Consider the following 126,979-nt stretch of genomic DNA (forward strand, 5'->3'; position numbering starts at 1 on the left):
TTGTAGGAAAGAATGAAAGGCTGGGGAGGAGCAGCATGACCAGGTCCCTCTTTGATGACATGGGTGGCCGAACAGGCTTGTGAAGGAATGTGGCTCAGTTTACACCCTCATTTACACATCTGTGCACTTTATGATTGTTTGGCTGCAGGTGTTTATTGTATGCAGGATACTGTGTTTGATTCTGAAGCCTGAAATGAAACGGGAACCTCTTTTGAAGCCAGCTTTTCAATTGTCACTGCTTCATGCTGTTGAAGTCTGGAGTGTGTGATCGTTTGTTTTCCATTGCGGGAATTCAAGAAAGTCTGCATACGCCCCTCCCTCTGCAGTGCAGCAAAGCCCCTAATGCATATGATTTGCATGGTATCTCTGGCGTGTCAAGCTTTTGAGAAGCCCACCAATGATCTTCCACGCATCATGCATACATGATCACTAGATCAATCCCCTCTGTGAGTGCTTCTCTCATATATCATAATAATACGTCTCCCCTGCTTTGATCCAAGCTGGTTATTTCCATCCAGGGAACTGCTGCACAACCTGCAGGAACATCACACACTGGAAAAGACAACAATTGACAGGCTGTGTTTGATGCATCTGTGTCAGCGCATGGAGACCCACTGACTGTGTTATCCATAGCACATAAATGGAGGGCCTCCAGCTGGGTGTGGCTGACAGGCAACTGGTGGAGAGAGATAGCTAAGATGTGGCAGCTTGTCATTGTATTGATTCGCTCTCCAGCACAGACATTATGAGTCGACACAAGCTGAGAACCTGACACTCTCATGTTCTTGGGCTGAGTTTAAGGAGGGAAAGTCAAAGTTAGTGAAGGTGATGCTGAAGAATGGCCGGCCAAAGTCTGGCCTGCAGGAAATAATTGTTTACCGTGTCTGTAAAAACTCTTTTTGGGGGGTGTGGTGGTGGGGGTAGCAGGGACTCATACATATGCATAGTTGTGACATTGTGAACTGGAAGGGTTTGCAGAGAAAGTGATGACTAATTATGTTTGCCGTCTGTCATATTAGAGATGTGCTGAGTGCAGGATGGGAGTGACCGTCCCCTCCACTGCCCGTCACTTCTTCTTTCTCAGTCCCATTATCATCAGTCTCATGTCCTGCTGGTGTCTTTCTTGCCTATTTTAATTTCCTGTCAAGCATACTGCACTTGCTGTCTTTGAGACTAAGCTGTTAGATTCCTTGGCTGTTGACTCAGCAGTTAAGTGCATTAATTCCCAATCTCACTCACTCATTTGGTATTCTGTTGGATAGAAAACAAAACTGCTCTCTAGCTAGTGAAAGCCACACAAATCTCTATGTAAACATACAATAAAACATAGTGTGAAACTCAAGCTCTGCATCGGATCACAGCACCGAAACAAAGCTGAATAGTTACTTTCAGAACTTGCACTGATTTCCACTTGTATGCACTGAACGTACTTTGGTCTTCAGTGCGTTATATACATATATTCACAGAGGTCAAACCAAGTGATCTGCTGCTTGGTCATGTCTGCTTTTCTCAAAGGCTGAGAGATGGCGTACGTCTGCTGGCTGAAGAAAATGAAATAGACCTATCTGCATGCAGTGAGAGAGAGAGTCATTAAAGTGTCCAGACTCATAGTACGAAAGATGAGAAAGTATGAGACAGAGAAGTGAAACCCTTCAGCTGCTTGTGGAGTTTTCTTTCTCTGTCGGTCAGCTATGATGCGTGGTCAGTCATGATAATGAGGTGGACAGAGCTTTGCTGTCGTTGTCTCATTGACTTTTGAAGAGGGCCCTGCAGTCAAAGGAACTGTGCTGAATTCCTCTTTGAACCCACATCTCGGAAAAGCTGTTAACAGGTGGATCAGACAGAAGACAAAGGAAAGTGGCAGAGAAAGGAGGAAACACATGGATAAATGAGAGGGCAAACAAAAAGGGCAAGTGGAATAAGGGAAAACAGAATACACCGGACATACAAAGACTAGGTCAGAGTCTAGTATCAGACCAGACAGCCTGGTGTGTTGTGTTTCTGAATTTGAATTCCTGGAAATTTAATGTTCCTCTCAACGTTGCTGTCGTAGCCCCAGTGATAACTTCTTATTAAGTATACAATCACCACTGTGCAACACATACTACTACATACTAGATTGTTTTATTACTTATTCACTGACTCTCTTAGTCACCTGACAACTTGATAAAATGGCAATCTGCAAAACAACAATATCAATGCAGTGGAAGAGAGCTACATGTGAGTAGTGACCAGCCCACTGGAGACTAAAAGGTTCGCTCAAATGGGACTTTTAGTCTACCAGCAGCTAGGATGACAGCTCTGTTCACTGTGGCGTCAGTCGGTGCTGCTCATAACTTTTCTTGACGGTGAGTGAAGACAAGCTGCAGCGGGGCAGGAAGACATGGTGGGGTTCACCACCTGTTTCTGCTGGACTTGAGCCTCAGGGCTGGGTCTGAGTGGTCAGACTGTCTAATGCTTTAATAAAATCACTGATTTTCTAAAGGGAGTCTGGATAAGAGGAATTCAAGGAAACATTTGTATTTGGAATCATCCATCCATCAATTTTCTTCCGCTCATCCTGATTAAGGGTCGCGGGGGGCTGGAGCCTATCTCAGCGGCTTTCAGGCGAGAGGTGGGGTTCACCCCGGACGGGTCGCCAGTCCATCGCAGGGCCAACACATATAGACAGACAACCAGGGAGAACATGCAAACTCCACACAGAAAGACCCAATACCCGAGCTGGGACTCGAACCTGGAACCTTCTTGCTGTGAGGCTATTTGGAATCAGTGCAAGGGAAACCTGAAATTAGGCTCTGTGCTAACAGAGTGACATGTTTTTCTCAGGGTGAGAGGCAGAGAGAAAGCAAGACAGGACAGAAAAAAAAAAAACATAGTCCCACCTAATTATTACCGACTGGGCTTCTGAAAATGGAAGCGTCAACCAGGACAAATAACAGGAGAATATGATAAAGATTCCATCCTTAATTAACTTAGCACAAGCTCAGAAACTGGTGTGTGGAATCAATTAATTTTATTTTTGAAATAACATCCATCTAGACACACCATCTTTCTGTGTAGTTCTTCTCTTGCAGTCACTACAAATATTCATTATATACTTAGTATCCCACAAAATGCAATTATTGTCTGAAACACACTCGGCAAGCCTACTTAAGGCCAGACCCTGATACATGCAAGTATGTGTGCAGAAATAATATAAAATTAATAAACAATATGTCTGTGTTATGAGTGTTACCAGTACAGTAATTCCACAGGTGGAGTTGACACCATTGATCTCTTTGAGTATGCCAATAATGTAAAAGGTAATTTGTGGAGACATGATCTTCAATGTGTATGTATTATGATGCTCATGTAGTACATATGTGTGCTAAGCTTGTCATCAGCGTTGCTGGAGCACAGTAGGAAGACAGTTGATCCCAGACACGTTCCCACTACCCACAGTTTAGGAGCAGACGGACAGATTTTATGGCTCCCGTGTTTTCATGGCACCAACATCGAACTTACTAGCGCCACCCTCAGCCTGGAGTTGAAGTTGCCCTGCAACTTTACTCACGCATGCTTGTTTCAATAAAGGTGAGTCACTCACTCATGCCGAAATTACTGACACAAGAAATATGAAAATATTACAACCACAACACACCTACACAAAAGAGCAAAACAAAGATACATCATTTTAAATTTTGCTCATTTTATCTATGAAAGCAGTTTTCCCACAATGAGTGGAAGTATTGTAGGTCATCAATCATAGTTTGTCTCCCACATGTTATGACAGTGAGCATACATGTGTTGTGTCAAATTATCACGTCAATGATGATGTAACAAATAAATACAATTGCTTTTTTTTTACTTTTTGTCCATTGAATTACCTTTGCTGTAAATTTAAGACGGTTTATATAAAAGAAAAACAAACAGAAGTTGCTCTGTATTCTGGGAGAATAATGACATGATTGCTATCACTGGAGACAAAAACTTTTGCTCTGCAAGACAGGACAACATCTCAAATGAGAAAACTTGAATTGCATTAGTAAGGGCCATTGATATTCTGGCAGGCTTTTCTGAATATCAATCCCCCTAAGAGGAGGAAATGTCCTGGAAGCAACAAAGAAAAAAATAAAATAAAAGCTAGAAATGTTCAAGTGGATCAGTCTGTCTGTTTGGCTTCGGCTCTCATTTACAGACTGAGATTGAGCCGCCACTCTTCACAGACAGGGGACAGGACAGGCGTTTGGCAGGATTTGTTGACATGCTGAAATATAATGCCGGTGCAGCACTTTTCAGTTCATTTGTGTTTTCACAGAATTTAATTTAAAAAGGCTATGAACTATGGATGGCTGACCATCAAAAGCTTTCATCCAAAAGAAAGAAGGTTCAGAGGAAAAATATCAAATAAACATGAGACAAATTCCCTCCTAGTTGACGTTAAAGTGGTTTCAATTTGCACATATTAAATTTCACAATGTAGATTTAGTTATTTGACCATAACAGGGCATATAAAAAGATCTTTGGGCTATGTGGCTGTTCGTCATCCTCTGTCTTGTCCTCCCTAGCCTGCAGACACTGATGCTTCTCATCCCTCTCTGTCATAATCACTGCTCTTTATGATCGGTTTGACCTCCTTGCCCTTTCAAGATGTGGCATGTAATGAGGGCTCTGTGTGAGTGGCCTATTTAGCTATTCAGACAAGATCAGCTCACACATTCAATGCTTTCTCCCTGAACCCCCTACTAATACCACCACACTGAGTACAGGGATGGTTCGTCCGGCGCACAAGGTCACGTCACACAGGCTGGAGTTGGTTTGAAAACCAAGGTTTTGCATTTTAATCTCAACTCATTCCCCCGGAAATCAATGATTAGTCAATTTTATTTTACATCGCATGGACAATATAACCAGCCTGAATTTCAGACTTTATACACTCTAAATTATTAAATATATTATTACTATATACAGGAAAATTAATAATTTGACTGAAGGTTGTGCCTTAAGATACATTTCATAACATCAGTGATATAACTTAGTATCTTTTATACAACAATTTCCTTTTCTTCTCCACTATAAAACACACCAGGTCCATCAATGATGTTATATAGGACGTCTGCTTCATCTTTGGTTAATTGTTACATTTGTGACAAGGGCTTAGAAAAATGGACAACCTCCCTTTAAAAAAAATTTAGCCTTGTTTCTATATGTACTGAAACACAAATGAATTGCAGAAAGAAGCTGTTCTATGTGTCTAAAGCCATTTGGCGTCCAATTAGCTGATTTGCCTTCTTGACGAGTTTGTTAACAGAAACAAATTTTATTTGGTTAAGACATAATGTTAATTTATTTTAATTGTGTAAATTATTCCTGCTTTGATTTAACAATATCTTAAAAAAAAATCAGACAAAACTCAGAATTATTATTCCTATATTTTAAACAAACAAAAACAAATAAAAATAATAGAAATGAAAAATATGCAACTAGATATGCATAAACATAAATATAAATAGATAAACAAATAATTAATACCTAATGAATAGGGTTCATTTTACCGAGTGCAGGGAATTTTTCATTTTAGTTTTTACAAGGATGAACAAACTCTGTAAAGTCATTTTGAAAGCAGCACAGATTGAAGATATTTCAAAAACCCTGCATGTATGAATGTTATACGTCGCCAGAAATAATAACTTATGCCAGACTTTTATCTTGCTTTTAAATCAATCCAATAACCTCACATGGACAGCATGTAGCACACATTTAAATCTCATTCACTCAAAGGACCAAAATAAGTCCCGCCCCTTCTCTCAGTCAACCTATGAAAGGCAGTAAAAACCCGACGCGCTTGTAACGTCAACTCTCTCCGTCTCTGTTCTTCCGTATCAACATGGCGGCATCCATGGCATCCCAGGCTGCAGCGAGAGGACTGAGGACAGCCACCTCTAGGCACGTACTTCTTGACAAGCTGAAGGTACTGTCACGTTTTCAGTCTTCTCTCATGGTGTCCTTGCCTCTTGTAGGTCCCTTGTCTTGTTCTCGCTGAATTGTAATTGCAGTATATTTAGCCTGCTAGCAGGTTAACATGTGTAAACGCTGAGTGGCTTGGCAGTTCAAAGGTGAGATTAGAGGCAGCATGCTGTTTATCTGCTAGCTCTCTCTTCCTCCAGTAGGTATTGTCATATGGTTTAGGTTTATTATGAATTCTGTAATACTGTAGTTCTCCTGTGTGAGACCTTTTCAAAGGAAAACTTCACCAAACTCATGCAGTGTCTGAGAAAATGTGTCACCCTTGACATTATCCGCAAAGCCTATTCATATCAGTGTATTGCATATGTGTTATTTGTGTAGTTTAAAAAAAGCACAGCAGATTGTGTTAGTTCATTGATAGCACAGACATGTTCATATTTTATTTAGTAGATCCTTCATCTAGGTGATTGAATGCATGAACTCCCTGAATGCATCACTATTTCAGATAACGCTGCAGTGTAAAGGTTGGGCTCTTGTACTTTGATCTTATGTTGTGTTTCTGAGCTTTGAACTACAGGATTGTGTCTCGGTTCATCTCAGTATATGGTAAATGATTAGGGTTGCATATAAACCTTATTCAACTAAACTTTAAAGCATCAGGAGAAGCAGAAAAAAAAAAACCCACATCACATTGTCCTACAAGAAGCAACTGATTTAGTTCTGCCTCAGTCACCGTCACAGATAGCGTCCTCAATTGATTGTAGCAAACTCTCGGTATACCTCGCTGAAACCAAAGCTAGATGTAATTCACACAGGGGAGTATGACACAGACCATAAGTAGGTCAAACAGGCCTCTTGATAAAAATAGTCTCCGCCTTCTAGTTCTCATCTTTTGGCTGAACCAGGGAGAAAAAAAATCAGCATCAAGCCAGATAACGCAAACAAAGAAAAATGAACTAATAAAACGGAAACCAACATGACAAAAGTAAATGAAACCTAATTTGCATGTCAAATACAAATCCTAATAAAGATTCTACAATACTGAATTAATGCAGTTTTGTGGGACTGCAAATGAAAATGTGATAGTGTGTATGGTTGTGTGAAAAGTACACTTTCAAATGCGTTGCTGTAGACAGCGCCATCAGCACCATGAACCTCATCTGATATTTAGAAGTTTTCAGAGCTCAAGCGTCTCTGCTGCTTTCTGGCTGTGACGCTGTTCATGTCTGTTCTCAACACAGTTGCCTTTTCCACTCGTAGTGTCTTGGACTTTGGCATTTTTATTTCCCAGTTTGGTTAACCCTCTCGGAGTCTGCTAGTTTGGTGATTATAGCTTTTGGTTTGCGTGCCTCAATCATTTGTACATAAAATACATGGCTACAGTGTGTCCTTTTCTATCAGTTTTTCGCAATCAGGAGCCTGCACATTGTGTTTTATTTTGAAAATTAACTGGATCCACAGTGCCATTCCTGTGGGGACTTCCTTCCTTTCTTGCTTGATCTCTGTGCAGCTTGCTGCAGCTTTCATCAAAAATAGACTTGCCTCAATCCGTATAATTTGTTCGAACTTGGTAGCCTGTTTGAGCTGTTCTTAAATATTAACCACCCTTAGGCAGCGAAGAGACAGACAGACAGAGACACAATAAATAATAGAGGTCTTCAAAAACACCCTGTTATCTGTGGTCAATATCAGTACCTGCAGAGTTGCTTTCAGTGTTCAGCAACTGCCGCCAATAATCCTGATCAGAGCACTGTAAAGCAATAGATGCAACTTTTCGGCTTGCCTGTACTCTATTTGTGTTGCAGGCTGTTTTGACAGAAGAGGGTTAGAAGCATCATTCAGCACTGTTTTTGACAATATTTATCAATATGAGAGTGATAAATGTTGCAAGTCTGCTTGCCATCCTAGCAGGTGGATCAAAAGAGCGATCAGTGTTCACATACTTCTTGTGATGCTTTTCCCTTCTTTGTCATTACATACAGTAATGAGTGCAGCCTTTAGCCAGGAGGTTGTGTCATCAGATGGTCACCAGAACTCACTGGGTGTTTCAACCCTTAACCATAACACCCTCCTGCTGGCGAGTCAGCAGTGGTGGCCAGCCACGACTCACTCCCTCCTGGCTGCCAGCTCGCTTCCTACCTCCTGCTCCATATCTAACAGGAGGCTCTCTCTGCCGCCTCCCCGGGTCTTTGTACTGCCTTCTTCCTCTCACTTCATGTCAGTCCCACTGCTGTCAGCAACGTCCAGGCTGTTTGGGCTGGGAAGACTCAGCACCCTACCTCAATGAGGTCCCTGCAGTCCTGCACCCAGTCTCTATAGCGTGCAGATTTCCTCTTGAATGCCTCTTCACACCCCTTCTCATGGCACAGTAAGCTCCACAAGGATGATCTTTTTCCCTCAGTGGAGAACAGGACTGCGTCTGGATGGAAGGTTGTGTGTATGACATCCGGGAGCCTTCTCTTCAGATATACCCTTAGCTCTCACGCTTGGGCTGACTGCAGGAGACTTGCCCTGTTTTGTTGGGCCCTGTTGGCTTTGCTCCCTCCTTGACAAATGTGATAACAGGTGGCAGCCTGCCCATGAGTTGGTGTTTCTGGTTTCTTGTCTGCTCTTGGATGTCAGCAAGCACTGCTAACACTTTATTGTGGCGCCACCTGTATCTGCCTTGGGACAGGGTGATGTTGCATCCTGACAGGATGTGTGCCATGGTCCCATTTTTCCCGCTTGCACATTGGGTCATCTCTCATGCCCCATCTGTGCAGGTTCACAGGGGTTGGTAGGGTGTCATAGACAGACCTCAACAAGATGGAGTTCCAGAATGGCTCGAGTCTCCATAGGTCTGCCCATGTCAGCTTCCTTTTTGCTCTCGCCTTCCTCCGCTCTTCCTCTAGGTTCCTTATTTCTGCCTGGGCCATGGTTCTCCCCTACCTTTGCTTGACTTTTCCTCACTTTTAGAAGTGGGTCACCCCCAGACCTTGCCTGCCTGTGTAGGGTGCTCTGATGTTGTCTTTGAGCTTGGGATTTCCTTCCACTTGGGCCAGTACTGTAGAGGCCTCCCACTTCTGTCCTGACCTGGTCTTTACTCCCACTTCGCAGACTTTGCTGTCTCTTGAGTCCCTAAAGGTCATGGCGACCCAGCTCTTTGCCATCCTGAATTCCTCACCGAGGGATGACAGAGGTAGTTGGAGTTGCCCAGATCTGATGTACAGCTCGATTGACCCACTTTCCCAGACACTTGATGGGATTATCCTTGATGGATGGAATGACCTGGGCTTGCCTGTTCTCTATTTGTGTTGCAGCCTGCTTTGACAGGAGACAATTAGAAATATCAATCGGCATTGAGTTTTTGCAGTTTGTGGCAAAAATAAAATGGCTTGATTTACTTTTTCCCCCACAGCTTGCCGTGTCGTTATTTTTGATTCAACTTTAGCTATTCCTAACGAGGGTTTGACAGCTGCAGATGGACAATCTGCATTCTCAGTTGCTCTTGCTGTATGGACAAGGGTGACCATGAAAATAAAAACCATGTAAATTTTAAACAAATAATATTTCCCCTTCAACAATGTTATTTTGCCATTTGCAACTGATCCACTTTTGATCAGACTGAAAATTTTGATGACTAACTGTTGACCATGGGGCTTGCAGTCATAACTACACTAGTATGCAAGCTGCTGTTCTCGTGCCGTGTTTTTTTCATTCCTGGGGGAAGTTCAATGACAAGGTGTATGAAACACTCTGGCAAGTCTTTTGGAGTTAAGGGAGCTTCTCAATCGAATCACGATCAACCCTTCTAACAATCCAGATCAGACTGATAGATCAACCCCATAGAACACACTACTTCAAAATCCGCCTCAAACTTATCATGGTCAAAGCTACATCAGTCACTCCTCATGCATACTGCTACCAGATCGTCCCATCATGACACTGATGAGGTCTGAACAGGGGAGAGATAGTCCAAGTCCTGCATGTCTGCCCTGGAAGAGAGCAGTAAGTGACGGATGGCAGTGAGGCAGGCAAACAGCTGGCCTGCAGTCCCCTGACACACACTCTCTACAGTAATTATCAGCAGCAGCACTCCAGAGACACTTCCACCCAGTCCCTCTACCTAACTACTGCTCTACTTATTCCAAGCGCGTATACACACACACACACACACACACACACACACACACACACACACACACACACACACACACACTGGTGAGGAGGCACAAATAGAGTTGTGTGCTCTGACATGAGCCCTAGATGGGACATAAAGGATTCACTGCAAACTTTTCAACACACAAAAGCACTCAAGATCTTTCTCATGAATTCATGCTTATCCTGACAAGTGAGCTAGAGAGACATGAGAGAGTGAGAAGTGACACTGATGAACTCCACTATTCTCCAATAATATATGGAGATGAGGGGGGAAAAGCCACAGGAGAGATGTTGCTGTAGTAGTCACAGAATATATTAGTGAAAATAGTCATGTCAAAGAGTGCAAGTAAGGTGGAAATTATAAAACTGGTGGAGATGCTAAAGGTCTTATGAATCAACACACCTGAAAACACAAGAGGCAGGCTGCAAAATAGGCCGACAGAATATGTACTAAGCTTTACTCTCAGGTCAGAGACAAAAGGTAGAAGTATGCAAATTCAGACATTAATTTTTAATGTGACACCGCTCCAATAATGGCTCATGATCGTTTCCATTATGCGCTCCACATTTCTAAGGGCATTGTGCTTTTGATGCAAAACCCTCTCCCTCAAAACACCAGCTAGGCAGAGGAAAAGCAAGCTGAATATGCTTTTGTAACCAGGAATGCTGCCATGGGAGGGACCAGGTAGTTCCAGTGAGCATGACTGTGTTGTTTGAATGCTATTGAAAGCTGCTTCAGCATCGCTCAAGGCAATGTTGCAAACTCATTTTATTACTAGATTTAGTGACTTTTCAGACCCCTTTAGCGACCTAGCAGCTAATTCAACAACTCTTTAGACAAACCTTAGCTGCTTTGCATAGCAGAGAGCCTTCACTAATGAGCTGCCAGCAAACATCTCTGCATCGTCTTTGACAGGCAGATCAACGTAGAGGCTGAGACAGAAAAAATAAGCAATATTCGGCTGCTTCTAACTTCTCCTTTATTGTTCATTTTACTTGTAAATCCAGCCAAAATCACACCTCTACCTTTTCATCCGTCAAACTACGTTTGATTCATGAAATCAGAATTTTAGCAGCTTGCAAAAGGCTCAAGTGACTGCATCTGGTTATGTGGTCTTATTGGGTAGCATTTCAGTCACTATTTTACATTCTGAAATTAAAAGAGAATAATATGTAAACAGGAACAACTTTTATTCCATAGGGATGCACAGAAATGGAAATTCTGGGCTGATCTTTGAAATAACAATTTAGCTGAAAATGATCCATCATTCAATACTTTAGAACTCTAAATGTAACTGGAAGATAACTTGCAAACAAGCCAGTGAGACAGTGTAATGCTTCCACATTTTTTTCACTTTCGTTTGAAATCAAACCACGTGTCTATGCTTGAGCTGCGTTTTTTTTTTTCCGAAAATGGAAGAATTTGACAGTGAGGTGAAAAGTTTTCTTTTGAACTTTAACCTGAAATGCCACCCTTAAGAATTCATTGTTATTCAGCTGTAAAACCTCTGATCCATCAGTAAACTAAGCTAATGTTGTTTTATGATGCAAATGGAGGAAAATAGCCAGCAGGGCAGATAACTGTGGCACAAAACATCTGAGGAACAGCGTTATGAGGTATTTAAGGTTCTATATTGTCAGCTTTGTTAAAGGTTGCATCTTATTGTTCCTCCACAACAACAATTCTGTAGACTCACATGCAAACGTCAGCTTAGCATCCCACTGAGATAGCGGAGGTTCCACATATGAGCGGGCCAAGACCGAGTGCTCGGCGTAGTTTGACTGCATATTAATGCGAACACTGTAAAATTGCCATCACCAGTATGAGCTCTGAAGAGCAACTCTGAAGGTCGCTGCCACGCAGACGTCCTTCAGCCTTTATTTATGTCTGTATCTGTTACCTGCAGTCTGATCCTCATGTGCCTGGGACAGCTTGATGTTCACATTAACCTGTGCTAAACACCCGCACTCAGCATGTTCCAAGACTCATGGAGACTGTGCAGGACAGGGCATGTATTCAGCACACATCAGAATAACGGGCATTATTGAATGCCACCTTATATGCCAATAGCTGATGCCACTCAGCCACAATAACTGTGCAGCAAAGAGGTGGTTCCTGATATATTGTTCATCTCATCTCTCTGAATTAGGGTTAAAAAGGATTTATTGAGGACTGCTCCTTCTGATAAAGCTCTTTTGTTAGTTTGTTTTGGCTTTCTAGTTGAGGAACATCGATTCACCAAACACAGGGCGGCTTAACCCCCAAAATCAGGAATATTGTATATTAGTGTATGCATACCAAAAATTACTGTGAAATAAGAAACAAAAGTACAGCAGGATGCTTTCTTCTAAAGCCAATGACAGAATTCCTAAAATTTTATGTTACTTTATTTTATTTTATTTTATGGATTTTGATTCTGACGTGCCGCCCCATCTGGCTACCCATGAAAAGTTTCTGGAAACACCATTGTGGAATGAATTATTCTTTGAAAGAATTTAGCTTTCAGCAGGCTTGCAGCGAGACTCTTGACATTCAGAGAGTGATCACAAAATGTCATGGCAATACACTCTGGCAGAGATGGATATTTTTTTTCCCCCCTCTCCTAGTTATGCTTTTGTTCAAACCAGGAGAAAAGTTCTCCTTTTAGTCTTGTCTTCTATGTACATTTGTTTAATGTCTCAAAATGAAATTCTCCATTCTTACAGATGTCACAAAATTGACCCAATTACATAAAATTGAAATGAAATGTAACAAAAGGCTCCAGAGGTAAAGAATAAGGAGAATACATTTTTATGTATGTAATATGTAAACTGGAACACTGTTTTTAATGTAGCCCTGGCACATCCAGTGAACTCAGCCGGGGAGACACCTTGTAAAAGTAAAAGATTTCATAAAGTAAGACTGGTAACTGTAAAATGAAAAATAATTTATCTGCAAATTTAAAGGCAGCAAATGAATAGTTTTCAGAAATTGTCATCGAGACGAGTTGTCTTCACTTTGCACTGTCGCTTCTCTTCTTTAATTTTTTGGCATTTACCTTAAGTGTGTTGACTTTCACAAATAACACCAAAGAAGAAGAAAGGAATCGTTGAAATGTGCTGAATAAACTAAGTCGCTGCACTGCCTCCATTTACAAAGCACTCAGAGTGACTTTGGCCTTGCTCAAAGACACTCAGAGGAGAAAGAGTGCAACGGCAGCAGCTGGATCAGACTGCCAAGTCCTTGTCACAGCTATACTGATACATGACTCGCATAGAAGAACATCTTTGTTTAGGCAATGCTGCTCCCAAAAGACTTCTTTGGCTGGTCCATATGGTATTCAGCACAGCATCATGCAACATCAGGACTTCTCTTAAGAGACAGAAAATTGTGCCGTCTCATGTAGGGGTGAGAGCAGGATGCACAATGTCAAACCACACTTGTTGTGTGAAGGGTCATTCCCATGAGGCGATGTCTGATCTTGGCACTTTGCAAAGTCATTTCAAGACATGCCACTACTGTGTCATTTGCCCTTCTGTTAAACCTAAGGAGTCAATATCCTAAGGCTATTTCAAAGCAGTTGTCTTTATCACTATGAAAGAGCGGAACAATGTCAAAAAGTCACCATCTGACAAAGTATTTCTGTCTCCCGTCGAAATTTATTAGTGCCATAAGCCTCAATTTACGGGGGAAGGTTACTAAGCAGGCAATCACCTTTGATCGGGCCCATAAAGAGCGGGAGCCAGTCAATGCTACTCTGGTCGTCAATCTGTCACTCACCAATCGAAAGTGTTGATGTTGCAGGTCAAAAAATGCATTTGTTTCTCGAATGGAAGTGATTCTATAGAGTCCCGCTAATAGTGAGCGAAGCTGTGACTCAACCATAGCAGCTGGTATAAGGGAACGTTATCAGCAGTACGGGCTATTTATCAGAGCACTTCGACACTGTGGTGTTTTCAACAGTCCAACCCAAACTATCTTTCAACTGTTCTTTGAAAGTCCCACATACTAATGCAGATTTAGAGTAACATTTGGTAGTGTTCATGATCCACTACACGGGATGAGGAAAAGTTCAATGAAACTCGCGATGTAGCTTGTCAGGGGACTTCAATTGTTTGATGGTAAAATTCTTTTTCCATAGCCTTACAGCAGTGTTTCTCTGAAGAACATTTTCAGTAAGAGAAAGGGTTGTGTAACTGGTAAGTCAAAATTTAATTAAATGTAGCAGCTGTTGTCAGGCATAAGGATGATACCAAAACTACCCAGCAAATTTTAGAACAATGGCCAAGGAAGAACCCATTACAGTTTTTTTGTTTTTTTTGTAAGGTTAGATCCAGACTTTGTTGCCATTTTTGGAGTCCATTGCTGATTTGGATTCACTCCATATTCAAACCAGCAATTTTCATGAGGAATGCGGAATAAAACGCAGCACGTTTGGAATAAGGGATGTGTACAACTAATATTTTCTCATACGTATATTTTCAGTCAAAACAGTCAATTGACATGAATTACCATTTGACATGAATATTTTATTCACAAAATGTTTTAAGTGAGACATACACTATACAGTACATGTTGGAGGCTATATCTAGCAGAGCGATGCTGTGGAGTGGCGCTGCTCATCTTAATGCCACTCCATTAGGGGGGAAATTCAATACGACATTCTGAAATGGAGAGTCTTTTCAGTTATAAATAGATGTTGTTTCTTTCATTGCTACTGGCGTAAAGACTAATTTTTTATAAAAGCCTTTTGAGACCCATCTGACTTTAAGAACAGGAAGATAAGCTTTAAGAACAAGAAGAGAAGCTTTCAGGGCTCCAATTAGTCTTAATTCTTGTCTATCAAAATCTGAGCTCGCCTTCCACTTGTACTGGAATGGAACTTTTATAACGTGAAATCATTTTCAGTAATGCAACTATGAAACTGGGACTGGGCCAGAGAAAAGATAGGATAACAGAAGAAACGTTTTGTGAGAATAAAATCTTTACTTGGCTGATCAGAGTTCATCCATGGGAAGCACAGTCAGCAAGGGCAGCAAAATTCATTCAGGAAAAAACAAACCCAAACCAAAGTCCATAAATCCTGGCAGAGAATAAGCAGACAAGCAAACACAAGTAGAAAATGACAGGAGAGCATACAGATGTCAGAAAGACTGACAGTCTAGCAGCTAAATTGGTGAAACAGCAAATACACAGGGAGTGACTGCTTACTAAACAGAGGTGAGTGAAATGAGGCACAGGTGAAGCATGTGAGAATAGAGGCTGGAGAATACAGGAAATAGAAGACAGTTGAGATTGTTGAGGTACACTGGCCTCCACACTTGACATGCGCTCCAACTGCCTTTAGATTTCGGGTCTGCTCATTCTGTTACACAAGACTAATTAATCTTAAAACTTTTAATTCTGATCTTTCTGCACAGTTGGAAACCTACAATATAGGCAGGCTTCAAGTCGACATACTGTATATTCCATTTGTCTACTTTTAGATCACTCATTCCTGTTGCCAGCTGTCCCTTTTTAAAGATGATGCTCTCGGTGCCATGCTATTACATTGTCATTGTGCTCATTGTTCTTAATCTAATGGCAGGTATTCATGGTGTTGCTGCTTCTCTGGCCCTTGCCCACTCCCCTAGCAAACTGAGCAACGTCTAAACTGCTTACACATCGACTTGGCACCGTTAACTTTTGAAGCTCCACATTTATTTGAGTTTGCAGATACAGTTAATCAACACTTGATGCATGTCATCTAAATTTGCAAGGGCCGGGTATCGATTCCGATTTTCCAGATCGCTTCGATTCGACATGACAAGGTCTCAATTAGATTGGATATTGATTCAGTCAGGCATATCAGTTAAAATAATCCTGTAAATTCAACAAGTAACCTTTTGGCCTGGCACATTATTAAAAATTATGTTAACATTAATAATTAAAATCAAGAATGACTTTCTTTCAAACATGCATACATGTTTGAGATTGTCACTTCACTTCATTGTTTGCGTGTCGGCAAAACATAGCGTGGCTCCAGAGTTTTAATGAGATTTCGGTAACCATCGTTTTCAACGACACTGTATGGTCGTACATGTCCTTGCATATAAAAATTGCAATGGCCTCGGTTATTTTCTTTGCACGTTGAGTTTGCTGGTAACTTGGGTGCCAATACCTGCTCCAGGCTGGTTTGTTTGAGCCGGGCTTGCTGTGTTTTTGGGTGATGTCTCGTCAAATGTTAGCGAAGATTGTTGCCACTGTCTGCCCCAACCTTCCCGTTGCATATTTTGCATATTACTTGTTTTTTTGTCCAACTCATCATTTTCTTCCAACTTGTTAAATCTGTAATACATACAAACATCAGCTTTTAAACTCGTCGGCAGAGTCTTGAGAGATGGACTCACATCCACCATGTTTGCTTGACTGCTGGCAGTAACATCTCATGAGATCTTGTTCCGTGGAAAGCAGCGCTATACGCTGATCAAGCGAGACGAGCAGGGTTGATACTTCATGCTGCTTCTCTGCACGTCTGAAGAAAAAAAAAACTACTCAAGTTAAAAGATCAATCTTAGAATTTTATGAATTGATAATGAACCATTTAAAGGGAGATCGATTTAAATCGATTCTATATATCTATTTTTTTTAAACCCAGCCCTAAAATTTGCTGGTTAAAATAATGATTTTAATAGGTTTTATTTAGTATTGCACCTTTCACAGAAATAAACCTCACAAACCACTGCACAAAACACAGTACAAACAAAAAAGTAATGAAAACAAGCAAGCAGTACAGCAAAGGCAATAAGAACAATGAAACCTAAGCCACCAAAAGAATTGAAAGACTGTGAAAAGCTACATTAAAAACCCAGTCATTACAGGACCCCAATTGAAATATGCAGAGGAAATGTCCTAAATATCTTAAGACGAGAGGAAGTCCAATTTAATCAGGCGGATCTTAAGTTGCACTTTAAAGCATTCAGCAGGCACTTACACACTGTATTACTAAAGGAAGAGAATTCTATAGTGCCAGAGCTATAACGTGTAAGATGCACTCATGTTTTGATTTCAGTCGTGCTCAAGGAAGCACCAGAAGGTCCAGGTCTGATGACATCAGTGACCTATTGGGTATTTAGGGATGGAGAACGTCACCTGTGTGTCCAGATGCCTGACCGTGCACCACCAGGACCTTAAAACCTGGAGTAATGTGGGACCTCCAGCTGGACCTGGTTAACAGCTTAGCAGCAGCATTCTGGACCACTTGAGGATGATTCGGGTGAAAAGAATTGCAATCATCGAGCTGGGATGACAAGAAACCATGAATAACAACAGAACCAAAAACCGAAAGCGTTGCAATATCTCTGGTCATGGCTCCAAAAATGGTGGTCCAAGTCGCACTGTGAGAGAGGTGCTAAGATGGCCATTATCATGGTCTTTTGACCCAAGATGACCTGAAACAAAAGTCTGACGGTGTCAGAAATCTAGAATAACCATTTCACCGTCCTGCTGTCTTAATTGCAGTAAGAGACAATGCAATGTTTTGAATCTCAACATTGTGATTCTATTCCATATTTCTACTATTAAATCTCACTCAAAAGAGAGGTACCGGTGTACTTTGAAGTGCAGTACATTTGGATGTAGATCCAGTCTCATTTATGGTTGATTGAGATACCAGGTGACACATGATGATGTTATACTCTTTTCATCTGACAAGTGTTGTGGTTTTGGAGATGCAGAGGAAGCAGGGTGTGCATGAGCATTTAGATACAACCTTTTATCCTTGAAGGTGCAGGTGTTATTGTTAGAACTCCCACAGTGACTTCTCAGTGTTCCTAGATGTGAGTCAGGAGTTTATTGACTGTATTTCACTGCGGTTCATCATGTTTTGCATAAGCATTTTAGAATTTTAACGTTTTTACAACAACAGCCTCCATCTTTCTCATAAGACCCAAACTTATTCCACAGTTTTGTAGAGATTTGAAGATTTGATAGTTCACAGCAGCAACCGACTATTTTTGAAGAAGTGAAGACGAGCCTAGAAAGAGGTGGGGGTTTGCTTCCAGTGCGAGACCAGGTATCGGGTCATAAAATGATTTTTTTTTTAATTTTCAAAAGGCTGTGCTAATCAAACATATTGTATTACACTTTAAGTAAACCGTGAACCTTCTGGATGAGCACTCTGTTCTTAAGTATCTGATAGAACTGCTATGAGTAGGGATTCATTTTACTAATCATGCATCATCATTCATTTACTTAACTGCAGTATCATCAGATATACTGTATATCTATAGCATTTGCCTTTTATATTCCTATCAGAACTCATCAAAGCTCTACACTTCGTTCTAAAGCGCTAACTGCAGCAAGCAGACAATGGGCGTTGCCAAAGCTACCTAATATCATATTATACAGCGGTATCCCCAAAAGTCTTGGGAGGTTAAAATCCTCATTACTTGTCATGGCCAGACCCTAACCCCTTTGAAATGACACTGTCTAATTAGCGACGACAAATGGCTACAGAGTTAATTAACCAGAATGCTCCTTAAGGGGCATTATCAAATGTTCAAGAAATTAACAGATTGCCAGTTCACCAATTCTATGTAATTGATTTGTTCCCATTCAGGTTATGATCTCGTCTCTTTTCCCCATCCATTTAGCTAACCATGCGGGAAGAAATTAAAGGGAACTTTATGGCGTCCACTTGCATGAGCACAGTCAAAGAGAGCTCTGTACTCACTGTGAGAGTCAGAATCATGGCCATATTTTCTGCAGCTGGAATGTTTTTCTGCTAATGAGATGGCAGTTTGTTGCATCTCATAAATACATGCCGTCTAGTGGTTCACTGTTAAGAGAGGTGACACAGAAAATAAAATTGAGGAGGCAAAGAAGCAGAGTTGATGTGAATTTTCTGCATAAACGGGCAAGAGAGAATCATAGGCATATTTCCACTTAAAGCCAGCCATGAAGCAGTAGCATGCCTCATAAGGCATTAGTGGGCTAATTCAGAAAACCATCTAGCCTGGTCATTTTGAATTAATAAACTAAATGAGTGTTGATGGCAGAAGTTCCTTTCTTTGCCCTCAGGTTTGCCACTGCCCCATAGACTTAATTTGAGCAATGGCAACGATAGTGAGATAGTAAAACTAAAGCAACGTTGCCTCTTAAGAAAAGCATCCTAATAATGTGCATTTACAACATTTAGCACTTTTACACATTCAGTTGGGGTTATGGCTAATTAAAAAAGAAAATCCTTTAGATCATTCAGTTGCAAAGCAGCGCAGCAAGTCATGCCAGTTTAGAAGAGCATTACGTAAGGCGCAAAAGATGAACTCTTCTCCAATTACTGTTACTGCCTACCTGTAGCTGTCCTTGCTTGTAAGAGGCGAAGGTCATGAAAAGACTGTTAGAGTATATATGGAGAAATAGCATCTATCTGTTAAAGAGCTGGGACCTGAGCAGTCGAGCTGAGGCAGCAGAGCATGGCTCCAGGATTTAGATCATAGAGATTTTCATCATTGGAAGGTCTTCAGGCTTGCAGGGTTGGTCTAATCTACCTCAGAAGAAAGGAAACCCGAACTGTGTCTCCACAGATAGGTACCTTAGTCATTAGCATAGTCAAACGTGTTGGGCTCAGGGGGAAAACTACTAGTAGTAAGGAAAAAGGCAAAGCAAGGCTGCGCAACTAAAATGAACTCCATTTCTAAACTTTGCCTGGAACCAGAACTATTTAGAAACAAGGGGGCTTTGCCCTGTTTTCTGTTTTCTTTGTTCTGATTTTTGCAGCATTGTTAAATTTTCATTATGTCAGGTGAGAGTTCAGACTGTTGTCTTAAAACTGCCATTTTGTAACAAATGATACGAAGCCAAATACCTTATTAACTTATTGGACAGAAAAATAGCAAGAGAACGTCAAGTATTTGGCAAGGACATGCGATTCCTTTCAATTTGAATACTTTGGGGCACAGTTCAATTTGATCAATTCGCAAAGCTATACAGATGACATGACAGTTATTAAAAGTTAATCATGTGCTTGCTCTTTAATCCTATTGTAAATTGCACAAATTTCTGCTTTGAGATTTGCAGGTTGACGTTGTTGAACAGATATTTAGCCAAGCCTTTAAGCCCTGGGCCTATATTTGTTCCTTCGGTTCAACATGACATACCCCACATACATCTCCACAACCACTGGGGCCAAATCAATAATCTTGGCCTCAAAATAATAGTAACAATAGTGAGATCACTGTAGAGGTGTCAGAATCAATATAGATGTTACTGTTTAGTAATGAATGTAGCTAACCCTAATTCTCTAAGCCCCCTAAGGGGGGCTCTGGGGGTCAATAGAATCTGCAAGAATGGCTGAGGTTGATCACAATGAGAAATGAAATATGCTCCATTTCACACTTGAAAGAGCACAGTTCAAGAACGCATCAGAATTTTCTAAATCAATATTGAATCAGAAAAAAAACATTGCAATAGTTTTCTTTTTAATCAAGCCTATTTGACAAACAGACATCTGCAGCATATTATAACTGATTACTTAGGACTGCGTAGCATTGATTATTATGTTATCTTGAACCTTCATTACATGAATTAAACTTCAGAAAGATAAACTAGACAGAATGAATGGAAATAATTAAAGAACAGTGTTAACCATAGTATTGACAAACATAAATTTTGCCAGGTTTTTGGTGTAATTAATTATCAGACTGCAGACTTTCTACTTATCTCTGTGATGGGCGGAACTCTGTAAGTTTATCCACAACCTCCGCCCATCGTCTCTCCAGCTCCAACATCCATTTTGAACCAATATAGCTCTATGTTTTGGTTCACTTCCTAATATAAGTCCTATATAAAGTCTGATTATGTTCTCACCTGAAGCGAACCAGACTGTGGTTCACTTGAAAATGGACTCAGACTTGACTGTCTAGGAGGACAATGGCCCGATTGTTCGGTGTGATAATAACGTTCTGCAGGGGTTTCTCCCTCTAATTTTGAACAAACTGAAAAGCCTGAAAGTCCAGACCGACTGAGTTGGGGGCGGAAGGACACCAATTCATGACTGAACTATTTTGGCAACAATGACAATCAAATTGATCTTCAAAGGTGTCTTTTTTTCTTCAATATGATTTTGTACAATAACCATGTGGTTCACCAAATCACACCACTTTAAGAAAGAAGCTAATATGTTGGCACCACTTCAATGATTATCATGACATCTGTGTATCGGACACACAAGCTGATGAGATTTCAACATCCAGCCAAAGTGTCTGGGCCTGCAGAGACAATCTGTTACCTGTAGAGGAGCATTATTATTGGCATCGGCAGCCGCCATGTTGATGTAGAAGAGAACTGTATGTACACTCACACTGCTGTCACTTTATTTATGACACAGACTATTGTATACTGTCAGTCTGAGTGATTGCCATTCACTGACAAGGGCAAGTCAGGTCTCCATGACTTAAATGGAATGTTTGTTGGGAGTCGCCCCCGGCAAAGTGAATTATAAAATCCCAGTCATGCAGTCGCTTTAAAAAGTTAAAATGTATGTAAGTGTAATGTCCAAACAGGTGGGTTGCTACTAGGGCAGCTGAGCATACTCTTCCAAACACTGCACTCATACACTGTACAGCACGAACATGTATTTTATTCTCATCTAAATTTAGACTGTGTTCTCCTGATCCAAACTGGACCAACAGCAGAAGAAAATTGGGTAAGAGCGCATTCAGTCATTGCATCCCCCCCGTTTCAGAGGCTGCTAAAATTTCCTAATGACTGCAGCTCTTCTAAATTATTGAGAAAGCCTAAGCACCTCACCAGCCTCAGAAATGGCTATTAACCTTGGTGAAGCAATATTCAAATCCAGTTCGAGCTAACTTCGTCCTCCAGTATCCCTTGCGGGGAGGAAATGTAAATGTGTTCTTGCTCAGACAGATGGGGAAGCCGCCCGTTGTTTGAAGTTCCAGCAAAAGAAGACATTGCAAGCAGAGGGCTCTCCACCCCCCCTCTGTAAAATATTCAGAACGGAGTCTCATTGAGCCACCTCTCTTTCCAATGTTTCCCTTCAAATCACGCTGGGTTTAGAAATGTTGGCTTATTACTAAGCTGGAACGGCTCGCAAAAAAAATAGAAACTTAGTAAACATTTACAAATTTACCACTGAGCAGCAACGGTGAAAACAGTGTGAGGATTATCTTGCTGTGCAGACAAGAATTCAGCAGATTTGATTTATGAGCAAGGGGGGGGGGCAGCAACATTCAATCCCACCCCCACTTTAAGAACATCCCCGATCTGAATATTGTGATTTCTTTGGCATTGTTGTTGAAAAATCACCACAAATTGAATCCCCAGCTTAGCTGACTACTGACAAAGCTAAGTTGATGCTTTTGTGGAGATCTGTGGCTGTCAGTCAGTTTAGCCTCTGAGACTGTGCATCGGACCAGTGAGAATCCCTGATCATTCCTACTATCACCTGGACTGAGAGGGAGAGGAGGAAAGAGAAGTAGGAAAGGAGACATAAGTGGAGGCAAGAGTGTGTGCATGGATATGAAAAGCGGCATCAACAGTCAGCAATGGGAGATGACACTTTTTGCGAGAGTTTGCCGTGTTGTCACTACTGATTGGAATCTACTGACTTTATCAATACCAGACCAGATATTGCTCATTGATACAATACTTATAGATAATCTTTTTTGATTTTACTCTCGATTGTTTGTTGAGAATAAAGACATGAACTAAAAATATGTGAAGAAAAGTTCAACTTATTTTACTATTTAGACATACTGGGACACTAAATACCTTGTATGACTTCTCAAGTGACACACTGGCTATAGAAGTTTTCTATGACAAATTATGGAGGGATGGGTCAGTATTTTTAAAAGCTCATTTAATGTAAAAAAAAAATCAAAGGATTATGTGAGTACTTGCAAGCTTATTTTTATTTTAAAAAATGTATCCCTTAGCTTATGGTACTTGTCAGAGCTGGTACAATTTTTTAGAACAGTTTTTCAAGGAGCTCGTTGCTACTTCAATACTGATCCCATCACTTACTGATACCAATCAATACTGCAACATATCTGATTTTACTTCAAGAATCTCTGAGAAATTCAATATCAGGTCATGTTCCTACAAATCCAGAATGTTTCATGTACATGTAGGTGATGTAAACAGGGCACAATTGGAATGCCAAACAAGCATAAGGAATTAGACACAACTTTATCAAAGTTTCTGCTGCAACTGGAATCAGTGACCGGCCGGTCAGTGTCACATATTCCTGATTCCTAACTGGTCACTTGCGGGAACACCACTTCTCCTGGCATAGCAGTGAGTCTATTTTTGATGGACGACGTGTCCGCAGAGCAAATCGAGACGAAAAGGAAATCTTCACATGAATGGCATTATATATCTGGTCAATTTTCCAAATAAAACACAATTGGAAGGCTTCCGTTAACAAAAACAGACCTGAAAAGATATGAACACCTACTCCACGTGCAGGTGATAGAAACACATCAATCAAGAGCAAGCGAAACTAGCATGGTAACAAAGCTGGCGGGCAGCTGGAGATTGCAGTTGTGTGAAGGACCGACTTGAGCGGTGTTGCCACAGGAACCCAGAGCATGGGAAACCGTAAGAGTAATATTTTCCTATAATTATTAATTCAAAAGTTTCCATTGAGGAAAAGTTAATTTTTATGCTTTGACAGAAAATCAATATTGTCAAAAATTGGTATCAGCAAGTCCCACAAACAAAAAAAACCTTGTTTGTTATTTTATAATTTTGTTAACATGGTTTCCCTTGTGCTGATTGTTTACACCATTGATGACTTCTGTATTTAACCGTAGCTGATGTGTAGTTCAGTATCAGTTGGGACGAAAGTGAGTCCATGCGTGTCTGGTTTATGTCCTGTGGTGGTGGAGCAGGTGTAAAGGAAAACAAGGACAATGCAGGATGATGTTGGTTCTAAGAAGCTCAAGAAAAGAGTGAGTCATTTGACAACTCTCTTCTGCTGCCAGTTGCCTGCTAAAGTTGGCTAGGATAACCTCCTCAACAGTGGGAGGGGCTTAATGGCAAGCCAAAATTGCCAATGGGGTCATGTGGCATTGCTGAGATAACCACTAGTGAGTCTGTACTGAGCTTAGAGATATATCCACACTTGCCACCATCGTATCATTGTGCAAGCTTGTCCTAGATCCCTGGATTCAAAATCAAATCTTTGCCTTTTTCGGTAAATGTCACTCGGTATGATGTGATTATATTTCCCATTCAGAAGTCGGGAAAATCAGGTCCTGTGGCAGGCTTTCATCTGCCACTCTGTAGTCAAATGTAGACCTAGAGACATATACTGACAGACAGAGACATGCACCCTGGCAGCAGAGCTGATCCTCCCAAGGCAAACTGTGAATGGCAAGGGAAGAGAAAGTTTTCAGAACGGAAGAGGCCTGCCTTCCTGGTACCTGACAGCAGTCAAATCAGTCCACAACACGGCGCACACTCGCTTCAGCGTGGCTTGTTAAGGCTGTGTATTATGTGAATGTGATGGAACAATCGTCAGGAAGGAAAAAGCGAGTGCTTGACTTCATGTACCCAAACATTGCTTAATACCTTTTTAAGCACGCACTCAGGAACAAAACTTAATCCTTACAGCAGTAAGACTTCCGTCAGTGGCCTATTCCTTCATCATTGTTCTAAAGTAATTAACACACTCATGAAGTTTGGGTTAGGTTTAGGTACAAAAAAACTGGGCAGGTTTAGGGAAGGATTGAGATTAGTATTGATTGAAACTTTGTGGGTCATTTTTGTGTTAAGTTAACTGGAGAGAAGAGGTTGATATTGATCAGAAACAGAAAACAGCTCATCTTGTTTATAATGGGGTTTCTTGCCAGAATCATGGTCGAAATTAAAAAAAACAAAAATGCTGTGGTCTGTGGCAGAGAGAGGGAGGATTTTTGGAATGAATTGTAGATTACAAGCTGGACAAATTTACTTTCTATCAACAGTTGCCTGTTTGGCCTTGTCCACTGGCAGTGTTCTTTTTTTTTTTGGGTGCAGATGGGTCCTTTTATCTTGCCAGTTTATTGGGCTAACTCCTCCTCAATTCAACGTGTACATGAATAGGTCAGTTGCAGGGCAGTGACTTCATGGCACTTAAGGCCCTATTTTAAGCATTGCACAAGCTGGTGGTTGGTCAAACTCAAGTGCATTGCTAGTGTCAAGCTGGTGAAAATGATGTTGTCACACCAAGCACCGTCGCCCTTTAACTAGCAAATGAACTTGCGTGCCACCTGTGCTGGCAGGTACTCAATTGTGTTAATGAGGTGAGTTCTGGTACGACCATGGTGCAGTGCTATTTTGGGACACCAGAAAACATTTCTGTCATAGACCAAGAAGGAGCTGGTCTCTGGTCAGTGGTGTTATGTGTCAGGTGCTATTAATTATTAATATAATTATTTACTTGTAAAGTGTCATGCGATAACTTTTGTTGTGATTTGGCGCTATACAAATAAAACTGACTTGACTTGACTTGACTAAAAGGGCGCATCAATTAGACCAGGAGATGCGCGGCATTGCAGTGTGGTTCTATTGATCACCGACAACATGCTAACAGTGGCCGTCAGCTCCTCCCAGGCCTGCTACATGTCTGGCTTCAGTGGATTCCTGCTACTCTAGTGTATCAACTTAAGACGCACACTCGTACCCTCGCCTGGTGCAGGAGGTCTGTTTCTCCTGATTAGAAGTATTCACTTGTCCCGAGTCGAAATGGCCACTGGAAAAGCAACAGGCCAAGTCCTTGCGACTTGCAACCTGGGCTTTCAAGGGAAAGACATGCGGCTCTCTTATTGGTTTGACTGATGTCACGCCCAAAACACACCTATGAATTATTAGGTGGCTAATGACCGACTCTTTGTGATGTGCACAGTGGTGGTGCCGATGATGTCGGACATCTGTTCTCTCAGCACACGCTTGCAAAAGGAGCAAATTGGCCTTTTTGGTCCAGTTGTTCAGGTTTAAATTAAAATTCCATTTAAAAAAATTTTTTTTTACATGGTTTATTGATTTTTGTTTTGGTTTGTTTTTTATTTTTAAAATGGATACAATCTTATTTGATTGTAGAGCTGTGTGCATGCAGACTTTGAATCATTGTCATGGAGATGGACCTCCGTGCAAATAGAATGCCATTTCAAATTGTTTGCAAGAATTTGGACATATTCCTGCTCTTGTGTTGATTAACTGTTGGTGGCTAGTTGGAAAATTTTGACAAATGGCTCAAACACGTATCCAGTCATGTATTTTTTTTTATTCACTTAAGACGAACAAGGCTACTAACTTCCTCTCTCACATGGTTGAGACATTAAATACTGAATGTCCACATCCCCTTTCATGTTTTATTCAGTTTCTTTCTTTAAATCTATAATAGACAGACTGACAGCTTTAAAAGTCACAGAGTGGCCTTCCACTCATACACTCAGTGAATGGACATGCATGCTGGAGCATGTTTTCGTTTATGAAATCTCCTAAAAAATATCACTTGCTTCATCAGCCCTTGTGCTTTTGCTCTTGAGGCTAGTATTCATACATTTTCTGTGCAATGGGTTTTCACACAAACTTTCTGAGTACAAGGAGAAATCTGTAACACAACAAAGGAAAGACATGTTTCAGAACTTTCATCTTCTAGTTGAGGACAACAACATCGATTACAGGCCAGTATCTTAAAACTTCCAAACAGAAACAAAAAATCCTTGAAGAGTCTTGGGGGTTATCATTGATTGGTTTCCCTCTGGTCGAAGGTGTTGCCAGTCAATTCACCTGCCATGAAATTCATTGATTTTTCTACTGAATTAGCTGTCCTTACTTTCAATGATGAACTTAACAGTCACTGAAGAATATGAACAAAGGCAAATAACCTTTGGGTTAAAAGTAAACTGCTTTGATATCATTGCGATTAAAAAGATAGGTGTTGATCTGGCTTGGTACACTATTTTTTTTCCCCTTATTTTCATTCATGACAGTAATTTACATTACATTTTGATCAGCTAGAGATATATTTTCCCAAGCACACTAAAATAGATTTGTCAGGGAACGTTTGTCTTCAGATTTGTCACTTATTACATGCATCGGTACTGACAAGCACATCGAGTTTCTGCCTTCTTGGAAATGGTAAAAACTTTCTCCCTTTAGTTTCCTGACCAGTACTTTCAAATATTATGCTGAAAACCGTAACTGCTGTAACATTTTACTGGCTTTTATTTTCTAGCACTCTTAGCTTTAAAGTGTTCTTAATTGTTCCAAAGTAAAATGTCAATATATTGTATGTAGTGGAAGAAAAAACATTCAGGGTTAGAGTGGACATGTAGAAGGAGCAAATGCGAAATTGTACTTTATGGAAGTCTAAAATTCAATGCAATAAATCTTTGTCATTTCTGGATGGCATCTCTGGTGCAGGATAAAACAAAAACACACAAAAGAGAGACATACATGTGTACAACCATTACTAAAACACAATAATACAGCGTTGTTGGATATTAGTGTAAAATAATTAATATTAAAAAGTGCAACACACAGTAGGAACCAGACAATGCTAATGAGCTTTTTGCTACTGCAGGGGGGCAGCACCCCCCCCGAGCAGAAATGATGAATAATATTGATAACTATTTAACCATGTTCATTATCACCTTGAAACATTTTCACATTTTGAAACTGATTTTGTCAAAATGGCTACTTTCAGGGTTCAATTGTTGTACCGATTTCATAATACCACTTTCTATATTCATGGTAGGGTTGCAAAATGTATCACACATCATAATAGAACCTACTAAATTTAGGACTCAATTTCCAATCACTGTATGGCACAATGTTCTGGATGTAAAAGGCTTATTGTGCCAAAATTCTGTTTTGACTGAAACCTTGTTGTGCTTCAGAGATGGCCCTGCTTACAGATCATATTCTGGACACTTAAGAAAATGTCTTTGTATGATACAGGTTCGCAAAAAATCTCACACCATTATCAATGGAATATTGGAGTACTGAATAAAAAATAAGGACTCTCTATGAAAAAACAATCATATTGCAATCACAGTATGAATATAAATAAGATGTTTGTTTTGTTTTGTTTTTTTAATTCTGCAGCCCTAGTCAGCAGGAAGGAGCACTTGCTTTTATTTTATTAAAGCAGTATTGAAACTATTTCTGAAAGTAACAAACATGATTGTGTATATATGACATTATACATGGTATGATCAAAATGCTAGTCCGAGGGGAAACGGCGTATACAAAACTCTCTTATACTGTATTAAAGTGTCAAATATGCAGCATTTGTTTTTCCATGGGACAGAGGTGCATGAGAAACAGAATATTAGCAACGTACAGAATGGCAGTCACAAGTGAAACAGGTCAACTTTTGGATTCATGGAGGTGAAAACACAGTTTTCAGTGGTGTAACAGCAGCTTTTGGGGAGTGTCTTTGAGAGACAGAGCGAGCGTGTGTTTGATGGGGTCATTAATGTAGCTCAAGCAAGTAGAGCTTTCTGTTTCAGTCTGAAATAAAGCTTTGGGGATCTCAAGTGACACGCTGACCTATATACAGTATGTATACTTCTGATAAGTAAATGCTGAAACTCCTCAAAACTGAGCTGTACCAGTGTTTCACCTGCAAAATACCTAGAGTGAAGTGGTTAACCAGTTAGCCAACAAGCTAGAGGCATCTCTCTCTCTCTCTCTCTCTCTCTCTCTCTCTCTCTCTCTCTCTCTCTCTCTCTCTCTCTCTCTCTCTCTCTCTCTCTCTCTCTCTCTCTCTCTCTCTGTTTCTGTTTGTAACACACATCATGCACACCAAGCTATTCTTAAACAAGGTTTTTTTGCTCTTACAACACAGGTGATGGGGACTTTTGTCACATGTCTGGACCCTAGATCTATTATCTCTGAACTTTTTTCTCCTCCACATCCTCTTTGTGTCCTCATATCAGTGGAAATGTTTGTTGTGCTTGTCGCCTAGAAGGCCGTCAGCTTTCTTCTGCCAAAGAAATAATAGGACGAGTCAGACCAAACCATCCACACTAAAAGGAAAAATAAATAAATAAAAAAATAAATAAAAATAAATAAATATATATATAATTTATTTATCAGTTCTGGTTGCTGTAAATGCAACATGGGGGCCCTGCAGCCCTGCCCCCTCCCTATGTGTGGATAGAACAGTATAATAAAACACTACTGAGTTTCTGGTGTTTCGTGACAACATAGAGGGGAGTTTTCTATTATTTCTGTTGATACTCATCCTAAATTTCATACTCTGAAACTTTAAGCTGGTGATTAACAGTATAATGATACATTTTATTGATAGGTGTCTTTAAGAACATTCGTGGTCATGGCACAGAAAACATAAAAAAAACAATATAAAACACATCAAAATAAAGTGTGAACAATGAACAACCACAATGAAATGCAAACAATGAAAAGAGCAGCGTAAAATCAGCAGTGCAAGTTTGGAGCCTGTGGAGTTGCTGCAGGACAGTTGTTATATAATAAACAGAGAGGGTTCTAGTCATGATGCTAGCAACAGAGATTTGGACCAGTTGGAGTTTATGGATGGACTTGTCAGGTCAACTAAAGAGAAGGGAGTTGCGGTAATCTGGGGGGGAGGGGGAGGGGGGGGGGTGAGAGACGTTACGTTTGATGGAAGTAAGCTGAGTGACATTATTGATATGGAATTGGAATGATGGTATGCTATCAAGGATGACACCAAGACTGTAAACCTCTGGGGAGGTGAAACTGGGGAGTTGTCAATGAGTATACAAAAGTTGTTGATTTTTGTGAGGCTGGATGTGATGCCAATATGAACATCTGGTTTGATACTGTTAAGTTAGAGAAAGTTACTGGCGAACAAGGATCTGATTTCCTGTAGGCAGAGAGGGAGATTGGTGTGAGGGTCGAAGTGGGATTGGGTCGACTGGTAGAGCTGGATGTCAACCATGTACCGCTGACACTGGATGTCATGTTTATAGAATATGTAGCCAAGAGGGAGGAGGTAGCTGATAAACAGGAGGGGCCAAGGACAGAACCTTGGAGAACGCCAGTAGAGGGGGATGGTTTGGAATTGAATGACTTTAGTTGGATAAACTGAGTCCTGCCAGACAGATATGAAATAAACCAGTCCGAGGTTATGTCTGAGAAACTGGTAGAAGTAAGTCTGTCAATGAGAATGGTGTGGGAGATTGTGTCAAAGGCCGCACTGGAGTCGAGAAGGATGAGGATGGTAAGCGGTCCAGAGTGAACAGCCATATGGAGGTCATCTGGAATTTAACAAGAGCTATTTTAGTGCTATTCAGTGGGCGAAAAACCAGACTGGAACGGTTCATTTAAATTATAGTCAGAGAAGAGAGCATGAACCTGAGATGCAACTTTTTTTCCTAAATTTTAGATTGGATGGGGAAAATAGAGATGGGATAAAGTTTACTGAAGTTCTTGGGGGTCTGCATCAGGTTCCTTAAGCACAGGGGTAATTGCAGCTGATTTGAGAGATAATGGAACAACACCAGAGATAAGAGAGGAATGAACAATAGTAGTTATTAGAGGGGTGAGAGAATGAGTGGAAGCTTTTACCAGAGTAGTCAGAAGAGGATTAAGCTTGCAAATAGCTGGCTTAGATTTGCAGATGAGGTCAGATATTTCAGCAGCAGACAGAAGTTTGAAGCTTGACAGTGGGGGGGGGGGGGGGGGGCAGTTTAATTTAGCAACATAATGCAGTGTAATTCTGTTATGTTAGTTTAATTGTAAGAGGGTTAGGAAATACACACAGTGAAGACTCATTTACACGCTGAAGCATAATTTACCTTTCAGTCCTTGTTTTCCCTTTACTTAATGGTCTTTCTCTACCTAATTACTCCCTGAAGATCTTTCCCGTGGAAACATTTGCATACATGTGTGTTTACCCCCCCACGCACACACGCATGAGCGTGTGCACACACACATACATGCGCATAGTAGTGTGTGCTGGTACTTAGGGTATTGAAGTAGCACAGCCTTTGTCTCTCCATCACATTAAAAAGCCAATTTCTTTTTAATAGCAACAACAGCTGGAGCTGACAGGGCCTGTGTCTGCTGATGGAGCAAACGGCTCCAGAGCTGTCCTGCAGCTTAGGCCTGACTGCCTGCCTCATTACAGGAGAAGGAGAAAGAGAGAGCACACAAGGAGGAGGGAAGGAGAAGAGAGAGAAAGAGGTTGTAGTCTGTGTAATTCTAGGCAGCTTTTTAGGCATGTTGTGTTGTCGTATAATGTTAAACACCTCTTGGCTGACAGAGGATGTGAAGTAAAGAGAATGTTGCCATTAAGCAAGATGTAGCCCTTGAGAGGGTACCTTTTTATACACCTTGTTAACTATCTTTCACTTGAAGTCACAGTTACTCAATCTGCACCCCCACCCCACCCCACCCCATTCCAGTGCACCTGGTTGAGTCCCAAAAGATGGCTGAATCTACAAGAGTACCAGAGCAAAAAGCTGATGCAAGAGAATGGTGTGGCCGTCCAACGCTTCTATGTGGCTGACACGGCTTCTGAGGCATTGGAGGCTGCAAAGAGACTCAGTGAGTGGACGCACACGCACACACACGCACGCACACATGAAACAAAGTGGCTGTGAGGCATCCTCATCCTGACGCACACCTAATGATTCCACATATTAAATTTATTTTGGTTGTATAAAGTATGCTGTTCTCTTTCTAGTATTTGATACATACAACATGTAACCTTGTGATACTAGATACTGTGAAAAAAAACTGCTTTGGTGTCGTATGAAAAAAACCCAAAACAACTGCAAATGTTTTGGTGATACTGTGGTTTGGGTTTGCTGCTATCATGCGTGTCGGCACTGAACTACACAAATCTTCAGTCTGGCCAAAGCTGGATCCCCGTTGGTTTTGGTGATGGGTGTTCATGTACTGTGGTAGACAGATCGACTTAAAGTACCTTCCTTGGGAGTCTTTTGGTTTTGAAATTTTGTTTGGCAAGTGTGGTGGGATGCTTACCAGAAGCAGAACACGTCTAGTTAGAAACTGCATCTGCAATATTATACAGCAGATTCCATTTCTGTTGTTCTATTGTGGTACATTTTCCGAATTACAGCAATTTCTGTTTAGCAGCACTGCTGGACAACATGAATCCTTAACAGTCTTATTTGTGGTGCACAGCTCTTTGGCCCTGCTGCGGAACGTGCAAACAGTTGTGTCTAATCAGGGATGAAGTTTTATCAAGTTTAATCGTGTCTTTATGTCTGTTTACTAATGTGTGGGAGCCTTTTTTTTCAGCTTAATAGCTATGCCTACTTAGTTTTCATCATAGCGCTCAACCGCATTAATTTGTTTCACAACCTCTCATGTTCACTTTTTCAGGCTTTGCATGTGGGTTTTTTTTCATACTTTTGTTGTCCTTATTTGTTTTTCAGTAATTTTAATCCTTGATTACAGTTTAGATCGTACTCTGACACAAAGCCATGCAAGTGTGAAGTGACAGGACAATTTAATTTCATTGGTAACACAAAAACATAGTATTTGCATGACCAAAGACAATTTAACATATATTTGAATGCACCCACACATAGCTTTCCCTGCCATCTCTGACCTTCCCTGTTGTAGCTGTTCCCACACACCAAACTGCCCAACAAATATACTGTATTTTCCCACCTTCAGGTTTATATTTTTATTCCATGTACTCTCCAACTATAGCAGCAGCTTTCTGATGTGCATCTAGGTTGGTTGTCAGTAAGTGAGGTACCACTCTTACCACTGCCTTTCGGCTCCAGCGCCTTGGGGATGCTTTCACAGGCCCTAGTTATGATCCAGACAAAGATAAACTGAACGGGAGCCAAAGGATATATATTTTCATGACAGTACCTATATTGCTTGGTCGGACTGGAAATGGAGAAATGGAAAACCAAAATGAATGAATTAAAGGTAACAGGCAGGTTAAAGCAGCTACCATGAAATTTCTGCTGACTCGGGTTGCCACTCTGGCCAAAAACAGCAGTGTTTACCCCCCTGTGAAGACCCTGACCCTGAGCCTGCTGCTCATGTCTGGCTCCAGTTGGCTGGAATACCTGCATTTTTGTCAACCCATTTCTTTTGGACTTGAAGGAAAGAAGTCAGCAGCAAGTCATCGGTATTAGCAGATATGGGTAATGTGTCTGTGTGAGTCCGATCGGCTGATATTGATATCAATCTAGTTTTGTCCATCCACTGTTTTTAATGATGAGGAAACAATTTGGCAAATATGATTCAGCAGCTTTTTCCAAATGTTTTAGAAATAAAGAACAACTAAACATTTTCAGAGTCACAATGTTTGTGCGTCTTTCAGTGTGTGCAAAATGTAGAAATCATGTCGAAGTTGTTTTTTTTTTTTTTTTTATTAAATACGGATAATATCAGCTCTTGGTAAATATCATCTATCAGCTACAATTGGTTATCAATCAGATGTCAGCATCTCTATTTAGATCTGATATAGAACTAAAAGCTTGCTTTTAGAAACGGTGTGCAGAAGTTGACCGATGGTCTTGTTTACATTTATAAATCATACAGAGGCCTTTATATCAATGTGACACGTCAGTTAAAGTCCAAAGAGCTGCTTGAAATTCAGACCAGACTGGAGGGTTAATGTGTACATGCCAAGTCATTTGCAAGGTTTTTTCCCTGTGAACAATTAAGAGAATATGGGTCCATCACCATGCACCAGATGTGGATTATTCACATTGGGATATTAAAGAAAAATGTTGCATGTTTGGGTTCTTGGCAGTTTCTATAGTAAAGTACAAAATATATATAGAATTTTTTTTTAGATGTGGCTGTTCCATTATACATAATCTATTGTGTCTTTATCGTTTTTTTCAACTAGTATCTCAAAGTCAGTCGCAAGGAACTCACACTTGATTTTGTGCTTCATTGCTCTACAGAAATAAACGGGACTTGTTAAGTAGTGCGGCATCAGGTCTTAATTAGCAGCAGTGAATTCAAATGAACTCAGCTGTTGCTGTAACAGCTCGCATCATGAGTGGAAGTAAATTCCCAGTCAAATAGAAAGTATGCACCAACACAGTTTGCAGCTTTGACAGTAACTTGTGGTCTGCTTAGTAAATCAAGCCCTCTGTTACCAGAGTGTGCTTCAGGTGGCCCCGAGCTGCAGTTTCCTATCTGCGTTCATGCATTAAGTTTTGGTGTGTGTGTGTGTGTGTGTGTGTGTGTGTGTGTGTGTGTCTCACACTTTTGGAACATGAGACCATATCTTGGTTACTATTAAAGTATGCAAGTGAGCGTCTTCCCAGTGCTTCATTTATTCAGCTACACACTGTCTTTTCATACTGTTACATGATTGACTTCACTTCACTCCTGGGCCACATTTGAATATGTGATCGGGAGTAAGAGAAAAAGGGGGTCAGTCACCTTCTCTTTGCTAAGATTAGTTGAGCTGAAATGCAAATGAAGAGTGTGAAGGTTTCACCCACAGGTGTGTGTGTGTGTGTGTGTGTGTGTGTGTGTGTGGCGCACTGATATGCAGCAATTCATACACAGAGGAATGAGCCTATCAAGCAAAGAACCAGAGATACAGATGAATGGCATTTGTAGGCTAAGCTTGCCCATACAAGCGCACGCACATGCATTTCTACTCTTGAGTTGACAGTACAGTTGCTACTTCACAATATAAAAACCCTCTTCATCTGCTGAGGAGTAGCCTGACTTTTCACAAGTGGACACAAAACGGTTCTATTCTAATTGAAGTGAAGTACTTTAAAGTTGAGCTGAAATGAAAAATACCCTCTAAACTTATGTACTTAAGATTCCTGGTAACATTGTACACTTATTCATCAATTTGTACATTTTTTTGTTTGCGTAAGCATGCACCACTCAGTTTCAATGGACGCTGATGTTGCAAACTTTGATTAGTCCACTAGCAAAAAAACATGGTAAGTTGATGTGTTTTTGTCATTTTCACCCTCCTTCATTCTCTCTGCTCTCCCCCTGACATATGCTGCTATCCAATCGGAGTTGAGGCCTCTCCCAATGTTGTGTTCCAGTATGCTCTGGGTTTACCTACTTTTCAGGATTCCAGTCAAATTTCTCAAAACGATATTTCCCTGTTTCATCTGAAAACATTTCACGATTCAGCAGTTAAACACTCTCAAAATGCTTTTTCATGGACTTAAAAAAATCTCCTATCTGTCAAAACAAACTGTATGAAAAAAGAAATGAAATCCACACCTCCTCGCAGGGGTACATTAACATTTGCAGCAGATGGGTGACTCATGACCAGTTAATGGCTCATGGAAAGTGTGTTTTGATTTTTGTGGCCCCATACTGGGCGAGACATGCAGGGATGTGTCAGAAAGTCCAAAGTTTTTATACTGTGTGCTCCCCTGAGACACTGAGAAAATGACAGTCTGTCTGTCCAAATCTAATGACCCACGTCCTTTAGCTGCATGTGTGTGTGAGAGTAGTTTTGAAAGACAAACTTTCTCATGGAGTATTTCATTTAAAAAAAAAAAAAAAAAGTTAGTGAGTTCTTGTAAATGTTTAAGTACATTATTATCACAAAACGAAGTTTAGGTATTGAGGTAAAGATACGTTATAATCCGATACAGCCATCATAGTACTCACTGATGCTGCCAAAATGGTGCACAGCATTAAGTGGGTATAAGTACAGCAATCGCATCAATATTTAATGTGCGTAATATAATGCTATGGCATGTTGAATTTTGCAGCTCTTCTACTGCCAAATGTTATGTACAGATAGTAGAACAGACAGATCAGTGTTTGTGGCTGTAATCTAATATTATGCGCATGAAAATGTGCAATTAAGGATCTGTCATTATTCATAACAATTGTGGGTTTTTTTATCACTGTTGGTACATAGAAATATTGTTTTTCATGAGTGTCCATGTTATTTGGATACAAAGGAAAGTTCACGGATTCACCAGAAGTCTGTCTGAAACTCAATTCTAAGAGCCGAAATTGAGTCATGAGAGTAGAATGCGTTGTGAAGCATACAGAGAACTGAATGTAGGATAAAATACAATTTCAAAGCAAATGAATTCAGTTTTATCATGTTAAATTGAGGTCCAATTTTATCGCAGTGTTGTTCTGATTAATTTCAATTCCAAATGATGCTATTCAGATCCAGTTTCTTAATGCAATGATTCATGCTGCTCAGTTCCATTTCAAATATAAATCATTCAAACTCAGTTTCCAGTGGCAGATTTTTTTAGCCCATAGAACAAAATGTCCTTTATCTTGATTGTAGTACAAGTAAATACACAAATCTATGTGACCAAACCATCTTAATTACGGATTGTTTTATGATGCCAGCCTGATTAATAATAATTTTTGACAATTAAAAGTTACACAAAATTTGAAGAACATCTGCGTGTCATCAGAATAAAAAAATATGGTTTGAAACTCAGAAATGATTGTCTCCTATGTTCTCATGTTTAGCTTCTAAAAACTGTTTTTTGGAGCCTTCTACTGGAAAATCAGTCAGGAGTCTTCACGGAAATAGGAACCTTTGGATGTGACTAAAGGGAAGACATCTGAGTCAGCACAAATGATGTACATGCAGACCATCAGATTGAAGGAAATTGTGTACTGATAAATGTGTAGTTAGGCAATAGAATCAGCTTGCTCTCCACTGTGAAGGGACCTCTCCCTCAACTTTTGCATGAAAGTCATCTGCTGTGTGAAAGCTAGTGCTAAGCAGATCATCTGGTGGCTATCCTACTGTATCCAGGATGTGCAGCATCTGTAGGAACAACATTACACGAGTATTAAGTGGTCCCACTCATTTTTGCTAGGTTTGAAGTGTAATACTGTACAGTATTTATCATTTCATCCTCCTTGCTTTCATGGAACAGTGCACTACCCTTAAAAAAAATAAATAAATAAAAACAAGAATTGATGTTTGTATTGATGCTGTTTTGAAAAAAACTGGTAATAACTGCTCTACAAAGCCAACACTGTGCCTGGAGGATGTTTCTGCAAGAGAAAGATGTCTCCAGTGTTCTGCATACTGGATTTGGGAAAAGATTTATACAAAATCAATAAAACACAGTTAAGAATTTTTTTTAAATTTAATTTTCTCCTGGTTATTTCTCCGAAGGAAAACGTTAAATACAAACCATGCAGCTGTGAATTGGGGACAACTCTCCACTTTGGAACCTCAGTTTTCAATGAAATGATTCAAAGCTGGCTTTGTAGCAAGGTGTGCCAATTGATTTTCGGCTACTCTTAAATTGTATTACAGTATACCTTATCTCATGTTTAAGCACTTAAGAGAGGGACATAAGAGCTGATGGGGAATTAATGGTTGATTTGATGGTTGGCAATAACTGCAGCTAGCATGGTAGCATGTCACTATGCTAGGTGGGATGGCCATATGCCTGCAACTAGGCTGATGAACCCTGGTGGACCGCCTGCATGAATAGCCTTATTTATATAGTACACAAGTGGTGCCAGTAGAAGACCTGTTTGTGAGAGAGGCCAATTTTCATCCGTCCTGCCACAAGTCATTCAGTCTCAAGTATGCCAATCATCCACGAAATACAGCCCGAGCTACTTACTGTGTCACTGATACAGTAATTCTAGAGCTGCTGAAGATCTGATGGCATTTATTGCTGTGCTTGAATTAAAGATCTTTCATGAATCAATGATTAATTCCTTAACATACTTTGCAGCATTGTAGGCAAAAACATTGAAAAGATTATTTTGAAAATGGCTGATGGTCAGCACTGTCGCCTCACAGCAAGAAGGTTCCAGGTTCCAGTCCCGACTCCAGCACGGGATCTTTCTGTGTGGAGTCTCCATGTTCTCCCTGTTCCTGTGTGGGTTCTCTCTGGTACTCCAGCTTCCTCCCACAGTCCAAAGACATCAAGAGGGGATGAGGCTGATTGATACTCTAAATTGACCGTAGGTGTGTGTGATGGCCGCATTCGCAGCCACACAGCTCTGAGGGTTTCATCTGTGCCTGCACTCACACGTTGGTTTCTTTGCATTAGCAGTTTATTATTATTCCCCTTTAAGTTAATCTCAAAACACATTTCAAACAATAAATGATCACATACTGGGTTTTGGTTTCAAATAGCATACTTTTATTTTTAGTTGACAGTACATTAGTTTCTATTTTGTAGCGCACACATTTAGTTAACTTTTGTACAGTCACTTACTTAAAATGTTGCGTGAGGTGCTGGTCCAGGAGAACATCGGCCCAGGCTCAGGCAAAGGACATGCGTTAGGGAAGTGAAGCTGTTTTAAACAAGAAGTGGACAATTGGGACGTACCAAACCTTGCAACCTCATCGGGAGGTACTGTTTGTTTTCAGTTTAGTTATATTGTTTGTTTCTTTGCTGAATACTTGGTTTTGATATTCTTGGTTTGGTTAATATAGGTCGAGTTCATCTTTGTCAAAGGGGGTTATTTGGTTTGTTAATTATTGCTTAGTTTGTAGTAGAGTTGTCCTGTCATTCCCTTTTGTCTCTGTGTGGCCTGATCAGCCAGTGTATATATGTTCCCCATTGTGTTCATTTTGTCAGGTCTGTTGGTAGGGTTAAGTTTCTTTTTGTTATGTTCCTTTGACCTCTTTTATGGGCACAGAACCCCTGTTATCTATTTTGTAATTTCTTTTTCATTTTTTGGGGTAAAATAAAACCTTTTTGTCCCTCAAAACCACCTGAATCTCCTTGTTTACCAGCTTGGTCCTTCACAGTGTGGCTGTGAGTGTGAATGGTTGTCTGTCTACATGTGTTGGCCCTGAGATGGACTGGTGACCTGTCCAGGGTGAACCCCACCCGTCACCTGAAGGATGCTGGGATGGGCTCCAGCCCATCCGTGACGGGATGGATGGAGGGATGGAGGGATGGACGGATGGATGGATGGAGATATGTACTGTTTGCTGGATTCCCCCTTTTCATTGCCTAAATCTGTTTCACATTATGACCGTCAGTGCAAGTTTTTGTAAGCCTGAATGAATTCCATTTTTGCAGGTTTTCCCACAAAGACATGGTGGCTCTCTAGCATACCTGAGATATGAGCAAAGCTCCAGTAATAGATATAGTTTTCATATTTACTCTCAAAATAGATACGCATTGCCATGCACATGGAAGTCATGGTAGTCTCATACCCAAAGATATTTATATAAATTCCCTTACCTATACACAGCGCAACAGAATGTGATTATGCGGTCCACTTTGTGTTGCACCTGCATGACAGATGCATCTGTTGAGCAAATCTTGATGGATTTTCAGTCTGAATTCTAAATCAAAACCACATTTTCTCTCCCCCTTGCTGCTGCGTGAGCCCTTTATGTCTGCCATGCCTCCTGCCTCCCCCAGCAATCACTCATTGACAAAGTGGCAATGGGAGAAAACAAGCTTTGGATTCTTATCTGCACCTCATGTTGAGACTCTGGGATGAATGCAAACAACACACCATTCTGTATGTGTACACCTTATATTCGATGCCTTGGGAATATGTTGTCCTGCGTTACTGTCGTAATCTTCCCCACCAACCATCGACAGCTTGAGTTGTGATAGTTCCCGTATCTTTCCGTCATTGTTTTTTCTGTCATATTTTTTAACTTTTACTTTTACTGTCTCTGTCTTCAGTGTTTGATCTTAATTTCTCACAGCCGCTCTGCCATGGCTGGTCTTTTCCACTTCTTTGTGCTTAGACCAGCCTCACTGCCTGAATGACAATTAACAGAGGTAAGAATAATTTTAATTTATTTCACCCAGCTATGAATATTCAGCAGTTTTTATGCATGGCTGTTAAATCTCATGTGTGCTTATTAGAGGCATAGTTAGTTTGATATGTTGGCTTACTGAATAATATTGAGCTACTTGACATTAGCCAAGTCTTTGATGTTGTACGTGTGTAGGTGTGTGTTTCTGGGTGTGCGTATTAGGTTGTGTTTTTGTAGTGGTGTGAGACAGATGGAAAGAACAAGATCTATAAGATCATTCCATCTGACAAACGCATCAGTTTCAGTCTGCCACGTACTTCTGTCTCAAGTGAGAGTACTCCAAAAGGTTGGCTGAGGTAAATCGTTGTGTAGTGGTGTGGGGAGTCGCGAAGGAAAATGTATGGAAGACAACATATCACGCTGTCGTGGCAGGTGCGCTTGGAAAGAAGGTAGACTTTTGTCTCCAGTCTCCAAAAAAAGGAAATAAACCATAAAATGAAGAAAAACCTCTGGGGAAACTTTGTACACACCTCAAAACAGTTCAGTGCTGCTCTTAAGGGGAAAAAAATCCATATAATATGAGAAACTTTGCAGTTGAAATTGACATATCTGGGGGGGGGGGGGGGGGGGGGTCATCATGACCATAAAAACTACAGTGAACAAAGAAATGAATTGTTCCTATTTCTTTTTAATGGTCATTGAATTTAAGTTTGCTGTTAAGTAGGAATGCTGCTTGCTAAAGTAAATTATTTGGTGGGGGACTCCAAAAATGTAGCTCAGTGGATGCTGATGAGTGCATGCTCATACATGCATAAAAGAGCTTCTTGAACAGTGTACTTCCTATCATGGCCCCTTGGCAAGGGGTCGAACCCCGGAGGGAGAAAGTGGATATGTCAGGCAGTTGATTTGAAATCTCAACAAAAACTGAGTGAGAATGCCTGCTTTTATGAAGAAAATGGGTCCCAGGGAGGGACTCGGGGCTACCCAACTTAACCTGCAGTTCTTGTATCCAAAACATTTTGTTGGCCCTGGCCATTTTGTTTGCTTAATGGAAATCTTTAAAAGCACTTACAGTCAAGTCAATGAGCCTTCACGATGAGTATGAAAAAGCAGCGTCAGTCTGCTCTTTGGTAGCTCAGGCCGCGTCTGTACATCTGGCCTGTGGTCCGCAGAGACAGACAGATTTCATTGTAACACTGACTTCCTACACAACACTGCGTCATTGCAAAGTGCTTTGATGTTGATGCCAGTCTTCATATAGCTCAACTGATACCTCAAACTCAAACATTAAAATTACAAAAGACATCACATTAGATGATGCCAGCAATATTAAAAAAAAGTCTTTTATTCAATGTATGGCAGCTTCAGTGTTGATTGTGTGAAAAGTTCTGATGCGGTCCAGTCTTGGATTCAGAGTGTCCTATGGTGTCAGTACACATTTGATCAAAACTGAAATAAATTGCATTAGCTATTGACATAAAAATGAATTACATGCTTTGTCATCCAGTCTGAAGTCTGGGCTGTCTAGCGTACCATGTCTATTAGAAGGAAAGGGTGAGGAGATTACACCAAGCTCGTCGACAGCATAATGACCGAAGAGTGGAGTCACGCACCAGCAATCCAGTGATGGATGAGATAATTTGATCTCTCTTTATGGAAGTCTGTGGTATGGGTTTCCCAGTGTCCACTGATGTGCGGCGTAAACTCCCTGACCCACTGGCACCGTGTTTCCCCACAGAGCACCAAGGGCATGTTGGAAGGACCCGGTGATGGAGACGAACATTAGTGATGGCAGGTGTCTGTGCTTCAGTGTATTGCAGTTCTTTAGCTGTACGGTACAGTATGTTCCATAGTTGTATGGAGATAAGTCACGAAGCAGAAATGGTCAAATTGAGTATGTGCATGGAATGAAAAGGTTCTTTAAATGAATTAATTTACTGAGTCTGTTAAAACACAAGGGGATGTATGATATTTGAGTGTAAATTGTATGCATAGATAGAATCTTATGGTGATTGTGACTGGGAAAAAAAAAAGCCCTTTGACTTTTGGACTGCCTGCATGATACTTCAAATGTCACTCAGTGTGAGATTTTCTCAAACGTTTGATTCTCAGTGGTAGGGATACATCTGAATGCTTCATTAGTGGTGGCGGGATTAAAAGAATCAGAAGGTATTGCATAACACACCAGCTTACTCCTGGTGGGCCTTCACGATTCTGCTGGTGATAGCAATGGTTCCACTTCGCTGGCAGGATGCTGAGAAGCGTTTACACCTCTGACTGGGCCTGGTGCTGGTGTATGGGAATATCTGGAGGCTACCATATGCTTCTCCGCCACCCCCTACATACTGCTGAGCCTGCGCCATCTGTCTCTTCCCTATCATGGGCATCAACACAAGCCGTGCAGAGGGCTTCCTTTATGCATGTGTGACATTTGCTTTCTCAGCCCCCCCCCCCCCACACACTCACACACACACACTCACACCACCACCACCACCACTACCAATGTGCTTCAACAGTCCACAGTTCTCAGATCATACTGAAACAGGCCATTACTATATGGAAGGAAGATGGAGAACACTAGAGTTGCCTTACATCCATAAATATTTCAAGGTAGACTTAAATTTTAACAGAGCTTCTTAAACCACCGGGCCTTGGACTGGTACTTGGCTTCAAGTTATTTTCGATGTGGGCCTCCAACCTAATCGGATTCAAGGGCAAATGCAATTGCAATACAGCCATTGTATTACATTGTGTTGTATTTGTTTTCTTGGAAATGCAACCTTTTTTTTATTGCAAATTATATTAATTTAGAGGTTAAAAATGTCACTAATATTTAAGTAGGAGGGGGGGGACACGGAAAAAACAAAATCCTTGAACAAAAAGAGTGGAAATAAGTGTCTGTGACACGTTCCACACCTGAGGCAGGTGTGCTCACACTTCCAATCCATTCCCATTCTTTATGTTAAGCTACAGTAACTAGCAGTCAGCTGGGCTGTGTGGGTTTCAACTCCCTACTGCGCATGGAGGAGAGAAAGGAATCCATCGTCCTGGCTGGCTCTGGCGATGGCAAGAAAGATTTTTTTCCTAAAAAATTGGTGTTAAACCTTTTTGAGAGTGTTGATATGCATCTGTTGGACATTTGTGTCAATCATGCATCAAGTCTTTCTTTGTGTCATTGTGCCCCAACACTTGCTCAGTGATGGAAGCATTATCTGGATAATACTGGCCCCAAATTGCATGTTTTGTTAAGGCTTCTTCATGTGACATTGAGCAGTGAGCTTGGAGGAAAGCGTGCAATTTTTCTTTTGCTCTCTCTCTCTCTCTCACTTGCTGCTTTTTCTCTGTAGTTCAGTTCCAATTTAGTCTAACTGGATTTGGATAACAGTGATGTATAAGGATCCTCTGTTATCAAATTCTGTTATGCTCAGCTCTCTGTGTGTGATACCAATCCTGTCTTCCTTACGAAGAAACGTTTTGAACTAGCATTGTAGGAGTGTGTTTAATGAAACATAGAACGTCAGAGAGGCACGATAAACCTCATGGACCCTCGTGGACTGCTTTCTTTTCACCAAGGGACAGACAAATATATCACTGTCAAACATGGTTAAAACACAGATCATGGCCAGACCTCTCCTCACTGCATATACCCTCCCCTCTCCCTTCACATTGTCCCCACTGGTGCCGCCGAGTGCACTTCAACACTTCAAGCACCTTTTTAAGACTTCTTTCATCTTCCCCTCTTCAGAAAATGAGGCAGCGTCTCTGGTGGAAAGCGCTGACAGTAGCAGTTAGTGCTGAGTAGAAGTGGCTCAACATCGGCTCTTTCACTTCTGTCTTTGTCTGAAGTGGTGCGGGATAAGACAACCCTCGCAAAGCTTTGCTTGTTTGTGTGTGAAAAAGTACACCAGCTGCATGTGTAGCGTCCTCCTCGTGTTGGTCTTCTGGATAGAGGCCACAGAACGCCGTCGACAGAGGTAACATCCTGCAGTGAGTTGTTGAACCTCAAATAATACATAGCCTTAGTTTTATGGAATATTGCAGCAACGAAGGTGGTTGCCCTCAGCTCGCTTGTGATTATGGCAGTGACAAGAAAGAGGGTTTCCATCCATCCATCGTCGTCTTCCGCTTATTCCTTACTAGTAAGGGTCGCGGGGGGGGCTGGAGCCTATCCCAACATCAACAGGCGAGAGGCGGGGTTCACCCTGGACAGGTCGCCAGTCCAACGCAGGGCCAACATACAGAGACGAACAACCAGTCACACCTACGGTCAATTTAGAGTATCAATCAGCCTCGTCCTCTCTTGATGTCTTTGGACTGTGGGAGGAAGCCAGAGTACCCGGAGGGAACCCACACAGGCACAGGGAGAACATGCAAACTCCAGAAAGATCCCGCGCCCGAGCCGGGACTCGAACCCGGAACCTTCTTGCTGTGAGGCCACGGTGCTAACCACTGCACCACCGTGCAGCGAGAGGTCATTCCAAGGTTAAAATAACCTTGGGACATTCAGAATTTAATCAAATAAACTAGCTGTTTTTTTGTTTTGTTTTTTCAATCTACAACAGTACTAGCTGTGGTGTCCGAGTTGTATTTAGAGACTAGATGAAACACGCACAACCTGATGAGCAGAAGGAGAAGGAAGTCACACAATACCACTTGCAATTATTGGACACAATAGAACACCTCAAACAAAACATACCAGCTTTGTACTCTACTAAAGCTGTAATGTATGGTTTACTGAGTAAACCTCGTGTACTAACCTGGATTTAGTGTCTACATTACATCCTCTCGGTAATCATCTACTAAACTACGAGTGGCTGGACAATTTTAACCAGTTAAAACTGCCTTCAATCTTATCCCAATATTTGTGATTATTATTTTGGAGATGTATTGATAACTGGATTATTAAGAAAAATAATTAAATAAAAAAACAACAACAGTATAATTGCATTTTTACACTTTGGAATACAATTGTACTGAAAGATGACAACATTTTTTTTTTTGCCTGAAAATTATCAATGTGTGACAAGAGGGGTAAGATCAATTTTATGCGCTGTGTTGAAGTGGCATATTAGCCTGTTGGTGAGACTCATACCTACTTCATGAAGCACTTCTTATAAGAGATACACACCAGAAATTCAACATCTCTGTAAAGAAACTGGCTGAATTGGAAGCGGTGTATTTAAGCCCTGTGGCCGATGGGCTCGAGGTGACTCCCTGGTGGGTGGAAGCATCAGGGATTATTCCATTTTCTTGAAGACATCAACATCCCGCCTGCAGGACCCTATTATTAACCACAGAGCATCCTGCTAACAGTTAGGTTGTCTCCCTTTCTCAGTTACTCTCCCCAGGCATGCACGCTCTGCCTCTCCCCACTGCTATCCTTTAAGGTGTAAAAGTAGTAAAGGAGGAAAATATAATGTGCCAGATTTATAGTCTGAAGTGCACCTCCTTGTGCCACGGTGCCTTTTTTTTTAATGCAGCAGGTAAGACTGGTGTGGTCCCCTCAGTAAGATCACCTTTCCACACACTCATTACACACTTCCGCTCCGAACATCGTTTGGTGTGATACTCACTGTAACAAATTTAAATGTTCAACAGTCACTTGCTCCAACTTCAAAACCGTTTTCTCCATCACACCTGCCCTTGTACCCAAAGACCCTTAGCACAATGGAATAGAGGTCTTGCTGCCAACTAGTGTTTCAGAGGTGTTATTGCAGTTGTTGATTAGTCATGCACTTGATTTGTATTGCAGCAGGTTGTTCTGTGGGCAGAGTACGCATTTCAAAGATGAATATCTCTTGATCAGTTAAATGTGAATTTGGGAGGCCAAAATCGTGATCATGATTGAAATCTGACTGCAGCAACAATTTATTTCTTTGCTGGTGCACTCACGAAATGGTTTGGTGTCTTGTGATAACGGGCTTCTCGCCACACACACTTGGCATTTGTTCACGCCCATTTGTACTGAGATGCGCTCCTAATTGCATTTGTCAAACTAACTTTGCTCAGGTCTGTTTGATCACTTGGTTCTCAGTTCTCTCTTTGTCTTTGTGTTAACGGAACACCGCAGAACAACTTTTTGCAAAAGAAAAAATTAAATATTTATTTAATATTCATTTGTTTGATTCTCGTTGCTACTCTTTGTTAATTTGTGTTAAAAATTTGTTTATTGTGGCTGAAGCTTACTGAGTCTGTGTACACTCAGAAAAGAAATTTACTGAATGATGTTCGAGGTGTCATGCTGCTGATTTGTATGTGTCATCCATGGTATTGACTGTAAGTGCTACATGAAGGCAAAGGCACTAGCTTGAGAATCCTGAAGATGTGTCACCTTTTTAGAATCTCTTCTTCAGTCCCGGGACCCCTGGGAGAAGGGACGTCTCCACCAAACTTTAAACAGGCCCTTTGTAAAGCTTATGTGCTGAGGTTTATTTACATAGCTATGGAGTGTTATTTTCAAGTCTAAACAACATTCTTCCTCCTTTAACTTTTTACCCACACCTGACTCTTTCCTTTGTCTGTTTTAGTCTCTCTCTTTTTAAAGCTTCATCTTCATTCCCATCAGTTTTCTTACCCACAGTATAGTTCCTCCTCCTTCAGTCTGCTGTTGCTCCTTCTCTCCATTGCCCCTCTATTTGTACCTCAACTCAAGCAAACACAGTAATTTAGCAGCATCTCAGTGTCCTTGCTGGCCACTTTGATCATATTGGGGAGGAAGTTAATGAGGGCAGAAAGGTAACTGGTGTTGAGGTCCCTGCTGACAGACAGAACAGCTCACGTCAATTCGGACGGATCGCCTGTGGGACCTTGGTATGATTCTAAAACTTTTCAATGCCAGAACAGGTAAAAATTTTTCTTCAACTGTACTTTTTCAGCTCCTTGGCATTTTTCTTCTTCTCAGTTTTATCACAGGCTTTTGAATGTTGTCTTTTGACCAAATATAAATATATCTAGAGCCAGAAACCAACTGTTAACCTTCAGATTGAATGAGTTTTCTACCTCCTGAGCCACTGCTGCTCTATGACAGAATAGTGAAGCACAAAAGAAAAAAAAATGTAAAAGATGCAATGAATCAGTGAAACTAGCTTTCAGTGCTAAAACAACAGTTCCCAGATGAGTCAGTGTCTATTAATGCTCTGCTGTAGACGTACCTGCTGAAATAGTAGACACGTTCTCCCCCGTAATCTGAAGATCAGTGCTGCTACTAACAAGTTTTTATCTGTTCAATCCATCGACTGCTTTCCAGATTAGTCCATTAACAATGAATTGTCCCCCAAAACAATCTAGTTTGGTCCATCTTATTTTACCTTTTTTATAATGCAGCCTGTAAATAAAAAACAGAGGGAGCGTTATTTATGTCAGTGGTGAAATTTCCAAAGCAATCAAAGTTGTTATTCAGCCCCTCGGTCAAAAAGTGAGGACTGTGACAGTGTTGTTTGGCTCAAATGTTCCATCAAAATAAACATAAACCAAGGTTTATAGATAAGAGAGCCAATAGTCTGTCCTGAGCTTGAACCCTGACACAAGTGTTCAGTATCAGGGTGCATGTATGAACAACAGTTCTCCCTACTAATGGTACATTAATGAATATAAAATAACTGAAGGTCCATCATTCAGAGTGGAGCCAGTGTATTTACACCTCTCAACGGTGTGTGCTGGTTACTGTGATCTTTTCTGAATTAACCATTTAATTCTCATTAATTCAGGAAAACAAAAGAACTGTGTAGAACTCATCAAATTGCAAAGCAAATATAAGAGGAAAAATACAAGAAAAGAGTAGAATTTTTCTTCTGTTTTTCTGAATAAATTACATAATTTTCCAAAAAGAAAATAAATTTGAGTCTGAATTAAGATAATTTTCCTTCCATTTTTCCTGCGCCGTTTTTCTGAATTAATGAGATCCCTAAGTCGTTCATTCGGAGAAACGGAGCAGATTTTTTTATCCAGTGAATTTAATACACTTCCATCAATTTTAAATACATACAGTTTTAAATACTGATGTTGCCACTTTTTCAGCATCAGTTACACCGACTTATCATGGCAGGTCAAGTGGAGATGTTGAAGGAGTGGCGGCTCTGTGGGCGAACTTGAATGTCTTTTTCTTGCGTTCAAACACAGGAACTAACCTGGCAATGCTTCTCCGGCATGTATCACATGACCTACTGTCCCTCAGCCAGAGGAAATGGAGCTACACTTTTCCCAGCCTTACCTGTAATCCAGGATGACAACATGCCTGTCACCTTTACTTTGGATGCTGTAGACTTGTAAACACTTGCATGTTGAAACAAATCTGACAATCAGCAACAACATACACGGAGCTACACAAGAGCCCAGTGACGGACACGTATGGCCGCCGCGACACACGGTCCTCTGACTTCTCCAAGGACCTGTTGTCATCTCTTACATTCGCTTTCTCTTGGGTCTGTCGTTTGCTAAGAAAAAGCCATGCATCTGAAATTGTCTTAACAGCTGTAAATAGGCTTTGCAGGGTAAAGCAGCCTGTCTCTCAAAGAGCTGATTTGTGTAAGCAGCTTAGTGTTTCCACCTCCTCATTACGGATCCAAACCTATTCATGTTGTGGGAGAGACATGGAATTATTTCTCACACTTCCCCTCTATCGTATTAGGATGATACTAATGTGCCAGTAGAAGTGAACATGCAGACTATTACTTGTTGTCAGGGTACTTTGCATAAATGCAGGCTACCTAGCAGAATTTAGTTGTTTATTAGAGTTGTGTGTTACATTAAAGTGAGGTCCTGAGAAGAGAATTGTAACAAAATTAGTGTTTTTCTTGTTGGTCGCTCCAGCTGTTAAGCACACTTTATCGCTCATCAGTGGAAACAACACTACAACTAGTCTTCCCTCTGCCAAACAGTGCATCAGCAGCAACGCTAGTTATTGCTGGCTTCTGTATTAAGTCGGTAATGAGTACTGAACTGCTCATGTTTATGGAGATTTTCTGGAGTGCTCTGTTCTCTGTTGTCTGTTCATCCAGACTGAATATTTTTACAAATTAACCGGCTGATGATGTGGCTTGATACAAGTAAATGTGCAGATTCTTTGTTCTGAGATAAATAAATGTCCCTACGGATCCTCCTGTGGTCATTTAGCCCTCATCATTCCACACCATCATCATTATTTCTTTGGATGGAGAAGTCTCAGTCAGGAGTTTGAACTGAGAGGAGGCCAGGGCCATCTCAGGGATGTCGACGCAAGTGCTGTGTGAATACCGGGTAGACTTGTTCTCTAATGAGGACTCCACTATCATGCAAGTGGTGACTGGAGGAGATATCACTATTGGTCTGGAACGCTGAGGAGCAGAGAGATGGCATCATTAGAGGGAGAGTCGGACACAGCGGGCTTGACCAAACAACACCGTGAGATAATAATGATATCTTCGTTTTAACAAACAAACAAGGTCAAATTGTCTTGGTATTTAAGTGGGAGCATTGGGCTTGCATAGGTGCCGGTGGCAGGATTTTGTCATGTACGGCGAAGATTTGTCTATCTTTTGTCGACTTTTTCACTGCAACTGAACAGGCAAACATTTGTCTTAAAGGATTTCAAGACCGCTATATGTCAAGGCGGATGAAAGACAAAACTTTTATTTTCCTACCTTTGCTTTTGGTTCACCTGCCATCACTGCAGAAATGGAGAGCCTGACCTTTTCACAGTCTGGCAGAAATGGAAATGGTAAAAATTTATGGAAAGCTGAACTTGACAAAGATAATGTCAGCTTTACTGCTGCAGTTAAATGAGACCGTCATGGTAGAGGTCTAAACATTTAACACAACCTGTTCCATTTACTGGCCCTGCTGCTGCTGGTGTGTATTTAAAAGATAATGTGGTAGCAAGACTTGTACACTGAACATTATAGGGCAATAAGAACTGGCCAATATATACACGGTCGTGTGCCAGCTTACCCGATATTTGCTCTGTTTTAGGTCATTAATATGCTGCCTTGCCTGCAGTGCTTTCTTTGCCACAGTTGGTTATGCATCCATCCCATTATCGGTGAGCCATGGATGTGACACAGCAAAGGGCCCCGTGGAAAAGACAGTCAGCTGCTTTGATAGCTTTTTATAGCTATCAGTATGTATATATAATTGAAGTTATTGAAATATATGGCATGTGCTGCTAGAAGGAAGCGAATGTCATTCATTCTACTTACGGAGCTGGAGTATCCCTGAATTATATATTTTACAGGGTAGACTGACATTTCCAGACAAATGTCGCCAGTTTAGCGGATGTTGTCACGCTGTGCACAGATGTTGAAGGTTTACAACTCATTTGTTTGTCTTTCTCCTCCCGCTTGTGTTAATTGTGTTTATTTGTTGCACGGGGGAGGCTCTCAGCAGTGTTTTTGTTGTTGTTGTTGTTGTTTTTTTTTAATGCTGTGTGGACAAGTATTTGTTATCTCCCTTCTTTTTTTCTCTCTTGGAAGAGTTTGATTTGTCTTTTCCATTTAGCCACCACATTACTTTCATTACAGCACACATACAAGCTGGGGGAGGGACACCCTGATCTTTCTCTCAATTCATGCAGATGGTAACCACATCTTAACTCTCTCTGGGTTGGCGCATGAAGAACCTCAAGCAAGCCAAGCGAGGCTTAATTAAATATCAGACCAAAGCTAACTCTGCTTCTGGCCACCCATGGGCTACACGGAACAGGAGGGGGGGGATAGGCCTTTTTAAAAGTGCACGGAAGGGAAGAGGGTGAAAGAGAGACAGATTGTTGAAGTAACATCCTCTTTGTCAGCCGCTGTCATCGGCAAGCACACTGGGAGTTGATTTGCACTCATTACTGGGAAATGAGTAAGGCCTGAGGATGATGACGACATTACTCTGATTGCATGTGATGTGATTGAAGATGTTGTGCACTGCTAATCTCCTCCCCTGTGTCCCCAAGATATAGAGTATAAATGGAGATGAAAATCTTTCTCTGCATCCTCACAGTTGGTCGTGAATGAGACAAATGGAGGTACAGAAGTGACTATGCAACAACATCCCCCATCACCACCCCGCCCGTATAGAAAAAAGGGGTTCTCGATCGAGAAGTAGTAGTTCTGATTATCACATTTGCAAAGATAACTACAGTATCTCACAAAAGTGAGTACACCCCTCACATTTCTGCAAATATTTAATTATATCTTTTCATGGGACAACACTGAAGAAATGACACTTTGATACAATGTAAAGTAGTCAGTGTACAGTTTGTATAACAGTGTAAATTTACTGTCCCCTCAAAATAACTCAACACACAATCATTAATGTCTAAACCCCTGGCAACAAAAGTGAGTACACCCCTAAGTGAAAATGTCCAAATTGGGCCCAAAGTGTCAATATTTTGTGTGGCCACCATTATTTTCCAGCACTGCCTTCACCCTCTTGGGCATGGAGTTCACCAGAGCTTCACAGGTTGCCACTGGAATCCTCTTCCACTCCTCCATGACGACATCACGGAGCTGGTGGATGTTAGAGACCTTGCGCTCCTCCACCTTCCGTTTGAGGATGCCCCACAGATACTCAATAGGGTTTAGGTCTGGAGACATGCTTGGCCAGTCCATCACCTTTACCCTCAGCTTCTTTAGCAAGGCTGTGGTCGTCTTGGAGGTGTGTTTGGGGTCGTTATCATGTTGGAATACTGCCCTGCGGCTCAGTTTCCGATGGGAGGGGATCATGCTCTGCTTCAGTATGTCACAGTACATGTTGGCATTCATGGTTCCCTCAATGAACTGTAGCTCCCCAGTGCCGGCAGCACTCATGCAGCCCCAGACCATGACACTCCCACCACCATGCTTGACTGTAGGCGAGACACACTTGTCTTTGTACTCCTCACCTGGTTGCCGCCACACATGCTTGACACCATCTGAACCAAATAAGTTTATCTTGGTCTCATCAGACCACAGGACATGGTTCCAGTAATCCATGTCCTTAGTCTGCTTGTCTTCAGCAAACTGTTTGCGGGCTTTCTTGTGCATCATCTTGAGAAGAGGCTTCCTTCTGGGACAACAGCCATGCAGACCAATTTGATGCAGTGTGCGGCGTATGGTCTGAGCACTGACAGGCTGACCCCCCCCCCACCCCTTCAACCTCTGCAGCAATGCTGGCAGCACTCAGACGTCCATTTCCCAAAGACAACCTCTGGATATGACGCTGAGCACGTGCACTCTACTTCTTTGGTCGACCATGGCGAGGCCTGTTCTGAGTGGAACCTGTCCTGTTAAACTGCTGTATGGTCTTGGCCACCGTGCTGCAGCTCAGTTTCAGGGTGTTGGCAATCTTCTTATAGCCAAGGCCATCTTTATGTAGAGCAACAATTCTTTTTTTCAGATCCTCAGAGAGTTCTTTGCCGTGAGGTGCCATGTTGAACTTCCAGTGACCAGTATGAGAGCTTGTGAGAACAATAACACCACATTTAAACACACCTGCTCCCCATCCACACCTGAGACCTTGGAACACAAATGAGTCACATGACAAGGGGGAGGGAAAATGGCTAATTGGGCCCAATATGGACATTTTCACTTAGGGGTGTACTCACTTTTGTTGCCAGGGGTTTAGACATTAATGGTTGTGTGTGGAGTTATTTTTAGGGGACAGTAAATTTACACTGTTATACAAACTGTTCACTGACTACTTTACATTGTATAAAAATGTCATTACTTCAGTGTTGTCCCATGAAAAGATATAATTAAATATTTGCAGAAATGTGAGGGGTGTACTCACTTTTGTGAGATACTGTATATTCTATGTATCAGGTTCATCTACACTCAGACTAGTGTGAAGACACTGGTGTCAGTGTTAAAGCAAAGCTATACATTCATGGATACTAGGGGTGTTATGAAATTTCGCAAAATAAAAAAATGTGGAAATAAAATTCAAAGACGCGCAAAATAAAAATCAATGAAAAAGAAAACAATGCAAAGCGGCGCCACGCACCACTGACACTGATTTTTGACCCTCTCGCCACTTGTATGCGCATATTACAAGAAGAAGAACTCTGTAGCAACGCCATAGAAGAAGTGAAACGATGGAGGAAGACGAGGTCGAACAAGTGGCGGACACTCCTTCATCAGACAAATCGTTTCTGTGGACTTATTTTGGCTTCCCATGTAAAAGGCAACGGTGAGATGATTGTGGACAAAACAAAAAACGTGTACAAACTATGTTGGTACACAACGAGCAGCAATAACTTGTATGTCTGCATATTAACAGAGAAAATGAAGAATATTTGATTTTTGCATTTGTGATTTTTTATTTTCTTTAATCTTTATTTTGTACCGTGAGCCCTGTTTCGTATTTCGTATCCTTTCGTGAGTTGACTATTTCATTGCACCCCTAATGGATACCATATAATTTACAAGCGATTCCACCTAGAGATCCACAATTTTTGATTTTTAATAATGTAGACCATGTCATATTTATTTTATGACCATTTGATGACATGATCTTGTGATAGTATGTGGCCTGTGCAGTTGTACTATGATAGCATTTATAGCATACTGGGACAGAGGTGACATCATTGAGTGCCTCATTGCTGCTGTTAATGACCAATTGCCTCTCCATGTTAAATCCTCATCAGTCCAAAACCTCTGACTGGCGTGTCTCATTTCTCATTTTGAATTCTATAACACCGGTAATTGAAATCCATTCATTGGAAACTTTGTGTTTGTGAACCTTTCTTGTATTTTTCCTCGCAATTTGATGAACAAACAAACTTGGATTTGAGATCAGCATTAACGTGTTGTTAGCAAAAACAAGCTAACATTAGCATGCTTCAAGGGGGTCAGTGGACGATGGGTGAAGCAGCAGGTTTTACAATCTCTGCAGCTTGTCACTCCAGGCATGGCACCCCCCCCCCCTTACCTTAACCTTAAAGACCTTAATGACCTTAAAAATCAGGTGACAGCGGTCTGCATAGTATTTTTATTAAATATGCATATTATTTCTATTCGTTTTTCAATGAGTTTTATTTTTACCTTTGGTGACGTACTACATTATTTCATATATGACGTTATATGTTAAATTTATAAAGTTTTTTTTATTTGAAAGTAGAACAAATATTGCTTTGTCGTTAATATCTGCTCTTTATTCTCAAATATGACATAAAAATGAATAAAAAATATCAGCAGATAAATTGGAAATCGGGAAATTTGAACCCCAGTTTATAAGTACTGGAATCTCAAATTCCATATCAGTCGGGCCCTAAATAACATGGTTTGTGACTACGGAAAAGCAACCAGCATTCATCCTATATGCAGTTATCATTAGTGTATCCAGGACTGCTACGTACAGGAAAATGATTATTTGCTAAAACAGTTGCCCGCCTTGTCCCAGGACATCGTGCTGTCTTTCCTCTGGCAACTGCTGCATTAGAACTTATTCTTCCTGGATGTAGCCGTGTACAGATTTCAACAATGTGCCAGTATTTCACCTCAAAAAAATCCCACCAAACAGTGACATGTCCAGTATCAAGGCTGGTGTTACGATTGTGCGACTCACGAAGCTGTTGTCAGTTGCCATGGTTTCATTTTCTGTATAGATTTGTATAAAGGGTATTTATGTATGTCAGGCATTGGTTGAAGTGTAAGTTGTGGTACAAAATTTGTATAGAGGAAGATTAAAAACTGGTGTCAGAGCCTCTCGACTTGGATGAGTTACATTAATGAACACATACATTCAAGGAAGCACTTGGACAGCATCTTGCTGTCAGATAATGGTCAGAATTCCAGCTGTGCCATCATTAGTGTGACCTCTCAGCTTACCGATATAATACTGCGTTTCCTCATATACGAAGACGTCAAGCTCTTAATCGCCAACGCTGCTCAGTTTACTGATTAGCTCCAGACATGCGTCCCACTCGTTCACGGCAGTGTCTGGGATGAACATAAAAGCACGACTTGTCTCTGATTTTACAAACCGCTCCCCCTTTTCTGTCCATTTCCCACTCTTCTCTGCGCTCATTACAAACCAACCTTTGTCAGAGTGTTAGAGGCCATTTCATGTCTGTCATACATCCAGATAATGGTCGCCCCACTCTTTACCATGCTCCATGTTCACTGTGACCTTTTGAGGACATCATTATCGTCTCCATGTATTTTAAAGAGACCGGTGTTATCGGAGAGTTGGGATGATTTAACCAATGTTTTTAATATATATCACAGTCGCTGAGATGCCAACATGTTATCACATATCATCTACTCCTCCCTTTTTGTTCTTACTTTTATAAAGTTTCCTCTTATTATCAGCACGTTGCTCCTTCAGTGCCCATTCATAATCGCTGATATTGCTACAATATCTTGTTGTGTGCTGCATAATAAGCAGATTTGCAATGTAGCAGTGCAGCAAAAAATGAAAACCTGCCTCGTTTTCACCCCCATTACCTTCCCTGGCACATTACCTGCTTTTAAATATATATTCAATTTATCTTTTTCAGATCCTCATCAATGTGTCAATACTCTTTATCTTTCCTCACACGGCAAACAATGTAATCTCCCAATTGGGCTGCATCGTTTTTTTTTTCCCCTCTTGTTTCTTTTTTCCCTCTCTTTTTAAAGCTCAAGTTATTTCCTCTGTGCTGTCCCTCTCTGCTGCACATGCCCGCAGGACACTCCATTTCATCTTGCTTTGAACTCTTTAATTTTGCACAGCAGCAGTTTTTTATTAACAGATTTATTCATTTATGACTCGTCTCAAAGCCCTTTGCGTATGAGCACACCTTTATTCTTGCATTCTCTTCCTCCCCTCACAGCTCTCAGCCTTCCACAGAGAATGGGCTTCGCTAATGCAGTGTTAGTTTAATCCCTGCCACCCTGTCAGAGGCTATTTTCTACGGGTCTTTTTCTTACCACAGCAGCAGTAAGCGCAGCAAGAGTTTTTAGACTCTTTCGGCTCACTTGGTCCTGTCTAGACATTCTCCAGCCTCACATAGAGCTCAGCTTGCCAAGGAAAGAGTTTGCCTCCAGCCTCATAGGTCAAGGTGACTTTCCAGCCATCACACAACGTAACCGCCCCTTCCACTCTCGCTACAACCCACTTCCCACCCTGATGGCAGCCACCTGTCAATGGCTGAACTCCCCCACCTAGATAATAATAACGTAGCCAGAAACCATCTTTCATCAACTATCCTCGCTCCATTTGAATAGGGAGATTCTGGGAAAGATGGTGAGTAGACAGCAAGGTGGCCATGACAGCAAAGGGGATGTACGGCGCTTCTATAATTGGAGCAAGGTCATGTTAAGTTTTATTTTAACTCTTGTGCAGTTTCTTTTCTCCTGACTTGTACTGAGACCATTGGATATGAGTTGCATGAATATTGAAAAATGAGGGTATAATTTTATGACATTTATGTTCGATGACATTTTATGACATTACATTTATTTCATTACATTTTCAAAGTGGAAAGTAGGGCTGAAAAGCTTTTCAAGTAACGCCAGTGATAGAAGCCTGCTGGAAGTTACCTACTAATGTTATGATTAATATGTGACGCAAACTGAAGAAATTTGGCTCTTGAAAATAAACATAGTGTGGTGGACACCAGGGGCTTTGCCTCTCACCCAGCAGGGCTGTGAGCCGGGGGGCGTGGTTTACGTTCCTGGGTTTTTTTTGGTCAAGTTGTTCCTGTGGCAGTGGGTTTTTGGTTGAACATTAAAGAAGTCAAAACTTGCCTTCGTCTCCTGGTTTTTCCCTTATTCCTGACACAATAGATGCCTAAAAGTGATAGAATACCACAGGATCCGACAGGCCAAAATATCAGTAAATCACCACACTGCATGGCAGTTCGCTGCACTTAAATTCTCTCATCAGTTTGACATATCAATGAATGCAATTTAAGCAATGAAATCTAATATTTCAAAAAACACTGCCAATAAGGCAGAAGTACATATGATCTGATTAATCAATGGAATAATAGCTGCAGCCTTAATGGGAGGAGTCATTCCTGCCCTTTATTGTAATTAGTAGCAGTGAAGTCAAATTCATTGTCACTGGGTGTGATCTTCCTCTTCTTACAAAACACGTAATAGTTGTGCGCGCACACACACACTCACACTCACACAAGAGTCCTGTCTGTCCCACTTCTCATTCCTCCCTCAATCAGATGAAGCGATAAGTGTCGGACTCAAGGGGACCTTCAAGTCGCTGATCACATATCTTAAGTGCTCCGGCTCTATTTTCTCTTGTCTTTGCCTCCCCAGATCTCTTAGACCCTCTCTCATGTTTTTCAGATGCCAAAGAGATTGTGCTGAAAGCTCAGATTCTGGCTGGTGGCAGAGGCAAGGGTGTGTTTGACAGCGGCCTCAAAGGTGGTGTGCACCTAACTAAGGAGTAAGTATGCCCCAATGTGCATTTCCCCCTTTGCATTTTTCCAGGAGATTCCTATTATTTTCTTTCATTCGACAGTCGCTTTTAGCGTGAAGAGGCTCAAAGAGCTCTCTGAAGTTGCTCCCTTGGCACAAAAGACATAGTCAGGATTACTTGTGCTGCAAATAATCAGTTTTTCTTTCTTCCAGTGTCTCGTATTAGTACAACTACCCTCAATTAAATGTTGAAAAGGGGATTTTAAAGATGGCAGAGGCAATATGCGCCCCATACTGAGTTTGGCTCCCTCAGGTTGATTGGGTTTTGTGCCGCTGCAGAGCTTAGAATTACAAAGTGTATTGGGTGACATGGAAGTCCTCTGCATTTCTCAAACAGCTAAACAACAACTTGAAAGAGCTTCTTTTCGCTCAGACTCTATGTTTTCCTCTACCAAGTTTCCCTGTACTTAAAGGGAAACTTTGCCAATTTCCTAACAGCTTTGTATCGTTACAATGTGGGTCATATATACAGATGAATGTCTTCCAATCATGGAGAGGCCAGAAGTGCTCCCTGCTCATATTCCGGTTGTCACAAATCACTACTTTCAGACGTTTTGTTTGTACTTTTGCCCCTTTTACTTGGTGGCTGCAAGAGACACTTCCATGCTGCTTCAAAGTCAGCATGTGATGTTGTGCTGTCACTATGGTTTATTGTGCACCCAGGCTGTTATTCCAAAGAGCCTGGCTCTGCCGTCAGTGAGCATGTTTTCTACCCCGTAGACCTGGGTTCCGTACTTGGGTTGGGGGACTACCCTCTGCTTTGGTTTGGCATGAGCCCATGTTGAGTGTGAGCTGTATGAGGTATGTCCACCAGGATAAACTGACCCTTTCTGATGGAAGCCAGAGATGTGTGAAACTCAAGTATGTGGTCACTTTGAGATTGGAGAAGTGAATGTCTTTGAACCCTGTGGACCCCGGTTCAAGACCAGGGTGGGGGTGACTACTCTGCCTTCTGTGTACCAAATCACCTGGGCATAAAAAAGAAGAAACTTGGCACCACTTTATTACTAACACAGTAACATAAGAGGAAGACAACAAACCTTGTGCATTCTGGTTGAACTTTGAGAGCAAAACATACCTCAGCTCTCTTTTCTTTTTTTCTCTGGTCATGCAGCCTTTCTACTGCAAAGACATTCCAGTTTTATGACCATCTTTCCAGTGGTGAAATACTACTTTAACAGTAAAGTGCTTACCGCTTACTACCACCATAAAGGCAAAAATGTGATTTATGGCAATTGTGCCAGACATGAATCATCGTCACCCTACTTCAGAGTTCAGAATGTCCGGAAACTTTTTTTCAAAGTGAGATATGCTGAAGTTCATCGTCCCCAGACAGTGACTTGAGTGCACAGTTCACCCTCATCTCATCTATCAAAGGATGAGTACAACTCCTGCCTTCATTTGTATTCACTTACAAAACCAGAGCAGGCTTGCAGGAGCCGTCGTGGCAGGCAGGCACATTTTAAACAGGGAGAATAAGTAGTTCATTCACAGTGATGTGTAGATGTACCAAAGTGTTTCCAAAAGCTCCGCTTTGTCGGAAAGTGTTACATTAAAGCCCAGAAAGTGTTCTGCATATCTCTCCTCAGTTAATCAATGTTGTATAATTTTGTCAACGCGTTTTTATGTGGTGTTTGTGTTGATGTAATGTTTGTCAAAGTCCACACCAAGAGCAACTACTTAAAAAATAAAAAGATATAGATAGATAGATCTATAGATATATCATTTTCAAGTCAAGACTCTTTATCATTGAAATCATTGATCCTAGGAATCTGTGTGACCTCTGGGTCCTATTTAAGTGATCTATGGCACCAGATGGTAGGCGGATGGCGTTCAACGTGTGCGTATGTTCAAAGTGTATTCAGCCTCATTTCTGTCTTAAAGTTTTTTAATAATCAGGGTTCAAACCCTCACACCCAATTATTCATAGGTGTGTTTTAGGTGTGACATCAGTCAAACCAATCAGAGTACTACTTGTTGTTTCCTTTAAAGCCTGAGTTGAGCCAGGATGTGGAGCATTGCTATTTCAGAGCCGAACGCATTTCAACTCAGGAGAACATAGCGCCTCTCATCCAAAGAAATGCATCTCCTCCTGTGTCAGGTGAAGGCACGAGTGCACATCTTATGTTAGTATAAGAAAGCAGCAGGAATCCGCTGAAGCCATCGTAGGTTGAGCAGGTCTGGGAGGAGGTGGCGGCTAGTGTTTCCCTTGTTGGTCATCAATAGAACTAGACTACAATTCTGCCCAACTGCTCAGTTGATTGGTGCGCCTTTAAATAGCACTTCACACATAACGCTGTTGACTAAAGACTAGCTTCTTCATGGTATATGGCACACTTGCTTTCTGGTGTCCTAAAAGCGGCAATGCACCATGGAGGGAGGGCACAAGTTAATTTGCTAGTTAAAGGGCAAAAGCGATGACATGAAAACGTCATTGACTCCAGCTTGAATCTAGCAATTACGCTTGCTCTTGACCGAGCGCCTGCTTGCGTTATGCTTTATATAGGGCCCAAAAAGTGACAGATATCATTATTTAATGTTGTGTGTAAAGCCTCATGGCCACTATGTACATTTTAAATAAATGACATATTGTGCGCAATCAATGTTTTTTTTTTTAAACATTAATAAATAAATGTAGAAACCAATGCAGATCTGAGTGTAGGAATCATCTCACAACCGGCTTTATGAAACCTGCCCTACTTCACCAATCGCGTTGTACAAATGACCTGCCATCGACGAATGCAGCAATTGTTGTTTAAATGTCACGCCTAGTATATTGTGATTTTGGAAGCCTCCCTTAAATGGACGTCAAGTAACATAATCAATATGATATTTAGCATAAACTTGATTTAGTTGTTATTTATGTCTAATGACAGTAAGAGAAGAGCAGCTACACAGCTGTGCACTCCAGGGTGAGGAGAGAGACCGAGTGAGTGCTTGGTGCCTCAGAACCTTTATCAGTCTGGATGTCCACCTTTTTTCTATGAGTTATCTTTATTGTTCTTGGTGTGCATGGCCTATTAGAGAGGATCCAGTTAAACCTTTCCTGTTGCTCCTCTAGCCCTGCCGTGGTTGGTGAGCTGGCCAATAAGATGTTAGGTTTCAACCTGACTACAAAGCAGACACCCAAGGATGGAGTAAAAGTGAAAACGGTAAGCCACTGTGCAGCAAATAAATATGTACTTCTGTCTTGTTTTTTTCTGACCTAATTTCAAGGCATTTTGAGTCCAGTAATACTGTTGTGTAAAATTAATGACTGTGAAGGCTGTCTGGGTTTGTGTTTATTGTATTTTTCCTTTTCTTTGTTTTCTTCTGCTAGTTTAAAATAGTAGCTGTCTATGGTTGTTTACTGTGGATTTGAGCTGGATTGTGTAATGCCTCATTGCATAAATTGAACCAAGCCCACTATGAATTTTAAGTTTTTGGTAAACAAGTGTTTTGCTGTGCCTCTAACAAGCAAGACTATCATTTCTTCTCCCTGCATGCTGCATGCACTACCTCCTCAAAACAGCTGTTTTCAGGTGATGAAGCACTCTGTCTGTGTATGGGTCTCTCTTTCTCTTTGTCTCTACCCATTAGTGTTTACACTTACCACCCGTCTTCCATCCAATTCTTGCTCCTATTCCAGAGTTTAGGTCGAATCAAATGAGTATCACACTTGTCATTTTATAGAATGCACCTCCGGCAAGGAAGCTCTCCAACTCAGAAACAACCCTATATGTCACAGAGAGGGAGCGAGGCAAACAACCAAATAAACTGGACAAGTAGATGTGGGCAAAAAGAGGCCTCTCAAGGCCTCACCAGGCTAGAGCAGCCACCGACTGACTTGAAGGACTGAATACACACAGCGAAGTGAGAGCCTGGTCAGTCAGATGACAGCCAGAGCTTTGCTGTCAACTTGCCAATGGAGCTTGAATCCACTCTCAAGCCTTACTGCACCGCAGAGCAGCAGGGAACACCACAGAAAAGGAGGCAGCACTCTGCATCTACTACATGGATTTGCTGTCAGGGTGCTGATAGAGGGATGAGCAGAGAAGATAAGGGAAGATGAGAGAGGGCTGTGAAATACGGTAGTGGAAGAAGACAGTAGGGCAAAGAAACTGGTTGGAGGAAAAGGGAATGAACAAGACTGAGTTTAGAGTAGCATCTGACCAAATAAGAAGGCTGCAGATCACGGTGACGTGAAAGTTTGAGTGACCGTGGTAGACATAAGGGTGCAGGAGTGTACACAGTCATGATGCAAGTGGAGCAAAGATTCTTGAATAGACTGCTAAAGGTACTGATTCAACTTAAAGGTGAAAAAGTAACCTACTGAAGGACGTTCCTAATAGATGTGTTTGTGTAGAGTGAATTGATCCTCACATCAGTGGAAAATACATTTTTATGCATGGATTTAGATTTAGAAGTCCAGTAATCCATTCTTACATTAGCTTATATAAAAAAGCAGCAAAATATGCCAAATAATTAGAATTAACTTTGCTTAAATGTAGGTGTAGATTACTGTTGTGTGCGACATGTACTGATTCAGCATGTTCAACAGCCAAACAAAAAACTTGCAGCCGATTATTCATCACACACTTGCCGATGCCTTTTTTTTTTCAGTCAATTGAGCCTGGTGCTTCCTGTCACTACGTGCTTCTCTGAGTGACTCGCAGTTCCTCTTAACTGGCCTCCCTCTCAACGTGCCATTATGTTAAATCTAGTATTGAATGTTAGGGAATAAGGCTGGGCAACATATTAAAATTTTCCGATCGACCGTTGTGCTCTGCTGATGATCTGCAGGGGTCAGCTTGTAATCACGCTGGCACATTTTGATTTGATTTCTTAGTAACTCAGTTTAAATTTTCAGGAAGCAGACCATTAAATGAACTGAATTAAACATTTTAAAAAAAGACCAAAATATTCCCTTCAAAAAGCCAACCCCCTGATATATTCACCTGGTCGCCTTTACATATGCATTTAATTATTAACATTTGTAACTAGTTTGATGTTAAGATGCATCAAATGGTATTTTTTTAGAGTCCAGTTGATGCTCTTTGTAAGCTGTTGAAGACAAGCTGGTATTGTCGCTGACCCCATTCCTTTGCCACCTCTCCCCTGCTGTGCCATGTCCAGGTGATGGTTGCTGAGGCCTTGGATATTAGCAGGGAGACCTACTTTGCCATTCTAATGGACCGCTCCTGTAATGGTCCTGTCATGGTTGGAAGTCCCCAGGGAGGTATGGATATTGAGGAGGTAGCAGCCAGCACGCCAGAACTCATCTTCAAGGTATTTCACTCATGGATTCCACTCCTCTTGATGATATGACACATTTTATCTTCAAACCGTATGAATAAGTGATCCAATTTATTGACGTGAAAATGTTAAATATGTAGAGCATGTTTTCACAAGGTGCTTTTTTTTTCTTTTTTTTTTGCTCTGAAATACATGTATGACAAAATAACTAAATAAAACACAAGACATCCCAACAGATGTGGCAACGATAATGAACCTTCACATTGTATTACAACTGGGTTGTCCGTGACAGCAAAGATCAGTTTCCCCTCCGCTATTTTGTTGACGTCACAAGCCCCGCCCCCTTTTGATTTTACTTGGTTGGTTAGAGTGAAGTGACACTGACAAGCTCTGTGGGGTTCCAAAAGTTGAACTATTTCTAGCTTGAATGCTGTCAAGGCTGAACTTATTAGGGTTTGTATCGAGAACATATTCTGCCACAAAAACATCTTGTTTTCACAGGCTTCTTATGAGATACTTTTTTTCTAGGTATATTTATTATCATCTTTTACTTCCATGGAGGGTGTTCTCGGGTGCTGAAGAACATGCGTTCACAAATATGGATTTAATTTGCTCTGAAATCTTCAGCTGGCTATATCTGTAATGATCTACTGTATGTCTAGATGGCTGTCAAAAGAAAACCCTGAACAGCTCAAACATAACAAATGCAAATGCATCTATACACAACAGATGGGTCACTTAATGGTTGAATGAATATAAAACTGATGTGAATTATATGCTATGGCTGTCTAAGTCACCTGATGTGAACCCAGCTGAACACCTATGGGAGAATTTCTTCCTTCCAGCAGAGCACCTTGTAGAAAGACGCATGAAAGCTGTGCCGGCCCTGCACCTTCCTGAGGCACTCAAAGGTGTTTTGTTTTTTGTTTTTTTCCCCTTTATATTTGTCAACCATCTGTATGTTTTTATGCTGCTGTTGTGTTGCTATCGAACAGACATTGTAGTACAATACTCTGGAAACACATCTCATTAAAATCCATCTGTTCCAGTCCGAGTTCATACAGCATTGGTTCATGACCGTCACCATTTTATGCTTCATTTTCTCCGCCACGTTGCAATCTAAAATCCCATTTTTATACCTATGAAATGAGTCATAATAGAGGTTCTCTCATGCTGAAAGTCAAAAATACAGGGGTCTGATGATCATAAATCCATCTGTTCACTCCCTCTTCTTCTTTCTCCATGTCTGGCCTCTTGCCACTACTTAATTATAATGTTGACAGTTTAATAAGAACATCCAATTTGTGTCAAATTATAGTCCGACGTTTGAGCCTCCTGTTCACTCTCACTCCCGCTTCTCTCTCTTTCTCTCTCTCTCTCTCCCTCTGCCTTTCTCTACAACTCTCACAGGAAGTCATAGATATATTCGAAGGCTTACAGCACGACCAGGCACTTCGCATGGCAGCTAATTTGGGTTTCAAAGGACCTCTGCAGCAACAGGTAATGGGCATATGGAAGGCTTCAAAGCAACAATGCAAAGTTTTGAAAAGACCTACAATGTATGCATGCACACAGCCACACAGGCAGATGCATTCACTCACAAACAGACCAAACTTTGGCCATTATTAATTTTCTAAAGGCAAGCTGTGAAGTGTCATGACATAGGACTCGCTAGCCAGGTGGTCAATTGTCATATCTGGCAGTGACGAACAGCCCTGTGCCAGGCTGAGTGAGCCGACATCACCACTGGTGCCATTATTTGATAGAACAAGCTGGACATTGATTTTGTGCACTAAGAAACACAATTTGTCTCAGCGGACGTCCTATGATTTTGAGGAGAATTTGTCATTGCAGATCTACAAATTATGTGCACGGCTACGAAAATGATGCCAACCAAGAACAGCAGTCTCCATGTGTAACATTCTGAATTGGTAGGTGTTCTTAGGTGTAGAGTTAATTTTAAATCCATTCTTCTTCTGGATCAGATAACTAATTTGCCCCCCCACACATGAGAAATCCGATTAGCTCAGAATCTTACATGGACTCTCAGCCAAATGAACCTGCTTCTGAGCAGAAAACCGAGTCAGATATGTCTGGGTCGTATCCCATTGTAAGCGATCCTGTTTGCAGGATACTGAAAAGGCATTGATTTTAAACAGACAAGAGGAGAAAAAGAGCGTCATTGAATAACTGTCTGCATTGTCCGTTTGTTTTTCTTTGCTTGCAGTGCAAGTCTCGTCGCCTCCGAGATAGTTACATTTACTGTCTGTAGTACTGCAAGAACATTGGGGCCTCATGCATGAATGGTTCCAATAAACAGGTTCAATTTAAATTGTGTATTTAATTTCAGAACGTCAATGGCGTCCATCAGTACATTTGTAGTTCCTGGTTATACACGAGTACAATAAAGATTTAGCAGCTTTGAAAACAAAATATGCAAAAGCTGACTTCCTTTGTGTGCCATTGAAAATGAATGATAATGAAAAAAACCTTTCAAAACATAAATGTTCTGGCATTATTTATTCATTCAACAAGTTTAAATATTTATACTTATTAAAGATCATCATCAATCATCTTTAGCAAACCTGCAGCCCAGGGGTCCATTCTGTGTTCATAGAGAAATTATATCTGAATTTGCCCACCTCGTCATTAGAAAACAGTTCCATTTTTTTGTTGTACAAATATATGACGCACAAGTACACAATACACTCCTGCGAGTACATGACTGTCAAGCTACACAACAGTTGCATGGATGAAAGCTGTGGGCCCGCTGAGTTCAACACAAAAACTATTGTGCTCATTTCAGTATTGTTACATTGTGAATTACCTCTTTGCCTACGTTTAACCTTTCCTGTGAAAGTTTGCAACCGTCCGCTGCCCTTATATGGGTTTTTGGGTGTGTTTCATTATGCCAATTGCACGGTTCTGGGCACGTGTGCAATTTAAAATCAAATACAATTCATCAATAGGACTGAGAGTGAGAGAGAATATATTTAACTGTCAGCTTTTCAGAATCCAATGGCTTGTTTGTTTGTTCTGCTTGTGGTGTTGTTGCAAGACCATCAAAAATTAAAAAAAAATATATATTCTTGCATGAGGTCCATTGTGTGATACATTATTAGTTCGGTTACTTTTATTAATTAAAGTTGTTTTGTCGTTTGAGATAGTTTTAAATTTGTGTGCAGTGATGACTGAAGTGTTGTGGCTCCTCTGTGTTGCTGTACTAATCCATTGGCCACGCGCTGTTTATACTTCACCTACCTGTGTGTTTCTAGGTTTGTATGTCAACACTGGGCTGGTATTTGTCAGAAATCCTGCCAGTTGTCGTACCTTTTGGATGAAATTAATCAAATATTCCATTTCAGCTCTGACTCACACACACGCACGCACACACACGCACACAGAGCATGATAGCGAATGTGTTTTGCCATGTTTATGTTGACTGCGTGTGAGGCTGAGTGGCCTTGATGGGCCCGGCTGCTCGGATCCAAACCATCCGGTAATTGTTGTCCTCTGTGGACCTTGCAGGCAACAGAGCAGATTAAGAGGCTCTATGATCTGTTCCTGAAAGTCGACGCCACTCAAGTCGAAGTCAATCCTCTTGGAGAGACTCCTGAAGGACAAGGTACCGTCTATCATAGATAATGTCTGTGTTTGTTGACTCAGCCTCTGTCTTCTGTGGGTCTGCATGTGTTTTCTGTCATCAAGGTCCTTACCCTTACTTTGGGATTCTGCCTCAATATTCAGCTACTTATTCATTACTGAGTGTTGGATACACGCGTTATCTCCTTAGGACTGAATGCATTCACGAAATTAAGTATCACACAGGCGGCAACACGGCATTGTTAAGTTTTATACGTTCATAATATGTTGATGTTGTTCATGAGTGACAATAATCATGTAGTTACAAGGAAGAACAAATTAAAGCAGCAGTTTGAGAGACATCCCTGTTCTCTTTGAATATCTCAGACCTCCACAAGCACAGTGCACTCGATACGTCCATAAAATTCAATTCAACTTCATACAGTGTTTACTGTTTCTCATACAACATGAGAATAGCTTGCACTTCAATATTGGTTTTACTTTTACAGTAAGTACATCAAATTTCTTGGGAAATATTGCCAAAATGCTAAGCAAGCCTCGATTTTTAAACTAATACTCAAATATTTACTACCCCTTTTTTGATCTTGCCCTTTATCACATGATTCATTCAGCGCTTTTGAGAATAAAAGCTCTCACTTAAAGCTCGAAGATGTTGTATTTTGTAGATAAGCGAAGAAAGAAAATCATTTTAAAAGTCAGATTATCACAATAATCGGGAAGGCCAGCTGTTCTTGCTGGTTACCAGTGTTGGTCCACAGGCAGCTCGTAGGAACCATTCTGTAGAGTTGTCTTTGATTACTCTTCTTCCTAATGTATAATAATGTGCTTAAGCAGAAATGGTTTCTACTACACATTAAACTAAATTAGATTTAGTGCAACAAACCAAGCTAAAAAAAAATGCTCTCCTTCTGTCAGAATAATATTGGATTCCTGTCTTTTTGAACTGCACTTTCATTCTAACGAAAACATCAAGTTATCGAATTGTCTATTGAAGACGCGTGATGAGATGATGTCTTTATTGTCCTTCTAAATTAAAACATCTGAGCTTTGTCATAAGAGCTGTGTAGTACAGCGTCACCAGTATGATTGATGGAGCTCTGAAGAGGCAGGTGACCTTTCTCCACAAACAACAGTCTCTCTTATCCTCCCCATTAAAAACGGTAGAATGGATTAGAATCGCCTCATGTTTTGGCACCTGCCAGCTGAAACCTTCCAAAATTATTTCTCTCTCTCAGGAGGACAAGACACACCTCTCAATCCCCCCTGACCTTATCTAAGTCAATTCTCTTTCTCTCTCTCTCTCTCTCTCTATATATATATAAATGTATATAAATGTTATTTAAAAGCACTTAAACTCCGGTAAAAAAGGAACATTTTGACTTTGAATTAATGTCACAATAATGTTTAACTTTTACCTCAAGTACAACTGAAGAACTGTTTTATTCACTAGTTTACACAGTCTCCACTGTAGTTTGCCAAGGTCTATAATTTAAATATACTGAACTGTTAAAGGCAAAGTATAAACAGAATGAACCGTGATCATGAGTTTGGTCAACTCTCCAGCTTTAGCGCATGAATAATCTTAATCATGACCAATCTTTTGATTAATAGAAATTTCCCATTGCTATACAGTGACTTGCCCTGCTCTAGCTGATACCAGGCAGTTCTTTTTTCCAAAAATGTTTACTGGGAACAATCTTTTTTTTTGCACAAGGCTTTGGGACACCAGTCACCATTGCTATGGTTCCCTGTTTCTGCGTTCACAATGTAAAACAGACACATTTGAGTCACATCAGTGTCATTTAGAGCAATAAATTGACACAAGTAGAGGTAAGTTTTCCAATGAAAGACCATGTAGTGGCCTAGTAATGAATAAGTTAGCATTGTTCAACGTGCTATCACCCGGTCTCAAGTTCAACAGAATTTTTAGATAGATAGATGGATAGATAGAACTTTATTGATCCCACAACGGGGAAAGTTGTGTGTTACAGCTCAATTTCAAGAAAGGAAGAAACACATACTTTCAGTGGTTTTGTCAGTAACGTGCCTGCAATAAAGTCAGTGATTCACTCCTCAGCACAAGATATTTTAAAGTTTTTTTGTACAAATTAAAACACATCAGTAAATATCATATTCACTAAAGTGTAATTGTGCATTTTTAAAATGATGATTAGTAACATGGCAAAAGAACCTAAAGACGTCACCACTCAGAAAGCAGAAGAAGTGTGAAGCTGTGTGGCTTTGGGGATGAAGTCACAGAGCCGCGGTGTAGATGGTTCATAGCATGACCTTAGCTTTGTACTTCTAGCTATTGAATTTATGTTTCAAAAGTAGGGCTGTAATCTCCCAGTCGACTGGTTGATTTATTAGTCGATAGTTCTGGCTTGACCAAAATTCGTATTGGTCGATTTTTTGCCACGTTAATTTCATCAGGAGGAAAGTTCCAAGTGCTAATGGGGGTGATTTCAAAGCATCCCTGTTTCACAGATAACAATCTATCTTTGAACACCCCCCTTGTTTTTGCTATTTTGGACTAGCCCGAGTTGCAGTGTGGCAGCATTTCATGAAAATAGATAAAGGAAAAAAAGTCGAATGCAAAGTTTGCCAACAACAGTTTTCATGTCACAGCTCCACGACAAACACGACGGCGCATCACCTAAAAACGGTAAGCTAACTTGTCCACCTTAGGTTGCCGCATCAGTTTTGAGTATATGAAACATATCAGAATTAACATTTCAATGTTTTTCTACAATTCTACAATTTCATTTGGCAGACGCTTTTGTCCAAAGCGACGTACAACACAAGCAAGAATTCAGACTTAAGGAAAAACCCATCGTAAGCGCAAAAGTGCTTCAGTTGTGATTTGGTCACAGGTACTGCCATCTAGTGGCAGAAGAAGAGTCGCCCCTCCCCTTTTTTTTTTTTGTCTAACAATTGTTTTGTTTTAATTGTAAAAATTCTAACAGTGGACTTGCCTTTTGTGTTTAAGAGTAGAGTTTTAAGTTAAAAGTCTATTTGTGTCTCAGCCGCAATGCTGAGCTCCTCTGTTCAGTCTCGCTCTGTGCGCAGGACAAATGATAGCGTCGGTCATTGTTGACACAGTATATTTTTCATATATGAAATTAGTCGATTTTTAGTCGAAATTTGAGGGCTTCAGTCGACCAGGAATTTCTTTGGTTGATTACAGCCCCATTCAAAAGTCATAAAAGTTGTTTTCATTGGTGAAGGTTATTATGCCGAATAAAGCGTACAGGTCCCATCAACGTTTGAGAGCATTTTCATTAGCAACGTGCTAAAATCCAAAAATGTACACATCTCACTGGCTTTGGTTGTGTGAACCCACAAGGATGCTAACTTCCAGGTTGGCCTATAATATTACTTCATCCCTGCTCTACTCTGTATAGACAGTCACACATTGTATTGTAGCTGTTTTAATGCTGCCTTTGTTGAACTTCCTCTGAACTTTGTTTTCTTCCCAAAGACATCCGTGAGATTGTCTCGCCTGCGGTGTTGAACACAGATTAACTGTGATGTGTCCCATCCAGATGTATTACAACACACCGAAGATGCATCACGTCTTTGATGTGATTTAGTCTCCTCAAAAACAGACTTCTGTTCACAGTATGCTTCATAAAATCAAAGATTGACAAGAGATGTGTGTTGCCTCACCGTTTCTTATGAATATTAATGAATAAAATGACTCCTTTAAAAAACTGACTTTATACTGAGAGGCATGAGGAGGAAGGTAACTGTGATTGAGGCAGACTCGGTAGTCGAGCGTCACATTAAAACACTCACTCTGTAGTTTGATTTATTTTTTTTTGACATGTCCCAAGGGAGTACAGCAATTTTCCAGCAGGCTTTCAATGGATTTATATTGAAAAGGAACCTTTTGGAATTTTGACGTCATTTGGTAATAGCTGAATTTTGTAGATAGACTATAATAATAGAGTTATCCAAAAAAAAAAAAAAAAAAATCTAAATTCTGTCGTGGGAGCACCACTTAACCTGGAGGACACAGTTTATTTCAATTCCCCAGTCATCTGAGTCTCTGCCTGCTGCATGCAAAGTACTTTGCATAATATGCATATATATTTGTGTTAACATTTATTTTTGGCTTTATCATTTCTAAAGCCATTTCCATTGTTTTTACTCTGTCCTTACTATTACATGTAGGTTCTCTGTCTGGACTAATGGTGGTTTCTGTTGTAGTTCTATCCCTCAACAGCTACTGAAAATATATGCAGAAAACATCCATGTCTGTCTTTTTTTTGAAGTATTTTGAAACCAGAAGTGGTCGTCACTTACCTAATGCCAAAAGAAGCCACCCTGTGTTTTGTTTTTGGGGTTTTTTTGTTTGTTTTTTTTTAGCCGCGTGCTGCCACAGAGGGTTTCATGATAAAGGACATCTCAGCTGTTGCAAGTGAACCAATAGAATCAACTCAGAGTTCTCAACTGTTATGTTTTGCCATTAACAAGCCGGCATGGCACTTCCAGGGTAGAGAGAGTTGGTTCTTACTAGTGTAATCCTTTTTTAATTAGCTAGATCAAGAAACAAATTCGCTCTGGTTTATATGGCAGACATTACGTTACTGTAGCTGACATGAAGGTTTCTATCACGCTTTTATGGTGATAATAGCAGCATGGTTGGATTTAATTTTTACATTCTTATGGCTAAATGCTGGTGTTACGGCATTTGTTTCACTCTTATTTGTAACTTGCATATAATTGACACCGTCCTACTGATATTCTCTGAAACAGGCATTTAAATCAGGGCTCTGCTAGCAAGTCATGTTTTAGAATCTTCAAGTATTACGGTGCCGGTTCATGAATTTTCACAGAAATCCCTGGGTTCAGTTTTTGCTGGCTATTTTTTTGAAGGTAGCTTCATTAGTGTGGTCTCTCTTTCACACACATTCTTTGAAACATAAAGGAAGTGTCCACTTCCTGTAATGGTTATACTTAAGGAGCAGTGAAGAGTCACCGAGGCAACCCATTTTTCACACATTAGAGAGCCAACCTCTGAAATAATTAAGACCGGCAGGCCAAGGAGACACCCCTCTGTTCTTTAATTCCAGGTTTCAATTGATAATTAGGCTGTGTTTTATGTGTGACATCTCCTTATCTTTTCTTTGCTTGCTATCTAGCTCTTTCTCATTTTATGCGTCTTGTATTATTATTATCTCTGTTGCCAACTTTGTCTTTTTCATCTTTTTGCCCCAGTGGTTTGCTTTGATGCGAAGATCAACTTCGACGACAACGCTGAGTTCCGTCAGAAAGCTGTGTTTGCCATGGACGACATGAGTGAGAGCGACCCAACAGAGATGGAGGCAGCCAAGTGGGACCTCAAATATATCGGATTGGATGGAAACATTGCCTGCTTTGGTAAGGAAACTGCTAATTGGCCCATTGAACAGGCACACAGGCCACCATTATGAATTCGCCCTTTAGCAGACCCTTCTTAACGTAAGGCTTTAATGTGTCTTTTAAGTCTCACAAGTGAAAAGCTCGGACACAGTTAAAACTTTGTCAAAGTAAAGGCACCCTTGGCTCTCCTCCAGTCCACATTACAAACAGCTTTTTGAGGACTCCAGAAGGAATGCTCCCGTAACCAATGCGTTCTAATTAGCGATAATCCGCCTAGAATGTCTCCAGTGAGCCAGATTGTTAGCATTCTCATTAAAGGCCCACACTCTTGTCATAAATCAAAGCTTTTACAGTGTGCAACAGCACTAACAGGTGCTCGCCCTTCTTACCCAATAGCCCCATAAACACATTAGATGTCTGTAATACTAACACCCCATCCCCCGCATGCGAGCACACACACACACACACACACACACACACACACACACACACACACACACACACACACCATCCTGCATCCCCAGCTCCCAGCCTCTCTCAAAGTTACAACAGTTTTTAAGGCCCTGCAGCTTCCATGAGAACTCTGTAAGCCACCAAAGTGACAGCTGTTAAAGCGAATTTGCCTTTTATTGAGACCTTGGTCAAGGGAGCTTGCCAGGACACAAGATCGGCTTGGCTAGAACCAAACGAGGTAGGACATTTGGCTCCGGCACAACTCTACGGGGTAGCTGCACTGATAGTTGGCAAAATGATGACACCAGGCCACAGAAAAAGTACAGCCAAACCTCTTTTTAATTAATGTTCATCTCTCTGAAGGTTTCTCTCTGGTGTTCGACTTGATGCATTGAATGTTCCTGAATGGAAGATTTCCCACTGTTTCAAATTCTAAGTGTGTCAGTTTTCTCCTTTGGTTGATAATTTACTGCTTTGTGGGTGTTCTTACAGTAAATGCCATAGTTTCTTTCAGCTCCTCTAATGTTTTAATTAACTCATGACAGCCAACGCTACAAGGCTTCTCTCTTGGGATGTTTTATTTCTATTGTGGACTCAGAGCCAAATGTACCTTTGTATTTGAACAAGCTCATTCCAACTAAAAACAGCAGCATTATTTTTCTTCGATGTCACGAGCAGTGAACGGAGCTGGCCTGGCCATGGCTACATGTGACATCATTGACCTGCATGGAGGAAAGCCAGCAAACTTCCTGGATCTTGGGGGAGGAGTCAAAGAGAGGCAGGTGTATGAGGCCTTCAAGCTGCTCACTGCTGACCCAAAGGTAGGAACAACCAAATGGGCGACAGTTTTGCTTCCCAGATTGATTGTTAAAATGTGGTGCAAAAGTCAAATGAAGCAAATTGTTAGATTACATATTTAAAGAATTTACCACCAGTTGAACTGCCTTTGATATTGTAGTCATGTATTTTGTTATAGCGCATTCATAAAGCTCTGTCAATCTCGTTAGTGCTTTGTAACTGAGACAACAGTGCTCATTATACTGGGGACCTTGGCATATGTCCATGTTTCACTGAGGGAAACAGACTGCATGTGATTATACGCCATCATTCTCAGTTGCAGTGGCATGGAAAATCACTGCTTTGTGCTCCTTAAAGAGGAGACTGCTAGTATCAAGTGCTTCCGGACATGTACACAAAATCACAGGTTTTTATAGAGCACATTTAAATGCACACATATACAAATGAGCCAACAGTCTTGCAGCTCAGGATAAGCGAGTAGCAGCTTGGGGTGTTTTACAAGAGATTCAGCCCCGTGTTAAGAGAGCTAATAATTCCAAACTAAACAATACGAGTCTTGTAGTGATATTACATTGCTGATCGTGTGTTGATAGTCATCACACTGCTAATTATCTAATTCCACTGCTGTCACTCTCATATCCCTGGACTGATCTGGTTGCCACTGTTTGCATCTGTTGCACCACTGTTGGAATAGAATCATATTTTATACTGAGATGTTGAGGATCTGTTGTTATTTCACTCGGGCATGTGTACCTGAGCAGTAGGGATGATGGCGACATCTCACTTCACTTAGATTTGAGCAAACAGTCTCACTGACACTTGTCCTCTGTCAACCGTGCAAGAATAAAAGCAGTGCAATTTCCTTCATCCCACAGTTGAGCCTCTGTGTTCCCTACATGCGCCACCTTAACTGTGGCAACATGTTCCATGGAAACAGTCAATCCATTACTGAAATTATAGAACACATGTAGAAACCCCTCCTGCGTTTCCACTGTTTCCTTTAAGTTCTCTCTTGGCATTCACATATCTGTCCCACACATATTTTCATTTTTGGCAGCAGGTATTTTTTTTTTGTCTCTTCTAGCATTGTTGCAGTTTCTCACCAGGTGCTCATTGGCATTTTTATATGTCCCTGTACTCCTTCAGAGTTGAGTTTTACAAATTATAAGTTGGCTCTCCTCGCACAACCTCGCTACAAAACACGTCATCGTCATTTTCCTCCTTCTTAAGAAGCCGCCAACTAGATGGTGGTGTTTTGTCATTTTACTCCTCCTTATTATGACTGTACGGTCACTACTTTAGGCTGCTGTACGGACGCACAGGCCAGATAAAAAAATGTATATATGAGCAATGAAGACCCCAACTGAAAAGCAAACATGGCTGCCTTACTTTATTTAAATATTTAATTTATGAAAACAAAGGAGATGGTGCATATACAGATTTTGACGCACAGTCTGTTGTTGAAACATTTCACAATTCAAATTTCTCTCAACTCGTTACTCAGAAGTCTTTTCTTTTTGAAGATGATGTGTGTCATGAGGGTTTGGGCTGAGCTCAGGTAAAGGAAAGGATAAGATGGAAGAAGCCTTCATGTTAGGATCTATTTAGCAAAAGTGAGACTGAGGAAGTGCTTGTTGCCTTGAACCATCACTTTTGCTAAATAAATCCTTATATGGGAGCTTCCTGGTGTGTGGACCTAATACTTTCCTTTCCCTGTTCGTTTCGGATCAAGCAACCATTTAGGGATGTGCGTGTCCTTGTTTTTGACAGTCATGTGACTTCACCTTAATGGTCGGATAAGGGAAATGAAAATATTGCAGGGGATGAAACCAAAATATGACAGAGAAAACTACAAAAATTTGTCACAGTGTTCTGCCATCATCTGTTCATCTGAACCCTTTTAAAACGAGGTGGGGTTCCACCAACACAAAGTTTCAAAGTCTGCAGTCATTGCACTCTCACGCCAAAAAACTATCCCCCCGTTCCTCCTTCTCTTTCTGTCTGGGCTTGATCGCCCGGACCCAGATGGGGGTATAAGCCTGCTGCCTTTCCCTCCTGCTGCTGTGTATGGAAATAGAGACAGGAAGCTCCTCCCTGAGAGGGAAAAAAGTGGAATAGGATTGACAGTAAAACTGGGTTGGAAGCACCATTAGCATTTCTACCAGGGGACTTGAGAAACCTGCTCTGATATATAGAGAGAGAGATAGCTGCACATTTGCATATTTTTTCTCTCTTTTCCCACACAAATTACCACTCCCAAACTCAAAAATATGAGCAGAAATTGATATCACGCCCAAGGCAAGGTAATGTGACAAGGCAAAAAGTTATTGATTGCATGTGTCAATATGTTATGGTGAGAGTGCTCTTCTCTCTGTTTGCTTTCAATATCAAGGGCAATCAGTGCTTATAGCCTTCAATTACACCATCCTTTGTTTACATGGGAGGTCCCAGATGGACTCATTTGCTTGTATGGCACATCGTTATTGTTTTATTCTTTTTGCAACCACCTTTTATCTTCTAGTTTTGACAGGGTATATTATGAGGAGGCTTATATCTGCTTTTACTGCATGACATGAGTTTGATAACTGCTGTACGGATGGCCAATAATGTCCTGAATACATGAATTTGTGCTTTTTTTATTTGACATCTCTGGTTTTTTTGACGGGAATGGTTCCAATGGTTTATGCCTTTGGAAGACAAAGATACATTTTGAGGCTCGACAGGCAGAGCAGCAGCGTGTATCTCACTGTAACGATGCTATACATTTCCACAATAACAGGTATTTTGGTGTCAGTCTTTTCGAAATCTCTCTCCCTCCGTCACGTTAACGATTTTGTCTCCCTCTTCCCAGTTCCTTGGCTCTCTCCCTCTGAGTCTCTGCTTTGATGTCTCAAGCTCATTGTGCTGAGAGGAGTGGAAGTGAGGTACAGCTGGCACTGAATAGTCGAGACGGGGCCTGAGATGACAAAGCCCTCTTTTTCTTTTCCACTCACTTCTCCAGCATGTACCCGTACAGCATTCATTACTTTAAACATTGTTATTAGTCACTGAAAGAAAAGAGAGGAACCAAAAAAAAAAGAAAAGGATGTAACTGGAGTACTGCGTATGAAGTGGAAAGAACATGAAAAAAATGAAATGGTTGGGAGACAAATATTATAAAGTCACATTTGAGTTAATGACGTCAGATTATATGCAGCTCAGCATCAGACCAGTCAGCTTTGTTTGAATTAAGGCCCCCAGCTCTTTAAGCACTGACATATTTCTTTTCCAGGCTAAAATAAATAGCTCCGCTTTCTTCATATCCACGTATAGAAGCGTTTGTTGACAGAATTGCTGAATTTATTGAGGTTTCCCTCCTGGCACCTTTAGGCAAGAAGCAGGGGCAGGCAGCAAATACCAGCAGCCAAATAAGCTAGTTATTGCTTTGTGCCTGTTCCGTAAAGAAAGTGGCAGATAGATGTTTTGTCCAACTCAACATCCATTTTGTTCCTGGGGCTTAAGGCTGTTTTCAATCATTTTTATAGGCTTGAGTAAATAATGAAATTTCTCTGCAATACACCCTTGTTTTGGGTGTGTGAATGCACTATGATTTCATTGTGATAAGATTCAGTTAAGTGTATGTATAGTCTTATTTTTCCTCAGTGGAAGAGTGGAGATCTTAAAGATCATTTCTCTTTGAGAATAATACCAAGAAATTACACAGAAGAAAGAGGGTTTTTTTGTTGTTGTTTTTATTTACATGATGAAAAATCTGTTATCTGTGTGCACGCCTCCCTGTTTCTTTGTTCAAGCTTGCGTGTTCATCTGTGTGCTTGCCTTTCTGGGTTGCTACCTGTAGGCTTGTTGCATGCTGCTGTAGTTTGCCGTGCTGCTGCATTTGAGGCAAAGCTGGCATGCAAAGTGCGGATGCTGTGCTCGGAGATGAAAGAGGGACAGATTGGCACATTAGCATTAGTTCAGTTGGGTGACCCACCTCTTAGGCAAATATCGAGGTGTGTTCATGTGTCTGTGTTAATGTTGTTGCGTAATGGCGCTGTAGATCATGAAACATTTCAACTCCCATAGGTGTGTGTGTGTGTGTGTGTGTGTGTGTGTGTGTGTAAAACCTCAATTTGAAATTTTTTTGGCTCACATTTGTTGATATCCCTGCCTTTTCACCTTCTTACACCTCTCGCTCACACTCCTGAGCACCACCTACTCATAAGTCCCATCTCCTCCTCCACGGGAGAACAACAATATTACAATCTTCCACACACTATCCTCTGTCTCCTGTGAAAGTCTTTATTGGTGTTATTCAGCACGTCCTCCACGGCGTTGCATACCAAGACATTTACAGTGGCACCCCAGTGTGTCTTCTGGCCAGCCAGTTATCATGATTTTCTCTTGCTGTTCCCTCCCCTCCAGTTCTCTCTGTTCTTCCTCTTTCTATTTGTATCTCTCTTTTCTTCCCTGTAGCCTTTCATCTAACTAAATCCTGTTAAAGTCAATGTGAGGAGCCCCCTTCAGTTTCATTCCTGCTTGCTAAATCCTGTAGGAGCCGAGCCACTGCCTGCTTCATCCTCATATGGAGCTGTCTGAGCCCATGTCTAATGTGCTTCAACACGTATGGCGTCTCAGAAAAACAGTCAGTGCCAGGTGAGCTAGAAAAATGTGCATTATCCTGTCTTCTGGCTGCAAAGGGAACTATGCCCTATTTTACAGGGGGTACGTCCTTAGGGTGTTACACCTCAAGACTGAGGTGGAAATCACACACCTCATTCGCTCGCTGTGCAGTAATGCAAGGTGTAAATGCATGTGTTGTCAAAGCTGCCGCACCACACTTAAAAGCTCTACACATATACGCAGCCCTTGAGGAACCTTAACAGCTTTTAATCACAAGAGTCACCTGTGATGTGAGAATCCAATGCTGTATTATTTTAGAAGGAGCAAAATCACCTCTCCGCCTGAAGCCGAGGGCCTTTGGGAGGTGCTGGTCCCTTGTGTTATAAGCCCAAGCAATGCAAAGCCATTGCGAAAGCGAGAAAGAAGAAAAACAAGCTAAGGCAGTAATGGAGTTCATTCTCTGCACACAGAATATTACACAAGTACTAAATAAGGGGGGCAGCCATGGAGGGACTAGTACTTAATCTAGCCAACTCTGCGAGATTGCCATATTCAGGCCAGGCCACCGTAAGAGCCAGCATAGCTTGCAACAGGCAGACAGCGTGGGGGTGTATGCGCTTTAATGGAGAATAGGCTGTCTGGGTGATGAATTCCATTTTTTTGATATGCTGAGTAAGTCATTGTATTGGTTTGCCATTACAAGCAAAAAGTTCCACCTCATGTAATGGTTTTCCTGCAGATTTGCTTACAATGCATTAAAATCCTGCTTTAGTGACAGATAAAGGGTTGGGTTTTCTGTATCATGGGACCCCTTTAGCTCCAGTGCATTGAAAATCACCGCTGCAATGTAGAAAACCTGTGTTAGAGGCTCTACTGAGTGCACCGACCCCGTGTTAGTCCTTGAAATGTGCTCAACAGGAGCCTGTAATTCTTCTCTTGGTACGTTCATATTGACACATTTCTCAGTTTATTGTATTGATGTGTGGGTGCTTTACTAATGGACTAACGTGTGTTCATCAGAGGGCAACAAATGCACAGACATGGTGAAGTGCACATCTATAGAATGATGGGGAGTAGGTGGACCTGCTGGATGGAAGAGCTCCCGTCCTCCCATCAACTAAAAAACCCTCCGTGTCAAAGGGGCACATCAGATGAACAGCCCTACTTTTAGAGCAGATGTATATGATAATGCCTCTGTGCTGGCTTTAGACAGGAGGCATTGCATTTCCAGGTGGTTCATATGCCCGTTCTTGTTGATGTCAAATCTCTGGAATCTTAGAAAATTGGCTCATATATCCACGGTCCCTGTTTTTCACTGCCTGCTTTGTATCCTAAAGTATGCCATCTAGCTGTGCTTTTTTAGTTTTCTTTGAGAAAAACTCTGTTGCCTCTTAGGTCGTGTTTACACCAAAAGAACCGTTTTCTGATTTGAAATAAAGCGAGGATGATATATTGTTGCAATTTCTCAACTGGTCCGGTTCATGTTCACAAAGGCCAAACTCAAACGGTCAAAAAAAATTGTCACGTGTCAGCAAAGCCGTTCGGTGATTGCTTATACAGTTAAGGCGGGTAGACGAAAAATCCCTCGCAATTTTTACTGTACATCATGGAGTGTTGGTGCTGATCTGGACTGCATATCAGCAGACTTTAACGGACCACGCATATGAATGGCTGGGAAAACTGCGGCAGTTGAATAATGTATTCATACACGCACGTCACAGAAGATGCCCTGCAATCGGACGGTCATGTCACAGAAGACACTAGGCAATAATGATAGCCTACCTCCATGTTTTTTCCTTTGTCATACAAGTGTGACCAGTGAGGTAAGTGGACAATTAAAAGCTCACAATCACATACATGTTAAAATCACAAAGTTGGCTCATCATACAAACAGAATATGACGTATAAAATGCTGCGCTTCCTGTGATTGGTGCGGCTGGGGTTCACACCAGAAGTAAACTGCTCTAGAGTTCACTTGATCGCGGTCAGAGACCACCCCTACCAGGCAGACCCTCGAGCAGTTGACTGGCCCGCACCAGAGTTCGAGTACCTGTGTTCACACCAACCAAAACGAACCGCACCAAGGAGGTAAATGCTCCAGGGTTCAGTTCAACTGGACTAAACAAGGCTGGCATGAACTTTTTAGTAAAAATAAACAGTGGCTGGCTGTAGCCATCTGCCCCACCCCACCCCACCCCTCACCTCACCTGAAAACGCTGGAGTTTTTCCCTTCAGCTGATGTCGTCTGCAGCTCTCCGAGCAAAGTCTACACTGCCCTTGCAAATTCAAAGGTCGAGGTCATTGTGACAGGCTCACATCGTATGCATACAACCATGATGTGTTTTTTCTCATTCTGAAATGTGAAATCAATGTGTAGAATAATTTTTTTGTTTTCAGGTAATTGGTTTTTTTTTGTTTTTTTCAATTACCACCTTCGTCCCACTTTTACATATAGTCTGAACAGTCTGAGCAGGGGCAGCAAACCTTACGTTACGCTCGCATAGCACTCCGCTCAAAAAAACCAGAGTGTAACAATTGTCAGATGCGATTGCCTAAGTCATCCATTCCATTACTAAATCTAACATTTAATTAATTTTACTCCTCTGTAATCTCGTGTCATTTTATTATTCATCATTAGGTCATTTCTCTTGTTTTCTTCATATACTGATGCTGCTGTCTACCAAGTTGGAGTCTGTCATGGCACGAATGTAAATATGTCATTCCATCAGGATCATGGCCAGCTAAGTGTGTTGCTTCTTCAGTAAAATAACCAACTGGAATATTGCTTAAAAGCTGTGGAGGGAACGAACTGGCCAAGATGGAATGTGAAGGACAGTTCATAGTGATTGTAGTGAAAAATGTGGAGACGAGAGAGAGTATCGAAACAACCAAACAAGTCTTTACATCCCAGACAATTCCAGTACAAGAGCTGTAGAGAAGTGTCAGGTGTTGCCTTTGACGCATACCTGCACTCATCCAAATGCTGTCCTTAAATAATTTAAAGTACAAATTCCAGTGTGCCCTGGGAATGTCAACAGGTCAACACAGGGCATGTTGTATAGGTGTTGCCAGCGTTGAAGGTTTTCACCCTATTAGTCGATTATTCCCTATTTTGCAATATGCTTTCATTTTCACTGTTTTATCAGAATCATTGCCTTATTGTTGAGCAGGTTTAATCAAACATTTGACGTTTGGCACTGAAGTGGCTGTAAAATGAGGATGCTTTAAAAAAAACAAAAAAACAACTTCCTAGAGCGCTAATTCATGGACACCTACAGTTTTACAGGTCCAGAAGTAGAGGTTAATTTTCTACTTTTTGCAGATGGCATGCTTTTGCAGCTGAGCGTAAAAATTATGTTATTGCCCACTCCTGATCAACAGTCGTTGCTGTCCCAGGTGAAGGAGTTCAGGTCTTACAGGATGTTGCTCTTTATTACGGGTAAGATTGAGCCCGATGTAGTAAGGCGATTCATTACTGCTCTTCCCACTCTTTAGTTGGGATTTATATTAATTTACATTCCAACCCAGACCTACGGTCAGGAACTTTAAGTAGCCGCCAAAAGAATGAGAACCTGCATACAGGCATTTGAAATTAAAGCAGTTTCCTTCATGGGGTCTTTGGACTCGGCCTGTGGAGGGATCTCAGAGTGGAGCCACAGCTCCTTCACACTGAGTCAGCTGAGGTGGTTTTGGCATCAACCTCACACTGGAGGTGTTCTGGGTACAGCCAAGACCATGGAGTAGACCAGTACACACTGGAGGGATTATACAGCTCACAGTTGCTTTAATAGCTGCATATTGAGACGAAACACACACCTGAGGTGATAATGGCACCCACTCTTGTTTTTCTTTGAAGTCTTTTCTCTTTTTTTTTCTGACATGCAAACACACTGTTCTTTATGATTGAATTTGGGAACTCTGTCTGAAAATAGATTGTCATAACACTATGTCGCATAATGTCATACAAATCACAAATGTACACCCACATTTTGGTTTGGGGCACGAAAAAGTACACATTGCATCTCGTGTAGGAAGCCTGAAGCGATAGGAAGGACTTATAGGTTTGTCACACAGTTCCGCCTCTCAGTCCTCTGGTGAAGGTTAATTTTATGGAAACGAATGAATCGTCCAGGGATGCACCATGGAGCTGAAGACTTGTCAGATTGATTTGCCCTTCAGGGAATTAATGCCTTGTCTGTCTCCTTCTCCATTTGATATGGGTTAGATGGGTGCAACCGGCTTTTAAATAGCCATGTCATTTCTCACGGCTCCATCGGTAGACAACAGTGCTTAACCATCATCTCCGCATAAAGACTATGGATTGCTAATGTATTCACCTCATCCTGTCACCACGTCTTGGCTCCTTTTCATCCCTTGTTGATTCTGACACACACGCGCACGCTCACACTCCCTAACGGACAAGTCCCATGGGCTCACCTGATTGAGCCTTGTCCAGTCTCCCATTCCTCATCTGGGAGAAATCAATAGAGGATCTAGGATTGGGACTTGGGCTAATTGAGCTCTGTACTCTCTGTTCTCTTATTGCTGCCAGGAGCATTTTGTCATCGGAGCACCTGGTTCACACTACGAGCCCAGAGGAGGCAGCCGGTGATCAGATAGGGCTTTTAGATTCCACAGGGACAGGATATGCCGGTGATTGAGTGACCTTATGAAGTCAAGCACAGAGTTTCATTTATCCCTCATGTTTGTTGCACAGTTTTGGAACATTAAATCAGTAGAGTTGTGATGATTACTCCTTGCTTTTTTTTACTGTTTTGGTTTTGTTTTTGCAGTCCCCTCTCAAGCTGGTCCTTGCGTTCATTTGCATGTATTTGACATCCTACTGCTTACCAGGACATCTATAGAATGAACCTAAACGTCTGTCATTGGGGCCTCAGCTATAAATATCCAACAGTAAGAGGTGTTGCGCTCATGCTTTCCACACACCCATTGATCACTTGCCCACCGTACTGCCTCGTCACATGTGCAAACAGATACCATCCTTAGAACCTGCTTTTCTGCTCTTCCCAGTATTATAACTGGAGGCTCCATCCATCTAAACCATCTGCTGCTGTTATTGCACCACCCTTACCCACCATTCCAGTTCTCTGTCTCTCCATCTTTCCCCATTCCAAGACTTGAGGGAGTGTCGAAAACACTGACAGCGCTGTCCACTGCTGAAATACATTGTGTGACTGTTAGACCTCCCTCATTTCACGCTTGCCTGACAGTCGTGTGTGCCCATGCAGGGGGATTATGGGAGGCCACTCAAACACTCAGTTGATGGGGTTATTCATGTTCTCTGAGCCGTGCACTAACAACATAAACACTGTGCCCTCTCCCGTCCTCCAGGGTTATTACTGTAGGCTACATATTTGAAGTCATTTGTTGAGGGTAAGCTTGAGTCCTTCAGATGCAGGTTAATTGTAATGAGAGCAATTTAATGTTGCTGTAAATGAATTAGAGTAAAATGCGATGACCCACAAGCTGACAACGTGCAGAAGCCTTGAAAATGTTTTTTTTTTTCTCGATCCCTTCTCGGCATGAGATGGTCAAAGTGCACCTAACATCATTAACTGCAGTGAGTCACTGTACGCGTGAACACTCATCATACACCAACATCCATTTAAACCCATTTAACAAAGAACTCCTGAAATTAACAACCTGTGAGAGAGGCAGATAGGAACATCATATTATACAAGATTTTTAAATCCAAAAACGATTGTGTTACACTCCAAGCTGGAAATGAATTGTTTAAGAAGCGCACACAGTCCTAAGGTGTGTTACACTTCTCAACCATTTTACGTGACAGAATAAAGTTCAAGCTCATTCGTAACTGATGACACACACCACGTAAAATGAGACATCTCATTGTGGCATGACATCAGGGTGATGCTTAGATGATCAAACCCCACAGAAAGCTGTCATATAGTGAGCACCAGCACTGATGAAATCTGACTGAGTCCCTACAGATACTGACTATTATATTTGGGACTGTGTCACAGTTTTGAGACATTGTAGCTTTTACCTGTGCCTGACCTCAGTTTACTAATTTTTCAATATAAAATCATTCAAATTATTGATCAATATCATGAGATTTGTCGAAGGCATTGATGGATTTTTTTTTTTCTCTTAAAACAGCTCGAACGACCCCTAATTTGGGTGGAGGGATCCTCTCTACTTATAGTTTGTCTGCTGGAGTTCACAAGATTGAGGTTCATTAGTAGAACTTTGTGCACCGAGGCCCAGAGCACACAGCTTAACTTAAACGCTGCCCCAGTCTCCCTCCCCACTTGCTCTTTCAGGATTCATTTGGGCTTTGATTCCTGGCTGGCAGCTCCTCACCAGGAGAGCTCTATTCTGCCCAGCGCTCACGACATCATAAATGACCTATTCAATAAAATTACTGAATGTACCGCCATGTTCAGTGTTGTCTCCCAATTGTCGCAGCCGTTGAGCCAGGCTGTGACAGCTGCCAACAGAAGATCGAGTGCCTGGTTTGTTTTGCGTAGCTGCTAAATTAACATGATCATCAGGCTGTTCGTTTGTGCTTGATTTTGAATAATATTAATTTTGTTCCAACATGGCCTTCTTCTTTAGAACTCTCATTAACCGTCAGATTTTAGTCCGACCGCGCTCACACATCCAAACATTGTAGCCAGGCAGGTTCATGGTCATGGGTCATCATCATCTCATTGCTATCAACCTCCATTTAATGAGGTTTCAGTGAGATGCAGTTAAAGCAGAAGAACTCAGCAACCTAGTCATTCCCTGATATTGTTTAGCCCTGATTCAGGCCTGGATATCATCCAACTTTATAAACTAACTTGTCGGAAAACTCTGCCGCTCATTATTGTCTGTACTTCACATGGCAGTCATTCTCCAGAGTATTGGCCATCTTACTTTTACTTGTGCACCTGCAATTTTTTTTTTTAATGAGTAAAAATGTCAAAAAGCATGCAAATATCGCGTCATTCGCACCGTCATTTTTTTTCAGCTCTAGATCTCAGCAACACCCTTAGATAATCTGCCCTTGCATGTCTTCAGGCAAAATGAGGCAGCTCTACTCCCAGCCACCTGTTTTAGCCCCTCCAAATTGGTTGCGGTGATGTTCAGAACTTTAGTTACTAATAAAGCACTACCTATTGGGAATTTGGCCGTATTTGTCCCATGTGTCTTTGAAGAGCACGGCAGAATACAGAATATCTGATCTATTTATGTTGTCAGAGTGCAGAAAAGTAGGAAAGAGCCTCATCACTCTTATAAATGAAGTTCAGGAGGTGGGGGGGTCAGAGTTTTTCTCTGACCCCCCCAAAACCAAAGGTGACTGCTGTCTTGCAGTCCTTGCACCCAGAGTCTGATCTCTCACCTTCCATTAAGACAACTGAGTTGGTTGACTGATATAAAACCAGCAAACTCTTAAAATACACTTTTAAAATGTAGCTTTTCCATCATTTGTAGGGTTTTTGTAACGTGTCACTGCTTGTGGTGGTTTTGTGTGTGTGTGTGGGCTTTTTTGGAATTTTTTTTTGTATTTTTAAATACTTACAGTAAAACCTATTTTTGTATTCATGTTTATTTTGGTTAAAAGCACTTTGTAAAGTTTTGGGAAAGAGGTGCAATATAAAGATTATTATAAATCCCTCTGTCTAATTCTGCAAGGGCAGCAGTGTTCTTTGTATTAACATTTTAATCCACCATGGAAAATAAAGACATCAAGATTCTGGAGTTTCCTCATTAAAACCCAGTCTTGCTTGATATTTCAAAGACAGCCCCTACCAACTTTTTTCTAAATCCTCTAAAACGCTGTCTCCTAAGTTGCGGTGTCCATTTTTCCAACTGTGTGTCTTCACGAGTGAATAATTAATATACTTTATTTCTGTTTAAGTGTCCCGTCTCTCTCTAGTATCCCTCTTTCCCACTGGTCATGTTTCAGGTATTTGTTGCTTTGTATGGCGAGACATGCTGGCAGCAGTGCAGCGAGAGATTATTGTCAGTGTAATTGGCTTTTCCAGGCTTGATTTGATACTAGCCTCTTGTCTGATCCCCACACTTCTATATTATCGAGCGTAATGGAAAGATGATGAGGCTCACATGAAACGTCCGCCTCATCATATCTCAAGAGAAATCGCTGCTGGCTTTTGGTTTATATTTGCAGGGTCAGGATACAAAATAATGTATCTGTGACGCAGCGCTCAGGGCGTAACCTCAGACACACGATGAAATGTACGCAGTGTTTTCCTTGTAATGATTTAAAAAAATTACATCTATGCTAGGATTTTCCTCATCCAGATCTCATTGTTCCTGTATTCTGATAAGATTCAGCCAGAAGGGAGTATTCTGTATCTGACAGTATGGTCCAGTCTCTAGGAGGCTGGTCAGACTGACATGACTGTTGTAGCAGCCTGCCTTGTTTCACTGAGCAGCAGAGGTGATGTTTAACAATGCTCCCTAACACTATCATCTGTGTCAGGATCTCCTGCTGCCAGACGAGCTCACAGATGGACAAGAGATTTGTGCCAGAGAAACTGAATACTGTAAAGGAAGCAGGAAGGTAGCGGAACAACTGACAGTGATTGTTTATTCAGGCTTTTTCACACGCATCTTACACATCTGTAAACTCTCAAGTTCTCATCGTTAAAAATAAATAAATAAATAAATAATGAACAGGTTCCAGTGACTACGAGAGAAGTTGCCGGTTGGAAATGAGGGGGGAAAATAGACCTCTGTGCCTGAATGCTCAAGTCAAAGCCTTTCTTTCATTGTAGTTCTCCTTTGCCTTCATTTGGACATAATAAGGCAGCTTTCCCAATGCTTTTGCCTGTGTTTTGGAGAATTTTTATCACGTTTCTGTCATCTCCTTTCATTTATCTGATCTAAATCTGGACCAGTGCCTCCTCTCTCAACTTAATGAAACTTTAATAGAACCTAAAAGATGCATTTGTTAGCATGTTCATGTTTTCATGTTGATCCTCACTGCGGTTCTCCCAGTTGATGGCTTTTTCATGCAGTTTGATTTGATTAAGGGTAAGAGTGTTAGATGGGGGAGGGGTCCCAACTCCTGCTCCATATTCCTCTCACTCAGAACGAGAACCTGGGATACTTGAACCCCTCTATTCGGGGTAAGGACTCGTTCCCTACCTGAAGTGCACAATCCACTGGGTTCCTGCGTAGACACTCGGCATCCGATTTAGAGGTGCTGATCCTCATCCCAGGCATTTCCATCTAAAGTTTGTACAGCAGTTGTGAGTTTTCTGTTTTACAATCTTATTTAACGTTGGTTTTTTTCTGGAGCTTCCATAAGTGTCATTTGAATAGTTTCTATATTTCAGAATACCTTTAAGGCACATCTCTCAGGACATTGCAGCAGAGGTCTCCAGTTGTTCTCTCCTTCCCTCTATCTTTTGGATGTTTTCCTCCACACTTTCCTTTTTGACTGTTTCAGAATTTTTTCTTGTCTTCGTTCATTTTTAACAGCCCAGTGGTGTTCATGATGTCTTTTTTTACTGGAATTGTTGAAATAGTGTGAAGAGAAAGAGAATACGGAGAAGAGCAAATGGGTGAAAGTTGTGTTGAAAAGCGTGATACAGACAGGAAGATAAGAAAGCGATGGTTTGGAGGGTCAGTGAAGGAGGGGAGGGATTGGGCGTAGAGTGTTAAAGTGTTGGAGGGGGAGGGAGTTGTAGCAGTGATTACATTGTCCATCAGGCCACAGGACGGTCTGCATCAGCCCACAGGATTGATGTTTGACAGAATAATTAGAAAACTGTCTCAGCCTGTAATCACTGAAGCTCATCTTGCTGGAGAAGACTTCCATTCGCTTGCTGACACACATGCGCAGTCACACACACACACACACACACACACACACACACACACACACACACACACACACAGGCTAGTCCGAGCCACCTGCGGTTGGCTGGTATATGGGACAGTGGGTTGATAGAGTGGTAAGATGGGAGTGTTCCTGTTTATTCTTAAAGAACTGAAAGAGTCTATCTGCAGACGTGGAGATGGGAGGCGAATGTGGCACTTCACTCACTGGTTCACTGAAGGCAGGAATGGAGAACACGCCGGTGGTTTTAAGTGCTCGAGATAGGGTATATGGACTGGAAAGAAATGAATTAAGTGGGATTTTACTACAGCAGGAGCCAGAATGGAAAGAGGTGTGTGTGTGTGTGTGTGGGGGTGGGTGGGTGGGTGTGGGTGTGTGTGCACTTGCTATATATTGAGAACTAGAATACGTATTTAACCAACAGAATGAGGACATTTTTGGAAAGTGAGGACATTTTAGCCGGTCCTCACATCTTCAAAGGGCCATTTGAAGGTCAAGACTTGGTTTTAGGGTCGAGGTTAGAATCAGGTTCAGGTTAGGTTTAGGGTCAGGTAGTCAGTTGAGATGGTTAAGTTTAGGGTGAGGGGCTAGGGAATGTATTAGGTCACTGAAAGTATTCACAAAGATATAAGTACAAGGACGTTGGTGTGTGTGTGTGTGTGTGTGTGTGTGTGTGTGTGTGTGTTCTGTACTTGCTACATATTGAGGACTATAATACATATTTAACCAACATAGCGAGGACATTTTTGGAAAGTGAGGACATTTTAGCCGGTCCTCACATCTTGTCACAGTGATAATTTTCAACCACACAGAAGACACAAAATAAATGAATAACCTCAGATGCACATCACATGAAATTTATAATTTAGCTGAGCTCATTTTTGCTCTTTTCTTTGGGGTTGTGAATGGTAGCTAGATAATAAAAGTCTGTGTTAAGGAGTGTTAAGGAGTTGTTCAATCCACATTATGGTCCTTAGTTTTGATTGTAGCTTAGTAGGGTGGAGTCGTCACCTCACCCCACCCTTGAACCTGCCCCACACACTTGTGCTTCACCTCTCTCTTGGGTTCTCTACATGGATCAACCTGACTTGGGGGTCAGATTGATTGGTGGATAATTATCTGACTGATTCTGAGAGTGAATTTGCTGAAAAAGAGGGATTTTTATGTCATCATTCTCATTTTCACTGAAAAGCAACTTAAACTAAAATGGTGTAAATTTGGGTGGATCTGTTTACATGGAGCTAGGAACCTTTTCTATTAAGGATGACATGCTGGTGAAGTGGTTCACACGGTCTCTTCACAGCTTGGTGGGGTTTGCTCTCCTCCTGTGCCTGCATGAGTTTTCTCAGGTTGCTCCGGTGTTCTCCCACAGTCCAGAAACATGCAAGTTAAGCTAAATTCATTTGGAGACTCTGAATTGCCTGTAGGTGAGAATGTGAGTGTAAAAGATCTGTCTCTGTATGAAGGCTCTTTGAGTGACTGGTGTACCCCTACTCTCACCCAGTGACAGCTAAGAAAGGCTCCAGCCCCCCACAACCCTCAACAGGATAAGCAGCTGATGATGGATGGATGTTCTTATGTCAGTAGAATATGATGTCTACAGGCAGGTTCTCTCAACAGCACCACAATACTTTATAAGTTAGCCTGTTACATAAATTTTGCCTTCCTGCGATTTGAAAACTGCAGTTGGTCATATTATGTTTTGCCGTTATTCTGATAAATTTTGCCGCCACAGTAGGGAGGCATTAATGTAGTCACCCCACCTTGAGCTTTAACTTGGATCCATGGGGTACAAAACACTGTCAGAGCTCATCATTAACCATCGTGATGGCTCTCTGTCCAACTAGCAAGAATAATGATCGAATAATTAGATATAGAATAGGTATTGATCAGTCACAGGTACTGTTTAGCTCTCAAAAGCACTCCTGGCTTTGCTGTATCCAGATACAAAGCTCATCTTACAGTTACATGTTCATAGTGTGGCTGAGTGTTGTAAAACACAACTGCTGGCACACGTGCTGCACTGCACATTGCTGCTTTGGAGAAATGTTGCATCTGTCAGGTTTTACTTGTTCGAGTCGATAGAACAGGCAGTTAGAGGCTGAGATGCAGAACTTGTAATGTCAAGTTTCACAATGGCACATTTTCCATCTTTTCAGCTGCTCAACTCAACCTTTCCCTGCAAACCCACACATGGTATAATTATAACTTGGTCGTAGTCGCTACTAGAAAGAGGAAAACTGTTGAGAATTTTAATGTTAAATCTAATAGTTAACGATTTTTTTCCTGCTTGTGGTTTACAGGAGTTAAATTTGTTATGCAACCAAGGTTTATTTAATGAAAAATGCAGTAGGACAATGACAATAAAATAAAACTTTACCGAACAAGACAAGTCAGGCAGGAAGATTGAATTTTACACCACATGCAAACATGCAGTTGGCTCAAGCACAGGATCTTTCTGTGTGGAGTCTGCATGTTCTCCCTGTTCCTGTGTGGGTTCTCTCTGGTACTCCAGCTTCCTCCCTCAGTCCAAAGACATCAAGAGGGGACTAGGCTGATTGATACTCTAAATTGACTGTAGGTGTGACTGTGAGTGTGAATGGTTGTCTGTCTCTATGTGTTGGCCCTGTGATGGACTGGTGACCTGTCCAGGGTGAACCCCTCCTATTGCCCGAAAGCCGCTGGGATAGGCTCCACCACCCCCGCGATAAGCAGTGGAAAATGGATGGGTGGGTGGATGGATGGTATTAAGTCTGTTTTTACCAGCCCAAACATTCAGCTCTTAAAAGTGCACACAAAAAAATCAGGAAGAACTAAATTACTGAATGTCTCAAGCCTTCATTAAGATAATAGCTTCAGGCTTCACGTGCAGTTCAAAGGTCACATTATTTGTCTACCTCATATGCACTTCCTGACACAGAGCAAGCCCCTTGATGAGACCTCCATCGATTGGGGATCTGCTCCGCTTCTTCCTTTTCCTCCTGAGGCTTTTATTGGTTTCTCTGATCCCTCCAATACCTGAGCAAACCCTTAATGGCTAATTGATATGCTGCTCTGTTCTCCAGAGCTCCATCAAATGTCTGTAGGGCAAAATGTCAGCCTCGGAACCATTGGTCCCACCCCTTCCCCGAAAGATCTTTCTCATTTACATATGAGAGTGGACCATTTCTCAATTTGATGAGACTTGAGGACATGGGGGCATTTTTATGTAACTGCTCCCACTGCCACAAGAAATGAATGGGTAAGTGTGCTATCATGCTGTACTAGTATATATATCCATGACTAGCTTTGTGGAAATTCAACCCTGATTGTGCCCTTGTGGCCAGGTTTGGCTGTTTCATGGCAATTTAACACCCTCTTACACCCTCCGACCACACAAGCACAGAGAGGGAGAACGTGAGCAAAGGAGAGAGGGCTGACGTGGAGAGTGTAATACATGTATTCTATCAATTTCTAAGTGACTCGTTTAGCCAGAGCTGAGTAGCACCAAAACACAACTACTGCCTTTCAATAACTGCGTTGATTAAGTCACTGATGAGGATGAAAAACAAATCACAGGTCTGATAGAAAATGGTTCTATATAGAGAGGATTTAACTGAGTCAACAAAGGTTGTGAAGATTACTTTTCATTTATCAGAGTTACTGCTCTTTGACAATATTCCAGCACTGCTAGATTGCCTTACCAGCTCAACATCTCGTGACAGGATAAAACCTCACACGCCTCCTCTCCTCCCCCTATTCCTTCCTTTTCTTTTGCCTATTTTAAGGCCCACATATCACCCCAGTGTCCAAACTTTCACTTCAGTGTTGATGTATTGTCTCCGATCTTATGTATTTTTTTTTTGTGGCGGATCCAGAGGTAGTGGCCCTGTGAATATTCAAGGGGATGACTGACGGACTGAACAAATGAGAAACTCACCATTTTGGAAACCTGCATCCATGACTTAAGTAGCAGAGCAATTCATACACTGGAGCTGAAGTTGGTGGTAGCAAGTCACTGGGGTGAATGAGAATGATTGTTGCTCTTCCTGTGTTTGTGCACCACAGCTGATATGTTTTACCAGCAGTAGATTTCAGGATGATTTGGTGACATGGGTACAAGCATGAAGGCTCTGCCTTGGGCGCTTGTTGATGGGGATTGTGAGGGCAGACTGTCCAAGGAACAGAAGCTAGAAGCTGATATATCATGCTAGCATTGTCTCCTGGCCGACAGTGCGCCCAGACTGATGTTGTGCCGGGGAGAAAGAGCCTTGTTTCAGTCTTTTCATGGACGAATCAAGGTGAGGTTTTCTGCTGGCTTCAATGCCTCTGTAGTAGTTAAACATGAGATGATGTCAGACGTTGGTTAACTAGCAGTTATCTAACCAGAAAGCCTCACCACTCGCCAGCAGCCATAAATGCCCAGAGCAACCTGTTCACACCTTACATTTTAATGTAAGGTTGGCAAATAGAATTCATCAGCTGGAAAAAAAAACGACCACAGATTAAATGTCAGGATCAAATCAAGCTCTGTCTGTCACGACACAGTTAACAAGGGTGGCCCCTAAAGTGAGACTCAGGAGACCCAGAATCAGTTAAAAGTGTTTTAATGGTGCTGTTGTTTGCTCGGGGCAGAGCAGTGAAGCCAGTGAGTGCTGTGGCCTTGAGATCCCAGAAGTCCCGGTGAAAAGTGCGAGGTGGTGATGAGACACGGGCAGCGACAGGAGCAGATCCAGCTGGCTCAGGCAGGGTGCAGGCAGGCGAGGAGGATTTCCGCATGGGAAACTGGACGATCTGACGAAGAGTGACTGTGGAGACCCGGCTTTTAACATAGGTTGATGACTGATGGACAACAGGTGCACAACCTACGCACCTGCTGACTTGCTGGATCCACCCCTAGGAGAGAGAGACACAGACACGGGGGAGGGGACACGCACTGGGAAGACACACTCATGACACTGTCATTGGCCGTTTACCAGTAATAATAATCGATGCCTTTGACTTTGAGAATGTAACCGGCTGTTTAAGAATTATTCTCACCATTTCACCACAGCTGCCACCCAACAAAATATTCACTGGACCAATACACTTGTATTTTATTATAATATTTTGTTTTAGTTATTTTTCAGTAGTTTTTTTTTTTAATGCATTTTTATGTGTTGTACATTGCGATCTCCTTCAATGGCATGTTCTTCTACTGTGCTCCAGCTACACTGATCATGACATCAACATATCACGTCATTAACATGTACGTATAAACATCAAAGAACATATTTCAAATCACTCAAAATTACATTATTCATCAACATATATTCCAGCATGTACATATCCTGGTCCAGCCTTTAACTATCCTTGCTTAGGATTGTACCATTGTTGCAGATGGTAGGGGAGATGTTGCTCTGTACATGTGGCTGATTACAAATTTCACTGTAAGCTTGGAGAGGACCCTATGGCACTTTATCTTCAACTAGTGTAGAAGCGGAACATATTAACATATGCAATAAGGGAGAGAAGTAAAAAAAATGAAAACACATATAGAAACTATCCCCCCCCCCCCCCGTCTGAGCCCCAACTCCTGCCACTACACTTATTTGTATTGTTAATATAGCAGGTTAGTTGTGTATATGTGCTGAGTTGACATGGGAGTGACAAGATTTGGCTATGCCAAATAGAGAGCACCACAATCACTTCTGTATTTTTTTGAGGTGCAGGCCTAATGACACGCTGTCCTCGCTCACCATGCAACATATCGCTTGTCTGTGTCTGAACCATCTTTTTCTTTCACATAACAGGCAGGGGAACAGAAAGTAGTGATTGCATCATAACCTAACAAAACATGTAAATCTAACTAATACCCCTTTCACACTGAAACAGGCGTGTCAAAGCAGGTTTTTGTACCCTCGTTTGCTCCACATTAGGGCGCATTCAAGCTTCCAGCAGACCCGGGTCTGAGCTCCCTCTGTGAGGGCTGCGTACCTGTGTTTTTCTCTCTCGTACATCATCGCGCTGAAAACGTCATCATGACACATAAAAGTGCGCCGGAACACTGCAAAGGTAAACAAATGGCAGCATGGACATCGTCGGGTCAAATGTTACCATTGTCATTGCTCTCAGGGTCAGTTTCCTTCACCAGCGTGCAGGTGCACTCCAGCTGGTCAAACCGGTCAAACCTGCACTCCCTCAAAATGCTGGTGATGTTCCCATAAATCACCCTGTCCCTTATGGCTCCAGAAATCTGCAGCTGTGGATGGCAAGCAGCTCGCGGACTTCACGGTCTTGCCAGTGCACTGCCATGATCGATAAAAAAGATGTGCAAGATCGCCACACAAGTTGCTTATAAACACGATCGCGCTTGCGCAGTTCACGTTAGGGTTCCCCAAGTGGTGGGAGTTCCCAAGCATAAATTAATTCACATAAGATCATACACATCTAAATTGTTTGAGGAGTGAAATAGAGTCTCGGGGACATCAACAGAGTGCCCAAACACCCGTGTTCACCTGCGTTTTTGGTGCAGTGTGAAAGGGGCTTAAATAAAAAGCTTAAACCCAGCATGTGAACGATGTGTGTCAGGTCATAATCCATTTGGAAATATGAAACCTCTTTTTGGAGGAGTGGCTTCTCACTTCAAAGCCTGTAAGAATGTTTTAATACTCATCACCATAGCAAAACTAGGTTGGGGAGTCATAGGTTTTATAGGAGGAGCAGAGATGGTGGGGATGGTGAGTGATGAAATCAGAATATGTCGCCTGGCACAAGATCAGATCCTCAGTTGCAATAGTCTGTGTTAACCAGAAGAGGGACGTTGTCCTGTTTGTTTATGACACGATATGTAGAATTCAAATACTTTCCATTGAAATATCACAACATAAATGTACAATGTTTTCCAGCTGAAACTGGGGTTGCTGGTCTAGTTACTCTTGTGAGAGCTGTGAATATGCCTGGCTTTGTTTATTATTACAGTGATGTCAGTCAGTCCAAATTTAAACTCAGACATTTTCAATCAGTATGTCTTTTAATGTCTCTCCATTTGACTGATTGGACACCCAACTTAAAAAAAGACCATATTCTGCAGTTAAACAAGCTTCACCTGCTTATTGTGGTTTATTCCTATGCAGAATCTTCTTCTATACTTGTTTAATGCAAAGCAGTTAATCCATTAATGTACTGTATGTAAAAGTGAGTGGATAGCCTGCAAATGGACATGCAAATGGGGAGGGGGGTGACAAAAAAGAAGCTGGGTGATGATTTGCCTTGCAAAGCACACCCATCTGCCCTTTCAATGGTTCATTGGTTCCCAAGATCAGGTGCAATCTGAACTGGAATCATTTGGATAATTGACCTTCTGTGTGCATACATTAGAATAAATTAATTTTGATTGGCCATGCAGCATTAGGAACAAAGTGGTAAATGTTGGCTCTTTTATTCGGCTGCTGTTGTGTTGTACCCAGTCTCAGACGTGATTATGTATGCCATTCCCCAACTAGTATGAATTGCTGCACTTTAATAAAATAATTCTTGCTTGGAGCAGGGAAGAGCAGCACACAGCAACATCGAGAATCACACTCAACATTTTAAATCACAAAAATATGTCTGGATTTGCCACAAAAAAAAAAAGAAAAAGGATTTGTGCACATCTGTGTGGGTGCATACAACTGAAATATGTGTATGAAGGTATGACTTTATATAGATGTCTGTGTCTGAACCTGTGTAAAGGCAGTATTCACTGCTGCCTCATGTGGCCTCTTGTCATCCCCGGAGTTTCCCATCTCCATAAGTGACCTTGCTGTTCCAATGAAAGTGTCCATATTGTGTGTGTCTACACATGCCCGTGTGGTCTCTCTGTGGCCTGATGGACGGCCATTAACCCTCACTGAAGGGGTTGACGAATATTTATGTCTGCTGTCAGCAGTGACACACCACCCTCTGGGGATGAATAATATGTCTGTCCTACACCAGCTCCAGTTGTTTAGTCCTATTCACAGCTAAGTGATTGTGTGTGTGTGTGTGTGTGTGTGTGTGTGCGTGCGTGCGTGCGTGTGTGCATGCGTGTGTGTGTCAAGCCAGGAACATTCTCATACCCTGAGGTGAGCAGCAGGACCAGTTCTACAGTTCTACATCCTTTCATGATAATTGACAAACCTCCTGCTGACTGCAGAGGTCTGCCTCCCGCCCGGCATCTCCCTAGTACTCTATATCTTTAGGCAGTAATAATAAGTAATGTGTTGTATGTCCCATAATATTCATCATATTTATGTACATTTTTATAGTGATAATGCCTATTGTACTAATATAAAACCTGCCTGAAAAATTTGATGAGACGAATGTCAGTTCGTCTGTGGCTGTACCATTGTGCACAACAAGCTGGCGGTGTAGATCCGTGTGCACAGACCACATGTGTGATCCCAAGAGGCATATTATATAGTTAACCCAACATCTGATGTTGATTTCTGTTGTGGTCGCCATCAATCCCTGTTGGTCAGGTGACCATTGATATATGAACACACCTACCTAGTATTGGTTCCTTTTCAGTCAGATAGAATTTGCATGAACAAAATACAACAAAACAGAGAAATGTAGACTTACAGAGCAGCTGGGGCATGTTTCATTGGGAAAAACCTATCCAGACACACATCCTACACTGAAATACAAACATGAAGGTACAGTATTATACTGTGGAGGAATTTTGTGTGATGAAGGAATTTGTCAAACACAAGATGGCTTACACTGGACCACTTTACTGGGTGATTGTGGATGATAGATATACAAGGTTCATCTGTGTCCGACCCTCGTAAACATTCACACTTATAATGTTAGGCACTAGCCTGTAATACTGAAGTACAACACTCTGCACGGATGTGACCTTCACGTAGTCTAAACACAGCTATGCATAAAGACGCTGATAGCAAAGCTGACTCTCATGCTGATGCCATGAGAACGATAAACAAGCCTCCCGTCACCAGGTGGCAGCAGTGCTCAAACTAATCAAAAGGCTGCCTGTTCAACCCAGTAGAAGAAGTACACTGACACGTCGGTGTACAGAGCTGATGGAGGAGGAGAGATGGAGAAGTTTCTGACAGGAATGAAAAGAAAACAGTGTAGACATCAGAGGCAAGGACAGCAAGTGATGGTGACCGGCATAAAAAGATCAGGAAATACGAAGAAGCCTGCACAGCCCTTGAGTTTACCTTGAATACAGTCGGTAAGAAAAAAAATCTGTCCCCTGGGGAGGGCCATGACAAAAAATATTTAAGAATCATTGACCTATCCCAATTGTTGGATGGAGAGCTACTGTATAAAATGGAAATATCAAAAACTTCTTAACCTTGACAGGGGTATAAATAATTTCAGACTTAACTTTATGTGTTGTCAAAAAATGTATTTAGTATTTAGATATTTTTGATGTCGTTAGATATATACAGGACACCAATAAGATAAATGTTTTGGTTTTCTGTAGCACCCTCCCTAGCGGTACTCAAAGAACTTTACTGTGTCATCTCATTCACCCATTTATACACACACTGATGACGGAGGCTGTCATGCAAGGTGCCAACCTACTCATCAGGATCAATTAGGGGCTCAGTATCTTGCTCAGTGACACTTTGACATGATCACCAGGGGAAGTGAGGGTTTGAACCACCAACCCTTCAGTTGCTAGACAGCCATGCTACCTCCGAGCCGTTGCACTTCACACAATATATCTGTGACAAGCCCCTGATAGGCTAATAACAGCTTATATATCGGTCGGTCCTAATCAGCAGTGTTACTGACTGCCCTGCCTTGTAACATGATGATGCCTGAGGGAGGAGCCCGTAGAAGAGTCAATCTATCATCTGAAAAGTCCACATTCCAAGAGAATATTTCAGCCATTTCAAAGCACAGATGAGGAGGACGGTCAGTAAACATGCAGGCAAAGAGTGACTGCAAGAGGAAGCCGTTTTTTTCATAACCCTTGTTTACACAGGCTCCACCATGTTCAAGCTGTGATATTATTTACCTCCATTCTTTGCACAGTGGAAATTTCCACCCACAGCGTGTCAGATGCTTGATGGAGTGGTTGTCCTTTGCTTTACGTATTTAGCATTTGTGGTTGCATTTTGTCTGTTTTGGAGATAAGGAGCCTGCACATTGGGTTTATGTCGGCATGACTCAGAGGTAGAGTGGCCGTCAGCAGAGGGGTCGCTGGATCGAATGGCCCTGCAAAGGGACGAGCAACCTGTTCAGGGTGTACCCCGCCACTCACCTGATGCCCGATAGGGTCCACCCCCCCACCCCCCCACGACCCTCGTTGAATAAGAGGTGTAGAATATAGAAAATGGATGGATGGAGGTTGTGTTTTATTCTGAAAATTGACAGTGCGCTGTTTGTTAGGACACTTCCTGTCCAGGCTAATCCGCTCTGTGCAAATTGATATGCTGTCCATCAAAAATACATTCACCACATGAATGTGATGTGTGTGTGTGTGTGTGTGTATATTTATTGTATCAACATTGGACACAAATAACAATTATTTCTGTGTTCAAATGATTTCACAAAAGAAAGTTATAATTAAATATATCCTTAATTAGATAAATCATTTGCGTTTATATCAAGGTCTGCCGTACTGTGACACTGTGAAACTGGTAATTTTTTTTTCCAAGGTTATTATACCGTCAAAAAGTCATACCGGCACATCCCTGTTTCCAGAGATCTTTGGTGGATTCTGTTTTTTGATATCTCTATAAACAGACTAGGCTGGACCCTGAAAAATCCAGATACCTGCCCATGAAATACCACCATCATTGTGTGTGTGAGTGAGTGAGTGAGTGTGTGAGTGAGTGAGTGCGATAACATTGTAAAGAGCTTTTGGTACCATCAACGTTGGAAAGGTGCCATACACATAGAGCCCATGTACCATTTTTGAAATGCATAAATGGAATATCCAAAAGCTAAATCTATTAAGAATCTGCTTGGAGATCCTTTCACATATCATGTACATCTTTGCTGTCGCAGGTGTAAAACAACAAATAACTTAAGAATGTAATCTTGATTATTTATTCCATCTTTGATATCCTGACAAATCTGTAGCCTACACTAGAAAGATAACTAATAAGTGTTTCCTGCAAATATTCATTAAAAATGTTTGAGTTGTGTTTATTCTTACACGGAGACCATTTTAATCCTCAAGTATATGTTAAGAGTATCCTGAAATAGTTAATTATTTAGATTTGCATGCAGTAAAAGAGGTTTTACTTATAAGATATGCCTACTTACTTAACTACATATTTATATGGGATTAGAGTGTAAACTATTCATCCTAATTTGTTCGATTAGATATATTTAAGTAGTTTTCAATGCCATGTCAAGATGTCATCAAAAATCCTGTGGAGTTTTATAGGGAGCATAATGAAGCGGGATTTAATATAGATACTCTCAAATTTATCAGCATATTTAGTTTTCATCAAGATATGCATGAATAATGAAAAGAGGAATTGCATGATTAAAACTGGAAAAATTTAAGTCCTCATATAATATACGTCTCTACAATCTCAGCAATGTTTTGACAGCCTGGCCCTAATGGGCCTTGTAGATATTTGTATGAAATGGATGTAAAATGGTGGTTGTGAATTTCTTGAGAACTTTACTTCAAATGCTCTGGATTTTGGTGACTCCCAGCCCTCCCATTGGTCAGGATGCCTTCACTGATGACAGCATGTAGCTTGGGGCGGATGCATTTGGAAGTGCCAAAATCTGCAGTTCCCCACTTGAGGCTGTCTCTAAAAGGGAATTAGTCCCCAAACACCTCAATGTTAAAATGCCCAACGTAACAGCTGAAATAAACATGTTAACAGTGCAGTAAAATATTGGTCTCTTCATGGGAACTGATTTATATATATTTTTTTATATATGTGTATTTATATATATATATATATATATATATATATATATATCCTATGTATCATCCATCTTCAGCTGCTCATGTGAAGTTGGTTCACAGAAGCATCCATCTAGCATCCATCAGGGAACCCCAAACCTCCTTTTCCTGAGGGGATCCCGAGGTGATCCCAGTCCAGCATGGAGATACAGTTCCTCCACCTGGTTCTTTGTCTGCCCCAGGGCCACCTCCCTGGGGAGGCACCAAGGTGGCATCTGAGGAACATGAGGAAACCCTTTTTTGGCAGCTTGTACTTGCTGTCTCATTCTTTCGGTCCTTTCGGTGATGTGTCACTCGAGAACAGGTCCCCGAGATACTTGAACTCCCTCCCTACACGAGCAAGACAATAATCTGTTTTCCTGTTGAGAACCATGGCGTCAGCTTTAAAGGTGCTGATTTCGCCTGCAAACTAAACCGGCGGCAGCACAAAGGTCAAACAAAAGATGCCATAATATATAACACTTTTTTATTGATATTTTGGCCTTTTAGCCTGTTGTACGATCCAAGCCTATTTAAATGCCCTATTGTGGCAGCTTGCACTTGCTGTCTCATTCTTTGGTCATGAGGTGTCCCTCGAGAACAGGTCCCCGAGATACTTGAACTCCCTCCCTACATGAGCAAGACAATCATCTGTTTTCCTGTTGAGAACCATGGCGTCAGCTTTAAAGGTGCTGATTTCGCCTGTAAACTAAACCGGCGGCAGCACAAAGGTCAAACAAAAGATGCCATAATATATAACACTTTTTTATTGATATTTTGGCCTTTTAGCCTGTTGTATGATTCAAGTCTATTTAAATGCCCATCATTGCAAATATTTGTCAACATCCAGAATGCCAAACTCAGGTCTTCAAAATGGGACTCCACATACCATGGATCGACAACATTCTTGATGCAAGGAACATATTCATGAACGTTCCCCAGCTTGATGTAAACTCATACTTCTCAATTCTTTAAACAGATCCACTCCTTCAGCATCAAGGTGATCACCCCCAGTGGTACCTGGCCCTTCCTCCATAACAAAAACACAGACCTTCAAACACACCCATGCTCATTGTGAATAAGAAGGTTCCTCTTGCAGCGGAATATGAAGTAAGAGTGATGATTAGATGTCTGCACAGTAGGTTGTTCAAAGATCACAATTTTGACTTTTTGTTGTGTTGTTTCATCTGTTTAGTTCTTTGACACTCACTTCAATGTGGCATCTGACACAGTGGGAGGAAGATTAAAAACTCACATAAAAACACTGCACCTCCAGGGTCTGAGGGTAGATGAGACAGCTTCAGAAAACTCTGAAGCTTTATGGAAAGTGTTGAGAAAGATCAACAGAGTGACTGACAGATTTGGTTGCTGTTCACAAAAAAAAAAGAACAGGTACAAAGTTGCAGTATCTTCTCGATGATGGAAGAATCAGAATAGCACCTGGACAAATCTTGTATTTCTTTTCTCTTCTTTTGGTAAAATGGTTTGAATCCACTAAAGCAGTTTAGCTTCTTTAGAGACCAGTCTTACTTCAAGACATTTTCCACAGTAAAAGAACAAATAGGTGAGAACTTGAGTTTCTTAGACTCACTAAACTTTAAAATGTAATGGAACTGGAAAAAACATTGGTATGATCCAACTGAAGGATCGCCTGACGTCACCTGATGTCAGGACAGAAGTACATTGCAATGTCTGTATTATTACAGATGTCCAAATTCACACAGTTTGTGATAAACAATTAAAACTTGAATGGATTGGATGCAAACATGGATTTTAATGCATTAAAAGTGTGAACAGGGCCATAGAGACCACTTTGTTAGCTGACTTCAGGTCAGTCATGTGGCTTTGTGCCATATAACATCTCATTATCTCGCTCAATATTCTAGAGTGTTGATAGATGACTGAATCAGCGCTGCCTTCCCGCCATCCTCCTCCCCTAAAGAAAGGTGCAGTGTCTCCCTCCTCACTCTTAACATGAGCTGAAACCAAAACTGTTTGGGATTTGGGGGAGAAGCGAAGTGCCTGTGGCTGATAAGGAAGGTGGTCCACAGTTATTGGACGAGGCAAAACACAACACATCACTGCATGGGATTCAAAAATAATTTTATTTTGTCAATTTTGTTCTCATGATCATTGTAAGCCATAATGGAAATCCAATTGATTGCCAAGCTTTAACGTTCTGTACGATTGTACCCACTTGTAGCATGGCAGAGGACGTACACTGGCCATCCAGTAATTGAAGGGTTGCTGGATTGATCCTCACTTCCTTCAGACGCTGTTTCAAAGTGTCCATTGTCAAGATCAGGAACGACTAATTGCTCTTGATGACAGGGTTGGCACCTTGCATGTCAGCCCCCACCATCAGTGTGTGTATGAGCAGTTGAATGAGGCAACATTTTGTCGTTTGAAAGAAAAGCGGGAATGGCATCTGACTTGGTCTAATCAGTCATGAAACCTAAACTGCAAATTGGTTATTGCTCCAACTTTTTTGTTTTCCTCACCCTGTAAAAATAACCAAATCTCACACTCATGCTCGAACTGACTTTTCCCTGCTTTTATTTCTTTGGGCATATGGAAATATTTGGATATTATTGGAATCCTTATAATGGGCACAGCAACTTTGCACTTGGCCTTTTAGGACCCTATGTTTGGGTTTTGGATTTTGATTATTTGGTTGTTTGATTTGGTTCTTTAATGGTGGAAACCAGTCATTGTGTGATTGTATAACATCTCCAAATAAACTCCTGCTGAACCTCACTGTGCAGTAACAGCTTTGCAGAAGCCCCTCCTTAAAAAAAAAAAGCCAATGTCCCCACACTGAAGAGATGGTAAACCTTAAAGCAGTAATGACTATTTCCTGGATCTATTGCTCTGTTATGTGGTTCCGTTAGATCTCACCTTTCCTCATTTTCTCCACCTTTCCTCTCTGATCCCCACTGTGGTACAAACCTCTATTAACTGGAAGGGAAGCTCTCCCTGCCTTGATTGGATCCCATTCTCTGGTCTCATTGAAGAATTGAGTGTTCATCCAGGACTCTTGGTCAGTCCAGATGCAAGAAAGTCAAGGATATAGCCAAATTGTGAGATTTTAAAATACTTTTCAGGCAGGAAGATTTCAAAAGGTGTATCGGGAATTAAAATGTGGATTTATGTAGTTATTTTAAAAAGCTGGATAGCATTGTTCACAAAATGAAATCATGCTTGAAAATTGAAACAGAAAAGAACCAATATGAATGTCTCGTCTGGGCCTCAGTGGTTAGGTAGCCAACCACCTGTTGCTTTTTTACTGTCAAGTGAAACTTCAGATGCCACTTTCTGTCAAGAGGTATCTCTGCCGGTGACATGACCAATCTTTGACATAATACTCAGTCTGTCTCTGCAGTCCCAAGAAGAGGCTGTCATGCTTCAGCAGGCCGGATAATTATTTCCCTCTTATCCCTCCTTGCCAGGGCCAGTCCTAGCCTTCAATAGAAGCCAGGGAGCGCACCACTTCCCATCACCTCTCCTCGTCTCTTTTCTTCTCCATCTCTACTCTTCCATCCGTTTCACTTCGCCTCACTCTCTGACTTCAAGACCCTTTTTTCCCCTCAGTCTGTCGTCTTTCTTGTTCTGTAGCCCCTCTAAGAATAGATTTGCACAGGCAAAATAGCTCTTCAGTTTGACAGAATTTATGCTCAAATAGGACATACCTCATAAAAGAAATACCAACTCTTCATGTTCCTCCTAATTTGATTCTCCCACACACATGACAAAGACGACATGAAATCATGCTCTTTCTTTCATCCGCAGTGTCTTATTATGCTGCTGTTGTAAGAGAAAGGAATTGGAGGATTCCAAGAATCGGCAGACTGTGACTAAAGCCGAAATGCTCTCGAGTGTTTACTTTGATTTTTTTTGTAACATTTTTGGACGATGTTGAAAAGGATTTTTTTCATTTTGTCATTTACATTCAGATATGTATCAACAATGCTTTGTAATGATTGTATGATCCTGCCAAAGACCCTATTGGGGATGTGTCAACTATGGAGCATGCACACTTGGCCCGGTTGCCCTGAAATGTTCTGAATCATCATTGCCCTTGAACTGGTCTGCTCTGATGATGCTTATGTCATCACTGAGATGTACTTATTGTAAAGGCCCCTACACATATGACACAGGACGCAGTGCCCCAGTGCCCCAGCCCTGAATCCCTTTCACTTTGTAGTGCAGCGCGAGAGCAGATCCACGTTCGGCTGAGCTGAGTACAGCATGAGGGTGGCACTTAAGCCTGTGTGCTGAACTAAACTTGATGATTATTTCACCTGGGTGCAGTACTCTGTGACGAAACGTAGGCGTGTCCAATAGCAGGTGATTGGGCACGGTGGGAGTCATCAGTCACAACAATGATGATGGGTTATTAGCTTCATGAAGCTGTAAATCCTTCTATCTCTTGTGTTGTCCTGAGCATTTCATGAAACCACACTTTCTTTGCTACTCACCTCCACAGAATAGCCAGAGCCAGTGCTTTCATCTCATTGATGGTAGGGATACACCAATTGATTGGTCAGTGAGTAGAATTGGCCGATTTTCACGTGGTGACCAGCTATGGTTTCCGTGAAGAGCGCGTATCGGTGCCATCTTCAGCGAGCAGACGGTGCTACCGTGACCCCTTCCCCCGTCCAAAAGCACTCACAAGCGGTCAGTCTCACTCACAGAAGTGTCACAGAGCAGCCCCTGCTGCAGTCAGAGACCTGCACCGCTCCACGTCCAGGATGCAAATGAATCACGCATGTGCAAAGCCACTACATCCAGATGGCCAATTATGCAAATTAGGCAATGATGTCATTTAGCGACTTCAAACGTGTTGGCAACACTGTCCACACGTAGTAGAGTACACCTTGTGGATTAAAGTGGTTTGAGTGCCTGTGCAGAACCAATTAGGATGCGTCAAGTGCAGTACAAATCACGTTCTATGCCTAGAGGCCTTAACCCACAGTTAACCAGTCAGTAACGAAAGTTTGCAGATTAACTGTTAATAAGAGCTAGCATAAGCTAATTTTACTCAGTGATCATGAGAGTCTTGGGTCCTAACCATCAGAGGAAATTGTGTTCCCGAATTGGATTACAGAAATGAAACCTTACTTGTATTAATGCAGGTTATTTTGTCAATTCTTTTTAACTACAGAACTGCCAGATAACATCGCATTCACCTCCCATGCTCAGGATCCTGCGGTCCAGCATGTTGAAGCATGCCAGGGCCATAAAGCATACCGTGCCTAACACACAGAATCACACTGATCAGTCTAACTGGACTTTGGGGGACAAACATGTTTTTGCATGGTGCGGGTCAGCCAGTATAACTCTTGAGGGATCCTTGCTGTTTGTCACGGGCCGTCATAGATCTGCTGTGGTTCTCACATTTTAGCAGCAAATGGCCAGTGACAAATCTGTAAAAGAATCAAAAGGCATGTGTTGACAATAAAAGAATCAACCATTTGATCACCCCAGACGGTTTAGTCTGATCTTACTTCAAGCTTGGACTGAAATACAATAATCGTTCCCCTCCCAACAGCAGTCCCATCATTCCAAGATGTGTGATTACAGCCAGCAGGCCTGACTTTATTTGGAAGTCGTGCATGTTAACCTGTGGCCATAGGGCATAGAGTGGGGATCGAAAAACAAATAAACAAGGCCTGCCAGAGCAGGCGGTGACAGTACAGGCTGTTTGCAGTAGATAAGACGGAACAATGGCCCTTAATAGGCCACAGAGAGACACACACCCATCTCTAGCCCGGCCTTTTTCTACGCCTATCTGCTTGCTGGTGACAAAGGAAACAAGATGCTTTTCTTTCTTTCCTGCAGAGAGATTAACAGTGCTTAACAGGGGTACGGGCATGAAAATGTGTATCTGAGTGATAATTCAGCAACACTTGCACAACTTGTGAAAAGGAGCCTGGCAGAATGAGAAGGAACACAATGCTTTTATTTCCCCTCGGGTTGAAACTTGGAGGAGAAAAGTACATCTTGTTTATTCTTCTATTTAAGGAATAGGAAGACTTTTCAGTATGAAATGTTAGTTTCTCCATGCTTCAAGTTCATACAGCTGATGTAGAATTTTGTAGTTTATAGACAGTTTTAGTCCACATGAACCGGTCAAATTGTCTGGCTTATACCTGGTTCTCGCTCTAAATGCAGTTAGAGGCTTGTATAATAGCAGACAGAAAAGCCTGTTTCTCATGTGAAGCCCCCCCCCCCTTTTTTTTTTTTTACTTTGATACAAAAAAACCTTGGCAGGTATGAGAACGCCAGCAGCAATGATCCTATTTTGTTAAATTTGAATAATTTCACCGGCGCCCAGGTAGAAGGTAGCGGCTCATGCCTTAATGCTGCCGGAAAGAATGCACAAAGATCTTCTAAAAAGAGCACGCTGGCACATTCTACGTGCTGCCATTATGCTGAGCTCTGATGAAAGAAATCCACCCTGCTGCCAAGTTAGCTCACCTGGAATGAATGCCTTTAAGGTGAGAGGCTGCACTCGGTTCTGTGACAGGAGCTAAAATGATACTGAGCATGATGCTGGAGATTGTAGACAGATTGCACTGTGCAATACTATTTCATACCTCAAGGTAGGATTTTTTTAGACACTGAGAGGCTGAATGGAACAGAGCAGAACTTTTGATTGGAGAGGGCATCAAATCAAGGAGATTAACCCTGAGGTTGCCTCATATTCAGTTGGTTCACTATTGTAGCGTTGTACCCCTGCACAGACCAGATAATTTTGTAGAAAAAGCTCCATTTTATAGTCAGAAATTTGACTAAGGATTGCGTTCAGTTCTTCTGAATGAGACATTTCAGGATTTATCATGAATAAGATGCAAAAATTTGCCTTTTCTACCTCCAATATTTCACCATATTTTAAACCCAAAAGGCATGCTCTCTCTGGTCACTCAGCATTTGATTATGATATTGCACTTCAGTGTCAGCCAGGTGTCTGTGTGCAACTTGGAAAAGGCAGATGAAATCAAAGTACTTAGCATAAACTATCTGCCCAGGAAATATAATATTCCCTAGAATGTTCTCTTGCATGTATGTCAGAGTAATTATAAGAAAACAAAACTTGCCACAAATTGGCATCTTACTGCCTGCCACATCCATATTTCTATAAATTGCATTTACTTCTGTGCCAAGCAACATAGATCATGTCTTATGTATCATTAATATACATGAATGTCAATAGGAGATGCATGAATGGAAGAAATATGGTTCTTCCCAGTAGAGACACAGTTGAAAAATGGGCAGGAGATACAAGTAGAATAGAGCCTTTTCAAGCAAGGCTGGAAAATCCATCTAAGTCTCTGCTGCCCCCAAGTGGGGACATTAGTGTGCATGGACATGCCTCGCTTGATGACATAGTCACTGATATGATCGAATATGGCTGGGGACGGTAACAAGTTCTGTAACGATTCATTTGTCTTAAAGGCATTGATCCTACATGCTGATGATGCTGCAGGCTGTAAGTCGGAAAAGGAGTCCCGTTTTTCCTCTCTACAGAGTCACGTATGTGACGATACTCCGGCTGGATCACTGGTGTTAAGCCTCCACACACACATTCCAGCCCCATTCAGCTTTATTTAAAAAAAATGATAATAAGTTGCCTAGAATTTCGTGGCAGCAGCGGTAATATTGACCTTGTGCCCCTGTTGTGGGTTACAGCTGCACAGGGCAGCACAAAAACACACACTCAGCACATGTGCCCTGAGGCAGCATAGGATTATAGACGTGCATACAAATGGGTGCACACGTATGCCGTGAACTGCAGATCTCATACCTAACCCACTGTCAGAAGAACTTTTTCTGAGCTTTGAGAAACCAACACACTGGAATCGTTTCACACCTTTTTGCCTTTCTCACAGTGCAGTCGTTTCACACCGTCTGACAGTCTTCACACGTGTACCCTCATGCCAGCCATCGAGTAGACTATAGCACTAATGCAGTACTTTTAAAGTGCGTGTATGTGGCCTTTTTTCCACTGCATTCATCTGTAATAATGCATTCTCGTGCCTCCTGGGTTTTTATAGTTGCGGCGCTGTGAATGTGTGTAGCAAGCACAGTCCCGAATAAAAAACATATTTTGTTTGTTGCTGCAGGCAAAAATCCTATTATTTCCGTATATCAGGATGACTCATTTTTCATTGTTATGTAATCAGGGAGGACTTTCCTTGTTCATTTGCGTTTTTTGCAGAAATGTTTTTCTAATTCAACCCCCCCCCCCCCCAACCTCTCCTGGTGTGATATGCTTAATCACAGTTAAACAGTTCCTTGTGTTGACCCAACAGTTTGCTCCAACTCTTAGCGTGGCGTCTGTCTATTTTTCTGTCTACATCTGTATGCGTTTCAGAGTTCTTCCTTGGTCTATCTCTGCTGTGTATACAGAGATGCTCATTTGGATAGCATGCAGAGGACAATGCCTTGCCTGTCACTCTGATAGCTATCCAAGTCCTTGATCTCCTCCTCCTGTAAACATCATTACTGCACACCGAAAGCATACAGTCTCACACACGCACACACACACACACACACACACACACACACACACACACACACACACACACACACTCTCACGAGCTGCTCATCCAAATCGGCACTAACAGATTAGCAGTGATTATAAACAAACATGGAGGATTAATCCTGTGTGCTCTCAGTCTACTTTTCCAGCAAGCTAGCCAGGCTAATTATCAAGTGTGAGATTGTAAGTGTAATCACACACACACACACACACACACTAGCTGCTGTGCTTTGCTACTTAGTGATATCAGTTGTGTGCTCTTTTTTTTGTGGAAGTAGAAAATATCTTGGAAAGAAACTGAAGACAGCTGAGGTACTGTGATAGTAAAGCGCACAGTTACTGTGTCATGACATTTTAAAAAGGTTGCAAGAGGAACGTTTACAGAACAAATGTTTAGCTGAAGAATCTGCTCAGTTCCTAAACATCTGCAAAATCAAGATGTTCAATAATGTTAATGAATTGTGAGCTGAACATTGAGAACACTTACTCCTTGTGTTAGATTTCTCTGGGAAATAGCGAACTAGTAAGATAGACGACATATAGTTTTATCTTATAGTTTTTTTTAATTTCTATTTCTTCACTGCTCATCTCTCCTCCATCTCCTTATACACACTTTTCCTCTTTCATTTTTTTCTCCAAGAGAAATATTCCTGTTCCATTGTGTTATATATATATATATATATATATATATATATATATATATATATATATATATATATATATATATATATAGAACACAATGGAACAGGAATATTTCTCTCTCTATATATATATATATATATATATATATATATATATATATATATATAAAAATTCAGACTCCAACCACAAGGATCTTGATGGATATGTCAGATCTGTGTGTGTGTGTGTGTGTGTGTGTGTGTGTGTGTGTGTGTGTGTGTGTATACGTCTCCACAAAACCCTTCATCTCTCTCCTCCATCTCAGGTTGAGGCCATCCTGGTCAACATCTTTGGGGGGATCGTCAACTGTGCCATCATTGCCAACGGCATCACCAAAGCCTGTCGAGAGCTGGAGCTGAAGGTACCCCTGGTGGTCAGGCTCGAAGGTAAGAAAACAACACACACACACACACACACACACACACACACACACACACACACACACACACACACACACGTATACCCAAATACCAGATCAGCCTGTTTGACCGTTTGCATACATTACAAACCCATCAGCTTCTCTGAACATCGCATCATTGATCTCCATCTATATTCTATTGACCTCAACATTTTGATGCATCTGTAGCAGCACTGTTGGCAAAGTTCCACCACACTTTAATTAAAAGAAAAGATTTTGTGTCTTTCTACATGTCGTTCAAAAAGTATTTGTAGGTCGTGTAAGTAGACTGTAAGGTAGATCCAACGCACGACTTTAAATAAAGGTTAGCTTAGTTATGAGGTGAGAAAGTGAGGATAAGATTCATTCTTAGATTTCCAAAGAAGACGTCATAACAGCATGTCAGCGTAAAGGCTAAGCAACGTTTAGCTTGGAAATATTTTTTGACAAGTTTTGTGTATTTGTCCCTCCTCCAACCTATTTCAATATGTCTCCCAGCCAGATTCAGAATTATTTTATTAGTCCCCATAGGGCAATTCGTTTCTGCAGGCTATCACATTCATTTAAATTGAATAAATAAATAAATGAATATATTTACCAAAAGCAGCAGTCAGACATCAACATCGACGTCCACACACCATTGTCACCAAGTGCACAGACCAACTGGCTGAACTCCAGAAATCATGAACTTACCCGATATAATGAAAGCGTGTTGCAGAGGGTGGCGTAGGTATCTGCCGGATGGCTACTGTTAGCATTTAGCTGCCATAGCAGTAGCAAAGGGAATATTAGAATTCCAGTCAGAAGTCAAGAAGGGAGAAAGACTAATTTCAGAGTTTAGATCTTATATGACCTTTTTACACAGAGCTTGTCAAAAGAGGTTTGGATGGAAATCAGGGTGTGAACAAATCACAGAGGTCGACCATTCTCCCAGTTCAGAGACAGAGATAGATCAGCCTCACTTATGCAGAATGTAACGCAGGATTTGATTTATATTGGTAAGGAATCGATCATGTAGACAGACTCATATGCCGAGAGAAAGCAAGCAGCACACCAAAACATTCTCACGCTGCAACATCGCTCTGTGTTTATTTGACTATTTTTGTGATGCGTCATCCAGAGTCCGCTCATTCACTGTATATTGGAATGGATGTACCCTCCACAACCACAGCACTGCCACAAGGTGAAACATGGGTAATGCCAATAATCTAACTAGCTATTTTGTATTGGTTAGAAAGTATGATGCTTTTTTTTCCCACTTTGAGATTGACATAAAGATTTATATATTTATATTTAGCAGGACCAAGAGCACTGGGATTTAGAGCATCTCTTCCTCACCTTGTTTGAAACTCTGCAACCATTATGTTATTGCTGCTCTGCTCTCTGGAGCCTATCTATCTTCATTGTGCCCCAGCGTCCTGGTATGAATAGCACTGCATTTCTCATATGTGTCACATTTCGCCACACCCGTCATTAGCGGCAGCCAGAATAACGGTGGAGACAGCACTGATTGGCTCACCTTTCAACCTATATATGCTAATGAAACCTTTTCAAGTGTGTGTGTGGTGTGTGTGTGGGGTTCAGGTGTGTGTGTGTGTGTGTGTGTGTGTGTGTGTGTGTGTGTGTGTGTGTGTGTGTGTGTGTGTATGGGGGGGGGGTTCAGATGTCTGAGTGTGTGGTTTCAGATTTGTGTGTATATATGTGGTTGAGTCCCAGAGGCACGGGGCCAGTTGGTAGTTAACTTAATTGTCAAGATCCTGCTGAGTGGTGTGTCCAGAGAGAGACTGAGCGAGAGAGATAGAGAGAAAGTGTGTGTGTGTGTGTGTGTGTGTGTGTGTGCGTGTGTGCTTGTGTGTGCGCCCTAGTGTGGTAGCCAGCAGTATTTCCTGCTGCATGTCCAGTCATACTAAAACCGTTCCTAGAAGTCAGCGGTCCACAGACGTGCAGTAGTGTAATATTTAAACAGCCATTCAAACATAAGTTACAGTGTGTTCATGCAGACTGTCATCGCCATCCCATAACAATTTGATTAAAAGGAAAAATTCCCCTGTAACATGAGCAAATGTTATGCTGAGCTCTAATTTTAGTGCATTTTGTCTGAAATATCATTGCACTTTCACCAAACTGGAGCTATAACAAGGACAGATGTTTGTCTTCAAGCCAAATTAGCGCTGCACTCAAGTGCAGGGGGAACAATTTATTACATGTTAAATACTTTGAGGTACAAAATATGTTTTTTTGTAGTTTGCATCCAGTGCTCATCTGCAGTGCTGCTTAAGCACACAGACAAATGTACAGCGCATTTAAATGTACTACCCTGATCGTATTGTATAGGTTGATGCTGCGATTTCCATTTGGTGTTCGATTTATAATCTTTCTAATCATACATTTATAATAAAATCATGTTATATTTATAATCTTACTAATACATTTAGAATAGTGTCATTCCTTTGTATCCCATAGTTAGTTTTCAGACAAAGAGACTATACAGGCCATCACATAGCAGCCCTTTATTCCACCTGACACACCAACAGGCTTAGTCCAGAGGGTCACTGCTGGTGGTTGGGCCCAGCCACGTTCTCCTGGCCCTGGCCTAATCCAAGCTTTAGCTGTGGGTCATTACATCTTAGGCGGCAGTCTTGTGGAGAAGATTGGTTCAGAATCAATCAGCTCAGCTTGCTAGGCTGACCACAGGGCAGCTGAAACGGCCCGGCGCTCTTCAACAGGATCAGAATGGATTAACTGGCACACGTTTAATTGGGAAGGCTCTTTTAAACGGCCTGGCTTGATTGCACTGGCAGAGGGTTGTGTATTCCCATATGTGAGGAAGACAGGGCATGTGCTCGAGATGCTGATGAATTAGTTGATCAAATGAGTTGCTTGAGGTTTTCTGTCACTGTTCTTGAGCCATTATATTGGCACGCGTGTTGGTCTAACAACTCCGATCTGGCAGAAATGACTCATGTTTCAACGAAGGCCTGTACTGCCCCCCTTGGCCAACATGGTAGCATTGCTCTGATGCCACTGTCTGCCACTATGACCAAAAAAAAGAGTCCCTTAAATAGCCCCCAGTGGGAAGCAAAAAAGAAAGGTGATTGCATTGGCTGAACTGTGTTCCCGGGCTATTGATTTACCGAGCCATTCCACAACTTTCCGTCAAACGGGAGAGGCTGTTTTCTCCCTAAAAAGCAGATTTGGCCATTTTTCACCCATTTAATTAAAAGGAGGCACATGGATCCTTTGTAAGGTTGATGTGGCTCCTTCAGTCCTGACAGTGTCATTATAACTAAAATACATCCAATTCCTGCCACCACACACACACACACACACACACAATTTGGCTGACTAAATTGGGACTATGGTGTCTGCGTTCCGAAGCCTTTATGCTCTAAAACACTTGCTGTGCTAGTGTCAGTGTGATATTCTTAACAATCCTGTGAGTCTCTCGAAGCCAAAACTACTAATTAATATGTATATTCGTGCATTTTTGATTGTGTTGAAGCAATAGATTGCTCTATGTGCTAGAAATGGCTCAGGCTGGAGCGTGAATGGATGTAATTGGTGCCGTTCATGTTTGCCGTTTAGTGTACAGGAGGGACACAAGGACTGATCAGCTGCTCTCCACCTGACAAACGAATGCCTTTCAGACATCAAAAATTTTGGTTTAGCAGTCTTTTACTCTCACACAGTGGAAACCTGAGTGCATTTTACTTTACTAGAGCTGGACAGCATGTGAAAGCACTACGTCAACACGCTGCATTACAAGAGGAGGGTCGGTCGCTGTCACTGCACTATGCATGCCCATTAAGTGCGTTTTCTTCCTCCAGTCACCACCAATATGAATGAGAGGAACACAGGTTCAAAAACCTCTTCTGAAACAATTCGTTCAACTTGGACAATGACTCCTCCCTTTTGCCCAAGAGAACAGTCAGAACGGGTGCGTAATTGCCCACAGCTGCACTGTGTGAGCGCGTGAATCATGAGCTTTGGTTTTACATCACAATCGATCCGCTCATACAGGATTAGGTGGATTTAAACAACATTTGTATAATCTTAGTATGTACCCAGATTAGGACTTTACTGCTTCAATTGGCTACACTCACCATCAACACTGACTGGGCAGACATTAAAAACAAAAAAACCTGATGAATTTTCACTTGCTTTCACATTCCAGAAAATATTTGAAACCTTAAAACTCTGCTGAATGAGTGGCGAGCAGATCAAAGGAAGAGCGTCTGCAGCGTTCAGGAGCATCGCGCTCTGCGTTCAGATGAGAAGTATTTGAAGTTTGACCCACGGGATGAAGAGGGAGGAGCAGACCTAAACCGTGTTTGGCTGTGAAGAGAAAACTCACTGTTTGCTGCTGATTATTATGAGGATTAACAAGCTAAGTCAGAACAAGTATGATGACACTGAGTGATGAAAGAAAATACAATTTTAAAGAAGTTTTTCCGAGGTAAAAGAATTGGTAAAACACACAGTCACTGGTATTTTTGGACGCATCAGGTGTGATGTAGGTACAGCGACCCGTTTGGAGTATAGTCGGCTCTTAAATGTTTATTTCTGATCAAATTATCATCTTTCTCTTATCAAATTAGTTTCAGTTATAGTTAGAGGTGGGTTAAAAATGTCTATATACCGATATTTTATCGATATACATTTGTAGGAAAGATTATCGATACATAAATCCCAGTATCGATCTTTCAAAATGCATTAGATTTTACCCGTTTATTTTTTTGTTTTTGTTTGCCCCTTTAGTCTCGCGTGATTTAGTGCTTAGTGCAACGTTATTGCAGTCAGATTATCAGATCTCGCGAGATCCAGGCCATGTGCCTCCGATCAGAGAACAACAAGATGGCGGAAGCGCAACTTTAATCTCTGGCAAATTCAAGAGCCGATGTCTGGCAGCACTTCGGCTTTAAGAAGCAAGAAAACTGCGCACAACTTGACAAAAATAATGCTGTGCGCAAAATGTGCAAAGTAGAAGTTAAGTACAACGGAAATACAACTAATCTCTGGAGCCATTTGACTAGGCATCACCCAGAGTACACTCAGCAACCAGGAAACTACAAGTCACTGCAACAACCCTCGCTGGAGAAAGCATTTGGGATGAAGTTTCCATCCACGCCTCCATGTGCAGAGAACATCACTTCGGCTCTGGCAATTTTTATCTGCAAGGATCTCAGACCATCCTGTGTGGTAGAAAATGTAGGCTTCAGACACCTCGTCCAGACACTGGAACCACGCTATGTGCTACCGACACGGAAACAACTGAGTCAAGTCACAATCTCAAAGATGTACAGAGATGTTAAAAACAACGTTGCAACTGCAATGAAATCGGCAGAGAGAGTTGCCATCACTTGCGACAGCTGGACAAGCAGAGCTACGGATTCCTACTTGACAATCACCTCTCATTACACTGAGAGTAACTGGTCCCTCGTGTCCCGCGCGCGATTGAAGCTCGCCACACCACGAGTCATCTTGCTGAGCTGCTGACAGTTTGTGGAAGTCTAAGTTGCCTTTTTGTTTTGAATGACAGTCGGTCATACATTTAAATAACAAGTGCATGATGTTGTATAACTATTGTTCAATGGTCAGTTCTCAATGTAAATATTAATATTTAATTATGCAGCAGGTTAGAGGGTTACTTTTACAATTCAATTTACAGCATTAGTCCTTTGAGAATCTCTTCCATTACCAAAGCAGAATTGGTATTGTAACTAAAATATCATATCATATATTGTATCGAATCGTATCGACTTGGGACCTAGTGTTTCAAAATCATATCGTATCGGGAGGTCAGTGGTGATAACCAGCTCTAGTTATAGTGTCACATATCCAAAAACATCCTCCAGGATGTAACTCCATGACGACTTCACAGATTCATAAAGATACATTGTGCTGCTCATCCAAAAGTCCTCTTACAGCTCATAAACCGGTGATGGCTGAGTCCCATCTAGCTGCAGTGGTATCAGATAATTGAATTCACCTTTGTAACTGGATCAACAATCCAAAAAAAAACAAAAACAGTGCTTTAATACTACAGTATAATCTGCCATGAAAATGGCCTGTAGTGCACGCTCTAAAACACAGGCAGAACATGGCTAATAAGTCCAGTGGTACATCAGCCGGTATGATCCGTGATGTCGCCGGCTCACTCGTTAGAGAAAGAATCGGTCGAATGGTAACATCACTGGAACAAATCAGTAACGCTGGAGACCTTGCTAACGATTCACTCCAGTCAAAGAATTAATAACTGTTACAACATTTTTTGTTCCACTGCATATGAGACCGTTGTCTGTTTTAAGAAGGCAGGAAATGTATGTCGTAAATCATCAAACCCCAAACCTCAAGTAGGTTGCGGTTTGTTGTAGCTGTCAGACTTTTTATAACACCTCCACGCTGGGGAAAAGCTGCGGACCAGACGCATCATGATTGCCGTTTGCAGGTACGTGTGTATGTCTGCACATATGACCTATTTTTCATTTCCCAAATATCCCTGGAACAGACATCATACTAACATAATTTAAGAAGTGAATGCATTAATAATTGTGCTTGCCTCTTCACTCTGCCTGCTGAAATATTCACAGTAGTAAAATAATGTGGCCTACTCAACCTCCCAACGTGGAGTGACGGAACAGTTCTGAATGCATCTCGGATTTCAAGGTCTCATGCTGGGATCAGGTTTAGTGCTTCAGGTCCTTTCTGTTTTTGTCTTCAGCTTAACTGTAGGTTCTCCAGCTCATACACTTTGTGTAAACTGTACACTTTGTTTGTAGGCATGAGACGACGGCGCGGCGCGCCCTCCTCTCCCTCTCATCCGATCCAAGCTTCACTAATCTCAGCTTGTTCAAACAAAATTAGCAGCCATTTTAGCAGCTGCAGCTTCAACAGAATTCCCTGGCGCAGCCCCAGAGCCTTATTATGCTGTTGAAATATGGTGGCCTGTAATTGACTTCAACATTAAAGTGGTGTTTTCACAATAGTCACAAGAAAGCTCGCTAATTAGATCGGAAATGCAACAGAAATATGTCGAAGTGGCAGTATATCACATGGTTGTTTGTTGTGCCTTTAAAGCCTTATAGTGGAGTGTTGTCATCAGGCTGCTGAGTTGATCCATCATTCAGTGGTTTTGAAAGCTGAGAGGGGGGGGGGGGGGTGTGAATCCCAACTGAGGCTTGTTAGAAAGCGGTGCTCACACCCATCGAGTGAGTAACTCCTTCAGACCCAGAAATTTAGGTCATTCATGTTCTAACATCAAGCTGTGACTAAAAAATAACGTACTCACAGTGTATATGTGACAGTTAATTTAAAAATAAAAGCCAGTCTAGTGTGTTTGTGTGTGTGAATGTATTACATGTGAGCTATGTACTCATCCAGCCTGTGAGTGGGTCTCTTGCAGCACCTAGTGGCTGCAGGTGAACACATTCATATCCTCACAATACACACACACACACTTTCACACACTCTTCATGGTGTTGTATCCAGCTGGGCTCTGTCCTTGCCTCTGCTGCTGTGAGCCGTCAGTGCTCCCTACTGCTCACAGTGGAACTGCACTCAGCGCACACACGCACACACACACACACACACACACACACACACACACACACACACACACACACACACACACAGCAATAAAAGCACATAAATGCACAAGATTTCTTTGTCACAATCAGATGTGTGAATTCCCGTTCACACAAGATAACACAGGTAGCACAGATGTCACGGTAACTAAACAATGCCACACGTGCTCATGAATATTTATGCAATGGAAAAACATGCTGAAAGGGAGTGTATTGTTTACTTTATTTCTCTGCCATATACATTTTCCATAGGCGCATTTTTCTTTTCTCCTGCATTATGTATCTGCACATATGGCTGCAGCTCCTGACACGTTTATCTCCAACTTTTTCAAGTTCGTTGCACAGCAACTTTGTTTTAATCATCTGACAGATCTGCTCGACCGTCAGTATGAAAATAGAGAGCCATCAAGTCTCTCCACTGAAGTATCTCTCTCCTCACTGTGATTGACAGCATGGCAGCATGTTTCCGAAAACACACAGAGGAAGACTAGCTGATGATGAGAGAATGACTGGGGACACCTTATCCTACGTGCGTGCGCCAGAGAGCAAGGCCTCTTCCTGCTCTTATACTAATTAATTACACTGCTCAATTGATTGTTTGCATAGTGAGCCTGCAGAGATGTGTTTGGAATGAATTAGTATCTGGCTGGACTAGAGAGATGAAATATTAGGCGTTAAGTGGAGCTGGTAATAGAATTCCTCATGAAAAGTTGTATTGATCACTGTGTCAAAGCTCCCGAAGAATTCACATATCTGGCAGTTTTAGTTCATTAAACCCATTAAAAGCCCGTAGAAGTACAGGCGCTCGGAGCAAAGTGGACATTCTTCCTAGAGATGCACCGAAATGAGGAATCCTTGATGTTCTTGCCTGCTGTGTGACTGTCAAACCTTTATTTATGTGGGATATATTTAATATAGATGGGAGCTCTCACTCTGACATTTTAGTTGCTTATTCTTGGTCACATTCCAATATTTTAGTCCGTCCCATGTGTTCAGAGACTAAAGATATTCTGATCAGAAAATGGCAGAAACCACAAGGACTCAATCAATTCTTTGGAAGAGTTGGAAGATCTTGTTGAGAGTGCATCTTTGCTCAGGTCCGAATTAAAACCGAAAGCAGAAGGTTATTTCAGTTCTCAGTAAAATTGTAGCTACTTTGTGTTATTGTACAGTTTGGATGATTTCACAGATATTCTAAAAACCCTTTCTACTGCAGGGGTGGGCAACCATGTGCCATGGAGGGCCGTGTGTATGCAGGTTTTCCAAACATTCTAACAGGTGATTCCACTGATTAACACACCTTCAGCAACAGAAGAGTGTTTATCAGTGGAATCACCTGTTAAAGTGCTTGGTTGGAAGGAAAACCTGCATACACACGGCCCTCCATGGCACATGGTTGCCCACCCCTGTTCTACTGGTACCAGAAACATTCCCCCTCTCTGTCACAAACATTCCACAGGAATAAAAAATACGCTCGCTCATTTGGTGGAATTAAAGTGATACATGATATTGGTGTTGGATATGATGAGGTACAGCTGGCTGCTGGTCCTGCCTCCCCTAACCTCCTGCTCCTCTGTTCTTTGTCTCAGTCACTGCCTCTTTTCTTTCTCTCTCTCTTTTCTTGTTGTCCAATGCAGAGCCCCCTGCCCTGTATAGTAACAGGCGTCAGGTGTGTGTGTGTGTGTGTGTGTGTGTGTGTGTGTGTGTGTGTGTGTGTGTGTGTGTGTTCAGTGTTCAGCCCATGGTGGTGCTAAGTCTATCTCTCCCTGCTTGTTTGCTGCTCCACCAGGGCATGGGCGCTCCCATCACACCAGCACCTGCTACCCACCTTTCCTCGCCGCAGCCATGGGAACACACACACACACACACACACACACACATTGCCCTCTTGCCTCACTGGCGTTGATCACAGGCAAAGCTGCTCTCGGATCAGCAGTTGAATTTGCCACCTCTCACCCATAACTTGGTCCATCTGTCATGGCCGTTGATTGATTCCTCCAAAGGAACTCTTTGTCTTTCACACATCATGGTTTCTATAGCAGCGCAGATGGCACATCAGGTGCAGCCTGGTTAAGCCGGTTTTTTGTGGTTTTGTGTGTGTCGCCGCCTGTTCTGACGTTATTCATGTGTCTGTTAGGAACAAACGTCCACGAGGCCAAGAGGATCCTAACTGAGAGCGGCCTGCCCATCACGTCAGCAGAGGACCTGGACGACGCCGCTAAGAAAGCAGTGGCCGCCATCAAGAAATAGACGAGTCAGAGCCGCCTCACTGTACTCTGTCCAGGATCCATCCATCCATCCATCCGCCAGATTGGCCTGTACGTGTTTCTTTTAAATCGCACATCAGATATCGAGGTGGTTCATCACCCCGGGAACTTCCAAGCCATTTAATGTCCGTCATCAATGTCCTATCTGTCAAATGCACATTAATTCTGATGAATTACTTGATAAAGGTTCCGTTTTTATCACATTCAACATAATGGAACATAATGAAGTTCTGGCAGTCTATCAGTGATTAACTTTGTGCATTCCAAGTTTGCTTCTTCTGGTTTCACGTGAACTCTGAGGCGTCTTGGCTGGGGGAGTAAGAGAAGCTCCTTGGTCATAATATCAGGGTGGAATTATTTTAGTGCCAATACTGAATCAGTCTGTTTTCTTCCTCTGCCTCCATCTGAATCCTAATATCTAAAGGCGTCTGTGTGTCTTCGATGAAATGGCCAAAATAATGAGCTGTGAATTTTGTACATCAAGTGCTATTTCACTCACACGAAATGTAACTTGTGCCTTTTTAACTCTTTCAGTCTCCGCAGTGGTTTCATACAGATGTTTAAAGAACAAGTTCTTCTTTGTATGATCCATGTATATTGAAGGGATGTTCTGTGTTCACTGTGTGATAACTGTATATAATTCCAGAGATTATAAAACGGATACCTCAGTGTTTCTGCCTGGATTTATTCACTCACCGGAGGATCTCGGCAGGCGTGAGGAGACGTTGGATTTACAGACACGTCAATCGACCCGTTCTCTGGCGAGTCACTTCGCAGAATAAATGTGAGATCATTGAGGCAAAAGGAGAAACCTCCTCCGCACGATCCGCCGCCGCTGCTGAGGAAACTATCTATGAAACACTCCTGAGTACCTTTGAATACACAGCTCGTACCTGTTCCAAGTACAGGAGATTAGAAGGGCCGTACATACTACATGCAATTGTCCGATTCACAATCACTGGGTAACGAGCTCAGCATCCACACAGAGGATGAATCATTATAACACACAGTACAGCACGCAGTGCGGCCGTATTCTATGTTGCTTTTTGTCCTCAGCTTGAAATCAACTAAAGTTTAAAAAGGTATTTGAAATGAAATGTAGCTCAACATGTGTTTGTTCCAGTTAAAGTAGTCGTGACACGGTTTTAAATTCTTCGATCCAGTTAAATCATCTTCAGACACGATCATTATTTTCTCTTATTCAAGGTCTCTTTTTTTGTTCTACCTGAAGATGAGCTGAAGAGAGTGAGAGTTCAAATGTTAGAAATGAGCAGACAGCTTGTGTTTGTCCTGCGGGGTTGAAATAAGAGTTCCTCACACACCACTGCAAAAACTCTGAGGGGATGAAAGTATTGTTGGTTTTTTTTGTGTATTTTTCGGTGTAAAGAGTTAATATTTAATAATTCTAATATTTTCAGACTGGTGAATGGAGTCTGTAGCAAGGACAACAAATGGAATCAGGCTCCTTTGCTGGTTTAACAAGCTCAAGTTTCCTGCATGAGCTTTTATTTGAAAAGGCATCGTACTTAAGATATTTTCTAATTCTGCGAATCTATTTTCTGTCGTTGACTTTATCTTCACATTGATGTAAACACGTAAACTCCTCAAAATCACCCACTTCTACTTCAGTAATGAAACTGGAGTGTGAAGTCGTCCCAAGAGAGACTCGAGCGACTGTCCTTCATCGGCCTCGTGTGAGCGGTGCAGAGAGTTGACTTAGACTTCTTCCTGTCAGACACACTGACTGCGTGATGGATTATCTGTCAGGCAATCTGAGAGGACGCCCAGACACTCAGGATCGACTACCACCTCCATGAAAGACGTGCACAAAGCACTTTTTTCCTCCGGAGAGGAGAACATTCCTATCTGAAAAAGTCAAGAGAAATTCAGAAGGGTCCATTGGTAAAATTCTTCCCGTCTTTTTATTGTAGATGAAGAACAGGATATTTTAAGAAACTGGTGGCTTAGTACCTTTTATTTATTTGTTATGTATTAATTTTCAGTGTCACTATCATCCAAGAGTCATCTCAGAGCACAAACTCTGGCGCTGTGCTGCGGCAGCCAGCCGAGCCGTAGAAATGGGCTGAAGGGTTCAATAATTGCCTTATTTCATGCTCTTCCCTCTGTGTGTCAGAAATATCCCCGCTGATGGATTGGACGGAGGAATTTAAGGCTTGTTAAAGCAGCCTTCTCGAGCCCTGATATTGTTTAATTCAGTGTCAAGCTAGAGGTCACAGTGAAATGTGCACACTGATTTACTGGGCAAAATTAGTGCCGCTCCCTCATATAAATATAGATGAGGAGAGAGAAGCTTTGGAGGTCAGCCTGAAGACTTCCATAATATCGCCCGCTGCTTTTAATTCAGCTAATACCTCGGCTTGTGAGAGAAGGAGGCGTTGTTTCCAACAGCCCTTTGGGTGGGCTGCCCCTTTAATTAAGCTGAATTATTAAGCTGGGGGAGTTTTATTTTTCCACCCATTGTGGCTCACTTTATTTGTCACTGTAATTGTCCATTTTACTTCCTAAAAAGACGGCAGGGTTTTTTTTTTTCTTTCTTTTATGTGGATGAGAATTGATGTCAAAACGGTAATTGCCAGTTTATGAAGCTGCCGTCAGTGTTTAAGTGTTGTTGGGAGAGCCAGCGTTCTTGCAGCCGGCGCGGTCAAGGCCGTCTCTCAGGAAGAATTGGATATTTATGGAGTCATTTTCAAGCAACAGCTATGAACATATTAGTTCATAAAAAAGCAATAGTGGTATGAATTACCTCCAGCTATTGTACTTCATCTTTCAGGGACAAGGGGTTGCTCAATATTAGCACTTTTCTCTCAGTGCATCTATCGACCCGGCAGTGGACAGATGTGTGTGTGTGTGTGTGTGTGTGTGTGCGTGAGAATGTGACACATGGGAGGAAATTCCTGGTTTTAGTCTACTTCAATATTTCACGCACTAATTATTACATATTTCATGTGTCTTACAGTATAAAATTATGAAGTGATGATATTTTATATTGAAAAGGTCCAGGTTATATTGAGGTTACCAAGGTTATATTGTCCTTTGTCAGCAGAATTGCACTGTAGCTACCAGACAAGTTGGTAAAAAGTTTGGTGTCTGCTTTTATTAAAGCAATACTCGACCCAAAAAGTGTATTTTTCCTGTCAGGTACTTGCATATAGGTGTCTAAATAGGTTAAGACGCGGTTTGTGTCTTCTTGTTTCACTCCTTAATGAGTCCAGAGTGCTAAATGAGGCAGTCATGTATATTTAGCTCAAAGCCAATAATCTCATAGCCACCCAACAACAAAACTGTCCAAAAAAAAAAACATCCTTTTATAAACTATCAAGCGCATAGTTCGACATGGTCCGCGTCTTCCTATTCCAGCCGTGTGCTCAGTAATATAAAAGTCTTTGTTAGCTCAAAACACCTAACTGTGAGTTCTTGAAAGGCAAACTATATACTTGTGAATCAAGTATCGCTCCCTGATGAACTCCCTGAGGTCATAGCAGGTGACGTCACACGATGAGAGAAGACCCATCTCAAATTATCCTCACAGACAAAACTTCTACTATTAATACATCATTTTTAGCCAGTAGTCAAATGTGTCGTCTTACAAGCTGAGATTCACACATCCTGCGTTAGTGAGATTTTCAGGAGGGAAAATAAAGGGGATTTTTTTTTTTATTGGCTGTAATAACCACATTTAAACATCCAGCCATTTTCTTCCGCTTATCCTGTTAAGGGTCACGGGGGGGGGGGGGGGGGGGGATGTCTTTGGACTGTGGGAGGAAGCTGGAGTACCAGAGAGAACCCACACAGGAACAGGGAGAACATGCAGACTCACACAGAAAGATCCTGTGATGGAGCTGGGACTCGAACCCAGAACCTTCTTGCTGTGAGGCTACAGCGCTGACCACTGCACCACCGTGCTGCCCCACATTTAAACAGCACAAACCAATAATCTATAGAACTCTTCGGTGTTTAAATCCCCTCTCTTTACTCCACGTGTCATTTCAAGGTTCCGGAACTTTATGAGTCTGGACAAACATGGATGTGAACTCTAGCTCAACTTGCTTAAACACCTACATTTTAGTAGTTTTTGTTTTTTTTTTTCAGCATTCACAATAATATAAAACTGGAGCAGGTTCGGCCTCGGTAGACTTGGTACCGCTGCCAGGCTGGAATCATAAAAAAAAAGTATTTGTTGACAGTTTTTATGGAGGAAAAGAAACGACGGTAAGAGAGTAAAACTGTCCAGCGTGGGGGAGGCTGTCAGTCGGCTGTGGGCTTTGTTACTGCTGCAGCTGCTGTTGAGGTCCTTGGCTCACAAATGAGCAGAAAAATCCATTTCCCTCTCTCCAAACTGTTGTCAGAGTGTCTGTAATTGAAGGACTTAGAATCGATTTAAATTACCTCGCCGGTCCACGAAATTGAACGAACAGGAGGCAGATTTTAAAAGTCTGGATAATCAACACGCCTCCTGAATCTTCCCGTTTTTTTCCATGACAATCTCTTGTTTTCACCTGGTGTCTGCGTTGATATCACAATCAATAGTGCAAAACTTTGCCCCCCCCCCAAAAAAAAAGGTTTTGCACTTACTTTACTTTCCTTCAATAAATCCAACTTACACCTTCTCTCCTGTCCTCCGCTCCTTCCGCTAACTTTGCTTCCTTTTTCATTTTACTACTTTTCTTTTGTGTCATGTCATGTTCCCTCTCCTCTGTCTCATCTCTCCGTCCTTCTCCTCTTTCATCCATCCCTCCAACTACTTTAGTTGTCTTTGCCATTTCTGCTCATAAAATCTTCATATTGTGCTTCCCTTCTTCTCTGTTCCTTTCTGTCTTTCTCCTCCAACAGATCCTGCGGTTTTTACTGTCACGCAACCTCCCTGTTTCCTTCGACACCCTCCCCTCTGCTCTGTCTTTTTTTTATATAAATTTATATCCTTTAACTTCACATCTCCTGCACAGACCCTCGGCTACACTCGCTGTCCTCCCCTGCCTTTATTGTTTTTGGCATCAGGAGGAAGAGGAAGGTTCAGGAAAACTGCCCCAGATGACTTGATACTAGGCTCCCGAGTTATCCCGGTGGAACCCTCGGCAGGTGTTCAGCTGACCCACGCCGTCATCCCGTGATGGGTGCTTTCAGTCAGAGTCAAAATAAAGGCCAGGCGCCAGCAGGATGGCACCCTGGTTACGAAACAGACACCTTTTTTTTTTAATCTTGAAGATGGGTTTACTGCTGATCTCAGGTTGAACCATCGTGAATCATCATATTTGAGCGTGTGTGTGTGTGTGTGTGTGTGTGGGGGGGGGGGGGGTGATCAGCCGCCGCGCCCGCTGAAGGTGACTTTGACGGTTAACAGCGATAACGGTAGCCTTCTCTTCCCCCGCTGCCGTCTCACACTCAGCCAGAATAAACGCAACCTGTGCCTGTCAGGTGCCATCGCAGTCAAACGACTCCGCCTGCAGCACGAGCTGAGAGGAGGTTTGCGCCGAGCGGCGGGGAAAAGTGGCCTGTCACCTGTGATTTTGGCAACAATCTAAGGCGGAGCGCTAATGGCGAGATGAAGGCTGCTGCGGCGCACGCACGCACGCAGCCATAAACAGACGCGGGGAACGAGGTGATGAAGTTTGGCAGCAGCAAATATTTTCCCTGTTGAAGACGTTTGGTTTTTGATGCAGGAGCGGTGAGCTGAGAGAGCGTGTTGTTTATTTGACTGTCGACGTGTTTAAAATCTACACGAGCAACAAATCTGAACCCTGTGTGTGTGTGTGTGTGTGTGTGTGTGTGTGTGTGTGTGTGTGTGTGTGCGTGCGTGCGTGTTTAAGTGCGATGAGCCGTGTGGGTTACAATATTGAACTCATGCAGCAGCAATTTGCTTGAGCTGAATACATTAAACGTCAGGTTGACTAATTGTGAACTTTGATTACCTGCTATAGTTTATGCTGAGCTTTGTGTTTGTGTGTGTGTGTGTGTGTGTGTGTGTGTATACACCATACACCAAAATTGGCCGCACAGTTGAATTGAGCATTCGCTGTGAAAAAAAACTTGAAGTCCACTTCCACAGCCCACAGGTCCTGCTCTGGGCGTGTTCTGGTTCAGATAGATCAGGTTCTAGGTTCTTGGTTAGTCCAGAGGTGATCCTCTCTCACACGGTCAATCATGATTGGTAGCAACAGCCGATCCTCTAGTCGCCAACATACATTTTTTCATAGACCGAAGTCAGGATGGGGCTGCGTCACATCCCTGCATGGGTGAGGAGAGTTCTTGGCTTGTGTCTCACTCTAAAATAACACCTGCTAATTCTTAATAGGTGTTTTCCACAATGAATGTTAAGCTCAGTGTTACGGTCGTTCTATTAATGCAGGCAAAGACCATTTGGGATTAAAGTGTATTTGAAGACTTTGGAGACGGTTTGGTCGACCACCCCGATGCCATAGCGTTCATCGCCACTCAGCCATCTGGTGAGGGTCTGGAGATCTGTAATACACACAGATTATATTCTAATACATTTAAAACTATGCCAACTGTTTGCTGAACTGTGGTTTGTACGCCTTTTGTGTGTGTGTGTGTGTGTGTGAGAGAGAGAGAGTGGTTGCGTATGGAACCTCTCTCTCCCTTGAACACATTTCCTACATCCAAAGGATATTTCAAACACTTCCCCTTGTAAAATTCCCCATTACATGGGTCAATAGAGGGTAATGGGAGAGGAATAAATACCCCCACCTTCCCCAAAGACTACAACCCTTTCCTTTCGCTGCACACACACACGCACACACACACACACAGCCAGGCTGACACTCGCTGTCAGCTCATCTGATTGCCTGTTAGGGAGTCTCACCCACCAAGACAAGTGCCCTTTTTTCGTCAAGAACCATTTTCCCCGCCATGTCAGATATGGGGGTATTAATGAATGCACAATGACAGTACTTAGGGAGGCGAGCCGATGTCCTGCCTCTGCAAATTTATCCGCAGGTCACTTTTGCACGACAGGAAAAAGAAACTACGGAAACAAACAGGTGCGGGTCAGAAACTCATCTCCTCTCAAAGATTAAAAACTCATCTTTCAAAGCAGCGCGGCGTTATTGAGGCTGATTTTCAAGGCCCTCCATGCAAATAGAGGTGTGATTGGGAAGAGGAGGAGGCTGCTGGAGAGGAGAACGCCGTGTCCCGCTGTCCAATTACCTTTGTAGGGATTACTGAGAGAAGAGAAAGTGAAAGGCTGCCTGAAACATTCTGAGAGGAGTCTAGATTTACTCTCAGTCTTCAGACTAAAACACCCGTTAATGATAGGTTTTAGTCAAGTTTCCTCACATTTGATCGTCCATCTCAGATCTGCAAGTCACTTTAGGAGGCTCACAACCGCGTGACGAAGAGTAGTTTCACGTCCGTTGAACTTGTAGCGTCGCTGTAAGATTGAATTCATATGGTGAACATTGTTGTTGGTTCCCACAACACCTTTGAACTGCGTGGTCACTTGTTAAAAGTTTTGTCTTTGTCTTTGAATCTACTTTTTTTTTTAGCTCCTCTTGAATACTTGAAGTTTTCTGTCAAGATCACAACAGTGGTGCGACTGCTGCGTCCCTCTTGGTCTCTGTCTTGGCTCGGTCCCGCCCTGCTGTGGTCTTTGTACGCTCCAGTCTTGCTTGTCTTGGTTTTGGTTTAGGTGGCCTTGACTGCGGCACAATTTGAACTGACTCATGAATCAGGTAAAGCTCGACGACGTCCTGTCTCAGTTTTGGAAAAAATCAAATCCGGCATAATTTTTGGATCATTTGTCAGGAATTGGATTTAAATTATAGAGATGATTCTGCTTTCAACCCTCATACAAGCATCATCAAAGGTGCTCTTTTATTTATATGTGACCACACACACATTACTGGAAGGCTGTGTGTGGTTCATTTTGCAGGCGTGTGTGTTCATGTTAGATCCTCTAATCCAGCTCAAGTGAATGAATATCTTTTTGACAAGGACATCCACATATGTGATGTCATATAACTTAAATCCACATCAGTCGTTTCTGCCACTGATGCCTTTTTAATTAAAAAAACACACCCAGCGAGAGCGAGGCCAGTCAGATAAACCAGAGATTATATTGTTATTTCCTTGTTAACCTTAAATGAGCTCCCGGTTCCACCCTCCTTCCTCCTTGATAGCTGAGGGCTTTCATGTGGGCTCCAGCAATCTGAGGGTCATGTGGACTTTTCATTGCCAGCACTGCTTCTCTCTGTAATGAGCTCTGGAAAGAAATACAAGGTCACATGGCACCGACACATGAAGAGATGAAGTTTCTGTTTGTGTGATTTTACTCAGACTGAGGTCAGTATACACAGACTCGTCCTTACATGTCTCTGGTGTGACCCCCGAGACCTCACCAGGTCTGGTACCAGGAGGGTCCTCCTCCTAGATTCAGAATACACTACAGTCATTAATCTCTCTCTCTTCAGGTTATAATGAAACTCATCACGTCTGTGTCCTCTACGGGGGCCTGGGGGCCACCGGTGGGCTGACTCAGGTTCTCTCTGCATGTGGTTTAGTCAGGGCAGACAAGTCTTTAATGGTTGGGGGAAAGCAGAGAAAAACCACACCTGGAGGACCTGGAACTGCACCGCTGGGACTCAAACCTGTCTGGATTTGAGGAAGA

The 126,979-nt window shown here is 41.8% G+C and overlaps 1 protein-coding gene across 1 annotated transcript; it reads left to right on the forward strand.

Moving 5' to 3' along the window:
- The first annotated feature begins 5,852 nt into the window (after positions 1-5,852).
- suclg2 (succinate-CoA ligase GDP-forming subunit beta) lies at positions 5,853-119,003 on the forward strand. The gene is made up of 11 exons (XM_086200638.1): positions 5,853-5,950; positions 31,471-31,612; positions 56,969-57,068; positions 60,162-60,252; positions 62,216-62,368; positions 63,746-63,835; positions 65,864-65,960; positions 71,162-71,323; positions 72,437-72,579; positions 108,357-108,477; positions 118,209-119,003. Exons 1-11 carry the CDS (start codon positions 5,867-5,869, stop codon positions 118,319-118,321), a joined length of 1,296 nt encoding a protein of 431 aa, XP_086056764.1. The 5' UTR covers positions 5,853-5,866; the 3' UTR covers positions 118,322-119,003.
- The last annotated feature ends 7,976 nt before the right edge of the window (positions 119,004-126,979 follow it).

The sequence above is a fragment of the Aulostomus chinensis genome, chromosome 3 (genome assembly GCF_037954235.1).
Source record: "Aulostomus chinensis isolate RoL2024-O1b breed Wild chromosome 3, RoL_Achi_v1.0, whole genome shotgun sequence".
Lineage (NCBI taxonomy): Eukaryota > Metazoa > Chordata > Actinopteri > Syngnathiformes > Aulostomidae > Aulostomus > Aulostomus chinensis.

What these genes read in the sequence shown, in the direction of transcription:
- suclg2 (XM_086200638.1), top strand. Translation starts at nt 5,867, where the DNA reads ATGGCGGCATCCATGGCATCCCAGGCTGCAGCGAGAGGACTGAGGACA. An exon ending in TGCTCACTGCTGACCCAAAG is followed by an intron (nt 72,580 to 108,356) that starts GTAGGAACAACC and finishes CCTCCATCTCAG; the next exon opens with GTTGAGGCCATCCTGGTCAA. An exon ending in CCTGGTGGTCAGGCTCGAAG is followed by an intron (nt 108,478 to 118,208) that starts GTAAGAAAACAA and finishes TGTGTCTGTTAG; the next exon opens with GAACAAACGTCCACGAGGCC.